The sequence below is a fragment of the Ursus americanus genome, chromosome X (genome assembly GCF_024610735.1).
Source record: "Ursus americanus isolate L20-20 chromosome X, mUrsAme1.1.p, whole genome shotgun sequence".
Taxonomy (NCBI): Eukaryota; Metazoa; Chordata; class Mammalia; order Carnivora; family Ursidae; genus Ursus; species Ursus americanus.
In genome coordinates, this window is record NC_142164.1 from 2,051,319 (window position 1) to 2,168,857 (window position 117,539).

The following is a 117,539-nucleotide window of genomic DNA, read 5'->3' on the forward strand; positions in this document are numbered from 1 at the left end:
CAAAGGAAATCAACAACAAAACAACAAGATAATGTACTGAATGGGGTTAATATCCAAAATATATAAAATATATAAAGAACTTATAAACTCAATACCCCCCAAAATAATGCAATTAAAAAAATGGGCAGAAGATCTGAATAGACATTTTTGTAAAAAAGACATAGAGTTGATCAACAGACACATGAAAAGATGCTTAACATTAGTAATCATCAGGGAAATGCAAATCAAAACCATAATGAGATATCATCTTACACCTGTCAGAACAGCTAGGCTCAGAGATAAGAAATAACAAATGTTGGCAAGAATGTGGAAAAAAAGGAACCCTCATGCATTGTTGGTGGAAATGCAAATTGGTGCAGTCACTGTGGAAGATAGTATGGAGGTTCCTTAAATAACTAAATATAGAAATACCACACAGTTCAATAATTCCACTATTGGGTATTTACCCAAAGAGTACAAAAACACTAATTCAAAGGGATACACGCACTCCTATGTTTATAGCAGCATTATTTACAATGGCCAAATTATGAAAGCAGCCCCAGTGTCCATCAATTGATGCATGGATAAAGAAGGTGTGGTGTGTATATACAATGGAATATTATTCAACCATCAAAAAGAATGAAATTTTGTCATTTGCAATGACATGGCTGGAGCTAGAGAGTATAATGTAAGTGAAATAAGTCAGTCAGAGAAAGACAAATAGCATATGATTTCACTCATATGTGAAATTTAAGAAACAAAACAACTGAGCATAGGGGAAAAAAGAGAGAGACAAACCAAGAGACAGACTCTTAACTATAGAGAACACACTGAAAGTTACCAGAGGGGAGGTGGGTGGGAATGGATGAAATAGGTGATGGGGATTAAGGAATGCACTTGTTGTGATGAGCACCAGGTGATGTACGGAATTGTTCAATCACTATATTGTACACCTGAAACTAATAGAACACTCTATTAACTAACTGGAGTTTAAATAAAAACTTAAGAAAAATAAAAATCCCAAAACCAAAAAAATTGGTTATGGAAATAAAAGCCACAGTGTAAGGAATATAGTCGATGATATTGTAATAGTGATGGAACAGGACAGATGGTAGTTACACTTGTGGTAAACACAGCATAATGTACAAACTTGTCAAATCACTAAGTTGTACACCTGAAAAATATAACATGTGTGTGAACTATACTCAAAAATGTTTAAAAATTATTAGTATTAATTGGTTGCTTTCCAGTTCATAAAATTGATTTTAAAAGAGCACCAAAAAAAGTACAAATAGCAGTAAATATTACTCTCTATGCCTTTCCCACTTCCCCTGAGCCTTACACATAACCATGGGCTGTCTAAGTCACCCTGAACTCCAGGCAGTCTCTGTGTCTGTTTATATAGCGTCCTGCCATGCACAACTATTTCATGTCCCCTGAAATTGTTGTGTATCACTGTGGTGGTAGATACATTCCAGCTCCAAGATTCAGCTAGAGTGCCATTAATTAAGACTTCAATAATATGGTCCCTAGAATCATTGACCTCTGAGCAAGTCTTTCCCCTGGAGTGCTTCCTAAAAGAGTAAGGACCCTGTAACTCTATTTACTGTTGTCCTCCTTCATGTACCTCACAAAATACCCACAAAGGAGTAAACATTGATCTAACACCTCAGCTTCCCTTTCAATTTCTCTTTCCACTCCTCAGTCACAGGGAGATCCCCCAAATAAAAATCTTAGATCTGTGGATCTAAGCATGTTGGTGGTTGCCTCTCCAAAGCTCCCAAGTCTTCTATGACCATCTAATCTTTAACATTGGCTTACTAGGTGCATATGGAAGTTGTGGCTGACACTTGAAAAGTTAGATTTGGTTCTGTATGAGTTTTCTATATCTGCTTTAACAAATTACCACAAACTGGGTGGTGTAAAACAGAAATTTATTCTACCACAGTTCTGGTGGACAGAAGTCTAAAATTAGCATCATTGGGATGAATCAAGGTTGGCAAGTCTAAGCTCTCTCTGGAGGCTGTAAAGGAGGATCCTTCCTTGCCTCTTCCAGGTTCTGTTGGCTGCCAGCATTCCTTGGCTTGTGTTTATATCACTCCAATCTCGAAGGTCAGTATTTTTTAATCTCTCTCTATTCTTCCACATTACTTTCTTCCTCCCCACCCACCCCCATGTGTGTGTGTGTGTGTGTGTGTGTGTGTGTGTGTGTGACACAGAGAGATCTCCTCTGCCTCTCTCTTATAAAGACAGTTGTGATTGGATTTAAGGCCCACCTGGATAATCCAGGATAATCTTCCCATCTCAAAATCCTTAACTTAATCATATCTGCAAAATCCTTTTCCCCAAATCAGGTGGTATTTACAAGTTCCAGGAATTAGAACCTCCCATCTTTTGAGGACTTTGTTCAGCCTGTTACAGGTCCAAATTCATGCCTCTGCTCTGGTCCGACCCACTAGGCCCACCCCTCCCTTCCCCTGGTATTTTTCTTGGAAACTTCCTGCAGATAATGGTCTAATAAATCCACACAATCAGAGTCTTGGCTTTCTGGTTGAAAAATTATTCTTGACCTTTATATACCTCTCCAATCTGGGAGCTTATAGTACTTGACTCCAGCTTTGTAGGGAAAGGGTGATTTCTACAGCTGTCAGTCAGACAGTCCTGCATAGGAAAGGGCTTAGGTTTCTCACATGCTTCATAGTGGCACACTTGCAAGTCAAACAAGCTTTTCTCTTATTTATATAGATCATGTCATATGACATAATCTCAATGTCATATCATGCCATTCTGGATATAATTTATGCAGGAGTGAGAATAGAGAGGAAGAAAGCACATGAAGGCGACAGAGTCAGGGATACCTGGGTGGCTCAGTTGGTTAAGTGTCTGCGTTTGGTTCAGGTCTTGGAATTGAGCCCCCCACCCCGCTAGCCAACCCCGCCCCCCACCGGTCAGGCTCCCTGCTCCTCAGGGAGCCTGCTTCTCCCTCTCCCTCTGCTGCTCCCACTGCTTGTGCTCTCTCTCTCTCTCTGTCAAACAGATAAATCAAATCATTTTTTAAAAAAGGAGACAGAGGCAAACCCTGCCATCTTCACATCTGTATATAATATTCTGTCTACAGTTTTCATAGGTACATACCAAATGATAACAACATTTACTTTTGAGGAGAAGAGTGAGGTTCAGGAAAGGGTTAAAAAGATACAGTACATCCCTAGTTTTTGATGTAAAGTTCGATTATTCATTAGTTGCGTGTAACACCCAGTGCACCATGCAATACATGCCCTCCTTACTGCCCAACACCAGTCTATCCCTTCCCCCCTTCCCCTCTGAAGCCCTCAGTTTGTTTCTCAATATACCTCTTCTTGTTTTAATTCTTTACCATGAAAATATAGTCAGGGAATATGGTGGTCAGTTTTATGTGTCAACTTGACTAAGCTATACTTCCCAGTTGCTTGGTAAAACATCTATACAGATGTTGCTGTGAAGATATTTTTATATGTGATTAACATTTAAATTAGTGGACTTTGAATAAAGCAAATTATTTTCCACATCCAAACGGTTGAAGGCCTTAAGAGAAAACACTGAGGTTCCTCAAAGAGGAAGAAAATTTACTCCAAACTTCCTTCAGACTTCAGCTGCAACAGTTATTCTTCCCTGGGTCTTCAGCCTGCCTGCCTACTCTAAAGATTTCAGATTCAGCAGCCCCCACCCCACAATTGTATGAGCCAATTCCTTCCTATCTGTATCACTATGTTCCGTATTGGAAATACTAGAGGACCAATAGAGACGAAAATATAGAAAATAAGTTACTTCACTTAGGACTCTCTGTTTCAAAGAAAAGCTTTGTAGCTGAAAAGGCCTGGCCTGGAATTTCAGCTTCACCACTTTTAAATGTGTCATTCAGCAATTACATTAAACCTTACAGATTTCTGCTTACCCATCAGTATAGACAAAAGAAATAATGGAAAAGAAATAATCATTTGCATTACTGTGAATGTCAAATGATGTAGTGCCTGGTACATTGAGCATTACCACAACTCCGCAATGCCATCTATTGTTATTAACAATGTTTTTCATTTTTATGCTAAGAAAGCAGTGGGAAGCAATTGAAGTGTTTTGAGCAAGGAAGTAACATAATCTGATCTGTTTTTAAAAAATAATTCTGGCTGCTATATGAGGAATGCATAAGAAGGAGGCAAAATGGATAAAAAATCAATTCAGGAAGCGATTGCACTAACATATGTGAGTTATGGTCATAATTTGGACAACGATAATGGTAGAAGAAATGAGGATAAGTGGTAGGTAACATATGGCCAACAAATGCTCCTATAGAGAACAAGAAAATCAAACTAAAATATGACTTATGTTTCCACCAAAAAAAAGAAATGATAATTATGTGGCATGATAGAGGTTTAGCTAAGGTTAAGGTGGTAACATATTGCAATATATAAATGTACCAAATCAACACTTTTTAAAAGATTTATTTATTTATTTTAGAGAGAGAGAGAGAGCTCGAGTGGGAGGAGCAGGACGAGGGACAGAGAATCTGAAGCAGATTCCTTGCTGAGCACAGAGTCCAACACAGGGCTTGATCTCATGACCCCAAGATCACGACCCAAACTGAAACCAAAAGTCAGACACTCAACTGACTGCACCTTTCAAATCAACACTTTTTATACCTTAAACTTACACACTGTTATATGTCAATTATATCTCAATTAAACTGAGTTTTTAAAAATTACAGTAATGTACGATAGTGGCATGGTGTGGACTAGAACTGAATATAAATGAAACTTACCTGCATGGTAGATTCATGGGTGTTCAGTATTCCATTAGTCTTTAAAGTGTTGATATACATAATACATCATATTTCTTTTGTATACATGCTGTATTTAACAATAAAAACATTATTTATTTATTTTTGATGAGAAGTTATCAGAAAGGGAGAAAAACCATGAGAGACTCCTTAACTATAGGAAAAAACATTGTTTAGTTTACTTTATTATTTTCTTTTTAAAGAAAGAGAAAGTGCAAGCACACAAGCAGGTGGAGCAGCAGGCCAAGGGAGAGACAGCCAGCAAGAGAGGGAACACAAGCAGGGGGAGTGGGAGAGGAAGAAGCAGGCTCCCAGCAGAGCAGGGAGCCCAATGTGGGGCTTGATCCCAGTACCCTGGGATCATGACCGGAGCTGAAGGCAGACGCTTAACCCACTGAGACTCCCAGGTGCCTCTAACATTGTTTATTTTTAATTGAAGTATATTGTCATGCAATATTATATTAATTTTAGGTGTACAACATTTTGATTCAACAATTCTATACATTACACAGTGCTCACCATGATAAATGTAGTTACGATCTGTCAGCATACAAGGTTATTACCATATTATTGGCTATATTTGCTATGCTGTACTTTTCATCCCTGTGATTTATTTATTTTATAAGGGGAAGTTTGTACCTCTTAACCCCCTTCAAAACAATCTTGAGAAAGAACAGCAAAACTGGAGGTATAACCATTCCAGATTTCAAACTATACTATGAAGCTATAGCAATCATAACAGTATGATAATGGCACAGAGGTAGACACATATATCACTCGAACAGAATAGAGAGTCCAGAAATAAACCCAAGCTTATATGATTAATTAATCTATGACAAAGGAGGATGAATATACAATGGGGAAAAGACAGCCCCTTCAATAAATGGTGCTGGAAAAACTGAATGGCTACATCTAATAGAATAAAACTGGACCATTTTCTAACACCATATATAAAAATAAACTCAAAATGGTTTAAAGACCTAAATTTAAGACCTGAAACCATAAAAAATCCTAAAAGAAAACATAGGCAATAAACTCTGGGACATTGGCATCAGCAGTATTTTTTTCTGGATCTGTCTCTTCAGGCAAGGGAAACAAAAGCAAAAATAAACAATTGGGACTATATCAAAATAATAGGCTTTTGCACAGTGAAGGAAACCACCAACAAAACTAAAACCACAACCTACTCAATGGGAGAAGATATTTGCAAATCTAATATCCAATAAGAGGTTAACATCCTAAAATATATAAAGAACTCACACAAGTCAATAATAAACCAAACGATCTGATTTAAAAATGAGCAGAGGACCTGAACAGACATTTCTCCAAAGAAGACATACAAATTGCCAACAGACACATGAAAAAATGCTCAACATTATTAATCATCAGGGAGATGCAAATAAAAATCTTTGTTTAAATAGTAAAAACAAAAAACATGACCAAAAGATTAGTTTAGGGGCACCTGGGTGGCTCAGTTGTTTAAGCATCTGCCTTCAGCTCAGGGCGTGATCCCAGGGTCCTGGGATTGAGTCCCACATTGGGCTCCCTGCTCAGCGGGAAGCCTGCTTCTCCCTCTCCCACTCCCCCTGCTTGTGTTCCCTCTATCGCTGGCTGTCTCTCTCTCTCTCTCTGTCAAATAAATAAATAAAATCTTAAAAAAAAAAGATTAGTTTAAAGCCATTGGGGAGCTACTGAAGTGATCAAAACTTAAGGGACCAACATGCAGGAAAGGAGAGCCATGGAAAGGTGAACTGACATTTTGCAACTTTTCGCCCTGGGGGCATTTGCCAATTCTGGGTGCAGATCAAGAGGCTGAGAATACGGGCTTCACCCAGGCAGACCCAAAAAAACAACAGAACTTTCACCAGTCTAGACAGATAAATTTGGAGACTTAAGAGGCCAATACTTTTTTTTTAAGATTTTATTTATTTATTTGACAGAGAGAGACAGCAAGAGACAGAACACAAGCAGGGGAAGTGGGAGAGGGAGAAGCAGGTTCCCCACTGAGCAGGGAGCCCGACTTGGGGCTCAATCCCAGGACCCTGGGGTCATGACCTGAGCCGAAGGCAGATGCTTAACAACTGAGCCACCCAGGTGCCCGAGGCCAATATTTCTTTTAACTTTTTATTTAAATTCCAGTTAGTTAATATACAGTCCAATATTAGTTTCAGATGTACAATATAGTGATTCAATACTTCCATACATCACCTGGTGCTCATCACAAGTGCACTCTTTAATCCCCATCACCTACTTCACCCATCCCCCCCGTCTGATGACCATCAGTTTGTTCTCCATAGTTAAGAGTCTGTTTCTTAGTTTGCCTCTCTCTCTCTCTTTCCCTATGATCATTTGTTTTGTTTCTTAAACTCCACATTGCATGAAGTCATATGGTATTTGTCTTTCTTCAACTGACTTATTTCACTTGTCATAATACCCCCTAGCTCCATCTACATCATTGCAAATAGCAAGATTTCATTCTTTTTGATGGCTGAGTAATATTCCAGTGTGTGTGTGTGTGTGTGTGTGTGTGTGTGTGTGTGTGTGTGTGTGTATCACATCTTCATTATCCATTTGTCTATTGATGGGCACTTGGGCTGTTTCCATAATTTGGCTATTGTAGATAATGCTGCTATAAACGTTGGGGTGTGTGTATCCCTTTGAATTAGTAATTTTGTATTCTTCAGTTAATACCTAGTAGTGCAATTGCTGAATCATATGGTTAAAAAAAGAAGCCAAGATTGCAAAGAGAAGGTAGAGGCAGGGGACTGAGTCTGTCACACTGTAGGATTTCCCCGGAAGACCTATGCTGAATTTTAAGTTGTGTGAAGTAAGAAGTGAAGGAGCTAAGCAGAAAGGCTTTCTATGACAGAGTGGTTTTTTTCTCTGTGCCATGGTAAGAAAAAGAAATAAAAGGCATTCTTTATCGGAAAAGAAGTGAAACCGTCTTTATCTGTAGCCAACATTTCTATGTAGAAAATCTCAGAATTCACACCAAAAAAAAGCTATTGGAAGTAATAAGTGAGTTTAAGCAGAAGGAGGGAGGGACTGCAAAGCGGTATGAGGAAGATTTGGGGAGATGGAAATGCTTATTATCTTGATTGTGATGATGGTTTCATGGGTATATACACGACAAATATAAACATTTGTCAAATTGGAGGAGTTAAGATGGCGGAGGAGTAGGAGACACCGTTTTCAGCCGGTCCCCCGAGTCGAGCTGGATAGGTACCAGACCAGCCTAAACAACCATGGAACCAGCCTGAGACGCAGGAAGACGCATCTAGATCTCTACAAACGAACATCTCCAGCGCTGAGTATTGAGGTACGAAGCGGGGAGCCATGAAACCTCGCACAGATATCAGAAGATAAACGGAGGGGGGAGGGAGCCGCCGCGTTCGGGCGCCGGGAAGCGGCAGCCACTTGCACGGGGGAGCGGAAGGCTCGTGGTCGGCACCCGCAAAACAGCAGACTGAGACCGTGAGCCGGGTGCGCGCGCCACCAGGCATCTCGAGGAACACCGGAATCCCGGTGCACTCACTGGATCCAGACTGAGACTGGGAGCTTCCGGAGCGCGCGCGGGGCGGCTGGCGGCTGGCGGCATTAGAAACACAAAGGACAGAGACGCGCCGGCCCTGGAAGTGAGGGCTGGGACGCCGGGTGGGGGGCGCACATCCCGGGACGCTGCAGGGTTGAGCAGCACCAACAGTAACAGAGTTAAAGTGGCCAGAACATTAGTAGAGAACGGGCTGCAATCCCTCTGTTCTGTGACAGAGGCTGAAATTCGGCCGCTGCTGCTCTGACTCTCAGAAGAGGCACAACAGACCTCCAGGGAAAGCCGCCAGAGAACAAAAGCCTGGAAATACCGGCTAAGAGAGTGCCCATCCCCATTCCCCCTCGCAGGGGACACGGAGACTCTACCCAAACAGGGTTGCCTGAGTATCGGCGCGGCAGGCCCCTCCCTCAGAACACAGAAGGCAGGCTGAAAAATCAAGAAGCCCACAACCCGGGCGCCTGGGTGGCGCAGTCATTGAGCGCCTGTCTTCGGCTTAGGGCGTGATCCCAGCATTCGGGAAAGGAGTCCTTCATCGGGCTCCTCCGCTGGGAGCCTGCTTCTTCCTCTCCCACTCCCCTGCTTCTGTTCCCTCTCTCGCTGGTTGGCTGCCACATAAATAAATAAATAAAATCTTTAAAGAAGAAGCCCACATCCCTAAGATCCCTATAAAATAAGGGGCACGGCCTGGGACCCAGTCAATAATTTGGGCTCTGGAAACCCCGCAACCTCTCCTCATCAGAATGACAAGAAGGAGAAGCCCCCCCCCCCCAGCAAAGAAAAGACAGTGAGTCTGTGGCCTCTGCCACAGAAATAATGGATATGGATGTAACCAAATTATCAGAAATGGAATTCAGAGTAACAATGGTCAAAATGATGAGTAGAATTGAAAAAACTATTAACGAAAAGGTTTCTGAGAATATAGAATCCCTAAGGACAGAAATGAGAACGAATCTGACAGAAATTAAAAATTCTATGAGCCAAATGCAGGCAAAACTAGAGGCTCTGACGGCCAGGGTCGCAGAAGCAGAGGAAAGGGTTAGTGAATTGGAGGATGGCTTAATAGAGGAAAAAATGAAAATAGAAGATGGTCTTAAAAAAATCCACGCCCACGAATGTAGGTTACGGGAGATTACTGACTCAATGAAACGATCCAATGTTAGAATCATCGGCATCCCCGAGGGGGTGGAGAAAAACAGAGGTCTAGAAGAGATATTTGAACAAATTGTAGCTGAAAACTTCCCTAATCTAGCGAGGGAAACAAACATTTGTGTCCAAGAGGCAGAGAGGACCCCTCCCAAGCTTAACCACGACAAACCTACGCCACGTCACGTCATAGTGCAATTCGCAAATATTAGGTCCAAGGATACAGTATTGAAAGCGGCCAGGGCAAAGAAATTTCTCACGTACCAAGGCAAAGGCATCAGAATTACGTCAGACCTGTCTACACAGACCTGGAATGAGAGAAAGGGTTGGGGGAGCATTTTTAAAGCTCTTTCAGAGAAAAACATGCAGCCAAGGATCCTTTATCCAGCAAGGCTGTCATTCAGAATTGATGGAGAAATAAAGACATTTCAGAATCGCCAGTCACTACCCAATTTTGTAACCACGAAACCAGCCCTACAGGAGATATTACGGGGGGTTCTATAAAAGTAAAAAGGCCCCAAGAGTGATACAGAACAGAAAGTCACAGCCAATACAAACAAAGACTTTACTGGCAACATGGCATTATTAAAATCATATCTCTCAGTAATCAGTCTTAATGTAAATGGTTTGAACCATCCCATAAAACGCCACAGGGTTGCAGATTGGATAAAAAGAAATGACCCATCCATTTGCTGTCTACAAGAGACTCATTTCAAACCCAAAGATGCATTCAGACTGAGAGTAAGGGGATGGAGTACCATCTTTCACGCAAATGGACCTCAAAAGAAAGCTGGGGTAGCAATTCTCATATCAGATAAATTGGATTTTAAACTACAGACTATAGTTAGAGATTCAGAAGGGCACTATATTATTCTTAAGGGAAGTATTCAACAAGTGGATATGACAATTATAAATATATATGCCCCCAACAGGGGAGCAGCAAGATACACAAGCCAACTCTTAACCAGAATAAAGAGACATATAGATAAAAATACATTAATCGTAGGGGACCTCAACACTACACTATCAGAAATAGACAGAACACCCTGGCAAAAACTAAGCAAAGAATCAAAGGCTTTGAATGCCATACTCGATGAGTTGGACCTCATAGATATATATAGAACACTACACCCCAGAACCAAAGAATACTCATTCTATTCTAATGCCCATGGAACATTCTCGAGAATAGACCATATTCTGGGACACAAAACAGGTCTCAACCGATACCGAAAGATTGAAATTATCCCCTGCATATTCTCAGACCACAACGCTCTGAAATTGGAACTCAACCACAAGGAAAAATTTGGAAGAAACTCAAACACTTGGAGACTAAGAACCATCCTGCTCAGGAATGACTCAATAAACCAGGAAATCAAAAATCAAATTAAACAATTTATGGAGACCAATGAGAATGAAAATACAACAGTCCCAAACCTATGGGATACTGCAAAGGCAGTCCTAAGGGGGAAATACATAGCCATCCAAGCCTCACTCAAAAGAATAGAAAAATCTAAAATGCAGTTTTTATATTCTCACCTCAAGAAGCTGGAACAGCAACAGAGGGACAGGCCTAATCCACGCACGAGGAAGCAGTTGACCAAAATTAGAGCTGAAATCAATCAAGCAGAAACCAGAAGTACAGTAGAGCAGATCAACAGGACAAGAAGCTGGTTCTTTGAGAGAATCAATAAAATTGACAGACCACTGGCAAGACTTATCCAAAAGAAAAGAGAAAGGACCCAGATTATTAAAATTATGAATGAAAAAGGAGAGGTCGTGACGAGCACCCTTGAAATTGGAAGGATTATTAGAAATTTTTATCAACAGCTATATGCCAATAAACTAAGCAATCTGGAAGAGATGGAATCCTTCCTGGAAACCTATAAACTACCAAGATTGAAACCGGAAGAAATTGATTCCTTAAACAGGCCAATTAATTATGAAGAAATTGAGTCAGTGATAAACAACCTTCCAAATAACAAAACTCCAGGCCTGGACGGTTTTCCCGGGGAATTCTACCAAACATTCAAAGAAGAAATAATACCTATTCTCCTAAAGCTATTTCAAAAAATAGAAACAGAAGGAAAGCTACCAAACTCATTCTATGAGGCCAATATTACCTTGATCCCCAAACCAGGCAAAGATCCCCTCAAAAAGGAGAATTACAGACCAATTTCCCTAATGAATATGGACGCCAAAATCCTCAACAAGATACTTGCTAATAGAATCCAACAGTTCATTAAAAGGATTATCCACCACGATCAAGTGGGATTCATACCTGGGATGCAAGCGTGGTTCAATATTCGCAAATCAATCAGCGTGATATATCATATCAACAAGAAAAGACTCAGGAACCATATGATCCTCTCAATCGATGCCGAAAAAGCATTTGACAAAATACAGCATCCTTTCCTGATTAAAACCCTTCAGAGTGTAGGAATAGAAGGTACATTTCTCAATCTCATAAAAGCCATCTATGAAAAGCCTACTGCAAATATTATTCTCAATGGGGAAAAGCTGGAAGCCTTTCCCTTAAGATCAGGAACATGACAAGGATGCCCACTCTCGCCACTATTATTCAACATAGTACTAGAAGTCCTTGCAACAGCAATCAGACAACAAAAAGGGATCAAAGGTATTCAAATCGGCAAAGAAGAAGTCAAAATGTCTCTCTTCGCAGACGACATGATACTCTATATGGAAAACCCAAAAGAAGCCACTCCCAAACTATTAGAAGTTACAGAGCAATTCAGTAACGTGGCGGGATACAAAATCAATGCTCAGAAATCAGTCGCATTTCTGTACACGAATAACGAGAACGAAGAAAGAGAAATCAGGGAATCCATCCCATTTACAATAGCACCAAAAACCATACGTTACCTTGGAATTAACTTAACCAGAGACGTAAAGGACCTTTATTCGAGAAACTATAAATCACTCTTAAAAGACATTGAGGAAGACATAAAAAGATGGAAAGATATTCCATGCTCATGGATCGGAAGAATTAACATAGTTAAAATGTCCATGCTACCCAGAGCAATCTACACTTTCAATGCTATCCCGATCAAAATACCGAGAACGTTTTTCAAAGAACTGGAACAAATAGTCCTTAAATTTGTATGGAACCAGAAAAGACCCCGAATCTCCAAGGAACTGTTGAAAAGGAAAAACAAAGCTGGGGGCATCACAATGCCGGATTTCGAGCTGTACTACAAAGCTGTGATCACAAAGACAGCATGGTACTGGCACAAAAACAGACACATAGACCAATGGAACAGAATAGAGAGCCCAGAAATGGACCCTCAGCTCTTTGGGCAACTAATATTTGATAAAGCAGGAAAAAACATCCGGTGGGAAAAAGACAGTCTCTTCAATAAATGGTGCTGGGAAAATTGGACAGCTACATGCAAAAGAATGAAACTTGATCACTATCTCACACCATACACAAAAATAAACTCCAAATGGATGAAAGACCTCGATGTGAGACAGGAATCCATCAAAATTCTAGAGGAGAACATAGGCAGCAACCTCTACGACATCGGCCAAAGCAACCTTTTTCATGACACATCCCCAAAGGCAAGAGAAACAAAAGATAAAATGAATTTATGGGACTTCATCAAGATTAAAAGTTTCTGCACATCCAAGGAAACAGTCAGAAAAACTAAGAGGCAGCCCACGGAATGGGAGAATATATTTGCAAATGACACTACAGATAAAGGACTGGTATCCAAGATCTACAAAGAACTTCTCCAACTCAATACACAAGAAACAAATAAACAAATCAAAAAATGGGCAGAAGATATGAACAGACACTTTTCCAATGAAGACATACAAATGGCTAACAGACACATGAAAAAATGTTCAAAATCATTAGCCATCAAGGAAATTCAAATCAAAACCACACTGAGATACCACCTTACGCCAGTTAGAATGGCAAAAATAGACAAGGCAAGAAACAACAATTGTTGGAGAGGATGTGGAGAAAGGGGATCCCTCCTACATTGTTGGTGGGAATGCAAGTTGGTACAGCCACTCTGGAAAACCGTGTGGAGGTCCCTTAAAAAGTTAAAAATTGAGCTACCCTATGATCCAGCCATTGCACTACTGGGTGTTTACCCCAAAGATACAGACGTAGTGAAGAGAAGGGCCATATGCACCCCAATGTTCATAGCAGCAATGTCCACAATAGCTAAATCGTGGAAGGAGCCGAGATGCCCTGCAACAGATGACTGGATTAAGAAGTTGTGGTCCATATATACAATGGAATATTACTCAGCAATCAGAAAGAATGAGTTCTCAACATTTGCTACAACATGGACAGCACTGGAGGAGATAATGCTTAGTGAAATAAGTCAAGCAGAGAAAGACAACTATCATATGATTTCTCTCATCTATGGAACATAAGAACTAGAATGATCAGTAGGGGAAGAAAGGGATAAAGAAAGGGGGGGTAATCAGAAGGGGGAATGAAACATGAGAGACTATGGACTATGAGAAACAAACTGAGGGCTACAGAGGGGAGGGGGGTGGGGGAATGGGATAGACCGGTGATGGGTAGTAAGGAGGGCACATATTGCATGGTGCACTGGGTGTTATACACAACTAATGAATCATCGAGCCTTACATCGAAAACCGGGGATGTACTGTATGGTGACTAACATAATATAATAAAAAATCATTATTAATAAAAAATAAAAAATAAAAAAAAATAAAGGTATTCAAATCGGCAAAGAAGAAGTCAAAATTTCTCTCTTTGCAGATGACATGATACTCTATATGGAAAACCCAAAAGAAGCCATTCCCAAACTATTAGAAGTTATAGAGCAATTCAGTAACGTGGCGGGATACAAAATCAATGCTCAGAAATCAGTTGCATTTCTATACACGAATAACGAGACCGAAGAAAGAGAAATTAGGGAATCCATCCCATTTACAATAGCACCAAAAACCATACGTTACCTTGGAATTAACTTAACCAGAGACGTAAAGGACCTATATTCTAGAAACTATAAATCACTCTTGAAAGACATTGAGGAAGACATAAAAAGATGGAAAGATATTCCATGCTCGTGGATTGGAAGAATTAACATAGTTAAAATGTCCATGCTACCCAGAGCAATCTACACTTTCAATGCTATCCCAATCAAAATACCCAGGACATTTTTCAAAGAACTGGAACAAACAGTCCTTAAATTTGTATGGAAACAGAAAAGGCCCCAAATCTCCAAGGAACTGTTGAAAAGGAAAAACAAAGCTGGGGGCATCACAATGCCGGATTTCGAGCTGTACTACAAAGCTGTGATCACAAAGACAGCATGGTACTGGCACAAAAACAGACACATAGACCAATGGAACAGAATAGAGAGCCCAGAAATGGACCCTCAGCTCTTTGGGCAACTAATATTTGATAAAGCAGGAAAAAACATCCGGTGGGAAAAAGACAGTCTCTTCAATAAATGGTGCTGGGAAAATTGGACAGCTACATGCAAGAGAATGAAACTTGACCACTCTCTCACACCATACACAAAAATAAACTCCAAATGGATGAAAGACCTCGATGTGAGACAGGAATCCATCAAAATTCTAGAGGAGAACATAGGCAACAACCTCCACGACATCGGCCAAAGCAACCTTTTTCATGACACATCCCCAAAGGCAAGAGAAGCAAAAGATAAAATGAATTTATGGGACTTCATCAAGATTAAAAGTTTCTGCACAGCCAAGGAAACAGTCAGAAAAACTAAGAGGCAGCCCACGGAATGGGAGAATATATTTGCAAAGGACACTACAGATAAAGGACTGGTATCCAAGATCTACAAAGAACTTCTCAAACTCAATACACGAGAAACAAATAAACAAATCAAAAAATGGACAGCAGATATGAACAGACACTTTTCCAATGAAGACATACAAATGGCTAACAGACACATGAAAAAATGTTCAAAATCATTAGCCATCAAGGAAATTCAAATCAAAACCACACTGAGATACCACCTTACGCCAGTTAGAATGGCAAAAATAGACAAGGCAAGAAACAACAATTGTTGGAGAGGATGTGGAGAAAGGGGATCCCTCCTCCATTGTTGGTGGGAATGCAAGTTGGTACAGCCACTCTGGAAAACAGTGTGGAGGTCCCTTAAAAAGTTAAAAATTGAGCTACCCTATGATCCAGCCATTGCACTACTGGGTATTTACCCCAAAGATACAGACGTAGTGAAGAGAAGGGCCATATGCACCCCAATGTTCATAGCAGCAATGTCCACAATAGCTAAATCGTGGAAGGAGCCGAGATGCCCTTCAACAGATGACTGGATTAAGAAGATGTGGTCCATATATACAATGGAATATTACTCAGCTATCAGAAAGAACGAGTTCTCAACATTTGCTGCAACATGGACGGCACTGGAGGAGATAATGCTAAGTGAAATAAGTCAAGCAGAGAAAGACAACTATCATATGATTTCTCTCATCTATGGAACATAAGAACTAGGATGATCAGTAGGGGAAAAAAGGGATAAAGGGGGGGTAATCAGAAGGGGGAATGAAACATGAGAGACTATGGACTCTGAGAAACAAACTGAGGGCCTCAGAGGGGAGGGGGGTGGGGGAATGGGATAGACCGGTGATGGGTAGTAAGGAGGGCACGTATTGCATGGTGCACTGGGTGTTATACACAACTAATGAATCATCGAGCCTTACATCGGAAACCGGGGATGTACTGTATGGTGACTAACATAATATAATAAAAAAATCATTAAAATAAAAATAAATAAAAAATAAATAAAAAATAAAAAAATTGTCAAATTGTCAAATATGTGTATGTAAATATACCTGAATAAAGTCATGTAAATAAAAAGATTAAGTGAAAAATAGGAGAGGTCTGACAGATTGAAAAACCAGAGGATTCAACATCCAAAGGTTAGAAAATGATCACAGTGTTTGGGGGTGTATGTGGTCAGAGAGTGGGATGATTGAATCACTGATTCTCAAGGTGAGGCAGTTACAGGAGATGACAAAGTCTGGGGTATGACAGTGGGAAAGAGTGGCTGAGGTCGAGGTCACTTTTGTGCTCATTGCATATTCTGTTCTTTTTGCCAGAGCATGACTTCCTTCACTTTTTTCCAACTTCTACTCATTCTTCAGGTTTCATCATTTATGTGAGGCACCCTTGGTGTCCCTGCCTCTATCTGACTTAAGTCCATCTCTAATACACTCTTGTAGTATTTACTCTTCCTAAGCACTTAACACAGTGATTATATATACATTTGTACAATTCCTTAAGCAATTCAAGGTTCTGTGACAGCAGGGACCACAAGTGGTTTTGTTAACCATAGTATCCTTAGCATCTGGAGCAAGGCATGGCAGAGCATAGCTATTTGGTATTTATTGAAAATGTAACAGAATATTATGGTAATGTTGCCTATTTCCATGGGATTTTAGCCCAGATCTGATGAAAGAAGGTGCTAAGTCCCTGCACAGTCTCCAGTCTCAGTGGAAACACAACACAATGCTTGTTATGTGAATCAGCCTGAGACAGCCTCTGTGTACTGGCTTCTAGGTTTTTTATTTCTTCACTGCGGGCTGAAACCTGTCAGCTCAAAAGCCCAACGATGCCAAACTCTAATTTTTACACATTTAATTGTTTTAAAAATAGTCCAAACAAGCAGATTTTTAGCCAATTAAGGCCTGCCTGCTTTGCATATCCCAGGATACCTTACTTCACATTGCCGATCCATTGATAAAATGGAGCCTTGTGGTTATAAGACCCCAAACCACTGCTGCCCTTCAGAATTATCTGATTCCAAAGACACTTATGCCCTCTCTGTGATCCTGTCTTCCTTGGAAGTTACCTTGGCCTCCTCCCTTTCTGCATGGTGGCTTTCTCCCTTTCTGGAGAAAAGCCTCTGGATGGGCTCATGCTATGAAGGGTGTGCAACCTTGTCCAAGTGCAGCCCAGTATAGCTTGCGTGTGATTGCCTCTCATGGTCATATATTTTTCCTTTATCAGCCCCCAAATCCCTCAAGTGAACCCCCTGCAGTGCTGAATGTACTAAAAGATGGGAAGGCCACTTCAGCAAGCACCATCCTATCAAGGCTAATTGAAAGAAGATCACATATTTCCAAGGTGATTTTTAAAGGGAATTTGCAGGAAAAAAGAGTATGTTGGTTTTTTTCCTACTTTCTGCATGAAGGAAGAGAAGGAGGGGTTTTCTCTACCCCCTCCCAATCAAATGTGTCAGTTTGGGTCCTCCAGAAAGCCAAAATGGAGTTAGAAGTACAAAAGATTTACTGATAAATATAAAGGGGAGAGGGCACATGAGAGGGCAAGAAGGGCCTTAAGACCACATTGAGGGCCTCACACTTGTGGAAGAAAAGGGAGATGGAAAAAGGATTGGAAGAAAGAACCTCAGACTGTGGTATTGCTTTGAGAAAGCCTTTGCTGGCCCAACTGGGAGATCTGGTGCAAAGATGACCCATAGAGGAGTCTCACATTAAGCAGTGACTCTAGTAGCTCTGCTGTGCTAAGTCATTGACAGGGAGCTGCCTGGAAATAGCATGACCTCTGCTCAAATGTTTCAGTGTATCTTGAAAGCATATGACTTGATGCAGTCATATGACTGCACTCCTCTCTTAAAGTAACATCTAAGTGATGAACTTCCATAACTACCACAGTCCACCCCTTGTGCCACACAGACCCACTACTCCATATATGTTCAGGGAGCAGTTTTTGCATGGCTCCCACAGGCTTCTTTTCTGGAAGGTAAACTTAGAAGAAAGAAGTTGGTGGGACAAAGTACAACCCCATTGATGCAGTTCATCCTGTAACTGCAACAGGTGCTCATTATTTCCCTCCTCCACTATCCATTCTAGGTTTTCCTCACTCTCAGCTATCACCTCTTCAGTCTGGTGACATTCCTTCATCTGTGAGGGGTCTGAGTACCTGGTATCCATACTCTTCACAGGCCAGAATTGTTGCACTTGCCGATTCACAGTCATAATTGGGCAAGGGAATACCAAGAGTCAACCAAGGAGATCATCTGGGTTCCCCACATATTCCTCTCTGCCCCCATCATAATGGTAGTTCTACCTCTTCCTTGATAAATGTCAATTACCCCTGCCAAAATAGTGACTTCCTGCTTGCTGATTTCTGGACACAGAAAACAAAAACTGTCCAGGCAGCAGCCAAATCTAAAGCACAACAGGACTCTGGCTGTGTCACCTAATAAAAGTGCACTCTCTTTAGGGACAAGAACCTCTACTCCTGCAGAGTTCAGAGCTCGAAGGTCCACCTCTGAATAGGTTACTGGGAAAGATTGAAAGTGGGGCCAATCTAGCTTCCATCCCTTGGTTCCCAGATCCATGTATTCTTCCTATGGGGGACATAGTGCTACATGAAGGTCTTAGATTCAATGCATATACTGCATCCTGGAGGATGGCATTCCAACCTTTTAGAGTATTACTTCTAAGCTTGAGCTTTAGCTGCACATTCAGCAGGACATTCTGATATTCTATCAAGCTAGTAGGTTCTGGGTAACTCAATGAGTGATACCAGAGGATCCCATGCTTATGGGCCCAATCACACACATTTTTCATTCTGAAGTATATCCCTTGGTAGTATATTATCTTGTGTGGGATTCCAGGCCTGCATCATGCACTCTAGAAGCCCTTGGATAGTAATGTTGGCTGAAGCTCTGCCAGCAGAACAAGTAACCATTCTTGGAATAGGTGTCTATTCTTATACGAAAGAACCAATATTCCTTCCAAGATAGAAGGGACACACATGTAGTCAACATGGAGGAATGGTGCCATATTGGGGCCTCAACATTGGTCTCTGTTGCTGGAAGAATGGATATTCAAAGCCAGCAGTGTCAATATAGGCCTTGGTAAGTAGGATTACATGATGTTGGACTCATGAGCAGTGTCCATCTGTCCTACTGTGACCATTCCATTCATGTGCCCATTCTGTCAGTTCCAGACTGGGTAATGATGAAAGGTGGCTAACATCAACTTGAAAAGTCATTTTTTTCTTTTTTAAGACTTTATTTATTTATTTGTCAGAGAGAAAGAAAAAGAGAGAGAGAGAGAGTGTGTGCACGTAAGAGTAGGAGAGGCAAGCAGAGGCAGAGGGAGAAGCAGGCTCCCTGCTGAGCAAGGAGCCTAATGCGGCACTTGATCCGAGGACCCTGGGATCATGACCTAAGCCAAAGGCAGACACTCAACCGACTGAGCCACCCAAGACTCCCAAAATGTCATTTTTTACTAATTTGCTGCTAAGTTCCTGTTTAATTGTGGTTGCTTTCTTGTGGACATTAATATATGATATAAAAATATTCTCCCTCCATGCCCACTTTCATATATATACATATTTATATTCATAGGCCTCTATCCCAGACCTCCTTGTCTCCAATCTTCCAGTTCTTTTCCTTCTAGGCTCTCAGCTAGGCCATTGTCCACTTCTCAGGAATCTATATAATCTCATCCTGGGCTACTTACACAGAAAGGATGATGAAGTACATCCCTTTTACCTGCACTCATTGGGAAGATCTTCCTTCTCCATTGTCTTTCAGGGACATCCCTGGGTATATCTGGAATGTAGCAGCCATTCATTTTCAACTGGTACCCAAACACCAGGCCAATATGGGATCATGTGGCCATAGGTGTGAGCTGAGAGAGAGGCTATAGTGTAACTGTGATGGATAAAATGAGTATCTGGGCTACTGCTCATAGAACTTACTCTTACCTCTGTTCATGCCCATGCTGCACTCCAGATATACCATTTTCATCCTACAGCGAATTGCTAATGGACCATCTGAATTTGACTTCATGACTCTGATAGGACCAGCTCATAATAGGAAGTTCCAGACACACACACAGTCACTTGGTGTCCTATAGTCAAGCATTCTATCTCTACCAGGGCCCAAGAAGCACACCAGAGATGTATCTGAGAAAGGCATATAATTCTTTGAGGTGCATGACACAGCCCTGTTCTGGAACCCCATGGGGCAGGATGGTGATTCTCCTATACAGGCAGGCCTTAAACTCTATGCTACATCCCTGCCCGCCGCTGACACTTCTGACACCACGGAGTCTGCCAGATGAGATGGTCCAAGTGGCTCCTTGCACAGTAGCCTGCACCTCCTGCAGATTAATGTCCTGCATCACACCTCTCTCAAAGCTCTCAGCCTTCTATGTCACCTGATAAAGGGACCAGAGAAATAATCCTGGGGTGAGATGTTTTGTTTCCAGAACCCAAAGAGGCCTACCAGATACACTACTTCCTTCTTTGTGGTGGAAGATTCAAGACACGATTTGTCTTATACTTTGGAGGTGGAATCCTGATATGCCCCTGACTATTGGACTCCTAAAAACTTCACTGAATTGATAACTTCCTGAATCTTCACAGGGTTTATCTCCTACCCTCTGGAACATGTTGTGTCTTACAGAAGCCTTTTACTCATCCTTTCCAATCAGCATGATGGTGTCAGTGTAATGAGTATGACTGATGTTCTGATGTTCTATAGGCTCTCCAGTTGATTCACATCTCTGACTAAATCATGAGAGGATAGGTGTGACATAGGGCAGTAGAATTAACATGGCCATGGAACAAATAGTAAATAAAGATTTTTGTCTGTACACATGATTGAGAACTGCTTCTTATCCTTTTCTTGATTGGCTGGGATAGAAAGGAATGCATTTATCAGGTCAGTGGCCATATACCATGTACCTAAGGCCTTATTTAAAAAAAAACTGTAAATAAATTTATTTTACTTAAATTAAGAACTTTTAATTGAAAATGTGTAAGTCATTCAATAAATGTTGACAAATGGGTATTAAAATGTTCCTTGGGTTTTTAGTTCTTTTTCTTTCCAGAATTAAAATAAAACTATTGTTCCAAAACTATTTTGTAGTAACAGTTGAAACATTAAGACAAACAACAAGAACAAAAATCTTAACCACTATGACCGGCACCAAAAAGATCCACCAACAGATTCATTCCTGAGGTGGAGACATGCCCTACTTTCATGAGAGAAAGAGTGGCCTCAACATCTGGTTTTTTGAGAGACAGCGCCTACACGTGGTGTGGGGAGGGGCAGAGAGAGAGGGAGAGAGCAAATCTCAAGCAGGCTCCATGCCCAGCCAGAAGCCAGATGTGGAACTGGATCCCACACCCTGAGATCATTAACTGAGCCGAAATCAACAGTACAAGGCTTAATCCACTGAGCCACCCAGGTGTTCCACCATCTGCTTTTATTTTATTTTTTTAAAGATTTTATTTATTTATTTGACAGAGAGAGAGAGAGAGCGAGCACACAAGCAGGGGGAACGACAGGCAGAGGGAAAAGTAAGCTCCCTGCTGAGCAAGGGGCCTGATGCAGGACTTGATCTCAGGACCCTGGGATCATGACCTGAGCCAAAGGCAGACGCTTAACCAACTAAGCCACCCAGGCGTCCCTTATTTTATTTTTTAAAAAAGATTTTATTTATCCATCTTAGAGAAAAAGAGAGAGTGCAAGTGAGTGGAGAGTGGGTGAGGAGCAGAGGGGGAGGGAGAGAGAATCTGAAGCAGATTCCAAGCTGAGCATGGAACCCCACCTGCGGCTCAATTCCACCACCACCAGGAGATCCCAACCTGAGCTGTAAACCAAGAGTCCAGCACTTAACCCACTGAGCCACCCAGGCACTCCTCAACATCTGCTTTTATATTTGGTTGTCTTGTTACCTAAGGCCTTATTAATCTGCTTGGGCTATGATACCATGTCCAGCACACAGCATCTATAACTGGAACTACTAGTTGGTGAAGTTCTGGGTAGTAAGTAGAGTCATTCAGACTGGCAAAGCAGATGGGATATGATGGGTACCACAATCCCTACATACTTTAGATCTCTAAGAGTGGCTCTAATCTCCACAATGCCTCTTGTGACACTGTTTGTAATTCAGTTTCTTGGCTGTGTGTGTGCGGCAGGTGGTGCAATAGCATAGACTTTCACATGACTTTTAACAACGTTATGGTTTCCCAAGACATAGGTAGACACTTCCTCCACACCTAAGATTTGCTTTGGATGTCCAGACTGATGACACAAAACACAAAGAGGCAAAAAAAAAAAAAAAAAAAAAAAGTTCACTACTTACATATTTGAAAGCCCCTTTTCTCTCCTTGCGGGAGGCTGTCCCCTGTCTCCCGACTCTGCCTGGACGGCGTCGATGGTCCACACGGGGTCAGAGGGACCTGCTGCAACCGCAGCGTCGCTGACACCAGCAGCGCCCACCAGGCCACCGGTGCAAGGACAGTGAAAGCCCAGGGCTGCCCCAGACGGACGACCCGGCCCATTTCTGATCTTCGCCCGCCATCTAGCGGCCAGAACCAGCACGGCAGAAGGAGAAGCTACACCGAGGCTTTTGCAGCCCTGAGCAGCCATTTCGCTTTGTGGATGGTCGCATTTCCCGATAGGCACTGCGACCCGAGCTCCCCCATGCAGGAAATGGCGGTGCGCGCAGGTGCACACAAGCTTCAGCGCGCTCGCCCCGCCGCGCAGGCGCACAAAAGACAGCGTCGAGCTTCACCAGGAGCCAATCAGGAGTGCACACGCGAGGCTGAACGCTTTGTGTTCCTGATGAGGGAACAGAAGGCAAGCCGAGGACAAAGCAGAAACTGACACCCTGCAACCCTCCCCCCCATGGGATGTACGTGACATTCCTCAGGCACTCCTGGCTGCCCTAAAGCTAAGGAAAGAAAAAACAAATAGTTAACAGATCACGATACACATGTCCTAGTGATTGACAAGGAAGAAGCTTTCTTATCAATACCCTAACTTCCAGAGACCCATAATTCAGTTTCCTGAAGCTCTAACATAACCATCCCTTCCATAAAATTGAGGGAGGCTGAGGCAGAAGGAAATGTAAATAAAATGGAATTTATTTTAAACCTGAAGCCCATTGACAAGGACTTGTGATAGGAGGAATGTAACATTCCTCCGGGAGACTCCCAACTGTCTTCATGTTAGTACCTCATTAGAGGGAAGGACAGCCTTGGCTTGACAATAACCAGATATCCATTATCCTGAGAGTCTTCTTTAGCATATGACAGTCCTTCTGGACCCTCTCTTTGTCCTCATCTCCACAGCTCCCAAGTATATAATCAACCACCCCTCACAACCCGGGGCAGCAGCTCTTTCTGCCTACGGGTCCTGTCCCCGTGCTTTCATAAACTACCAATTTTGCACCAAAGATGCCTCAAGAATTCTTTCTTGGTCGTCGGCTCCAGACTCCACCCCACTGAACCTCAGCTATATCCCACAACCTCATCATTCCCGCTGCCCAGACCCCTGGAACATGGGTGGAATATCACCCTTTTTTCTTCCCAATCGAGAATCTCCTGTTTCCCACAGGTATCTTAAAGCATCAGTCACAGGAGGTGTAGTGACTGAATAGATATAAGAATAAACTGAGGAGCTATTAAATCTATATCTGTACTGGAGCATTAAGGCATATGGTGTGTGCCCTGGCGACCCAATGAGCCACTGTGCCCACACAGCAGACTCCTGCTGAGTGGCAAAATCCCACATACTCAGTCCCTTTATTGGATCCATAAGCCACTGCTGTGTGGTGACAAATTTTGCAAATAAGGCAACCCACATCCCCTCTCGGACCATGCCCTAACCATACAACAAAGCCAACTCTGAGTAACAGGCAACTGTTGGCTCACTCCCACCTCAGCAGACCCTTCCCTCAATTGCCCACAGCAGAAGCGAGACTCAGCTGAAACATTCAATGAAATTTATTGAAGAGAAACATTTACTGAAACCATCAAAGAAAGGGAATGACAACAGACAGAGGGACATCTAACGGCCACTAGAGCCCATAGGTCACGGACCCCCTCCTCTTGGGGTCCCACACGAGGTGCCTCTGCTTCCCCCAACACCGTGGCCCTCCTGCCTCAGTCTCCCTTCCTGAGGGCCCCTCGATCCACCTCTGGCCAGGACGATGGACGCTGGCCACGTCCCCTCACTCCAGGGCACCCTCCCCTCTGGCCGGCATGCTGGGGCCTGGTCCTGCCCCGTGGCCTGCACAGGACAGTCCCAGGACGCTGGAAAACGCAGCAGGGGACACTCGGCCAAGCCAAGGAAACAGAGTCACAAGTAACAACAGGGTGGCACATCAGAGCACAGTTGCCGTGGAGACTCCCGCCGGCCACCTCTATCCTTGGTCCGGTTCTTCCTTCCTGAGGTCACGGGGTGAGCACCAGCCGTGCCCTGGGGGCATCCTTCCCGCCATCTCCTGGAACCGGGCTCCGGAACTCCGGGGTGGGGTGGGGGCAGCTGCTCGGATAAGAACACACACACATCTCCACAAGAACAAGCAGCGGCTGGCCTAAATCTACACCGAGAAAGCAGAGGTTGAGCTCACAGCACGGGAAGAGAGCGAGCAGAGCCTCGGTTCCCACCGCAGCTCATGGCACGCACCCGGGCTGAGAGGTGGCTGCCCCGGTAGGCCAGGACACCCACCGCGGGCTCCTGCACACCTCAAGGCTCTGCACAGGAATGGTAACTAGCGGGGAGGGGGAGTAACTGGACACGTGGGTCACAAAGGGCCCTACAGAGACACAAGTAGGCTTCCCATGTGGCCTGGGGACCACTAGTCATCTTTAGCTCAGAGCCCATGGTGTGGGCATTTGAGGGTGGCCAAGATGATGGAGTTGATGACTGAGTACCCAGCTGCACCTTCTTCAGCCTCTGTTGTGTTGGGGTCCTTGTCTGAGGTTAGGACACCCCATGTGCTGCATGTGGTGGCCCCTTACTTGCATTGGTGGCACCTCCCTGAGCCAAGTTTGGCTTTCTGGGTAGAGTCCCTTCCAGCTAATGTAGAGGGAGGGTTCTTGGTCTGGGCCCAACTCTCCTGTGCCTCTGCCCCACTCAAGTTCCCTGCTGGTGTGTGAACTGCCCCTCCCCCTTATTAAAATCTTTCTGTTGCCTGCTAGGGGAAGGGATGCCTGGATCTCTTGAGCCTATGCTTCCTAGGGCTTGGGGTAGTTCCTGGTCCCAGCCTCTGTGTTGTTTCCCAACTCCTCTGCCTCGAGGTGAAACTTCTGCTTTGCTAGAGGTTGGCTCTTGTTCTAGGACATGCTGCCTGGCTGTGGCCTTCCTCCCCACTACTGTAGCAGCATGGGATTCACCTGTGCTTCTGTGATGGGACTGCACCCTCTGTGGCCCCTCTCCACTTGTCTCTGTTTCTCCTTTGTCACAGCCATGGTGGTCTCCCACTCCTCTTCATCTTGAATGAGCTTCATTAACTCTAAAAAAGTGGGAGCACAGCTTCACTGATCCAGGAGCTCTAGCTTTCCCTGGACTGTAGTGATCATGTAGGCCAGAACTAGCATATGTTTCAGGTGAATCATGTCTGTGCTTCGCACTGACAATGGACTGGGCCGCAAGCCTTTCTGTAACAGGGCCTCTAATCATAGCAAAAAAGCAGAAATTTTCTCTCCAGATTTCTGAAAGGTGTGAAGAAAGTTAAACTGTGAGGTTCTATAGTCCTTTCTATTCCCAAAGATCTGCTTCAAGGCATCCAGGCACTGTGCCACCATCATAGAGTCATTGCTGCCCAAGCACCTGAATGATTGATGAGCCATGTATGCTTTCCAGCAAATTCCACCTCTTCTCTACCTCAGACACTTGCCACATCTGCATCATCTCAATGACCTGCTCCTGCCAGATTTCAAAGTTTTCTTCATGTGGGCCTGGGAAAGTGCTTCCTGAAAACACTTTCAGTTTTTGGTACCACCTGCTTTCTTTCAAAGGTTGCAAAACTGGTGGTTTGACTTGGACCAAAACCTATGGCTATGTCTACCATTCTCTGGCCCTTCTCTTTCAGGAATTAGTGTAGTCTGTTGATAAATTTGTCATCTGGATTCCAAGGTTTTACTACCACTTCCCAAACACCTCCCTTTCCTGGTATCTGACTATCATAGTGTAATTGAGTCAGCCAATTCGATGAAGACTGTTTTAGCATTGTCTTCCTTCCTGAATGTCTAAGCAGGAGAGAACATGAGACTATTCCACTCCCCACCTTAGGGCTGTGCAGGCCCAGGGCACTTGGCACCTCTTTTCTCAGGGAAAAGGCTAAAGGAAGGAGATGTGGAATTCCCCTTTCTCATAAAATGCCTGACAGATGAGAAGATGGCTGGAGCTCTGCACAATGCAATGAAACTGAAACTGATGGGTGTGGAGAGCATGTGACAAGTTGCATTGTTGCCATGGATACTGAGAACACAAGGACTGTGGGTTTCTATCACAGAGGAATGTCACGTGGTGAGGTTAAGATCCTTGAGGAGCAACAGGTGATGTCACTGGCCTCTAACCAGTCCTAGTAATGGGGATGTGAGGGAGGGAGGGGAGATGGGGAATGGGCAGCAAGGATCCAGTGCTAAAAAAACAAAAACAAAAACAAAAACAAACCTTACGGTTTCAGTTATGTGAAGGCAGAAAAAGGACCTAGAAAGGGTCTCCAGTGTCATATTGCAAGAGATAGACAATTCTCACCTTAGAGGTGATCCTGCCCTACAGAGACTATAAATCTTCTCAGGCAGCCCCTCCCCTCCTCCTCTTTGCCAGGGTACAGAGGTCCCTCCCAACATAGGCCTACCTCAGAGTCTCTCACCACCACACTCAACAGTCAGTCTGGTCTTTAGTTCTATCCACGATCAGGCAGTATTACAGGGATCCACTGCTAGAGCAGAAGCAATCCTGCAGTAAACCCTGATCTCACTGCCAGTTCCCACCCCTTCCCATGCCCCACCCCTGCCATCAAGTCCCACCCCCACTGAATCTCAACTTCTGGCCCAAATACCCATACCAAACCCCACTCCTTCACAAGCTCTGCCCAATGTAAAGCCTTGTCTCCACCAGGCCCCATCCCCACATAAGTCCAAGTCTCAATGAGAGTCCTACCCCCACAGAAGCTAAATCCTTGTCCCCAACTAAATCCTACGTCTGCCACCCATGCCCCAATCCTCCCATGTCCCATCCTCCACTCAAGCCCCATCCTTAACCAAGCACTGCCCCCACTGAAGCCCAACTCCTTCCCCCACTCATGGTATGTTCCACCCCTTTTCAAGCCCAATCCTTGTCCCAAATACTGCCCCTACCAAAGACTCCTGCCCTCATTTCCATGTGCTACCCACCCTCACCCTAAGCCTACCTTTCTAAGCCTCCCAACTCCTTCATACACCCCCACCTCAAATACCACCCATTCTGGAGCATGGATGTATCTGGTTAGTGGAGGTTGGCTATGGCCAAGAGAGGAAGGCTAAAGCCACTTTCCTTCCAAGGGAAGGCCCAGAGCCACAGGACTGCAGTGGCTCTCGGCAAGGTTAGCTGCAGTTCTCAGGCTGGTCATAATGCTAGGAAATGGCAGGGAGCTGGTGGGGTGCCAGACTTGATCTAGTGGGATCCCACTTCCAGGGGAAACTTATAGCCACCAGCCGCTGGGATGCCAAGGAAGATGGCAAGAGTTGTTGTGGGGGGGTATCCCCTGTGGTTTCGGTTGCTCTCTGTGCCCCGGGACCTATGCCATACTTCCTGGAGATGCATCCAAGCTAGAGCACCCTTGCCATAAGGGTGTCTCTTGCTGCTGCTCCTGTGTTGCAGACTGGGCAGGGAAATGGTGGTGGAGGGAAGAGGTTGTTGGGTGACAAACCCCCCACGGAGATGCACACAAGGCCTGCTCACAGCTGCTCCTTAGCAATATGGCACCCACCTACCCCCTCAAAAGAGGGCTTTTATTCCTGCCTCCTGCCCCTGTCCCTGCTGTGCCTGGGGTGACAGAGTTTGAATTAAACTGAGGGCAGCTTACATTACAGAACTGGACCTAGTCTAGCCTTGACTTTGCTAAAAGGGCACCAGCAGGCCTGCCACGTGCCACACCAGGCCTAGCAGTCATTGCAGTTCCTGTTGCATATGTCTCTTCTCCCATTGGACAGAAGCTGTGGTGTGACAGTCACCAGTTGCTCTCCGCATTTGAATATTCCAGTTATCACAGGGTCTGGGTACAAAAGTAAAGTCTCACTGAGTTCCTAATAAACGAAAACTCTTATCCCTGTATATTTTTTATTGTGCTATGTTCTAGGTGAAGATGGCAAAAATATAGCTGCTTCCTGTGTTTCACAAGGGCATGAACATTTTTAGGGTTCATCAAGAAATAGAAAACTATCAAAAGATTCTATTTTCCAATTATTCCCGTGACTTACTAACCAAGTATTACTCACCTGGTAACCAAACTGCTTCTAGCCCTTTTATGAAGGAGGTTTCTTCCATAGAGGGAAGAACGAATATTTGCTCTGAGACCCACAGGATCCTAAAACACCGTTTGGGAAAGGAACATGAGCAGGGCACAGGCACCATACTGGAAGGTATATACAAAACCCCAGGAGATCTTGAAAAAAATGCTGGTCTGAGGGGCGCCTGGGTGGTTCAGTCAGCTAAGCGTCTCCTTTGGCTCAGGTCATGGTCCCACGGTGTCAGGATCGAGCCCTGCATCGGGCTCCCTGTTCTGTGGGGAGCTTGCTTTTCCCTCTCCCTCTGCCACTCCCCCTGCTTGTGCTCTCTCACTCTGTCAAATAAATAAATAAATAAATAAATAAATAAATAAATAAATAAATAAATAAATAAATAAATAAATAAATCTTTCTGTAAAAAATGCTGGTCTGAGTCAGGAGGACTGGAGTGAACTGAAATTCTGCATTTCTTGAAAGCTCAGTGATTCTGATGTTACAAATCCCTCACTATACTTTGAGAACCAAGGTTCTGAAGCCTGTAATTAGTTTTCAGGACCAGAACTTCTGGAGCTTTGGTGAGAAAACAGATTTCTTTTGTTTTATTTGGTACACAAAAGAACAGACTTTTCTATAATGTTTAATGAAATATTTAAAGCAAACAAAATTTTGATTTGAAGGTTACTGAACAAGATATTTGCAGACATCACCTCATTCCCCTGTAACTGCAGGTGTTTCCTATGTCTAAGAAGGGGAACACAAGAGCTCCTGAGTGGCTCGGTAAGTTGGGCATCCAACTCTTGGATTCAGCTCAAGTCATGATCTTGCAGTCGTGGGATCAAGCCCCGTGTTGGGCTCCATGCTCAGTGGGGAGCCTACTTGAGATTCTCTGCCTCTCTCTCTCCATCTCTCTAATAAATAAACCTTTAAAAAAATAAGAAGGGGAACACAGACCTCAACATGCCTTAATACGCTACTGAGAGTCTATTAAATCAATCTCCTTCCACTGCATAGAAAAAGTAGTTACCTGGTGTTGTCAGAGAGTCACCAACACCAGGTGGACATTTTACCTGAGAGCTCTCATAACACCAGTTCATTGTGGCTCTGTGAAGTTACCACTCAGTCACCTATTATTACAAGTATCACAAGGTATCACAAAAGGATACCATGGAAAGAGGTGGTATGGCTCTGTGATCCTGGAAAACAGCAAAAGTTAAGAAAAACCCCTGAAAACTTACAACATTGTATTAGTTTTAGGTGTACAACATAATGATTTGATATTTGTGTATAATCCAAAATGATCACCACAATAAGTCAAGTTAACAGCCATTACTACACTTAGTTACAAATTTTTTCCTTGTAATGAGAACTTTTAAGATCTCCTAGCAACTTTCAAATATATGATATGGTATTATTAATTATAGTCACCATGCTGTGCATTACATCCCCAGGACTTATTTATATGTATGTTTTTGTGTGTATATATGCATATATACTATTTTCTGCCCCTGATGGTATTGCCAAATTAAATTTAAAAATCTCTTTGAGGAGCTCCATTTTTATTGGTTTAGTGATAATCAAGTGCTTTTATAAGTTGAATACTCTTTAAATTCTCAGGAATTAATTTTAAAAAAGAACTTATTTTGAAAAACTTCAATAACAGTAACTATGTTTCATATGTAGTATGTCAGTCCTAACGATAGATTCTAAGATCTTTAACTTATGTTAAATTCAGTGTGCAAGGTATGCAGAATGTGTTTTTGTTAAGGAAAAAGAGTACTTTTTTTTTTAAAGATTTTATTCATTTATTCGACAGAGATAGAGACAGCCAGCGAGAGAGGGAACACAAGCAGGGGGAGTGGGAGAGGAAGAAGCAGGCTCATAGCGGAGGGGCCAGATGTGGGGCTCAATCCCAGAACGCCGGGATCACGCCCTGAGCCGAAGGCAGACGTTCAACCGCTGTGCCACCCAGGCGCCCCGGAAAAAGAGTACTTTTATCCTAAAGTAAAATGACTGGTTGTTTCAGAATAAGAAAGATGAAAGTGTAGGATGAAACCTGAATGGGTATGAAAAGTTGTAGAATGTTCACAGAAAAGGAATTTCATTTCTTGTGGTCAAAGCTGCTAAAGTTTGATAGGTTTATTTATGAGATTTTTTTTAAAGAATGAGTTGGGTTATTAAATAGTACACTGATGCAAAACTAAAATTTTATTTTCTCTGTTAAAATAGAACTGTATTCTTAGATTATCGGTCTGCTTTTAATAAGAGGTAGTAAAATTTTTTTCTTTACTTTTTGAGTAATCTGCCTAGTAAGGAAAGAGTCTGTCTTATCAGAATGATTTTCTTTTCTTTATGTTGACCTATTATGTTCTTAATTACTTGAGAAGTCTTCTCACTTTTTTACAGACTTATTTATTTATTTGAGAGAGAAAGAGAGAGAGGGAGAGCGTGGTGGCGGAAGGGGCAGAGGGAGAGGGAAAGAGAGTCTAATGCAGACTCTGTGCTGAGAGCGGACCCTGATGCAGAGCTCTAGCTCATGACCCTGAGATCACAACCTGAGCCAAAATCAAGAATCAGATGCTTAACCGACTCTGCCACCCATGTGCCCTAAGAAATCTTCTCACTTTTGAAGAAAAAAAAACAAACAAACTAAGGTTTTCACAATGTGTCAACTCCTATATTTACTTTCAAAATATTTTGTCACTTTGGATAAATAGATAGCCAAGTAGTATTCCTCATTGACCCATGATGTTATTTAACCAAGTGTTCAAACCTCCTGATAACTTCGATATTTTGCCATCTTAAACTCAAATCCTAAGTGATATATTCTTGATTTCAAGCTTTTTTTTTTTTTGAGTTTTCACAGAGTGACCGTGGAAAATCACAAAAGATCTTTTACCTTATAAAAACAGAAGTCCTGGGGCGCCTGGGTGGCTCAATCGTTAAGCGTCTGCCTTTGGCTCAGGGCATGATCCCAGAGTCCTGGGATCAAGCCCCACATCAGGCTCCTCTGCTGGGAGCCTGCTTCTTCCTCTCCCACCACCCCTGCCTGTGTTCCCTCTCTCGCTGGCTGTCTCTCTGTGTCAAATAAATAAAAATCTTTTTAAAAAAAGATTCTACCACTTAAATGAGCCAGAATTTCCAGAACTCTGGTGAAGAAGATGGTGGTTTCATGAAACTGCCAGCCCAAGACTGAGCAGGGTAAGAATTGATTACATAGGACTGAATGAACTCATGAAGGATGATTATGGGTTTGGTTTGGAATATTGCTGATGCTTCAATGTTCTATTTTCTAGATATAAGGACCTCCTTTCTCATTTCTCTTAAACTATCTGTAACTCATAACAATTCAAAACTATGCTTTTAGCAAGAGAAATGAGACATTTATCTTTTTCTCCCAGCCCAATCCCTCCAGAATTTGATAATTCTTTTTGAGCATTCTTATTTTCGTGGCGATACAATTATTTGCCTGGGTTCAACAAGAACCTGCCCTCCTTGTTAACAGAATGTAATTGGAAACACTGGCTATATAACCAAGGCTTTGACAGAAATGTTGTATTTGAGAATGATGCTCACAGAAATCAGATATGACCTGACAATTTTGAGTAACTAAGATTGAGTTTATGAAGCCAAAGCTTAAAAAACTCTCTTGGGAAAATTAGGGTATTTGGAGGACCTCAAGGAATTCAACAAAATATATAGGAACTGTGAAATCTGGTGGTGAGTTCTTGACATGGATTCTTAGCCTTGAGAGGCTTTTAAATGTGCAATCTAAAATTCCTTATAAAAACTTCCAGAAAAGAAAACATTAAAGGTCCTGTATAGTCAATTACTATTCTTGTTGCACCTGTGCAAATAATCAGGCCAAATCTAATGAGACCAGAGTTATTTAGCAATCAATAATAACCTCACTTTGAGATTATTTTTGATCAAAAAGGGGGTGACAGTAGAAATTTTGCATTTTGAAGGAAAACTATAGCACACTATTATGGGTTATGAGATTCTGGTCCTATTGATTGTCTTTGAGATATTTTGTACCTCTTTGTAAATTTCATGGCTTTGTTACTTACCTGTAAATTGGGTTAAATTCTGTAATCTTTCACACATTGTCAATCCTTAACAAATTTTCAGTTATTCCAATTTCCTTTATGATTTGGCTACTAATCCTCCTCGAGGGTTAAGAAATGAGAAAATAACATTTCTCCCTCCCTCCTGAAATGGCATCACTGAGACCTAAAATCTGAAAACCCAGATCCTTATCAAGGCTCTAGACTGCCTTGAAGCTGTTCTTTTCTCCCAGAATCTGAAGAAGCACTGACAGTAAAAGGCCAATGACTTAATACATACTTCAAAAGACTTATCACTCCTGCAAACCATGCATGGGTCAAATCTCTCTGGAACAAGTCAGTGAGGAAAGGCATGCATGTTCTTGTATGAGAGGCATCCCGCTTTTAAGATGCCTGATGCTAAAATAACTGCCCTTGGCCATCACCTCCCAACAAATAGTTCGGCTGATTTTATAGGAGTGATGCTTCCAAGAGTCCTTAGGAGACTATTTCTTAGACCTTGCTTTACCTACTCAGATCAATGATCTCTCTAAGCTGTTCAGTGATAAATGAATGTCATTCATCGTGAACGAAAGGAGGAACTGACAATGCTTAATTTTACATGAGTTCTGTGAACCTGAAAAGCAGCCAAGAAATCTCCTTTGTGTTCTGCAAAGAGCCCCATCCCATGCCTTTCTGGGACCTAGATTAAAACTCAAGGATGACCCTCTTTTTTTCTTATAATAAGGCCAGACACAGACCCTTCAAATTCCCTATTTTTGATTCATAAATAATTAAATTGTTTTGTACCCACTGATGAACTTGACAAAATGTTTGTTAATAAAAATTTGGTTCAGCTTCTCTCCTTTCTCCAGGGCTCTGAACTTTGGCCTACCCACAGCCTAAGCCCCTCCTGAGATTTGGCTGACCTCAGGGGAAAATACTCTCTGACATACTATGTGATCATGCCACCCTTTCAGCCCACTTTTCCACATTTGATTCATTCTAGCCTTTCTTACTCTTCCTTTTGCATAACTCTTCAGATGCTTGCAGACCTTATGGTCACAACACAGCATTCTCCCTATTGCAATAGTCCCTTTCCCCTCTTGTAGTAAGTCTTCTGAATAAAAGACTCTTCTTTGTAAATCTATATTTTTTATTTGACAATACTTAACATGCAGTAAAACACATCCAATTTAAGTGTATAGTCCAGTGAGTTTTGACAAATGTGTGCATCTATATAATCACCATCCCAATCAAGATTCAGAATGTTTCCATCACTCTGTAAAACTCTTAAAAATGGACAACTAATCCACAGTGACAGAAAATAGACTTGTGGCTTCAGGATGGAAGGATTACAAAAAGGCACAAGGAAAGTGGATGCATACATTCACTATTTTAATGGAGTGATGGGTTCACAGGTGTATACATGTGTGAAAACCAAATATGTACACTTTAAACATGTGCTATTTCTTATATGTTAAATATCTATTAATAAAATTAAACATGTACACTTTTTAAGTATGTGTCATTTCTTATATGCTAAATATCTATTAATAAAGCTGTTAAAAATACGAATATGCAGGCAACCCTCTTGCACTGTTGATGGGAATGCAAACTGGTGCAGCCACTCTGAAAAACAGTATGGAGGTTCCTCAAAAAGTTAAAAATAGAGCTACCCTATGACTCAGCAATTGCACTAAATTTATCTAAAGGATACATAGTGATTCAAAGGGGTACATGCACCCCAATGTTTATAGCATCAATGTCCACAATAGCCAAAATGTGGAAAGAACCCAGATGTCCATCAACCGATGAAGGGATAAAGAAGATGTGGTGCATATATACAGTGGAATATTACTCAGCCATCAAAAAGAATGAAATCTTGCCATTTGCAACTAAATGGATGGAACTGGAGGCTATTATGCTAAGGGAAATAAGTCAGTCAGAGAAAGACAAGTACAATATGACTTCACTCATGCCTGGAATTTAAGAAACAAAACAGATGTACATAGGGGAAGGGAGGGAAAACTGAATGGGAAGAAATCAGAGAGGGAGACAAACCATGAGAGACTCTTAACTATAGGAAATAAACTGTGGGCTGCTGGAGGGGAGATAGGTGAGGGGATAGGATAACTGGGTGATGGGCATTAAGGAGGGTACTTGATGTAATGAGCCCTGGGTGTTACATGCAACTGATGAATCACTAAATTCTACCCCTGAACCTAATAAAAAATACGAATGTGCAAACAATATTCACAGAAAATGCCCTGTAGTCATCTCTCACAGCCAGATAAAACTTTAGAGAGACATACACATATTTCCAAGCAGAAAGTAGGTTAGGAAGCACCCAGAGGAAGAAATTGTGCTGATCACATTATGAAGAATGCAGCAGACAAAAGGAATCCCTGGGGGGTCACAGGCAGCATTCATGGGCAGGGCCCAGTGTTCAGAAGATATTTAGAGAGAAAGGAATCCTACAGATGGTGTTAGATAACAGGCCTGGCACATAAGTCGCTCCCTGGGAGACAGCACTGTGCAGGAAGTGTTCAAAAACAGTGCATAGAAAGGAGGGCCTGGAGCATGGGTCTTTCACAGAACAGATGGTGTGGTAGAAAACATTCACAGGCAGAGAGCATGTTGCAGAGAACAGGCAATCAGTGGTTTACACAGTCAATATAAGGCTGAATCAGCAAAGATCAGGGAGGCTGCCACTGGAACGTAAGGAAAAAACCAAATGATTGAAGCTGCCTAAAGGACTGTCATGGATGATCCTCAGCAAATTTTCCAGAAGCCACTGGGAAAAAAAAACATGTGTACCCTATTTTTGACACCCCATAGTGTCCATTGGTGCTGCTGGAGAATAAGGGCTTCTTCTCTTCTGCCTTCCAAATCTGCTATAAGTATCTCTCAGAGTACTTGAGTACCTGGAGGACTGATCCCAGAAGTACTCTAATGATGGATTCTGGGATGTGTATTTCTCAGGATTCTCCCTTATATTGAGGAGAGAATGTACAAAGAGGAAAGCATGCTGTCTAGTTGCTAACAGTCAATCCAGCATGGCCCACCTCTTTGACCACTCATCACCCATAATACTCTTCTATCCATATTTTTCTCCTAAATGATCAATAGGAACACTATGCTTCTGCTTAGTATAATGCAAACATCCTTCATATAGGTGACTATGACTTCACCTTCTCCAAGAAGGGGTGTCAAAAATCCCATTAGACACACTCTCATTATCTGGAGGATGTCTGTTCCTCTTCTAGTTCTGTCACAATTACACTTTGATATGCTGTAATCCATAAACTACATTATAAGATTAAGCACCATCCATACAATTTAAATGAAGATTAATAAATGAGAGAAGGAAAAATTGAGCTAGTAGATTCAAATATATAATAACAAAGCAAGACAAAATATGCATAGCTTCTATAGCTCTTATTTCAGCTATATGGGTCATAGTATTTATAACTTCCTTCTTCCACCAGTATTTCAAGTTCCCTATGACCTCATTCAGGTGGTTGTGGTTGTTTACCTGATGGGAAGATACAAACCCTCATTCTTGACCAGTCTCAGCCCTTAGTGGTCCTGCCTGCACGAGTCACTATAGTTTTCCATTAACTTATATTATTGGACAAGGAACACTAAAAGACACTCTCAGAGGATCAGCCTTCTAGGTTGCAGACATGGTCCTTCCTGCCCCCACTGTGTAGCAGCAATCCTACTTTCCCTTGATAATCAGGAGCAATCAACCATCCAGTAACCCTCTTCTTTGTTGGTTCAGTGGTATGAGGGGCCCCAAATTGCCAGGTGGCAGTCTAACTTTCAATTCAATGGAACCAGTGTTGGTTCCCCTTGTGAAACCTTTCCTCCCTTGGGACCTTCACAGGGAGACAATATTGTGCAAAGAAGCATCACATGTGTACCCTATCTTTATCACAAGAGGAATGCATTCCGTGGAGACTCACGGGTGGAAGACATTCATAAGCAGAGTCCTTAGAGGACACCACATGAGGATGAATGGGCTGGGGGCCCTCACAGGTGTAGATCTATGGGGGAGGAGACTAAGTACTGGGATCAACCTGCTTGGTGGAAACCTGGTATGCTAAGTGATTTTTCAAAATAACACTACTATATTTTTCTTTTAGGTATTTGTGCCATATACTGTCACCAACAGAGCCGTAGAAATATCTGGTTAGGAGCTACTACTGTAGTCCTTGTCTTTTGAAGTAGTAAATCCTCTTCTTCCTTTCCCAATTGTACTCATGTGGCCAAGATGGTGACTGAGGTTAGGGTGAGAAAGTAGCTCCAGGGACACTAATTCAATAGCTATTGAACATTGGGTTCCAAGGTCCCTGCTCAGTAGTGAAGGATTCCTCTGTCATGTCTGCTATCTTTGGACTGACTTTTTTTTTAAAGATTTTATTTATTTATTTGAGAGAGAGAGAAAGAGAGCGTGAGCGAGCACACAAGCAGGGGAAGCATCAGGCAGAGGGAGAGGGAGAAGCAGACTCCCTGCCGAGCAGAGAGCCTGATGTGGGGCTTGATCCCAGGACTCTGGGATCATGACCTGACCTGAAGGCAGACAACCACCTGAGCCACCCAGGCACCCCTGGACTGACTTTTTGATCACTTTTTTTTTTTTTTGGTCCCTGAGCTGGATCAAGACATAGATAGCATGCAAATTATATTTTTGGATACAAAACTCAGAAGCATGGATCACTTGACAGACAGAATGACAATTCAACAGGATTCTGTAGCACTGGCTTCAGTGAGAAAGATTAAAGTCTTGACTATTGGTACACATCTGGAGGAATGGGGTTGGATATATGTGTGTGTGTGTGCACCTTTGAGAGGTGTTTGAGAGATACATATATTTAGAATTACTGTCAAAGAAGAGTTGATGGGGCCAGGGGTGTTTAAATGGGAGAAGAGTTGATGAAGGGAAAATCCAATAAGCATCATCATTTAATTTAGGGCTTAGCATATAGGACAGGGATGATAGATTACCAGTGGGTAATAGCTAAAGGGAAACAGATTCTAACTCAACTGAAGAACGCATTTTCTGAAACTGGACCTGTCTACAGACAGAATGAGCTTGTATGGGACTGAGCTGGTCATTGCAAGTGTGTGATAAAGACTAGATGGCCATCTGTCTGCAATGGTAATGAAGAGGAGGATGGAACCAAAAAAATAAAATATTCTTTACTAAGGGCTGACGAGTCTAGAATTCCACACTTCCTTACATGCATGATTTCTAGGTTCTGCTATTTTTTTCTCTTTAGATTGGATACTTCTTAAAGTATTTATTTACTTTTGTAAAGAACAGCTTTAGGGGCACCTGGGTGGCTCAGTTAGTTAAGCATCTGCCTTCGGCTCAGGTAATGATCCCAGGGTCCTGGGACTGAACCCCAAGTTGGGCTCCTTGCTCACTGGGGAGCCTGCTTCTCCCTCTCCCTCTGCCTGCCACTCCCCATGCTTGTATACCCTCTCTGTGTGTGTCAAATAAATAAATAAATAAATAAATAAATAAATAAATAAAACCAAAAAAAAAAAAAAGAATGGCTTCAGGTAATAGAAGAAAATAAATTACACAGGGAAATACACCAAGTTATTGCACTTTAAAAAGGAAACCTTAACATTGACAACACTGACACATGTAATACCTCAACATTTATTATAATTGTGTACACTAATTCAAGTTAAGCAAATGTGATTAAAACACAAGACAATTAAAAAGAAGCAAAAGTATAATGCAACCACCACTCTTAAGTCTGCAGAAGTCTGTGTCTTCTTAGACATGAAAGAGGCTGTTTTGAATAGAAATCAATATTGATCTTACAAGCTTTCTATCAATTTCTTGCATATTGATTTTAAAACCCCTTTAAAGGCAGAGTGTAGCTTAAAAGGGGAGAAGTCAGCCTGTCTTGGACATCTTTATCTGTACTCTACTAACTGGGCCTATACTGACTCGGAGTTGGTACCTCTCTCACTAAGGAGCAGCCTTTCTTTCCCTTTTACTCATTCATTCAGCACCTATGTATCAGTGCCTCCCATGTGCTGAGTCCCATGCTGTGGGCTATACGTGAGGAATACCAGCTCACATTTAGTGTTGGTGCATGACATATTGTGCCACTTTTCCCCTCCAGAGCAAATCTAATGCACATCTATGCAAATAAATGGAGTGTTCCTCTCTATTCATTTGGTGGGAAGACAAATTCACCATCCAATGTGCATAGGACTCACAAACTGGAGCGAGATGGAGACATTTTCTGATTAAATCAAGAGAAGAGACCCTCATTTTTCATCAGAAAAACTTTCAGGTTGTTCTTCCTCTCAAGGACCTTGCAGAGTGATGCTCATCCCAAAGGCAGAGGGGCTTAGCTGAACCTGAGCAGAGTATCAGCTGACTACATGGATGGGCCTGCAGTCTGTTAGAATGGCCAACAGGTTTCTGTGTCCCAGGTACTTGGGACCCCAGTAGTTGCTGCTATCTTGGGACAGTCTGTAGTGAAAAATAAGTTACTGAAGGCCCTGGGCTCAGATCAGCTAGTTTACTGGGGTTTCCCTGGGTTGACAAGCTGTTCTTTGGGAAGGTCTGTGAGTCAAATCTCTACCCAACAGAGAAATCTGAGTTCAGAAGAGCATCTTAGTTCAGAATTGTTTTCATGGGAAGGGGAGGAGAGGGAAGGCGAGCAGTTTGGCATTTGTGGTACTTTATGGGGAGACCTAGGATGCCCAGAGGAGAAGCATGATTTAAAACTTTCCTGTCTTTGTAAGAGTATGCCTTAGGGGAGGCCTGAGGAGGGCAGTGTTACCTGGTAAAATGAGGTAACCTCCGCACAGTGCTTGGTACACAGTCACTACTATATCAATGCTTGGTATTGTGGTTACTGTTACTGAAGAGAACATGGGTTCTGGAGAGAGACAGTAATGGTTCCACTCAATGCAATGACCATCTTCTGAGCCTCAATATCTTCATCTGTAAACTGGGGACAAGAATACCCTTTGGGGCGCCTGGGTGGCGCAGTCATTAAACGTCTGCCTTCAGCTCAGGGCGTGATCCCGGAGTTCTGGGATCGAGCCCCATATAGGGCTTCTCCACTAGGAGCCTGCTTCTTCCTCTCCTGCTCCCCCTGCTTGTGTTCCCTCTCTCGCTGGCTCTCTCTCTCTGTGTCAAATAAATAAATAGAATCTTAAAAAAAAAAGAATACCCTCTGCATAGGATTACTATGGGAATTAATGCCATCACTTTGTGATAATGCAGGATAATGTAGTAAGGCCTTGAGAAATGCTAACTGCTTTTCTCCTTTCTTAATCCTGCTGGAGTTGATACACCCTAATACATGCCTACATGCCTGCAGGAAAAAAAACCACCTCAATTATAATGAAAAGTGGGAAGGAGAAGATAATGAAAATCTGCTATATAACTCAATCAAAGGCAACTAACTACTTTTAAACGTGTATGGAAAGTTAATTATAGACATATATATATATCTATATATACCTATCTATATAGATATAGATATATCTCAAATAGACAAGCCAAATATTACTCTATGCCAATCCCTAGCATTCAATGTCTACAACTTACCCACTGGATATCATCAAAAGTCTTCAACCTGGCCCCTCAGAAGCTTCAGGGGATCTCTTGCTTTCAAGTCCCAAAGGTACACTTAGAACTGTGACTAGAATGTGGGTTTGCTTCTGTCCCTAAAGTCAGGACACACTGAAAACCATGCTCCTGCCTATTGTACCAGGCCGCCTAAACTCATCAGGAGGCCAACCTGTTTTAGGAAAGCTAAGATTAAATTCTTCTTCAATCCTTTTTTCTTGAGCCTGAAATAAAATCATGGACATAAAGTGCTTTCTAAGGTATAAAAAGCTACACACACAAATAATTATCATAACATCATACTCTACTGGATGTAAGCAGTTCAACTGGAGAGGGACAAAAGCATGAAGAAATTAAATGGGGAGGGAGAAAGTGAGGGAGGAAGAGCCAGCAACTTGGGGCAACTGGGGACAGCCAAACTTGTCCAGGAGTCATCAGCTTCTTCTCAGCCTGGAAGAGCTAAAAGACAATAGTAGTAGCCATGAGATTGGAAATACACATCCAATTCAATAACCAGTCAATCTTGGGGTGGTTGATATTTCCAGGCATTAGGAGTAACAGTCTAGGTTAATGTGCCTTCTAGAGAGAAGGCAGAACAGGCTTATAGCTGGTGGACAGCCTGATTGCTACCCATTCCCGTTGTCTTCAAGGTACATATGCTGCTCTGTGCTTCTAGCTGAGGAGGTGTGAAGGAGGAGGGGCTGCCAGGATTTGGAAAGGCAGTGTCCTATGGGCACCGGGCCCCATGCAACTTAGACACCTCGGTCAATTCTTCCGGCTTTTAGCATGCAAACCTGTCTTCAGGCAGTGTTGAAAATGCAGTCCAGAGGCTGCCCAAGCAGCCCTTCCCGGTTAGGCCAGCCCTAGGATGGCACCATCCCCTCCTACACATGCTCCCCTGCTGTTAGACTCCCACCTGTATCTTGTTTTACTGAACACCTTGGCTTTTGAGTCCTGATCTGATGCTATACAAGCAATGGTGGAGGTGGTCCAACGGAATGTAGCAGAGAACCTTGGATTTGAATTTGAAATCCTCGGTTAGATCCTGATTCTGTCATCCACTAGCTAGGTGTTTCCCCAGGCCCTTTTCCTTTTTAGGTCTTTATTTGCTTGTCCTCAAATAAGGCTAACAACATAGGCCTGCCCAGCATCCCAAGACAGCTGGAGGGCTCAACTGAGGTGGTGTCTGGAAGGTGCTTCTTGAGAGGAAGAGATCATGACCCCTGCAACTTAGAAGTGTCTGTGGAGAGGGTCTTTATCTGTGCCACCTAAAACTTCAAAGGCTCATAGGGCTTCCCTAAACATAAAGGTTAAGAGAGATAACAGTATCCTGGGTTGAGACTCGGAGAGAGATCAGGGCACATTTCTTCTCCCTAATAACTTTCCTGGCTACTTGGCACCCACCTAGAAGAGCTTCTCATAGCATTTCCTGCAATGGATGGTGTCACGGTGAATGAAGATCTGATCCAAGAGCTCACCCATTGGTTCACTGCAAATCCCACACTGAAAAAGAAAGCAAACTAGAGGTCAACTTGCAAATGAAGCAACATAAATGGGTGGAGTGTGGAGGGTGCACCTGAGCAGACACTGAGCTGATGGCACACTCTGGACTTTGAAGCAGACAATAAAAAAGAGTAGAAAACAGAGACAAACCTCAAGCAAACAAACAAACAAACAAAAAAACCTCACACAAACTAGCAGGCAGGATGATCACATAGTAATTAGGAGCCCAGGTTTCAGAAATGGGCCTGGGTTTGAGCCCTAAATCCACTACTTACTAGCTGGGTGAGCTTGAGCAAGTTACTGAGGCTCTCTGAGCCTCTGTTTCTTCATATATAAAACAGGCACAGTGGCAGGTTACCATGAGGATATAGTGAGGTAGTCGCCATGTAGTATTCAATCTGGGGTCATACACAAAGTAAGTCATTGCTGTTATAGGAGGGCTGTGGGACTTCAGTTGTGATGTTTAAGGTCCAAAGAAGGTGATATGAAAATTAAATAAAAGGGAAGGCTATTACAGGAGCGTAGCTCTGCTGTCCTCATGACTCTTGTACCTGCCACTCTAGTGGACACCTGAAGGACAAGAGTGGCCAGCTATCTGCAGCAGGCCTTCTGGCAGACAGTCTTGAATAAGAGGAGTCATGAGTCTCCAGGTGTCTGGGTCTCCAGCGATCTCCAAGCCTGCCCTGGGCTGAGCCTTCTGCTCATTCAGCTCCCAGTCCTGCCAAGCCTCTGACATGGAGCACAATCACACAGAGATCAAGCTTTCTTCACACTCTTTGATCCACGAAGGCTCCCTAACTCTGGACCATGTCAGCAGCACCACTGTTCTTGCTTACCTTAAAGCAATAGTCATGGCAGCAAATGTGAAGATGCTCTAGGGTAATCTTTGGACAATCTCTGATCTCCTGGTTGCAGTAAGTACAGATCCTTCCACTTGTTCTGTGAGATAAAAAACAAGAACTTGGCAGTCAGGTTGACATGCAGACTACTGATGTCATGTAGCCAGATCTTCTGGTTTGATACATCCAGGCCTAGATGCCCAGATTCTCAGCCTGCCATCTTTTTCTGTAGTGTACAATTGGTTGCATATCCTTGGGCTGGACTGGGTCTCAGCCCACTATAGACCCTCATGATATTTCCAGAAATTGGTCATGTATCTTCTCCCTACTTGCAATCATATGAGGACCACAGGACCTCCTGGTATGATTCTTATTCCAGGCAGCTTGCCTCTCCCTGACCCCTTGCCTAGCATACTGGGGTACTACCCCCTCTAGAACAGGAAGACCCATGTCTTCTTCTACAGCAGACATGCCCTTGTATGCCCTCCCTGGCCCCCTGTCTTGATGACCCTTCTCTTCATGCCTGGGACCACTAAACCCTGATTCTCAGACCCTACACTCTTGAACTCACCCTGCCCCACGATACTCCAAGGAGCATCACAAAGACAGTATGGCTGTAGAGCCTGATGGGACCTCATGTTGAAGTTTTAAATACTAACTTCTAGGTTGAGTATCTCCCCACTTTGAGGATTCCTGTCTTTGTTCTTGAAAGTCACCCCTGCTTTCCCTCCTCAGAGAGAACCTGCTGAAAGTGCCTGCCTGCCCTGATCCTTCAGGTGTAAATTGGGAGTGCTTTCTTCCAGAGATTTGAGTATGCTTTTGACAGGAGCTAGGGGTGGTACTACCAACCTGGAGCCACATAGGCTCCTCCCTTCAAGGGCCCAGAATCACCGTTAGCATCTCAGGTGCCTCCATCATGCTGCTGGCCCAGGGCTCAGTCTCTTGACAGTGTTGCTAAAGACTCCTGCCTTTATTAAAGCCCTGTATTTTACCATCACCAGTTTCAGCTCACAGTTAGTCAGATAACACAGTAGAAACATCCCTGACCTAGGAGTAGTCAGGGACCTGGGGTTTAGTCCTGGCTCTGCCACTAACTCACTGTGTAACATAAGGCACATTATTTATTCTTTCCAGGCTTGTTTCCTCCACTGTGACCTGAGTGAACTGCATCTCTAAGATTCCTTTCTCTTCTGTTTCAAGAATTTTAAAATAGGACTTCTTTATCATTTAAGACCATCCTGTGACCACTGTCATCTAGTGACAGCTTTTGAAACTGCTGAATGGGGCACTCTCTGCACCCTCATTCAATTCAAATGAATGGCTCTCTCTGGCTTCTTGATGATAGCAACCCACTTTTCTTAATTTTCCACCCACCACTCTCTTTTGTAGTTAAGTTTAGTTTTTTTTCTTTCTGGTCATATGTGCAGGTTTATTAAGTGATCATTTATATTCTAATCCCAAGGGCCTCTCCTGCTGACATGAGCTCCCTGGGCTTCAGATACCACCATTTCCCTTCTCAATAGCCCTTTGAGTTTACCCTCTGGTCTGAGCTGGGTTCAAAGGTTGCCACAAGTGTGACATCCCAATAAGGGAAGCATGATCCAAGCAGCAGTGTGACAGATCTGCAAGTGGATCAGAAGCAGCTAAGCAGAAGACAAAAGCAAATGGACTTAGTGAGGAAATGTTCCTCAGCTGTTTCTTCTCTGTTGACCTGAGAGCTCCCTGGTAAGATAATAGACTTACCTCTCAGAGTACAGAGAGCTGTCACATGCAAGTTTCTTGTCCATGTCACATGAGTCCTCAGTGCTTCTAATACTGCAGAGAGTGTGATGGGGAAGAGAAGGGCAGAATATAGGAGCAAGATGACTACCACGGTCATGAGTGGACATGCTTTGCTATGAAACATGATTCTGCATGACCTGCCATCATCTGTTATGCTGAATGGCAGGGAAAGCTTTGAACTTCATGCCAGGGAGGCATAATTCTCTTGGAGAAGAGCCCTTCCAATGGGGGGCAAAGAATACCTGCTATGCTGAGGAAGATGACAAGAGGGATGGCTATGATTCACTGACCAGTAGGACAGGATCAGGGCTTTTCTCCCCACATATGTGTCTGTGTCACAATGTGACAGTCACCAGAGGCCCACTCACAGCAGAAATCAGACATTAGGAATGGGAACAAATAAAAGAAGGAAACATTCTAACATATTACCTGCGCTTGGGTTACAGGGGGATTGAGGTAAAAGTTTTTTTTTTCCTTTTTGTATCTTCATTTTTCAATAATATGACTTTTTTTAAGATTTTATTTATTTGACAGAGAGAGACACAGCGAGAGAGGGAACACAAGCAGGGGGAGTGGGAGAGGGAGAAGCAGGCTTCCCGCTGAGCAGGGAGCCCAATGTGGGACTCGATCCCAGGACCCTGGGATCACGCCCTGAGCTGAAGGCAGACGCTTAATGACTGAGCCACCCAGGCGCCCCAATAATATGACTTTTGATAATAAAAACAAATGGTTAAAAAAAAACCCTATTGCCAGGGAAGTGTGACTAGCTACATGCCATGGGACACACTTTAGTGATACTGCCATTCTCACAGGAGCCATGTGGTAGCCCTAAGAGGTAGCCAGAAAAACTGTTGCACAGAGGTTAAGGTCATGCTTGGAGTAAGCTGTGAGCTAGAATTTCAGTCCAGGTTCTGTTGTTGTTGTTGTTGTTGTTGTTGTTGTTGTTGTTGTTGGTTGTTTTTTCCTGAGCATTAAGTTTATCTCTAAGCTTCCTGGAAGGTAAAGCAAAAGGGGAAATCACACTAAACTATACAATCCTCCAGTAAAGAAACTCTACTGCTTTTTTCATAAGATATAGCATTTTAACTGAATGTAAAATTCACTTTTAAAATAAATTTAATTGTAAGACTGTGTAAGAATTAAACTTGACAGAGTGGTGGGAATGGGTGAAGAAAAACCAGGAGACAGAGCACAGTCAAGTGACACTCATAGAGGCAAATGCTACATGGCAAGGACAGCTCCCTGAAGAAAAAAAAAGCCACAGAGACAGAAAATAGATCAATGGTGGCCAGGGGCTGTAGCTGGTGGTGTGGGGGATTGCTAATGGGTATGGGGTTTCCTTTTGGGGTGGTGAAAATGTTCACTCTTTAGAGTGAATTTTATGATATGTGAGTTGTATCTCAATAAAGTTATTCACAAAAACCACCGTAAGGAGTTACAGATGAAGAAACTAAGGCTCAGAAAGCTTGAGCATCAAAAATGACCCAATCAATGGGGTCAAGCTGGGGCTTGAACTTGACACCTATGGCCATTATTCCACAGTACCAGTGAAAGGTGGTTCAGAGTCCCCAGAGGCCCAATCCTGAAATAAGGCCAGGGTGTTCCTCTCTGTTACTAAAATCCTCATCCTAGCAGTGAGATGATGTGTCATAAAAACAAAAACAAAACAAAAACAAAAAAAAAAACGTTCCCAGAGGAATGCTGTGTCAGTGCAGATTACTTTTTAACTGAGGTGGCATGAAGGTATCTTTCCACGTGGCATCACGAAGCAACCAGATGAACAGATGATGATTGAAAAGTTATGCATATATCAGGACCTGCAGTCAAATATGTGTTCAAATGTGTGCAGTCAAATGTGAGGCACCCTGGCATGCTGCAAAGAGCATGGGAGCTTAAGAGAGGAGCCCTGTGCTCTGAAACACAATGGAATTAACTAGGTAAAAAGTCCCTAAGGGCCTCGCCAGTTCTGTAAAGAGTAAAAAGAATTTTACTAAAGAAAGCTTGTCTACCAAGAAGCAAAACTAGACAGAAAGGGATGGCACTGGAAGTGGGATGTAGGATGAATTAACAATAGAGGAGGAACACAAAGGCACTGACTTGGTAGAACAGCTTGAAATTCATGAATCATGTCTGTAGGCAATTACATCATCCACCATTCAATAAATGATTATACAGAAACAACTCTGGGCCAAGCCCTGGATGAGGTACTGGGGATCCAGGATCATGGAAGGATCTGGGACTTGCTCTTACCTGCCGTAGCATGAAGACACTGGCTTCCCGGAGGACACCTCACTAGCATTTGTGTATTCTTTCACAAAGAGAATCCCTTTGCTGTAGGAGGAGCACAGTAGACCAGAAAGAGGTATACTGAAAGATTCTAGGGGACAGGGCCTGGCCCAAAGGAGGGGTCTAGGGCTGGGAGGGTTCCCACCTGGTTTGAAGGAACTGAAGGAACTTATGGCAAGTCCTGGGAGTAGAAGTGCTGATGGGTTCTAGCCACCACCAGGCAAGGAAAATGGCAAATGGGAGCTGCTGCCCTGCTGAGCGCACTGTGGACTGGGCTGAAATTGAAGCCTGTGGGTTCAGCTTGCTATGTGCATATTTAAGAACCCTAGAAAAAGGCTCCCTGGAAACAATGTCAATATGCTTTCCTTCTTGATGCAGATCTCTACACTATGGGAAGCTTGTCCCCCACCTCCCCAGACTCCACTACAGTGAACTTTCCATCCTTCTCTCTGACTGCATTTTCTTTCCCTTTTATCTGGCCCAGGATAGCCTCCAAGTTTCAGACATAGACTGTTGGTCCTTGCCACTCTGTGTGAATCTCCACCAACAATCTAATCTCTCCCTTCTCAGTCCTAGATAGGTCCCTAGCAACATTGGAAGTCTGCCTCACGTTGGGCTCACCATGGCTCTGAATTTGGCCTTTATCAAGCTGGCCTGATGTTATCAGAGGGCCCTCTGATCTCCCTACCCCCTTTCACCTCTTCAGCTTCCCCGCAATAGCTAATATTGCAGGTGAGGCCAGGAGTGCAGGTGAAGCAGTGGGTGTACACCTGCCCTACAGTGAGTAATATGGGCTTTCTCTGGCCTTCCCACACATGTTCCTCAAAAAATATTATTAGCAGGGTATTACAGATGGCACAGCACCAGGAAGTGCTACCTCAGCTTCTTACTGGGATAAGGGGAAGGGGATATAATGAGACTCTGTCCAGGCCTACAAACAGGACTTTGTGTTGGGGAGATCTGGGCTACACTATGTGGCCAGTTGACCAACGGGATGCTGGGAGTTGGGGGCAGTACTAGAGCTAATATCAGGGAAGTGACATGGGATCAAAACCAAGTCCTTTAGCTCTAGGGAGGATATAGTCCAAAGAACATTTCCCAGGTTGTCTCTTCTTACCTGGTTGAACTAGAGTCCAATTCACTTGGGGAGGTTGGGATATAAACATGAGGCTGCTCAGTAGAGGCAGTGACAGTAAGAGTGACCATACAACTCGACGGGTTTCTCACCCTGAAGGAAGTAAATGGAGGGGTGAGTGTGTAAACATTGAGAGCTGACATCTTCTAGCATCAAACAGGGTTTGGGGGGCCTACTCCTGAGACTGCCACTTCAAGGAGTTTAAAAATACGCCAATGTTTTTCAACAGTGCATGCAAATCACTGAGCTTGTGTTTTACAAGATTCCTGAGATCAGTGGGTAGAACCACTTACTTTACATATAAGAAAACCCAGGCTAAGTGACCAGGTAACACCGTGAGTCAGTGACAAGACTTTAATCTTAGAGTATCCTCCCCCACTAGAGCCAAAAGCCTTGGCCTGTGATTCACTTGGTTTGAGGAGAGCATGGGGGCTACCAGGGCCTTGACAGACACATCCAGCTCACGTCCTTGCTGGATGGGACAGCCCCTTCCTAGGATGAGCTCTATCCCCCATCCTCCAGAGAACTCTCTGGAGAATAGAACACCGAGGGAGAGAGGAACAAATGAATTTAGGCAGCACCAAAGAAGAGACTTGAATGCACCTCATTCTGGAAGGCATCTGCCGTGAGCACAGGCAAGAGACTGACAGGTATGATGGTTTTTCTGAATATCTACCACTTGGCTGCACACACAGCTGTTGGCCTGGAAGCTGACCTCCTAGCTGGCTCACAAGGTTTTTCTCTGACCAGGACCTTACTTGCTCTCACTCTGCCCACTGCCTTCCCCATTGTGTACCATCTACTTTACATATACCCACTCTCCAGTGGCCTTGGGACAGCTCTATGGGCACACACTGTCCTGGACTGAATTTGACTTCTTTCCAACATGTTGCTACTCAGATCAGCTTCTGAGTGTGGCTGCTTCCACCTGGCCTGGGCTCTGGGGCATCACTCCCTTGTTAGAGAATCCAGTGCCCAAGAACACAACTAGTTTAAGAGTGGGGATGGAGGAAAACAATCATGATCTTACATTTGCGCAGCTCCCCAGTCTCATCTTCTCAAACTTTGTCATATGTACCTGAATCTCTGGCCATAGTGACTGATCTGTCTCATACCTTCGCACATAACACCACCTTCTCCTCTGGGAAGACCTTCTGGAGTACTTGCTCTCTCACCCCAGGCTGGGTGAAGTACCCTGTTTCCGTGTGCCCAGTCATCCTGTACCTATTCCTATGTCACTTTATGATATAAGAACGAACCATGGAAACTGGAGGAGGTGGACTATCTGGGAGGGGAGGCCCCATGGGAACCTGGAAAGACAGGGGATAAAATACAGAGCCAGAGAGTGAGAAGAAACTGACTGCAAGAGGAAGGAACAACTAGCAAGTGTCTGGCATACTGTGCCAGTGTGCCATACATGCCCAGCACAATAGTTGAAGGGACAGTAGAGCTGCGGGGGCAAGGTAAGAAAATATCCCATGGGGATCCTTCTAGGACTGCAATGTGAGCAATGACAGACCTCCACCAGGATGACTCCTATCCCTGGTCAGGTAAGATCCCATCTCCCTCCCATAGCCTCCTCCTTCTAGTCTACAAGGGCCAGCCCTGGCCCTGCCCACCTGGTCTCCTACCCCCTCCTCACCTCATTTCCTACCCTCCAACCACAGAGCCCTTCTTTCAGTCTCTTCTCCTCAACTCCCTCTGCCATCTTGGTCTTTGTACATGCTGCCCACTTGTGTCTTCCCAGGTTCTCTTCCAGTCTGGCTCTTCCTTGTGCTTCAGGTCTCAACTGAACTGTACCCTTCTTAGCAGAATAGCTTTCCCTGACCATCCTAGCTACAATACCCCCTGTCCCGGCCTCTCTCCATTAGAGGACACAGTTTCCTTCTTTTCTGGGCTTATCACAAATGGAGAGGCAACAGATACAGCACAGTGATAAGCAGTACAGGCTCTGGACTCTGTCTGCTTTCTAATCCCTGTTAGGCCACTGCCTGGCTGAATGACTGCTGGCAAGCTATTCAACCTTCCCCTGCTTCAGTTTCTGTTCTGTAGATCTGAGATAATAGTACCTCCCCTATATGACTGGTGTGAGAATCAAATGAGTACACACAAAGCACAAGAACAGTGCCTGCACATTTTTAGTACAGCAAATGCTAATGGTTATCATTATGGTGTTATTGTTATAGTGTTTATTTGTTGGTGCATCATGCGCTCCCTGAAGGTGAGTGGGCAGGGCCCTTGCCTTCTTGTTCAATGTGTATGTGGCTGCTACCTACAAATGGCTCACAGGAGGTACTTATATATTGTCTCTAGGCTCATGGCTCTTGGTTATTTCCAAACTCATTGCCACCTTAGGGAAAGATCTCCAGAGAGCAAAGGGAGTACCCAAATGTTGCCATACGAGGTCACCCTGGCTGTCAGTGGTGGCAGTGGAAGGGTTCACCCAACACTGTTTATCTCCAGGGAGCTCCCATCCCAGGACACACCTTCGTCAGAGACCTTCCATCTCTGTTAATGGCAAAGGCATTCCATATCCTCTCCTAACCCAGGTTTTCATGCTCCAAAAGGATGCCAGAAAACATGGTACTCTGTGCACTTTCTCTGTTCCATGCTTGGCCTAACAGTTGGATGCTATAGCTCCAAACTGAAGCCCATGAAGACCTACCCCTGGGGCATTAATCGCTGGTCACCTTCCCAATACCTCCTAGCCACTCACACCTGCAGAGAGCAACAGATTTACCTAACATGATAGGGTTTGTTCTGCGTGGTGGACCATCAAAAAAACCTGGGCTGTAGCAGGGGCCCAGCACAGCATAACCCTTACCTGCTGGCCTGGCTGTCCAGTTCCACAAGTTGCTCAGGTCTTCTGGGGCTGCCCTGTGGCTCTAGGGTCCTGGGGACTGAAGGCTGCTGGGAGGGTACAGCTGGGTCTCCGTGGCCACCTGTCAGGGCTGCGGGCTTCTCCTGCCAGGTCTCTCCCACCTTGGCAGCCACATTCTTCTCTTCAGAACGAGCCAAGGTGCTGAGGAAGAGTAAACATCCTTATGGAGCAAATGCTTTGGGACCAGGCCTCCTTTATCCACTGCCTGCTGATGTCACCTCCTCTGGCCATAGTGGCTTCCTCTTCCAGAAGATAGGGAAGAGAAGAGCCCAGTATGGTCCCCACCACACAGAGACCAGTCTTTCTCATCTTTGGGAGAACCCCAGTACCACTGCTCCCTTCCCACTTGACAAAGAGTCTCTGAGAACACGTGATGACTTCAATGAGGTTTTAAAAGACATCTTCTAGCTGGAAACAAATAGTGGCATTCCTGTGCCCCTCCTCCCACTGCAATCTTTCTTTTCTCCAAGCCTTCCCCGTCCCAGTCCATCTGTCCTGCCTAAAAAGACTCAAGTCATCTGGTCTCCTTCCCAGGCCCTGGCGCTCAGAAGACTTAAGAACACAGGCAGCCCCGCAGGGGCCCAGCTCTCTTGCAAAGAGCTTCTCCCCTAGGCTTCCCTGGCGGGCTGGGTGAGGGTAACAAAAGGGAAACAGTATCATTATGCTCGCTAATTTTCAAAGAGGCTGGTGACCCCACAATGGGTCAGCAACACCCAAAGACCCAGCCAGACCAGAAATGTGTGACTTGGCCCCATTTGTGATCCTCGAGCGCCATCTGGTGGATGGCGCTGGCAAGACTGCAGCTTAAACGATGCCAAGATCCATCTTGCCCAGGGCAGCCATTTTCCTTATTGATGGTCACATTTCCCAGAGGGCACCGCGGTCGAAGCTCTTGGCTGCAGGAAATGGCTGTGCACGCAGATGCACACAAGCTGAAATGTGTAGGAGCCCGGCACACGCACAAGCAGGCACATACGTATTGTTGTGGCAGCTTTATTTTCACAGTTAAGAGTAATTTGGCCTTTATTGCTAAGTAATCACAGCTATTATTATGAGGCAATTGCATTTTCATCCCCTTTTTACAGATGAACAATCTGGGGTGAGGGATCCTTTGTAGCTCATAAATGGCAATCAAAGGGTGCCTGGGTGGCTCAGTCAGTTCAGCGTCTGCCTTCAGCTCAGGTCATGATCCCAGGGTCCTGGGATGGAGTCCCGTGTCAGGATCCTTGCTCACTGGGGAGCCTGCTTCTTCCTCTCCCTCTGCTCCTCCCCCTGCTTGTGCTTGCTCTCTCTCTCTCTCTCTCTCAAATAAATAAATTATATATATATATATGTATATATATATATATATATATATATATATATATATATATATATATATAATTTTTTTTTTAATGGCAACGAAGATAGAACTTCAATCCCCTCCTGGGGCTCAGTGTGACCATATAGCCAGCTCTACACTTCCCATCACTAAGTGGAGATGGAACTGGGGTAGAAGCAGAAACAAGAGTTCATTACTTAAATGTCCCAAACAAATAAACAAACAAAAAGGCCCTTCTCAACTTCAGTTTCCTCCCCCACAACAGCCAAACATTATGAAAGAGCTATCTACACTCACTCTTGTGACTTCATTCCGTTTTCCTTGCCGACTCTCCCCTGAAGCTACTAGTGCTTCCCAATATCCCAAATTATCTGTGCCTAGTGCCACTATGTGATCCTTTAGGTCCCTGCCCCCACTGGGGGCTCTCCAGGATCTTGGGGATCCCAAAAGCAACCATTTGAAGCTGAAAAACCTAATTTGAATGCTCTGGATATTTTATCCAGGTAGACGAACTTTAGAGACACCCCAAGGGCTGTTTCTCCTTGTTCCGTCACTCCAAACTTAGTCTACAGTCTCCATAAGATTACTCTCAGGACAAAAAAAGTTTCTTAAAAGCCTCCTCTACAAATATTAGTAGGAAGCTTTAGTCTTCATGTTAAGCAGGTAACCTCAACTTGTCCCATCTGCCACAAACACAACTCTCATAAAAAAATAAAGTGGGGCAAAGATGAGAGCCAACACTTATAAAATCAATGAATTTTGCATTTGTGTGTTTATAACTGACTCACGGCTGAAAACTTAGAATTAAAGCCATGAGATCTTTTTTGTGTCTGTCTGTATGTTTATGTATATACATATGTTATATATGTGTAATATTTTCCTATCTCTGGAAAGTATACCAAATTCACTTACAAAGTCCTTTATTTTCTATTCCAAATGACTTAGAGATAAATAAGCACTTACACTAATTAAATATTCCTAAGACTTTCATTAATTAAATAAGCACTTTCTAAACTTTGAATGTAAAAACCAGTATTATAAAAACTAACCCAAATGTTTTAAAAATTCAAGTTCAAAACATTTAGCTAAATCGTTGGCAAACAACACTAGTTTAATATTCCTAGTTTAATAAGAACAGCTATGTCTCGTGAGTTATCAACCTTACATATAATATAAGCACATATTTTTATTCTACTTGAGTATAATCTTCCTAAACTTAATGGGTTTACTAGCCCAATAAGCTAGTATTAAATCTACTAGATGTTTAAGATTACAAAAATATAAATTTGCTTTTAGTCAAATTGAGTCAGTATTCTGACAAACTCTGTTTCAACTGTAATTATGTTTTGTAATATGTTGGCTTAAAGATGGTTTCCAAGATCTTTTTGGAAATTTAAAACCTTACATTCATGCTAAATTAACAGATATTCACTAAATACCTCGATCATTTCTAAGGAAGATAAAATACTGAAACATTAGTTACCAAGCCTAAGTTTATATACTTTTTGCTGCTTATTTTTTATAGTACAGACAGGCTGTAGATAGATTTGTTAATAAATGTCTTCATTTGTCCACACTGAAAAATTATATTATAAAAAAGTATATAACTATAAAATTTTATGAGATATATATTCATAAGCTTTACTAGTCTATTGTAAAATGCTGGTATATGACAAATAGTTCAAAATGATCTACCTCCTAGTTTTCTCTATAAAATAGAAGTTACTAACAGTTAAAAATTATAATCAATATGTATAAATAAGACTACCAAAAGTAATAATGGCAAAGGAGAACAACTTTGTATGGAAGGTATGCAAATATATTTTTGTTAAGGAAAAAGAACAGTTTTGTCCTAAATTAACCAGTGGTTCCAAAATTTTGTAAGATGAGATGTAAATGGATATTTTTAAAATTATAAAAGGTTTACAGAAAATAAATTTTATTTGTCATGGTCAAAATTTACTAAAGTTTAATTAGACTATTTATAATATTTTCAAAAAGAGCTCTAATATCAAGTATTATACTGATAGAAAACTAAAATTTGGCTTTCTCTCTGTTGAAATAACAAGATTTTCTTGTTGTGCCTGGGTGGCTCAGTTGGTTGAGCATCCGACTCTTGATTTCGGTTCAGGTCGTTATCTCAGGCTTGTGAGACTGAGCTCCATGTCAGGCTCTGCTTGGTATTCAGCTTGGTACTCAGCTCGGAGTTTGCTTGGTATTCTCTCTCTCCCTCTCCTTCTGCCCCTCCCCCCCAATAAATAAATAGAACCTTAAAAAAAAAGATTTTCTTGGCTCATTGGCCTGCAGTTAATAAAAGGTTAATGGTCTTTCTTTTTTCCTCAGTAATCTACTGTGAAAATTAATGAAGGGAAACCTCACTAAAATGGAGTCAGGAGGCCAGAAGTGGAGCTCTCATGCCCTACCACTCTTTCACGCCCTTTGCAAAACCAACAGGAAGAAGCCTATATTTTACTACTCCAGCAGGAGGAAGATTTTATCCTTGCCTGGCAACAGCCAAGCCCATGATAGCCTGTCACAACTCAGCCAATGAGAAGCCACTACTACACTTAGAAGTCCTAGTTTACTCCAATGGACGTTTTGTTTATAACAAGCCCTCCTAATGTGTTTCCCTTTCTTCTATAAAAGAGTGTTCCTCTCCTTTGTTCTCAGCCTTGGTTTTGCTGTAGTTTTTATGTCGTGAATTGCAATTCTCTGCTATTCCCAACTAAATCCATTTTGCTGGTAAAATAACTGCCTATTTTATTTTTAAGGGTAACACGATCTAAAAAGCTAAGTTTTTATGTCTTATCAAACTAATGTCTTATTCTTTATGTTGACTTTATCATGTCCTCAATTATTTTGAAAAGGCCTTAATTTTAAAGGAGCTAAAAGTGTTTACAATCTCTGTTTATTTTAAATTTTTTGTCATTTTGATTTAATAACCAAGTATTATTTCTCACTATCCCATAATCTTCATCGAATGTTCAAAACTCCTGATAACATTTGACTTTTTGCCTTCCGCAAATCAAATCTGAAATATCTTTTATACCTAAAACTGACATTGGGATTTCCCAGGGGGCCCAAACAGTTTATTTGTTCTTTCACCTTGTAACAAGAGAAGTACTAAACTAATTAGGTTTATTTAATATTGTATACATTTTATGGAAAGCACTGTCAAATCCAAAATAATGATAATTCTGAGTCTTTCCTAAATTAAATTTTAAGGACTAAAATTTCAACTATATAAATATTTCAGAAATTATATAAAACTCCTAGAAATTTGTTAGTGCCCTCACTGTCCGTGATATTTCTCAGGGTCCTGGTGCTGCCCTGCCCAATATTAAACAACAACAGCTCAATGTTATCAGTCATAATTTCAATTATTTTTTAAAGGTAACTTAAATATGTTCTTACTACCATATGTTTGTTCTCTCACTAGTTTGAAACTTCCCCTTTTAAAAGGGCCACTACTTTTGTTAGAAAAGGGCTGCTAAACTTTTGTTAGAACAAATACACCCAGGTGGGGATTTCTGGCTCTTTTAAGTGACTCAGAAATGCATTTCTCCAGTTAAATCATCTAGGAAATCCAGCAAGTTTGGGACGCCTGGGTGTCTCAGTCAGTTAAGCATCTGCCTTTGGCTCAGGTCATAATCTCAGGGTCCTGAGATCGAGTCCCAAATAGGGTTCCTTGCTCAGCGGGGAGCTTGCTTCTCTCTCTGCCTGCTGCTCCCCCTGCTTGCGCGCACTCACTCTCTAGAAAATAAATTAAATCTTCTTAAAAATAAAAGAAAGAAATCCAATAAGTTCTTCCTCTATCCCCCAATTACATTGTCCTTGGTTTTCTGAAATGACAGAGCTAACAAACTATAACAATTACAACTTGCAGGGACACCTGGCTGACTCAGTTGGTGGAGCACGAGACTCTTGATCTCGTGGTTGTAAGTTCAAGCCCCACTTTGGGTGTTGAGATTACTTAAAAATAGAATATTTTTTAAAAAAGTAGTTTGCTAAACTGATGGAAGAACTCAATCTCCCATGGCCTAAGGTTTTACCCTTAGCACCAATTGTCCTCTGATCCTCTTCTGCTGGGTCACACCAACTCTCCCCATGTGAAATATCTGGTCCACCCAGGAGAAATCCCTATTCTGTCTGGGCTTTGGAAGAGTTTAACATGGTCAATTCAGACATTCTAAAATACAACGATTTTTCCAATCCTCTGTCCACTCTCCCTTAAAATTCTGCTGTTATTATTGCCTAATCCCTGCTGTTCTCGGTCTGCCACCCCTATACTTCCTGCAATCCCAGGCGAGTTAAGCCTTATCCACTAGTAGGTTTGCATTGACTGGTTTTCCTCCTGTTCTATGCCCAGACCAGAGCTGAGGGACTGCTTGCTACTTTGGACTATTAGCAGTAGTGGTCCTTAATCCCCTGGCCCACAAATTCCAAATGCCACCCTTCCTAATGAGCCTAGTCTACTGAGATGCTATGACTGGTCAGACCCAAAGACTGGAAATAGAAAACCCAGCCGGTTCTAGAAAGAAGACTGTCTACAGTAATATCCAGCACACTCCAGGATTTGGACTACTAGGAGGAAGAAAGGAAAGACATTTTCCGGGTGTTGCTGCACATCTTAGAAATAGAACAGTGTTGCCAGGGCAACTCGTCCAGGCTGGCCTAGGCAGAGTTTCCAACTGAAAGCCAGACCCTTGCCTCAGGTGCGCTTGTCTGCCAATTTGTTTGAGTGTGCTGGCCTGGCTTGGTATTTCCACGGACTAGGCATTTGCTCTATTGGCTCCAGGCAGTGAAGCAGTAGCTTGGAGATAACCTGCCCACAACCTGGGCCAGAGGGGTCACACACTCCACCATGCTACGTGAGCCACAAATATGGCTTTCTTTTTTTTTAAGATTTTATTTATTTATTTGACAGAGAGAGAGACAGCCAGCGAGAGAGGGAACACAAGCAGAGGGAGTGGGAGAGGAAGAAGCAGGCTCACCGTGGAGGAGTCTGATGTGGGGCTCAATCCCATAACGCCGGGATCACGCCCTGAGCCGAAGGCAGATGCTTAACCGCTGTGCCACCCAGGCGCCCCCAAATATGGCTTTCTGACTTAACAACTCCCCTTCCGTCACCGTTCCCCCAAGTCTTATCAGTTGCCCAACTCTAGGTCCATTATATTTATTTAACAGTTCTGTTTCCATATCCATAGGTACTGCCCTAGTTGGGGCCCCTTCATCTCTTACTTGATGGACTGGAACCACTTTGTAGCTCTTCTTCCTGCCTCTACTCTTCCCACTTCCAGTTCATTCTTCACACTGCCAACACAGAGATAACTCTAAATCAAAACTATGACCATATCACTCCCCTGCTTAAAACTTTTTGGCTCTGTATATGGGGATGTAAAATGGTAGAAAACAGCCACTGTGGAAAATAGCACGGCGGTTTCTCAAAAAAAAATTAAACATAGAATGACTATATGATCCAGCAATTCCACTTCCAGGTATATACCCAAAAGTACTGAAAGCAGGATCTCAAAGAGATATTTGCACACCCATGTTTACGGCAGTATTATTCACAACGACCAAAAGGTGGAAGCAGCCCAAGTGTCTACTGACAAATGAATGGATGAACAAAATGCAGTGAGTCTATATTATGCAATATTAATCAGCCTTAAAAAGGAAGGACATACTGACATATGCTACAACATGGATGAACCTTGAAGACATTAGGTTAACTGAAAGATGCTAGTTATAAAAGAACAAATACTGCATAATTCCACTTCTATGAGGAACCTAGAGTAGTCAAATTTATAGAGATAGGAAGTAGATTGGTGGGTGCCAGGGGCTGGGGAGTTATTTCATGGGGAAAGTGTTTCAGTTTCGTAAGACAGAAATCATTCTGGAGACTGGGTGCACAACAACATGAATGTACTTAATGTTACTGAACTACACACTTTAAAAATGGTTAAGATAGTAATTTTTATGTTGTGTGAATTTTACAATGATTTTTTTTAAAAAACTTCCCTGACTTCTCTTCGTCCTTGGAGAAAGTCTCTTCTCTTCTCTTCCCTCTTCTCTTCGTCCTTGGAGAAAGTCCAAATCCTTGTAAAGGCATAAGGATCTGACCTATCTGTGAACACGTGGCTTTTGTCCTTTATTAGACTGATATGGTGTGTTGGTGTCTCTAAGACTACCCCCAGAGTTGGTGATTCACTAGGAGGACTCCCAAGACTCAGCATATAGTCATCCTCAAGGCTAAGATTTATGACCATAAAAGGATACCAAGCAAAATCAGTGAAAGGAAAAGGCAGTGTTTTCATTCACAGCCCAGGATTATGATTGGAGACTGGTTACATAGGCACTTTCTGCCTGGCATGTACCAAAATTCCCAACTCCCAGGAGGCAAGCAGAGATTCAGCATAAAGTACATTGTTTATACTAGTTATCCAGGTGGTCAGCCTTATCTCTTAACATTTAGGGAAAGGTTCATATCAGTGTAGAGAACTGTTTACCTTTTCCCGTTTTCAGAGGCACATCTTACAAGCAGCCCTTTCTAAAGACAGCAGTCTCAGGCCTGCTTGGTTAACTATTGTCTGTACAGGGGCACCTGGGTGGCTCAGTCGGTTAAGCATCTGCCTTCGGCTCAGGTCATGATGCCAGGATCTTGGGATGGAGACCTGGATCGGACTCTTTGCCCAGCGGGGAGCCTGCTCGTCCCTCTGCCTGCTGCTCCCCCTGCGTGTACTCTCTCTCTCTCTGACACATGAATAAATATTTTTTTTTAGAAAACTACTGTCTGTACACCATCTGCCCAATATCAACTTTTCCACTGCCTTCTCACAATAAACTACAGCCATATCAAACCACAGGGTGCTCCTCAAGCAGCAACACTGTCATCTACCCCTCAGCACAGGAGATTCCCCTGACTCCTGGAATCCTTCACCTTCTCACAAAGTTCTTCAAGAAGAACATCAACTGTCACCTCTGTGAAGCCTTCCCTGATTCAAGTCACATACTCTTACTGTGCTGCCATTATACCTTATCCATACCTCCTTGAGGTCACGGACCAAATCTTATTTCTCAGTATCCCCAGTGCTTAGTACATGGGCTAGTAGTTACTAAGTAACATTATAGAACGTGTAGCTCATTAACTCACAGAAAAAATCAAGGAGCCCACATTACTCTGCATATTCCTTCCACTGCGCTCCAAACTACATTTGCACTCATCCTTCCCTCCTGTCTCTAAGACAGAGCCATCTCCTTCCTTCCCAAGACTCTAGAACCTACCACCCTAAGCCCTTACCATAAATTCAGTGACACTTCACCTTTGGGTTTGCTCACTCTTTCTTCAAATATCAAACTCTCTTTACCCAGAGTGTATTTCCTCACCTGCACATATAAGCATACACTTTAGAAAGCCCCTACCATCACCCTGTAGCTGCATTTATCTGCTCACCCATCCAATCTCCATCAATTCCTGGCCAACATTTTAGAAAGAGTTGTACACCTCCACCAACTACACCACTTCACCACCGATTTCTTCCTCAATCCACCATAAGTCAACCATAATCTTTCTGCTCCCCTGATCTGCCCCCTGCTTAAGGCAGCCATAAACTCCATTTTACCAAATCTGTGGGCTTATGTAAGGGTCTGCAGCATACTGGAAAGTTCACTCAGCCTGGCTTGGTTTCCATGATGCTACTCTTCCCAGGTTCTTCCATTTATCCAAAACTTTCCTTCTCAGTGCCCTTCTTCAGGTCCTCTTCTGCTACAAGACCTTTCAATATTATTATCCAGAATTCTGACCCATCTGCCCTTGTTTCTCCCTTACTTTTACCTTTTTTCATTGTATACATTCAGAGTTTTAAGGGGGCAATAAATAACACCTATTGTTTTAGACAAAAGAAGAACAGAAAATGGAGATAAATGTCAGCTGATGAAGCAGATGGCTTTACATGTAGAGCCAAAAAGGAGAGCTCCCCATGCACCCTTGAACCAAAGGTCCTTACTCACCCAGCCAAGGGCCTGGCTGGACAACTGGCCCTGGGGGCTTGTAGATAGAACCAAAGAATTCAAGGGGAACCTTTGTGGCTGCACATCTGAAGCCATCTGCTTCCAAATACAAGGAGAATTACTGGCCAAGCTGGATTCATGCAGTTCCTGTTCCCAGTTTGCAATCAATAAGCCATTCTTCCCCAAGAGAAGAGGAAGAGGAAAGGAAGCCAATAGTATAAACAAGAGATCAGGGAAACTCCATATCCATTAAACAATAACAAAATTGACATTAATAACATTAATATATTATACTCATCATGAACAGACCAGACAAGACTTGTAGGAAGATTTCTTCCAGCTGCCATGTGGAGAATCAGGCCAGGAGGTATAAAGTAAGATGACGCAGGAAACCAGTTTGGAAAAGTGCTCAGCCAAGGAAGAGATGATAAGGCCACAAGTCTTGTTGTCTTATAAAAGGTAAAGGTGAAGGGAAGTAGCAGCCAAGGCTCTCCCAAGATTTCAGGATTGGTCAACTGGGTAGATGGTAATGGTTCCAAAACGGAAAGAATGAGCTGAGAGACAGAAAGGAAGTTGGGGGAAGGTGCCATGCAGAGATATAAGGTCATCTGAGTTACACTGAATGTAAAGTGCCTGTAGGGAATCTGTATAACAATGTCCAGTAGGCTATTGCGTAAACAGTTCTGGAGTTGAGTGAAGGTTATACTGAGGACTATAGAGTGGATGAGGTTACCTTGAAAATGTCAGTTATTATTCAATGTCAATCTTTCTCTCTCTCTCATTCTCTGACAGCACCATTTTATACATACAAATAACCCTCATCCTACTTGGGACCCCCATCCTGGGAGACCTTCCTGCTCCACATGTCAGAAATTAGCCAGGGCTTCTTACTTCTGGGTACATACACCTGCTCCTATCACAGGCCCAATCCCAGCTACTTGCACCACAGTAAGCCCCTCAACACTGCTTCACACCCAGGGAGTCACCATCTCAACTCCACGCATGGGGCAGGAGTTTGAGCACCTGGTGTGTGAGTGCCAGGCACTGGCATGAACATGGGGTAAAAGTGGATCCCATCTGGGCTGCCTGGGTGGCTCAGTTGGTTGAGCATCTGACTCTTAGTTTCAGCTCAGGTCATGATCTCATGACTCATGGGATCAAGCCTTGCATTGTGTTCCACATGCGGTGGGGGGTCTGCTTCAGGATTCTCTCCCTCTACCCTTCCCCCACTCTCTCTCCCTCTCTCTAAAATAAGTAAATAAATCTTGTTTTAAAAAAGTGGGTCCTACCTGGGTCATGGTCCCTGACAAAATTTCGGCTCAGGAAGGCAGGGGCCCAGCACAGCATAATCCTTACCTGCTGGCCTGGCTGTCCAGTTCTGCAAGTTGCTCAGGTCTTCTGGGGCTGCCCTGTGGCTCTAGGGTCCTGGGGACTGAAGGCTGCTGGGAGGGTGCAGCTGGGTCTCCGTGGCCACACCTCAGGGCTACGGGCTTCTCCTGCCAGGTCTCTCCCACCTTGGCAGCCACATTCTTCTCTTCAGAACCAGCCAAGGTGCTGAGGAAGAGTAAACATCCTTATGGAGCAAGTGCTTTGGGACCAGTCCTCCTTTACCCACTGCCTGCTGATGTCACCTCCTCTGGCTATAGTGGCCTCCTCTTCCAGAAGATGGGGAAGAGGACCCCAGCATGGCCCCCACCACACAGAGAGTCCGTGTCCTCTTTGGAATGACCCCAGCACTACTGCTCCCCCTCCAACTGACAAAAGCAGTTCCCACTCATACTAGAGAAAGCCTCTGATTCTTTTCCTATCCCCTGAATATGGCAAAGGGGAAGTAGCTTCTCAGCTATCCCACACATCGAGCTCTTTGGGAAATCTTTCTTTCTCTCTGGCTTCATGTCACATCTACACTTGAACACCCCTCCCATCACCATCCCCTTCTGAGGTGCTTCCAAGGGCCTTGTTCTTTCTTCTGGTGCCTTCTCCATGACCTCTATGTGTGATGGTGCTGCTACTTGGAGGCCTCAAAGATGTTAAATGCCCACTAGGCCAAGGACACTGAGTCCGGTTATTGAGAGCATAAGCCTAGCATTCTAGAAAATAAAAATCTAGTTCATCACCACCTTGATACTGGCTTAACCTGAACTCAAGCCTCCCAACATCAGCAGCATACCTCCAATCACTGGTGGTGCTACCATGGGACAAGAAGATCACACTACTAGTTACCTCTAGCCCTGGGACTCCTTATTCATAGAAAATTAATCCCATAATAGGTATGCTCCCTTCCTTTAAACTGAAATAACAAGTGGAGTAGTGACCATACTTTTTGGAGTATGCCCTGAAAGCAATGCGATTCTTCAGCCTCAAGTGAAATGAATCAAAATACCCTAGCAGGGATAATAAGCTTATTATCACTACCAGCTGCCCAGGCAAATCTTCAGGCAAGGGGGTGTTGTCCCTCTCTGTGCTGCTTCTACCCTGATGGTCTGCTGCAGCCCAGCCAGATCCCAAAAGTGGTCTGCTCAGATAATGCCAATCCCTTAGCCAGCAGGATACCCTCACACACCCACCCCACCCATACTTGTGGCATACATGCTTGAGCCAAAGACAAACCTAGAAGGCCTAAAGAGCTTGTTTCCTGCCTCTGTAAGCCCTGAACTAGCTTTGCCATGGACTTCATCAGAATCCTGTCCCATCTCCTGTCCTTTATAGAATTATGGTACCAGAGATTGTCCTCATCAATTTGTGAATCAAGTCAAGATTCTCTGCAAAGAGTAATTTGGGGGTCCACTGCAACACAGGGACAAGTGGATGAATAAGGTACCTTTGCCCTAGGTCTCAGAGCAAAGTCACTACAGTTACAGGAGGTGTAATCCATCTGACCTGTAAAAAGGAAATCTTAGTAAAACATTCACAGGAACTCTTGATGAACAAGTAATACCCCAGAGGTCTCCCATGCCCCTAATGAATTGCCTGGAAGTCAAGAGTTTAGGTATGGGCAAGGTAATACTTCAGGCTGTAACTAGATAAGAGATTCAGTAGCCTAATACAGTTACTGTCTATTCTGGACACAATTACACTCCCCACATGTAAGATAACACCCCCAGGATGATAATGGTTGTCCACAGTGAATACACGTGCTTAAAGTTTACCTGTTCGTCATGCAGAAAGAACATAAACGTGGAAAGCCCAGGCTTGCAACATAAAAATAAAAAAATACCAAAAGTTTGGTGGGGAGAGGATGAACTACTCTGTGTCTTATTAAAAGAAATCCAGCCAATAAAACTGTAAAGGGGAACAGAAGTCAGCTTTCCCAGTGTTTTTGAATAGTTCTGGTAGAAGGAGGTATTCCTTTGGGGCTGCTTTATTTAGCTTGAAGTTTTTATAAAAGGAGAGTTTGACATAGTACATAGTACTTTGTGCCAGGGAATGTCCTACATGCTTTCCACAAACAAACTCACTTAACCCTCACAACAACCCTGTGTGGTAGGAACCATTATTACCACTATTCTGTAGGTAAGGAAATTCAAACACAGAGTGTAATAGGAACAAACTTAGCATGTTTGACTCCATATTGCTTCTATTTTCCTTGCTACTATGATGTATAGCTTAGAAACTTCTGTTTAGCCCTGCACAGAGGCATGCTACAGCTAAGATTTGCAAAAACCACTCTTTACCCAAAATTTACCTCACCCAAGGAGATAAATAAGTATGCACAAAAATGACTATGTTATGTTTAAGATTTACAGGAACAACATGACCAGATTCCTGTTAACAAAGATAAACTGACCAAGGACACAGAAGTTATACAACCTTCCTGGGATGTCTACAGATGTCAACCACCTTTTAATTCCACCCCTTCTGGTTTCCCCGTTGGCTAACTTTCTTTTGATTTTTTTTATGAAGCTCGAATTTCATGCCAAGAGGAGATAGTGCCTTAGGATAATAGTCCACCATCTCCTTGGTTTGCTGGCTTTCTGGATAAAGTCGCTTTCCTTACCCTAACATCTTGCCTCTCCACATACTGGCCTGTCCTGCAGTGAGCAGAATGAGCTTGGATTCGGTTTGAAGAGGAGATGACAAAGATACCCAAGGCCACATAGCAAGTAAGTGATAGAGCTTCAGTACACAGGAATACATGCTCTTGATCATCATACTATACTGACTCTTCCTGCACATGTAATGAAGCAAGACTAAGTTAGAATAGGGAAGAGTTCCTCAAGTTTGGGACAGTTCGACTGCCCTATAGGATCTCCTTGCCCACCCCCATCACCCTTCCTCACACAACTCTTGGGAATTGAGCTGCCTCTCCAGAGCCCCAGAGCCGTGCCCGAGGAGATCCGCCCAAGTGGTCCCTCATGGATGGAGGATTGCCTGCCCTCCCCGTGTGTCCACAGCGCCTGCCCCAGGGGCAGCTCTGAAGATCAGTGGCCAGAGACGACCAAGGCCGGCCTGTTTGGCAGGGGCCACAGGAGCCCCTTTCGTCTCCTTGCGGGGAGGCCGCCCCCTGTCTCCCGACTCTGCCTGGACGGCGTCGATAGTCCATACGGGGTCAGAGGGACCTGCTGCACCCGCAAGGTCGCTGACACCAGCAGCGCCCGCCAGGCCACCGGTGCAAACACAGTGAGAGCCCAGGGTGGTCCCAGACGGACGACCCGGCCCATTTCTGATCCTCGCGCGCCATCTAGCGGCCGGAACCAGCACGGCAGGAGAAACTACACCGAGGCTTTTGTAGCCCTGAGCAGCCATTTCGCTTTGTGGATGGTCGCATTTCCTGATAGGCACTGCGACCCGAGCTCCCCGATGCAGGAAATGGCGGTGCGCGCAGGCGCACACAAGCTTCAGCGCGCCCGCCCCGCCACGCGGGCGCACAAAAGACGGTGTCGCGCTCCGCTAGGCGCGCGCGTCCAAACAAAAGCGCACGCGCGAAGGCGGCAATGATTGTCAACCTAGACTGGCCATGAAAATAAACTGGGAGGTTTTTTAAAAACATGGATGGTGTAAGCCACCCCACAACAATTAAGTCTAAACCTCTGCATGGGGCTCAGGAAGTTTGTTATTTTTTTTAATAATATTTTTTTATTATATTATGTTAGTCACCATACAGTACATCCCTAGTTTTTTATGTAAAGTTCCATGATTCATTACTTGCGTATAACACCCCGTGCACCATGCAATACTTGCCCTCCTTAATTTCTTTTTAAACACTTTCCTGGTGATTCTCAAGTGCAGCCAGAGTTTTCTCCATTGTCATAATGCATAAGAAGAAGCCAGATCCTGCCCCAGGTTTGGGGAATATTAGATGAGATCATGCAGACAGGATGCTTTACACTTTAACTAGCTGAGAGTTACTGGTCCTGGATTTTGAGAATAGCCTCCACATGACAGACAGCATAAAATAGTTGTTTTTTTTTTTAAGTTTTTCCTGAAGTGTTTTTTGTTTGTTTTTCTTTTGTTTTGTTTTTTTAGAGGCTCTTGCATTGGAACTCAGCTTTGCTGCTTGTAAGCTCTTGGGCAAGTCACTTAACCTTTCAGTGCCTCAGTTTCCCTAGCTTATTCATTTTATGTGGTTGCTTTGGAACATCCTAGTGTATTCCCACTGCAGGATTTGTTGTCAGTTCTCTAGCTGCAGCCTTTTTCTTCTTGCTCTTCCTAGGAACCTTACAGGAGCTTGCCTGAGTTACCCCATGTAACTAGTAGCCCTCTTCACTGCCACCACTCTACATCAGCACCCTGGTTATCTCTTTCAGAGCACTGCTCTTCCCAGGAGGCACAGATACCTAGGTTCCAGACTTTTGTTCTTCATTCTAATTAGGTGCAAACCTCACAGGATTGTGGGGAGCACTGTATAACACACAGTGAGTCTAGGGCTGTGCACACAGTAGGTGACCCAAAGTTAAGTAGTTGTTGTAGTCAATAACAATATCTGGTATTAAAGGCCAATCAGCCCCTTCATACCTCGACAAGCCTTCTATTCCACAGTCCCTGACAAGAACCCTCAGTACTAGCCACACTCAACTACATACAGTGCCCAGGAAATAGAAGGTTGTTTGGAGTCCTTTGCATATCCTGTTTCCTTTGCTTGAAGGACCTCTATTCACCTTTCAAGATTCGGCTCAAAAGCCACCTCACCCATGAAGCTGTCCTGGGGCCCCCATTTTCCTGCTCCAGCATAATGTATTGTTCCAGTCTGGTCCAGGCTTTACCTCCCATCAGCCATATCTGTGTGCTCCAGCCTCCAGCATAGGGCAGGTGCCATTCAAGTGAATGTTGATTGAACAAGTGGGTGACTTCCTGATTATGGTAGACTTCCTGGCTGGAGGCAACAAGGTGTAGTGGAAAGCTTTGTGGTCCCAGAGGTAGAGGCCAGAGGGCTCTAGCTGGGGTTTCAGCTTTTGCCACAAGCTTTGGACCAGCTCACAGGCCTTGCTGGTCTCACCTTCCAAGCTAAAGGCTAAGGTATACCTGAGTTGCTTTCTTCACCTCAGAAGCTCAGCACTGTTGTCTGATGCCTTACCCCTTCAGGTGTGCCTCTCTGTCCTCCAGGTCTGCTGGACTGTCACACTTCCGGTCAGTTGGTCCAGCAGAGGCCAGAGTGGCACTGGAGCTGAGGGAGAAAGCACACATGCCCACTGAGGCCTCAGACCAAAGGAGATGGGGGGCCCTTCCCAGTTGCCTTCTCACAGGAAAGGGGGACCAACATCTGCCAGTAAAGGACAGCATCTCAGTCCTGCTGTTAGTATGGCACAGGTGCCACTGTGTGTGATAACATCTTGTGAGCCGTGGCCTTAGTACCTGAGTTCTAGATCAAGCACTGCCCCTGATCAGCTCTTGGTTTTGGGTTCCAGTATCCTTGCCTGACCTACGTTTCCTGGGGCTGTGTGGGAGTACAGGATGGTTGTTCCTTACTAAATGCTCCACACACCCACAGCAAACTAGCCACCCTACTGGTGGATTGGTAGATGAAATAGGGCAGAAGCCTGCTGTGTAGGGATGCACAACCCCTTCCCATTGCACCTTAGCACCCCTGGAGCCATGTGCCCTCTTCAACCACCTCCATGTGCTCCCTGGGACTGAGCCTCCTAGTACTGATTGGCTATCCCTGGTATTCCTCCTCCTGACTCCTGCTTGCTAGGTTAAGCTGCAGTCCCTACAGGAGGATCTCTTCCCAAGCTCTGCCTCCCAATGCCATCCCCTCTGCCACCTCAACTTGGGTCCTTGTGAGTAGGTGCTGGGCTTGCAAGGCTGAGAGTTGGCACCACACACATCCTGACCATCCAGGAGAAGGGGGAAGCCAGCAGCTGAGCACAGTCTGTGGAAGGAGTCCAAGCCTGGTCTGGGTTCAGGACTTTGTGTCTGTATGTCTATTTCCTCCCCAAAGGATGGCTTCTATCTCCAACAGATGATGGGAGCTGAAGGGCTGATCAAACAGATGCTCAGGGCATAATACTCACTTAGATCCCACAGCTGCCTGACATTGGGGCAGTGCGTGGTCCCTGCGGGCACATTGCCTGTGTTCAAATCAGCACTTTGCTACCTCCCAGATGTGTGACCTTGGGCACATCACCTGACTTCTCTCAGCCTCAGTTTGGTCATCAGTGAAATGGGGATGATAATTGTGTCTGCCTCATAAGTTTTCCGAGAAGAGTAAATGAGTTAACAGATATCAAGTACTTAGAATAATGCCTAAGCCCTAGCATGTGCTAAATTGCTCCTGTTACTATTACTGGGGCCTGGGGCCATTTATAGAAGCAGCATCCCTTTGCAGTACATCTGTATCCATCAACTTGATATAGATTGAGTGAGTGGGTTGCTGTCTTACCCAGTCTTCCCATGGATAGGTTGCATTCTTTTCTCTCTGTAAATCAGGTAGATTGATGCTCACAGCATGCTCACTAAGAGTTCCTCATGTTTATTCTCAAATCTGTTTATCCCAGTTGTACTTGCAGCCATAATTAATTAAGTTCAATTATTAAACTCATAAAAGTGAATGGGAAAAAGTGAATGGAAAAGGAGTGGTTGTTTTCTGCATAAGAAATAACATTTTTTGGGATGCTTGGGTGGCTCAGTTGGTTGGGCGTCTGTCTTCAGCTCAGGTCATGATCCCGGGGTGATGGGATCCAGTCCCGCATTGGGCTCCCTGCTCAGCAGGGAGCCTGCTTCTCCCTCTGCCTGCTGCTCCCCCCTGCTTGTGCTCTCTCTCTCTCTCCCAAATAGATAAATAAAATCTTAAAAAAAAAAAAGAAAGAAAGAACATTTTCTGGGGTGCCTGGCTGACTTAGTTGGTAGAACATACAACTCTTAATCTTGGGGTTATAAGTTCAAGCCCCACATTGGGTGTAGAGATTACTTAAAAATAAAATCTTAAAAAAAAAGAAACAACATTTTCCTTGGAAATATAATAAAGGCAAATTTCTTAAAAATCATTGTCAAAATAAGGATAGGTAAGACAACGTAAAAACTCTTGAATCTTGAAAGGTTAAAAGTCATAAATATCTAGACTATTCTTCAGATTATTTTGCAAGGTAACTTGATGTTTGGCTTCATTTTAAAGAAAATGAAAGCAGAAAGCAAGGACTTCATTTTATGAAGGTGTGTAAGCAAGAATCTGGAAGAATATTCAAACATGAAACAGAAGTCTACAACAGCAGCCAGCAAATTAAATTAATAGCACAACTGTTCTGGCCAGCACACAGTGATGCAGGCTGCAAGTGCTGGGCTCTCAGACAGTCCTCCCCACTAGTGGCAGCTCAAAGAGCCAAGGTCCCAGCCCAGTGGCCTTTCTTTGCACCTACTGAGGCACAGTGGTAGGACAGGTGTGCTGGCTGGCAGCATGCCCTTGTGGCTCTCTGCAGACACTGGTTTTGTCATTCTTCTTTATCCATTTGCTCTGAACCATAAGGGCGTTAGCACAACTGACCTTGATATTTTCTGAATCACCTGAGAAAGTGGCCCCTGACTCCACCCAGGTCCAGAATTTGAGCCCATCCAGACATGCTTGTCTTCTCAGAGGGGCTACTGCTTTTCCTCTCACTGAACCACAGAGCATAACTGGTCAGGAAAGGCTGGTGGGGCAGGAAAAGGAGCTTTGGGACTTTTGGAAGGGAAAGGAGAAAGCAGAGACGAAGGACCTCCTTCAGCTTGTCCTCAGAGGTCAGCCAAGAAGAAAGAAGGCACTGATTCATCCATCATTTGGCCATTTGTTTGTTAGTTTGTCCTTTCACTCATTCCCCACACATTCATCCTACCTCCTGATGCCTGCCCAGGCAGGGGCTGGGCCTCCAGCTGCAAGTGGGCCCTTGTGCCTGCTCCGTAGGATCTTGAAAGCCAGTGGCAGAGGGTAGAAAGAGCAAGATTCAAGCGTAGGCAATTCCCATAAGTGGAAAGCCCAGGGACAAAGGATGTGGTGGCAGCAACTGGAGAAGCAAGCTGTAGACAAGACTATGGGAAATGACAGTGGCTCAGCCTCCAGCAACCCAAACAGTTTTGGCAGCTTAACCCTGTCACCAGAGATACAAGAGAATAAATAAGTTGGGTCCACCTGCCTCCTCCAGGCAGCTTACCCTCCTTTCCCAGAGCCAATGTCTGCTGTCAAGACTTCAGGTAGGAAGCCCATGGCTCTGGATCCCACATTGCCATCACTTGACTGTGCACTTGACCTGTTATGGGAAGAGAAGCATTTGCTGACTCTGGTTAAGTTTTAATCTAACTAAGATGTCCTGAGAGCAAGCTTCACAGACTAGAACCCCAGGCTCTCGGCTGCCAACCTGCGCTGCTCCAACTAGAGCCAACCTGACATCAGCAAGTATTTCTGCTTTTCTTCCAAACCTGATGGACTGGGAGCAAGAGTGGAGCCAAAAAAATAGAGCAAAGTAGCAACTCAGGAGGAGGCTGGTACAATGGAGGGATCAATGGCTGACAGAACAAGTGGCAAGGCATTTGGGGCCACTAATAAACCATAGAGCCCAGGACAGAAACAAGCTCCCCCAGACATCCTGAGTCCCCTTCCCTCATTTCCATGCTAGTCCCTACCGGGGATCCAGAACTCCATACTGAGAAAATGGTGGCAAGCAGGCAAGGTTGTGGGCTCTTATCCATTACCGGCTACCAGCATCCCATTGAAGAAATATCTAGCTCTCAGTCACTGCTCACCACACCTAGGCTTCCCTGGTCTGGCTTGGAGGACAACTCAGTGAGATGGTGACAGGATGGCTGGGCACAACCATCCCTTCTGGATTCATCATACCCCACTGGCTCTGCCTCACATCCTTGCCAGCCTCTACCATGTCTCCCTTTATCCACAGGTCATCCTGGAAGTCCATGCTAGATGCTCCATTGAGGCCCATGTATCCTTTGGTCACTGACTTCCCTAAACTGCTGATTTGGCAGCCTTGCTTGCCCTGGCCATCAGCAGGACTGCTTTCAATGGGGGAAAAGTCACAGTGAAGTTGGGCCAAGGGCTAGGGTGGGGGTGGTCTGGCCTAGAGTTTGGTCTAGCTCTACAATTGGCTCCCTGAGGGATTTTGGCAGGGGCCTGCCCCTCTCCAGGCCTCATACATTCCTTCATTTATTCTTTCAACAAATATTCATTGAGGACCTATACTGCGTCAGGCACTGGAGACACAGTGGGGAACTGGACAGTCCTGGTCCCAGCTCCATCCATTGACCTTAGACCAAGGGCCACATGGGCTCTATGTCCCTGCACTGAGTTACCTTTCAGGGTCTGGACTGGGGCTCTTGAAGGCCTCATCACCAACCAAATCTCTCTTGGCCTCTCTAGGGCTGTGGGCCTTTTTGTCTTTGGAGCCCAGGGAAGAACTATGGAGGAAAGAAACATAAGTTAATCACCCAGTAGCCACCCACACTCAGATGAAGGCAGTTACCTCATCCCTAAATGCCAACTGTCTCCAAGGAACTTAAAATTTGATATTGTAGGACTGGCCAATTCTCAAATTCTCATTACTAATAGCCACTGTTGATTGAGGGTCAGACTCCATTCTCGCGGTTCTGCATGCATGAACCCTCCACATAAACCCCAGGATATGGGTACTGTATTTATCCATGCCTACTTTCCAGATGAGTGAATGGGGGCACAGAAAGCCCAAGCAATTTGCCCCCAAGTTCCCCAGGTAACAAGGGAAAGAGCTAGGATTTGAACCCAAACAGTCTGATTTCAGAGTTCTGGATTATAATCCTCCATGATGTCAAAACTGCTCCTAGCCTACTAATTCCACCTCCCTCTATTCTCTCTGACCTAGTGGGCCACTCCTGCTTTCTTTCCCCATCTGTCTGTCGTGACTCTGTGACACCATCTCCTACCTTCCTTACCATACCTTTCCAGGCTCCTTCACCTTTTGGTGTTCTCAGCATTCCTTTCCATGTGCATGCTCCACCATCCTGCCCACCTCCTCTGCTCCCATGGCGCCAACTGTTACCCTCAAGCCAGTGACTTCCACTTATTCCCACCTCTCAGTGCTACTGATGCATACCTCCAATGCCTTTCAGACTGGCCCTCAGGAAGCTCACCCCCAACATTGCTAGAATTGACTGCCATCCCCAGCCACCCTCAAGGGGGATGACCAGGCAGTTGCCACCTCCACACTGGGGTCTGTGCTCAGCCTGCTGGCCCTTCTCTCCTTGATTCCCTTGACATTGTACCCCAGTACACACTAACATTGAATCCCATTATTTCACTCTCATTTGTCTGCATATAACATGGAAATTTCTTGAGCCCTAACTTCTCTCCAAAACCTCAACTACAAACCCTCAAATGCTTCCCAGCAATTACATACTCATCATATATCCATAAAAAAATATCAAGTATTTATATCACCCCTTCTTGCCCCTTCACCCTGGTCCCCAGTGGTGTACTGAATTATGGAGCAAAAGGCACAGAGTGGAAGTCAAGCAGCCTGGGTGGGAGGCTTGAATCTGCCTGTTCTTGGCCGTGTTGCCTTGAGCAAGTTACTTGACCATTCAGGGTCTCAATTTCCACATCTGTAAAATGGACATAGTGACTGCATTTACATCCTGCACGGGGATACCTGCTAGTCTGTTGGGGCAGGGCAGGGCTTGGTGAATTCTAGCTTTCCAGCAACAAACATAATGTTCTGGGCCAAAGGGAATGTACAGAACACTTAACTGCAGCCCCTGCCCTCCAGGAGCTCAGAGTTCTTGGGGAAGACTGATCTATGAGTGGACAATTGTGCACAGGCACCATATGGAGGCTTGTGAGGCTGGAACTGAGGGCCCAAGGAGGAAGGATATATGAGGGGTAGTGAGTTCAGGCTGCAGAGCCCAATCAGGGTAGGAGGCATTGCAGGGTTTTCCCCAGGAGGCTGGCATGACTACTTTTGCCTTTTAGAAATCTCACACAGGTACATAGAGATATGGAGTGTCTAGGGATTGGGCAATAGGAGAATAGGAATAGGAAACATCCCTAAAGTAAAATGGGTAGGACTCAGTGCCTGTCTGGGGTGGGGAAGTGGAGAAGGAGGAGTCAAAGAGGAGAGTAAAGGGAACCAGAAATCCATCAGAACTCATCTTGGATGCCTCTTTCCCCAGGAAGCCTTCCCTTAACCATCCCCACCTCTAGCTGGTGACAGGCCCCTGGTTGGAGCTCCCACTGCCCCAGTGGGCATACACTCTGACCTCCCTCCCCAGACTCTGGGCTTCATGAGGCAGGGTCTCAGTCTGGCTGCTTCACAGCTGCCTTCCAGGCCCTAGCACAAGGGTCAGGTGTGCATCAGGAGCTCAGTAAATGTTAGTTGAGTGAATAGCTAAATGAGTAGAAGACGGGATCCCTCCCTCCACCTGTCCCTCCAAAGAGAATTGGCCCCTCCCTGCTTAGATCTCCCCTTGCCCGCACCCCAGCTTTTCTGGAGCCCAGCCCCTAGCAAACCCTGCAAGTTCCCCCCTCCACCCCACCAGTCTGCTTGCCTGTTGCATGACTCTCTGCCTCCTATCTTGGGGCAGGGACTGGGCCCTCTGAGCTCCCTGCTGGTTGTGGTTCCCCTGGCCCTCACCCTCCCCAGCACCAGGTGCATCAGATGGTTAACATCTCTGGCCAGGGGGCAGTCACCACTGGGGTGGAAAGAATGAGATGGGGGTTGAGGACCTGGGTTGACCATGTCTCTCACCAACCAGCCCCTGCTCCTGATCATTTGCATCCCTTCCCTATTGACCCCATCTCTAAAATGGCTTGGAAGGAGCCCAGCAGCGGCCCCATACCTCATTCCTTCCAGGTCTGGAGCCATCAGGCGGAGTCCTGTCCCAGGTGTCATGATCTGCAGGCGGACAATCTCCTCACCTCTTGTACTGTAGCCAAGGAAGAGACCCAGAGAGTTGTTGGTAAGAAAAGCCTCCCCCTTCCCCATCTGTGCCAGGGGTCCAAGGGCACTCTCCCTCAGGAGCCTCCTGGCTAATGCAGTGTGATACCCAGACCCATTGCCTTCTTCCCCCCTCTCGTCTCCTCTTTGGCCTTAAGCTTTCTTGGTGCTATAGCTAAGTGTGGGCCACTGACCTCCAGGCCCCAGAGGAAGAAGAGTGAAACACCCCTTTACTAATCCCCCACCCATGAGCCCAGACCCTTTCAGGCACAGCAAGTGGCCTTCTGGGTGGAAATGGGACCGCCCAGCTCCAACGCCTGTCTGTTGCTGCTGCCATGATGCTGCTATCCACTTGCAGAGGTGACCCCTGGCTGTGGTCCCACTAGAATGTCCCAAGTGGCTATTTGTGAGGCCAGTGGGAATTCTGGGTATATAGACTGATGGGGACTGATGACAAACAAGATACTCTGGAAACCTGCAGACCAAATATGGAGTGAGAGCCACTGGGTGTAGGATATCAGAGACTTGGGGAATGAAAGCAAGTGACCAGGTGCCTGTGAGCTGCTCACAGAGGATCAGACATTCTCAGCACTCAGAGGGCCCCTTTGAGGATTCCCGTGCTCAGAACCTGGCCCACAAGTGACCACACATATCCCTCCAAGTGCGATGTACTTTTTGGTTCCACTGCAGGGTCTGATACCCAGCAGGCTTGGGCCATGGTGATGGCCAGAAGCAGAGAGAATCTAGAGCTCCCTGGCTTTGTGGGGATACTCTTCATCCCAAACCATACCTACCCAGGTCCACAAAGTGAGGCTTAAGCCATCCTTTAAGACCCAGCCCACTTACAGCAACTAATTCCTTTCTTCAGCTGCCTCTGGGCACTAGGCTGGGTACTGGAGTACAGATGGGGGTGAGCCCCAGGCCTGCCCTGGTGAAGCCTCCAGCCCAGTGGGGGGTAAAATGGGGGGCACAGTGGCATGGGTCCTGACTCTAGTAAAGTGTAAGGCTGTACACAAATCCAGTCCCAAGGACACCCGAGAAACTTCATGGAGATATAGCCCCACTGGAGGCCAGCTGGAGGGAGGTGGGGGAGGAGAAGGTGGAAGCTGGCAGGAGTCTTAAATGCGGAAACCAGATCTGGTGTGGCAAAGGGAAGCCAAGGAATGGGCTTGAAGTGGGGGGTGAAGGGCTTCACATGATCAGACTGGCAGTTTAGAAAGGCCCCTCTGGGGTCCCAGGAAGAGGAAAGGAGGAGCCAGGGTGAAGGCCGGGAGGTAGGTTGTCTTCACTTTGGGTGAGCCAGGGTGGCTTGGCTGCTCTCCTTGGAAAGTCACCTTGGAGTTGATTCTAACATCTGGCTCCAACCTAAACTTGGAGGCCTTAGAGGACCGGGTCAGTGGGCTGCTTGTCTATGTCCCTCCTGGGGCTTAGGCTGAGACCTAGCACATTGGAGATGACAAGAGGGAAATGCAAGGGCTTCCAGGTATAGGGTGCCTGGTGCACAAGGGCAGCTCTGATCTCTGTGTCCTCCCATGATAGCAATGATGACAGCATAAAGCACCTGGCTGGGACACACCCCACTTGAGAACATCACAGGCAAATAAAACATACTTCTTCACTGGTGTTTTTTGTTATGTCAGAGAGGCAATAGGAACAAATTATCACTGAAGCCTGTCCAAGCTGGTGCCTCTCCTTCAATGCCTTCCTCCTTCTTTGTCACCACCTTGAGCAATTCCTTCTTGAAGACCCAGCTCAAATGGCACCTCTTCCACGGGGGCTGTTATGGGTTGCACTGTGTTCCCCTAAAAGATAAGCTGAAGTCCTAACCACCGGTATCTGTGAATGTGCCCTTAATTGGAAATAGGGCCATTGCAGATGTAATTAACATAACATACTGGAGAAGAGTGGGTCCTAATCAAATGTGACTGATGTTCTTATAAAAAGGGAACATTTGTACTTGGACACATGGAAGGAATATAGCCATGTGAAAACAGGGGCAGAGATTGGAATGATGCATCTAAAAATTAAGAACCAACAAAGATTGCCAGCAATACCAGAGGCTAAGAGAAAGGCCTGGAACAGATTCTTCCCCCAGAGCCTTTGGAGCCCTGCTGACACCTTGATTTAGGACTCCTGGCCTTCAGAACTGTGAGAGGATAAGTTTCTGTTGTTTAATCTGCCCAGTTTGTGATAACTTGTTACAGCAGCCTCAGCAAACTCATCCAGGAGACCCGGCTGCGCGCGGCAGTACCCACACCCGCAGTTTTCCTTCAGAGGCCCGCAAGGTGGCGATGTTGGTTTCTTCATTTGAAGAAGGCCCTGCAAATCAGCAAGCCTATACCTGGAAGCACCAGGACTTTATATGTATTATCCCATTGAGAATTTGGGGCAGTCTCAGGAGGTAGGTATCACTACTTACTATTGTATACGTGAGAAAACTGAGGCTGTGCTTTTACTTACTGCTCTCCAGCTTACTCTGCCAGACAGCATGCTGGAGCACAGCCTACAGGCCCTACCATGATTGGGTGAGGCAGAAAGCCAAGGAAACTTGACCAGTGCTGTGATGGGGATGGTAGCCAGTTTCTCTGGAAGAAGGTATTTGAATAACCTCCGTCCAGAAGGTGGGTAGGAGTTACCCCACAATGAGAAAGTTAAAGACAAGATGAACCCAAGAAATCAAGCCCCAGGGTGCATGGAGGGAAGGGCTCTTCCATGGTTGAGGGGGGGGGCGTGGTGGGGGTGACAGTAGAGACAAGTAGTTCAGATGTGGATACTTGGACCTGAGAGGTCTTTGGGTTGCCAGGCAGGTCTTGTGTCTAGTGGAAGGAAAGTGACAGTTGGACAGCCCCAAGGACACAGCCTGTGGGTTTCCTTGTGTGGCACTCTTTCTGTCCCAAATTTTCAGCCCTCCTTGAAGTCCCTCAAGGGTTTGGCACCTAAGACAAGGACTTCCCTCCTGGTTGGCCCACTGCATGAGATGAGGAACTTACCTCAGACTTGAGCCAAGGGAGATGGGGCAGCCTCAGCAAGGCCATAGCTGGGGACAAGACTGTGATGTTCTCCTGCCCCACTATGCCATAAGTCAGCTTTTTCTGAAATGCTACAAAACCCAGAATTTGGTTGAGTCACTGCTCCCCACAGGGCTGGGCTCCTTCAAGGGCACATCCAGGCCTGGAATTCTCGAATAACTAGGCACAGTGAAGCTGGGTGTGGGGCACTGATGGTGGCTGCCTGACCTGACCAGTGCAGGACCTTTCTGATGCGGTGGGGTCAGAAAGGAAGGCAATCTGGAACCAGTCAGCAGCTCACCTGGAAGCTGTCTGGAGGGCTGCAGATATTTTGTGACTGCAGAATCTGAGCGAAGAAGTATTATGACAAGCATCACACTGAGCCTCCCTGACCAGTCCCTGTTGCACACTTCTGATGACAACTCCTTCCTTCCCACCGGAGGCTGCCCCATTGTGAGACATCTTTAGTGTCTGGAACATTCTGTAATGTGGTCCCAGTTCTGTTTCCTGGGGCCTCACAGGCAAGTTTGATCTTTGATTTCGGGCCTCCAGAACTATGAGACAATATACTTCTGTTGTTCGAGCCACCAGTTTGTGGGCCTTTGTTACTGTTGTCCTGGCAAACCACTACAGCCACCTTGCTATGACAGCCAGATGATGGGTATTAAACATCCAAAGGAATTTTCTGGCATAAATGTTAAAATGCCTCTCAAATACATAATACGGCACAACCTAATTCTTCTATGGTGTCTTTTTAAAAAATCTGAAACCATTCATCATTTTGGTTTGTTTTTTGTTTTTTTACACAAAACACAAATAAGGAGAAATCAGAGATGTGTACTCTTTGGGGCTGAAATTATGTCCTCTCCAAAATTTATATGTTGAAGTTCTAACCCCCAGTGTCTCAGACTGTGGCCTTATTTGGAAACAGGGTCATTGCAGATGGAATTAGTTAAGATGAGGTTACACTAGAGTAGGGTGGGCCCCTAATCTAAAGTGATTGATGTCCTTATAAGGAGAGGAGATTAGAACAGACACACACAGGGAAGAGCCTGTGAAGAGACGCAGGGAGAGGTGGCTATCTACAAACCAAGGAGAGGCCTCCCTCCCAGCCCTCGGAAAGAACCAAACCTGATACTCCTTGATTTTGGGCTTCGAGCCTCCAGAACTGGAAGACAATACATTTCTGTTTTTAAGCCAGACCTAGTCTGTTCTGGCAGACCTAGCTAACTAAGACAGCCCCCATGTCCCATCAATCCCCAAGTCCCACCAATGCTGCCTTGTGAAGAGCCCTCAAATCGTCCATTTGTTTTAAAGTTCTTACAAACAAAAGTTCACACAAACAGGGAGGATCAAGAGAGGGAAGGAGTGAAGAAGAGGGGCAGTCCCGCTGCTGGGGCTATGACCTCAGGATGGCCTCACACTCCTGCTCCCTCTAGACAGAGAAGGTCTGCAGCCTTGCTCTCCTTCATCAGTCTGTGCTATGGCAGATGGCCCTATCCTTCTCCTGGCACAGAGGAGGTGGCTCTGAGGGACCGTGGTCACATACAAATGGTTAAATGGTTGTGGGACTTGAACTGAGGAGGGGAGTAGGGGCCTGCAGTGGCATTACGAGAGCTAGAACAGTCCTGAAAGTGACCTGTAGGAACAGGTGCTCTGCCTCTCTAGCCTCGGGATCTTCCAAGGGTGCCACGGAGACATACCACTTAGCCGACTTGGATTTGGACAAAGCTCCCAGTCTAGGCAGGAGCTTTAAACAGCAGTAACAACGGGGAAGTGGCGCTCTCAACAGGACTTAGCTCAATTCACCACAAAGTACTAGGAGGTACTGATTGCTCTCTATTTGCAGACATCATTTGTCCAGATACTCAGGACTCAGAAATCAGAGCAAATCAGGGCCCCGTCTGTAGTGAGAGCACCAGTGCTCAGCCTGCCCCTGCCCTGTCACCCCTGTCCCAGACCCTCCCATCTAATTGGCTCACAGGCCAGAGCCAGCTCACAGCACCCACCTGGGCTCCCAGAACCCTGCAGGGCTAGGCAGACTCTGCATGCGCTCAATCGAAATTACCCAAGACACTCTGGCTTTGCTTCCATCCACACTGGCAAAGAAGGCAGCTGTGAGCAAGGCTGGGGACTGTGGAGCCTCCTTCTCCAGAGGAGGCAGAGGACACAGCTGGCAGGTTGAACTTGGACAACTTATGGTAGAGCTATAGACAAGCTCAAGAATGGTAGGCCCTCTCAAACCCTATGGTTAGTTCTTTTTCCTGAGATGTCGTGGCTGCCATTGGGTTAAGTTAACACGGATAAGCATTAAACAGACAAGAGTGACATACTCTCCCTGGATGCCAGGCTGTTTTGCTCTGTTCAGCCGTAGGACATCCAGCCAGACAGGCTCTTACTGATTACTGTGCCTCATCTTGTCACTGGGCACATGGGAACACTGACCCTGAGGCCCTGCAAGGCGGTGACCTGGCAGAGGTTCTACCGTGACAGTGGCAGGGCAAGCCTTGAAGCCACCAGCACCAGGCAGAGATGAGTGATTGATTACCTGCTTGAGCCAGGAGGGGATCTTGCTAGAGCAGGTAGGTCTTGGCTCTTCTCCGAAGGCCTGTCCTCATCCACCACATCAACCCTGGGGGCAAGAAGAGAAACAGATGCACTGCGTGTCCCCTGTGGCATTGCTCAGCTGCCCTAGAGCTTGGGGCTCCCGAAGGACATGCTTTCTTTCAGTGGTGTCTGTGGCCATGAGGTGGCCCAGCCTGGAGGCTCAGCGACTCCAGTTTGGCATAAGGACAGCATATCACGTTGAATAGTGTGCTCCAAAATTCATGTCTGCCTTGCACCTGTGAATGTGACCTTATTTGGAAATAGGGTCTTGGCACATGCAATCAAGTTAAGATCAGGTCACACCGGACTAGGGTGAGCCCTAAATCCAATGACCAGTGTCCTTACAAGAAGAGGGAAATTTGGACACAGACACACAGAGAAAGGAAGGTTCATAAGATAGAGGCAGAGATTGGAGTGATGTGTCTACAAGCCAAAAAATGTCAAGGGTTTCTCTCTCACAGCCTCCAGAAGGAACCAATCCTGCTCACACCTTGACCTTGGACTTACAGCCTCCAGAACTCAAAGACAACACATTTCTGGGGTCCAGGCCACCCAGTTTGTGGTACTTTATTACAGCAGCCCTGGGAATCTAACACAGCTCACTATGCTACCTCATGGATGCCTTCCTTGTTTACCTCATGGAATATTCCTAAAATCCAACTTTCCAGAAGTTTCTTCCCTGTGCTCCCCAAATAGTCTCCTCTCCCGGAAGACGTTTTGTGTCAACTAACACCCTGATCATTCCCTGTTGAACCCTGTTCGCCCTTTAGGGCCCATCTCCAATGTCATGGTCACTTCCAAGAGCCTGGCCAGGAAGAGGCTCCCAGTGACAAACCTCTGGACCCCAGCCCAATAATCCCTCCTGCCAAGGCATTGTCCAGCCTATCCCTGGCAGGGTGGGAAGGAGGGGGACAAGTCCTTTTTACCCTGGTAGCTACTTTTGCTTCAAAACCTCAGAGGCCCTTGGAAACACTATGGCTGTACCATATATATGTTCTGTCGGCCAGATCCTGCCTACACAGAACTGGCCGTTGAAGATAGAAGCCACCAGCCCCTCACAACTTCCCACTCTGTGCCTGCTTTCCATGTCGCCCATACTCTGCCCCTGCTAGCAAGGCTTCCCTTGCTGACATTTACCTCTTCGCAATGAATGGGGCCTGCATCTCCTGAGTAGGGCTGCTGAAAGGGAAGCAGAAAGGCAACGTGTTGGACAGAACCCATGGACAGGTGACATCATGACCACTCTGCTTTACAGGGACCTGGGCTTCTCTCTCATTCCCAGTACCTCACTAGTCCTGATGGCAGGAGCCAGACCTCTCAGTTTTCCAGAAAGTACATCTGAGAATCCCAGACGGCCCGGCTAGGAGGGTTCTCTCAACCAACCCCTCACCAGCTAAAGGAACCCTGAAGCCCTGAGGGGACAGGAGCCAGTTGGTGGCTGAGCTGGCCCAGAAGCCAGGCCCTGCTGTGTCTCCTGCTGCATAACTCACCTGGTACTCTTCTTAGCTGCGGACAGAACATAGGAGTGCTCCCGGGGAGCTGTCTTCCTCACCACACTGCTTGCAGCCTCTGACCTGGGGTGGCACAGAGAGGGGACATCTACTGGCCTGAGGCAGGACTCACTCTGCCAGCATAGCCTAGCAGCTAGTGGGCCACCCCAGAGAGGCAAGCACATGAAGCCAAATTAGCACCTGCTCCCAGAACGATTCAAAGGAAACAGAGAGACATACGAGGCCCGGCCCTGTGCTAGATGCTGGCTCATTGAATCCTTAAGACCCAGGAAGGTAGGTGCTAGTTTCACCCACAATTTACAGTTGAGGAAACTGAGGCATGGGGAGCTTTAGTGACTTTAGATACCACACATCTAGCCGGTGGCAGAGTGGACAGTCAATGCCCAGCAGCCTGGCTCCAGAGCTTCTGACTCTTTCCCTGTACCCCCCAGGCCCAGGGACCTCTGCCACTGTAGACTCTGCCCTTAGAACTGCCCATCTGCCAGACCCTCAGCACAGGAGCTTCGCAAAGCCCAACAGACATTGGGATTGGAGTCAGGCCGAGCTCACAGGGCCTTTTTTTCCTCAGGACCTAGCTGCTGCCGAAACACCTGGCCTCATTTGGGGGTAAGGGGCACTGGCACCTATGGAGACTGACCTTCCCATCCAGGCATGCAGGCCCTGCCCAGACTCTGGGCACACAGCATACACACAAAGGGCTCCTCCCAGGCGCATGGTCTATTTTGGTCCAATTTGCTCAGGACCCTTTTTAACAAATTGATATAAAGTCCCAAAGCACCTCCCTCCCCACAGTCTATCCACCCACAGTTGAAGCTTCCCCCAGACCCTCATTACCTAGGTTCTGCTCCATAAACCATTCATAAGACGGTCCTCTGAACTGACCCAGCACTGAGTAGATGGTTCTGGGACTCAGTAAATGACACCTGTTGCTGGCAGCCAGCACTGATATTATACATGTTGTGCATTTTGTCACCCCACCTGGCACAATTCCTATGTCACTGGTCCATGCAAACTTGGGCTACTGTCTTGCCCGTGGGATGCCCAGCGGGCACCGTTACCTCCGTTTCTGCTCATCAGATGAGAAGGGCACCTCTTCCTCTTCAGCAGACCCTGATGCTGAGCTGCGCCTGACGTTGTAGGGTGCCCTGGGGGGGGAGGATACTGTTGGTTGTGGCCCCTCCTCCCCCATCTCTGCCCCTGCTGTCACAGGCTGCCACCCTCAGCAGCCTGGCTTCCTGACTTATAACAACAATAGCACATGTTGGCATTGTTACCTCTGAGCCTTTGCTCATGCCACTTCTTTCTCCTCAAGAGCCAGCCCTCTTCTCTCTCCTTATTCCAACCTTAACTGTCCCTCAAGACCCAGTTCAAGCCTCTCCCCTTCTCCAGAAAGATTTCCTAGCTGCTCCATGTCACTGGATGATTGTGCCAAGGGATATAAAGCAATATAAAAACATGGGGCCCCTAGGAACTACAGTACAACCCACACCTCTGCCCAGAATCCCCCCTCCTTGGGCACATAGTGGGGGGCTTCTTTGATAGGGGCCAGAAGGAAAGCCCCAAAGATTTATATCCAAGAAGCAGCTGAGATTTCAGGACAAAATGCCAATAACTAATAGGCTGCCAGGGCCATCAGGACGCTTGGGGTCATCAGGCCCCAGCCTAGCCTGGCCAGAACCCCAGAGGGGTGCAGAGCCATGTCCAGGAAACAGAGTCAACCAGCAGCAGCTCCAGAGCCATGATCCATAACCCTTTCTCCAAAACCCACTGGCCCCTTCGATAAGCTTCTTTACAGCCCCTGCTTTGCCTCAGATCAGAAGTGCAATGTGTGGAGCTGTCCAACTTTCTGGGATTTGTCACCCTCTTGGTCACAGCGGCAACTGGCAGGAATGTCAGGCTGGCAGGACTGGCACTCCTTGGCCATGCTCAGAGGCAACCAACCAGCTGCCCTCAGCAGGCCTGGTGTTTGGGCTGGTCCTTGGAGGAGGGAACTGAGCTGGATCGGCAACTGCGTACTTACAGTTTCTTGTAATCCTCAGTGGTCATCTTATAGCCAGAGGAAGAGGGGCGGGGAGGCCCAGTAGGAGCTGCTCTCAGCACACCAGCAGCACTGGAGAGGAAAGAAGTTTCCATGTGCCCACTCCCAGGCCCCCTCTTGCTTCCAGTTTGCCCACATGTCCCAACAGGCGTGTAGCTGGTGGCCTTTCCTCTTTTCTTTCAGCCCTAACAGACACCCAGAACATCTGCACCACCCTGAGCAGGGCAGCCCTCCTGCTATAGGTAGGCCTGGGCCCCTTGGCCCTGCCTTTCTGATGCAGCCCAGGTTCAACTTGACACCAAGGTGCTTTGACGACATGTCACCTCAGTCTGCCGGGAAAAAGGTGGACTAAAGCACTCAGTGCAGTCAGCCAGAGGTCAAGGCTAAGAAGACTTCCCACCCTCCTCCCTGTGTCTCTGTCCCAGTGATCAGTGTCAGTCAGGTAGTGGCCCAGGGTCTCCCACAGGCATGGCTGCTGGGAACCCAAGTGTCCACACTGGGCCATACATCCACCTGGGGGCTTTCTGTCCCAGCACTGCTATCCAGGGTCCTGACCTACACAGGCAGAGAGCTGCCCCCTACCACCCTTTTCCCCAGCCCCCCGGAGTGACAGAAAGAGTAATGTCTCTGCCATGAGCTTGGCTTAGGCCCTCATACCTGCTGCTTGGCCTAGGCCCTCACTCCATGCACACACACCTTTTTGGAGTTCCGTTGGCCTTGGGGAAGTGCTGCTGGGGCTGACACGAGCTGTCTATGGGCTTGGTGAACACTCCCCTAAAAGAGAGCCCAGAAGAAGTAGCACAGTGAGCTCCCCTGTGAGAAGCCAGGGAGCAGTGCAGGCAGGCATGGGGAAGTGGGCACCTACCGGATGATATAGCCAGCGGGAGCCCTTGTGCTTGGAGGCCTGCCAAGGGAAAAGAAGGTATGAGGTGAAGCAAGGATGTCCTACTTTCTCCTGCACCCAATGACAGCAAAGTGGATTGGCCGGTGGGTGTCCAAGTGTGGTCAGAATGAGGGGAGCAAGAGTGGCTAGCCACTTCCCAAGAGAGGCAGCCACCCCTTCACCCAGGCCAGGGTGCCTGTTATGCTCTGCCCATCTCTCTCACGCTCCCCAGGACAGGTACCTATGGCTGATTCTTCCAGGACTGGCTCAGTATGATCCCGGCTCACACAAGTGTCCAGAAAGGTGTATTCTATGGCTGAGCATTTGCTGAAGAGGGTTCTCCTCCAAACTCCAGCTTTTCCCTGGCCTGCCGGGCCCCAACACTCCCATGAGAAAGAGGTCTTTTGGGATTGCTGAGAGCCCTCTCACCCTCTGCTCTCAGAACTGGAGGCTCCATGGTCAGAGGCCTGGGCTGAGGCACGGCAGGGAGAGTCCATGGTCCCTGACCTGACATCTCTGCACAGCCTCCTTTGGGGAGGCTCATGAGGGCCCAAGGGGTAGAACTAAAGCCAGCTGACCGTCCCTTCCTGCTGCTTGGGGCTTCCCTCCTCTAGCTTCTGAGATGCCCACATCACAGTCTTGACAAAAGTTTGGGACTGGAAGGCATAAGTGGAAAACAGACTGCACATGCTGGGTGCCTCTTCCTTGGGAGCACCTGAAGGGGCTCAGAGGACTGGTAGTGGCAAGCAGCCAAGAGCTGTGAGGTTGGGGTGCAGGGGCAGGAGACAAGGATTTGGAAGATGGCCCTTCTGTCTGGGAACAGAAGAGTTTGGTGTTGGAGTGGGGGTGGGGGAATGGGTCTAAGGGAACCTCATGCAAGCAGGTGGGAAGGGCAGCCCAGAGCCTTAGTGTTGTCCATCTTGACACCCTCCTGGAGGTGACAAAGTTGCAAGAACACTTGGGGCGGGACCTGAGAAAGAAAGGTCATTTTTCCCCTGTCTAGGCACACAAACAGTATTGGCTGAAATACCTGTGCCTAGGAGAGAATGAGAGCCAAAGTTTATGTAGACTTTCAGCTATCCCTGCTTTAGGCCCTGAGTCATAGTGCCCCAGGATGTGCTTTCCAAATATACCTCCAAACAGAAGCCCAGGGTGAGAACTGTACCACCCAAAGTAAAAAAGCTCCCCAATGAGTAGACTATCTTCAAACCGTCTTCAGGCCTTCACCAACTTTGCCAACTGCAGCAATCACAATGCATAATTCTCTCTTTTATGATCATCTCTCTACTTGGGTCATGCTTGTGTTCCCTAAGATGTCAGTTCCCTGAGGAGAGAGCTGTGTCCTCTGTGCCAAGCACAGGACCTGGCTTGGCTGGTAGTGGGTGTTGAGTCAGCAAACGGTGGTGATGGGCAAGTCCATAGTTACCAGACGCAGCCCCTAGGACTTAGCAGGGAACTTGGACCCCTCCCTTCCAGCTGCTGCCACTGCCTCTACCACCACCTGAGAAAGGCCCTGGCAACTGCACTCACCGTTGAGTGCCAGCTGTGTAGCAAGGCCCCTACCCTCTTACGTCTCAGGAGCTTCAGATCGTCCCTAGACACTGACATGCAGAAAGTCCTCAAAATAGAGAGGTGATGGGCTGTTCCTTTTGGCCAGCTGTCAAAACATGTCATCCTGAACTTGGGAGACTGTTGGAACCAATCTGTGAGTCTCCTCTGACATGCTGATTATCAAGTGTACTCAGCAATCAGGGCTGCCTGAACCACCTCAGAGAGGTTGTCTTACCCCCTACAGGGGCTTCTCAATGTCCTGTAGACAGCTGGAACCATGGAGGCTCATTGGGCAGCCAGCTTCATGGTCACACAGCAAGGCCAGGTACCTGAACCCAGTGACTCCTTCATTCCCTTTCCCAAGAGGGAACAGAGCAGAAAAGCCTGTCTTTCCTGTGGATTTGAAATGACTCACTGCAGACCCTGACATGTCTTCCAGGCTTGGGCTCCTCCTTATCCCCTGAAGACTGCAGCATGAGGTCCACCCACCAGCCATCCCCGAACCACCTCTTACCTGGCCTTCGGCACTTCCCCAGCTGATGAAAAGGATGTGGCACGACTCCGACCAGAGGGCAGCTCTCTGGGGAAAAAAGGGTCATGAAAAAGTGGCTCCCTACCATCAGCCACCCTGCAGCCTTCATCCTAGAGGCTGCCTGCTGACCCAAAGCAGGTAAGGTGGGGTGCAGCACATGCACCTCAATTACTTGGCGTACATTCCACAGGCATGCATGTACATGCCCACTCAGCCCCCAGGGCTTTCCCACCCTGTGACTTTGGTTGAGTTTGGCCTCAGCTGGATTGCTTTCCCATGCTCCACCCTCCCTAGCTGGCCTGTGGCCACATGTCCCGGCAGAGGTCTGAATGATAGAAGTCCCTCAGCATCCCCAGGTATTGACAGGCCCCTGTGGATCACAGCCCCACTCCACCCCATTTTTGCTGGCCTCCCAGCTTCCTGGACTTACAGGGTGTGGCTCTCTGATTCATCCTGCTTGGTGATCCAGCTCTTGTCCCCCTTCAGTGTGGTTCGAACCTTCATCTGCTTGAGGACATTATTGCGTTCCTCCTCGCCTGGTGGTAGGGGCTTCCCTGGAGGGGGCAAGGCCAGGCAGCCTCAGAAGGGGACCCCAGCCCCAGAACCCTGAGGCCTCCCTTTCAGTGCTCCCAATATGCCACTCTCACTCTGCTGCAGTGCTTGTGGCCTTTGCAGGGCAGGCCACACACAAAGCCTGGGACAAGAGGGAGCCCAGGCCTCACCTTTAGTGCTGCCTCCGAGAGCTGAGATACTCATGGTGCTTGCTCTGCAGATCCCTTCTCAGTTGATTCGACAGGGCTCCTGGGGGCAAAGGCAAGCACATGGCTTGTCACTTCATGCGTTTATAATGGCTCGCAGGTCATCATGTGGTCCCTGACACACCAAGACCACACAGACTGTCCTTTCGGCATTGGGAAGCAAGAGTTGGTGGAGTTCTGGGTGGTGGGCAGGGGCCAGGGAGTGAGCACACACCGGCTCTGCCACTGTCGGGTGGTACACCCACCTGTCTGCCCAGAGCTGCTCACCTGGGGAACACGGCATGGGCTGCCGGGGCTGTCTGTTCAAGAGATAGCTGATAAGGGCAAGCTACAAACCCTCCTAGAGCGGGCTCTGATGGCCAGATTCCAGGATCAGGGGAGTGTAGGGGAGAGGGTGGCAGCGGTGGAGGCTCCACAGAGCAGGCTTCCTGAGGGCTGGCACTGGTGGATTCAGAAAGAGGGACTAGGGTGGGGGCTGGGAGACCAGCTGCTTTGGGGTCGGACCATCTCTCTTACTCTTTAGTAGCTGTCTGACAGACTTTGGGCTGGTCAGCTAACCTCTCCAGTCTGCCTCAGTGTCCTCATTTATAAAATGAGATTTTAAAAAGTCTACCCTTCAGGACTGCTATGAAGGCAGAATGCACCAATGTTCTTACAAATGCCAGGCACCACCTGGCACAGCAAAGATCTCAGGGAAGTTGGACAGGAGCCAAGCAGCAGTGACTCTCAACCTGTCCTCATTGGGAGAGGGGACCGTCAGTGGTCTTCTATCAGTACAAGCACAACCTGAGGGTGTGCAGCCCTGTGTGGCTCAGGGGTTGGCTAGTTGTAAGGACTTCCTGCTGTGCTCTGCTTTCTTGCTCTTCCTCTCTGTATTCTTGCCCTGCTGTCCCTCCTTGCGTTTTCTCTGCCCTTAAGCCATGTGCTTCCCTCCTGTGGCCAGTGAGGGGTGGACCACGGTGGTCTCTGAGGCCTTCACAGCACCATGAAGGTCTTTGCCTCAGAAGCGGCTGGGGTGAAGAAGCCGACTCTCCAGGCTGGGACTGGCATGATGCTTCAGGGAGATGGAAGGCCCATATTGTGAGTTTAATCCCAGCCCTGGCCTGCCACAGCTGGCCCCTTGGACCTCAAGGGAAGGGCTGGAGGTTCAGACAAGCAGGCATGATGGGAAGGAGGGGCTGTAGCCCTGCTAGAACAGTTCTGAGGCAGAGCAGTCTCCCTCTTAGAAGCCTGCCACCCTCTGGACCTCTCCAGGGCCAGACCCGGAGTGGCCAGGCCCTGCTGCCAGCTGGCAAAGCTTGGACATGTTTCTTTAGAGGTTAGGGGCACACTAAAATAGGTGGGCAAGGGCCAAGAGAAAACCAAATTTGCCACATCAGCAAGAGCTTGCTTTCCCATAAACCACACTGAATGAGCAGCCCAGGAGGCCCAAGCCTGCTGCGTGCCAGGAATGACACCTCATCACAGCGAATGGCAGCCCCACTGCCCAGCCCCTGACCAAAGCTGCCACGTCAAAGTTCTATTGAGCAGAACTTATTCCACAGGTGATCCTTGGACCTCACAGGTCCAACTGTTCCATCCCAGCAGCCCATGGAGTAGCTCTACTGGGCAGGGCACACAGAGTTGCCACCCGGGATCTTGGCACCTCAGTCTGCTGGTGCTTCTGACTGTGAAACCTTGGGCAAGTCTCTCACCTTCTCTGGGCCCCAGCTCAGGCCCTCCTACTGCTGAGTCTTTACGTTCCTTCAGGAAGTCATCAGTTTCCCCTTGACAAACCTGTTGCCCACATTGCCTAGAAGTTTTCTGCCAAATCAGAACCAAATCAGCCACCTCCAAAATCAGGACAGATGCACACACATGCAGAATGATGGAGGCAGAGGGGCCATTAGGAACTCCTTGGCCAGAGGGGCAGGGACATGTGTAAGAGCCCACAGCAAGAGGGAGTGGAGTTGCCTTAGGTCCCATCTTTACAGCTAAGACTCCATTCAGAAGACTCAAGGCTTATTGCCCCCGCCTCACCAGGCAAAGTGCAGGGCTGATGACACATCTCACAAGTTGAATGTCCTTTTTTGATAGGATAATGCATCTGAAAGAGGGAGGAAATAGAGTCTTCCCATAGGATTGAAGAAGGCAACTCTTTGGAACAAGGAGCCTTTAAAATGATGAGCCCCAGCCAGACAGATGGACATATGAGGTTTGAATTCATGTCCCAGCTACAGAGCTGGCTTTTCCCTCCACTTCACCACTCCTTCCTCTTCCTGCCCCACACAGCCCTGGACCCCTGCTTTCATCTGTGCCTCATCCTGCACGTTGGCCCACATCAGCCCTTGCTTCTCACTCAGCTTCTGCTGGCTCTCCATTGTCTCTGAGCCTGGAGGCAAACGCCCCAGTCCCCAGACACTTTTCTCACAAATGCCACTCGATGTTGACACTGTGCTCCAAGAAGACGATGTGCCTCAACATCCCTGGAAGGTGGCCCTGCCATGGTAATCCCTACACCTTTGCTTATGCTGGTACCCTCCCACCTGGAATGCCCTCCAACTCCGCCTGCTGAGCTAAGCCCTGCCTCTTCCTCAGGGGCCCACTCGTCTTGCTTTTTCCTGCTCCTACTGGGCTCTCTCCTCTTCCAGCCTGAGTGCTTTGGTACCACTGATCAAAGTCTTCCCAGACAAGACCTGCTCCCTCTCCCAGCCTCACCAAGGACAGAACCCAGGTACCCCCATACACACACTCCCAACACACACCCTGCACTGATTACCTGCACAGGAGGCTGGCAGGAGCCGTGCTTATGACTAACCAAACATTGCCACCCCTCCTTGGACCCAGGTCTCCTTTCAGAACCACCATCCCTGTCATCCCCCATCAACAGCTGGGAAAACCCTCACTACAGACAGGCAGCTCTTATGCACTGTTGATGGAAAGGTCAATGGACACATCTTTTTGGAGGACAAATCTCTATATGTATTGGAAGCCTTAGACAGGGTAAGACCATTGGTCCTTCAGCTCCCCAACACAGCAATCTCTCCTAGGGAGACAAATGAGTAAGCAGAATGAAGTATAGTAGAGGGATGGCATCCTAGCGTTGAGTATAATGGTGAAAATTAGGCAATAATCTAAATTCCCAACAGTCATATTTAAACATATTCTGATCCATTATTCAAGCAAATACTATGTAGTCATTATAAACGATATTGATATATAGTGGTATTTAACAAGCCTTCATGTATATGGTTTCCTTATATCACTAAGTGAAAGAAAGCTTGAAAAAAAATGTGTAGAGGGGCGCCTCAGTATCTCAGTCAATTAGTCAGCTCAGGTCATGATCTCAGGGTTGTGAGACCGAGGCCCACATTGGGCTCCACGCTCAGGGCAGAGTCTGCTTGAGATTCTCTCTCTCCCACTCCCTCTGCCCCTCCCCACACTCTAAATAAATAAATAAATAAATAAATAAATAAATAAATAAATAAATAAAATCTTTAAAAAAAGATGTGTAGGATAGTGTCATTTACTTAAAAATCTAAGTATATTACAATGCACAGGAAAAGAATCATTTGAATGGATATATACCAAAATACTTTGGTCTTTGTGTATTCTATTTTTCCTATAATGAATGTGCATTGCCCGTGTGATAAAGACTAAACAAACCATAGCTTAACCAAATGAAATGGGAGCTGGGGCTGCTTGGATAGCTAATGATGGATCTCAAAAGTTGATGCCAGGTGAGCAGTGCTGAGGAAGGACTGGGAAGTGAGGAAAGCCAACGGATATGATGGGGAATTCTCTCCCTCCCCCAGGATAAACATCTGGGGGGGTTGTGCCCTGGGCCTCTAGGAACCCTCTGTGCTGCTCTGAGTAGAGCCTTGCCACCTGAAGGCACACACGACCTCCTCTAGGATGCTGGGTTCTCTTTGCCCACAGCTTACGTGGGAGGGAGAACAGGCATGTTCCCACCCCACTTCTAGACTTCCTCTTCTTCTGGGCACTTGGGCTTCTTTCAAACCGTCCTAGGCCCCCTGGCACATGAGACCTGCCATCCAGAAGGGCCACCTGGCCTGACAGCTCACATCTTTGCTCCTCATCCCTAAGTGGCTTCACATGGCTGTGACGTTGTCCCACTGTATGGGCCTCAATTTCCTCATCTGTAAAGTGTTGTCAAGCCACCAAGCCCACGGACCTACTCATTGGGTCTCCTCCTGGTAGGATACCCCTAAGCCAGAGCATGTGTCATTGCCTAGAATTTGGTGCCAGCTATTTTCCATCCCATAGTTTGGGTATCATGATGTTGGTGGGTGTCCTTGTCTCCTAAATGGCCTGTGTGAGTGCATTTCTAGTCAGGACAGCCACTCTGTGCACCCTTTCAGTACTACAGCTCCTGTTTCTCCCTTGATACGGAGAAGTCTCCCGGTACCTTAGGAATGGGCATATTGCCCTGCTTAGGGGCCTAGTCTGGGCCACTAAAGAAACAAGGTGGCTTATCTGCCACCCTTCACCCTAGCTATCCCCCATAGAACAACTCATTGTGCCAACTCCAAGCAAGGCCCTATACTCAGACTACACTAGCCTGTCCCAGGGCAGCTCAGGACCAAGTCCGAATCCTCCTGAGCAGGCCAGACACCTCAGACACTAGTCCCACCCTCTTGGCTCTTCACACCCTTCTTTCTATCCTCCTGTTAGCCTGCAGATGTCTCTTGGGGCAGTCAGGGGGAGCATCCTTAGCAAGAATGAGTGGGGAGGATGGTGATAACCCCTCCCTAATGGAGATGGCCTCTGAATGCTCCTTCCTCCCTACTGCCGAAGCTTCTCAAAGGCTTTCCAGCAGCCTCCCAGGAAGGGGCCTCTGGCCCTGATTAGATAGAGAGAAGCAAAAAACCAACGAGGGAGTGCAAGGAGCCTGTTTTCCCCAGGCCACAGCAAGCCTGGTGTGGTCAGGAAGTGGAGTCGGAGCTGATGCAAGCAGGAGCTGATGCAGGCAGATTAGCAGGAGGGAGGGAGCCAGGGAGTTGGAAGACAGTGACGCAAATGCTTGGCTGATGCACAAGGAGACAGAGATGGAGAGAGAAGCAGCAGGAGGAGGGGCGTCCCATCACCCCACAAGGACAGGGCGTGCTCTGCCTCCAAGATGAGAAGACTAATTCAGAGAAAATTTTCTAGAATTGCCACCCTGCTTGACTTTCCATGTTGTGCATGCCCCTTTTCTCGAGCAGGCTTCAGTGTCTTTGCCCTTGCAGCTACCTCCTTGCCAAATGGCCTCGAGCCTCAGCCCAGGCAGCATCTCCCAGAGGAGCCCTCAAGTCCCACAGCTCCTTGGCTGAGGAACACAGCCTGGTCCCATTCTCTGTCACACTGCACTAAAAATGTCTGCATTTCCCACTAGCCTGGAAGGAAAAGGGAACCATAGGAGAGGAAGAAGGTGTAGAGGCACAGAGCCCACCTCAATCAGAGAGCACAGCATCTTCCCTGGTGGCTGTCTCTGGCCCCTGAGTGTCACCCATCCCAGAACCCTTACTCTGGTGCTGCAGCTGCCCCCACACCGGCCCGCCCCAGGATTGAAATGCCCTTCCCCGCCTCTCCTGGCACAGGAGGCTGGCTTCTTCCAGACAACTGGGTGAACAACAATGAGGGGGTAAGGCCGCCGGGCCTGAAAACATAGGCAGCGCAGCCCTCAGTCCCACGGGCCCACCCTAGCCCCTGGGACTCTGACTTGGGATCTTTGTGCCAAGGGCTTATGTGAAAGAAGACAGCAAGCTGAGCAAGTGGGTGGCTGGGGACTGGGGGAGTGCTGGATGCCAGGCAGGGACCTCATAGGCAAACTGGAAGGAAAGAGGAATAAAACACCCTTAGCTTCACACACAAAGGAGCCGCAGCCAAAGGACACAGGTGTTGGGGCTTGTCTGAATGTGTGTGTGCTGGGCGCTGGCCACAGTGAGCAAGCATGAGTAGGCACACCACAGACAGAAGAGCAGGGCAGGACTTCTTCCCCAGAGGTGAGGTTTGACAATCTGTACCCAGAGGGCTGAGAGGGAGCCCGGCTGTGTTTCCCCATGTGTATCAACTTTCTGTGGGCCCCATCCCTGGCCAGCAGGGATCACATGCAGTTCTGTCTTTTGGAACCTGAGCCCGCAGCTCAACTCTCGGCTGACCCCTTAAGTGTAAGTCAGGGGCTGGCTGAGGAAGCGGTGGACCAGGACAAGAGGGCACAACCCAAAGCATGGCCCATACGGTCAAGCCCAGTGATCAAATATGGATGTGGCAAGTGACATCTAGACAAAGGCATCAAGGCCTTGGGCCACCCAGTGCATAGGCCAGTTGCTGGGCCAACTTCAGGCCATGTTGGAGTAAAATTCTGTCTGTGAGCATTTTCATGGGGCTCCAAAGCAGACCCAAGAATCACTTCAGCAAAAACGTAAGTGCTCCCATCTGGATCATGAGGGAAGAGGTAAAATGATGAAAAGTCCCTTGTCTCTCAGCAACTTGTTCCTAAGATGGGTAAACCCAGCCAGTTCTGATCCTTTCACCGGGCACTGTTAGGTAGTCTCAGAAGATAGCTGGCCTGGAGGGAAGGATACTCCTTTCCCCCATGGAACCTTGGCTCCCCATCATTGGGTGAGGGTGTCAATGACTGAACTACAGAAAGACAAAGCCTGCAAGGAGGACCCCAGCTGTCATACCTGTCCCCTCTTGCCTTCCTATAACAGCCTGATTTGGGCTCTACAACCTCAAGGCTCTGGGCTGCTAGGACCCACATAGCTCCCCTGACCAGAGTCCCTCCGTGCCTCCTTTCTGGCCCAACTGGTGATGGGGGATTCTGAGCATGGGGATGAGGCTCCTGCTTATTCTCACTGTAAATGTTCCCTCTGGACAAACTGCCATCAGTGGCCCCAGGATGGGGGGAAAGACTCAAAGAAAAGACCCGTGCTTTAGATCCACATTCCAGAATGGGTATCTGGGTCCTCTTTGGGTGTGTTGCAAGCAAATGTCTTTGTGCTTCAAGGTAAGAGTCCTCCCTTGTGCATAAATGCCCATGAGAGCCCCCCCTCAAGCTTCTACAGGGTAATGAACTATACCAAGATGGGGTGGTCTGGGTTACCAGGGGAAGGGTAACCCTGAGGTAGTCAAAACTTGCCTGCTAGACAACCCTGACTGCTACCTTTTCCCTCTAAGCAGCAAAAATAGAAGCTAAGAAGGGGGTAGGAGACAATGCTTGTTCAGAAAGCTGTAGAGCCAAGCCAGCTGCATTCATTATGTGCCATTTCATGGGAGGGGCACACTCATTCTGTTAGAGATGTGGAGGACTTGGCCAAGGCTGAGAAGCCACACATCCATCATGTCTCTTCCAACTCAGGTGCAAATGAAAGAGCACTAGACAAGGAGTCCAAGTCCTAGTTCTGTCCAAACAAGTCACTGGACATGTCAGTTACTCTCTGGTTGAAGATGAAGTCCCTAGCCATGGGGGGGAAGGCATGACCTCATCACCAGGGCACGAGACCCCATGTAGTGTGGTTTTCAGGGAGCTTCCCTCCCTGTTCTGTCCTCCCTCTGGAACATCCCCCGGAGTCAAAGGCCCAGCGTCTTATGGAGTGCCTAGGCCATGGGGCAGGCTCTCCCAGGAGGCTGCAGAGGGAAGTCCAAGGATGAGCTGGCATGCAGTCCACATGCCACGCTGAGAAAGGCCTGGACAAAGAGATGAATGGAGTGAGGCCACAGGCAGGATATAGCATGGAGTGTGAAGGGGCTGGGAATGCCAAAAGTCAGGGAGTGCGACCCCTCACCCAATCTTTTCTGAAGGTACTTGGCCTAATGTCTAAGTTTAGACCCAGGCCAACACTCAGGCAACCAATGGCTGGAATGATCAAATGTTTCATGAAGCAGCCGCTTGTGGCCAGGTCTCATGAATGAAGACATCCTGATTCCCAGTCTCAGCATTTGGCTAGAGGACAGTATGCAGACAGGTTGCTTTCCTCCAGGAGGGGTGGAGCAGGCACGGTGCTGCTGCTCCAAGGATTCCCAGGATCCAGAGAGTCTCAGCAGCACTCCAGGAGTAGGGGGCCCTTCAGAGACCTGCCAGAGTGATGGCTGAGTGGCTGGGTCATGTCAGAGCTCCCCCACCCCCCAGTCTTCTGCTCAGCATGCAGCTCCCAGGAACCCCAGAAGAGCAGAGTACCTTGACCTGCATATGACACTGCAGTCCCAGGGATTCCTGCATGGAGGCTAATAGGGCAGCAAGAAGGAGGCGCACCACGTGGAAGAAAGAGTTGGAGGAGACTCGGATTACAGAGAGAAAAATGTAATATGGAAAAAGAATGCGTGCGCGTGTGGGGGGGGAGTATTTGTAAATGTGCTTTACAGGTAAATGACTTCTACATGAAAGTCTGGAATTTCACCTTCCCCCAGCCCACCCCCAACATCCCAGAATCTAGACTTCTCGGCGTCAGTGCTGGAGGGCTCTGGGAGGCAGCTGCCTGAGGGTCTGAGGCGGGCCAGCTCTCTCCAGAGGCAGTGAAGAGTTCAAGCCCCAAGGGGGCAAAGGGATCCATGGCTGCCTGTTCCTCCTGAGGGGCTGGGATTTCTCCTGGCTCTCCTGTGCCCATTTTCTAGTTCTCTATAGGCTGGATACAAGTGACTGCTTGGGGTGACTGAGCCATTTCAGAGGTGGCTTAGCCTCAAGGGTCAGCAAGGGCTTCGGGGCAGGGCCCTCTGAGATGTTCTGTGGAGGCCAGGGGCCTGGGCAGGGCTAAAATGATGGGGATAGCAGAGCCCATGAGGCCTCACTCCAAACAGAACCCCTTGCCAGAGCCACCTATGTGAATTATTACCATTGTTCCCAGGGCCTTCACCTCCCCTGCTGTAGCAGAAGAAGGGGCCCAGTGGAACTGTGGGAGTTTTCCTTCAGGGCCTGGGCTGGCTCTGTCCTCCACTCCCTGTACCCTTGTAGCCTGGGAACCAAGCAGTCTTAAGCTTATCGCAGTGGGGCAGAGATGCTATCCCAATCTGCACACAGACAGCCAAAGGGGTTGAAAGGGACTCAGGGATCATGGAGCCCACCCCCAGCTCAACCAACTCCCTCCTCAGGAATACCCCTGTACTGTCACCACTGCCACTTAGTCAGCCTTTGCCAGAGCAGGCTTGGTGACACGGAAGTCCCCCGCAACTTGCTCCTGACTAACACTGGCCAAAGAATTCCTTTTGTCCTAGTTACAGGTGATCATGAGTAAAGCTCAAGAGGAAAGGAGGTACCCAGCCGCCTCTTCCCACCCAACAACACCTCCCACCTCAGCAGAGCTCCGACAGGCCTCCTCCCAGCTGTTTTCTCCCCTTCCTGTCAGCCCCAGACCCAGAGTCTCCTGCACTCCACCCTCACCTATTATCATTGTCCCCATTTTTTGGATAAGAATATGGAGACTCAGAGAGGCGAAAGCATTTGCCCAAGGCCACATTTTCATTTATTCAACAACCATTTATGGAAAGTTGGCAGCCAGGCTGGGTGCTGGGCAAACAAACAGATAGACAGGAACCTAGAGCAGCCCTTCTAGGGCACAGCCAGAGTTCTGCATTTCCCAAGGAAGTGCCGTTGGCTCAGGCCTTCCCAAAAGAATGAAAGAATGAGTAGGAGCTCACCAGGCAGAAACGGTGAGACAAATCCTGGGTCTTTGTTTTGTTTTTTTAGTCTAAACCAGGCACTGCCTGATGTAAGCATTTTCGCCCATTCTTGTGACTGGAACGCCTTGCCACATCAAGCTCTCTGGAAAACTGACCTAGTCATCAGAAAATGGTGTGCTGAGCCAATGATCACAGGAACCAGACTAAGGGGTCCAAGGCCAGGACCATCAGCGACAACCTGCAGCAGCACGGGGCCTGCCCACCGCTGGCCCCAGAGACCAGGTCTCCTCTCTGACCCAGGTCACAGCCACAGGGCTCCACAGCCACCTCCACCATCACCACTAATGGCTCTGCTTCGTGGCTCTCTCTTGAAGGGGGAAGTGAGCATGCTTAACCATGGGAAAAACCTAGGCGGTGTTTCTGAAAATGGCCTCTGGGTCCCTCTAGAATCCAAAACTCCTGGGACATGTGCTTAAGCTGTAGTTTCATGCTTCCCCACATTCGAGTTTGACAACAGGCCTCTTAACTTTTCATTTTCCAGGCCTTTCTCCACCCAGACCTGTCCCTCCTGCTTTCCTGCCCCCACCCTTCTCAGTTCTCAGTCATTGCCCAACACAGGCAAGTAATCAGAAAACACTCACCAACTGCATACATGCTTGTCTGTGAGACAAGGTAACCTGACTCCATTCCTAATTCTCAAATGAGTCTTGACCGAGTGCCCCTCTGTGCCTCAGTTTCCTTTCTGGAAAAAACAACCGACGCCAGCCCTGCCCACTTCCTGACCCCTCCATGGCCACTCCTCAATGAATGTTACTGTCACACAAGTGCTCCTAAAGAGAATCATCAGAAAAGTTCACGGCAGGGGATCCAGATGAGGCTTTGAGGGAGTTCTTGGTACCATTCTCACAACTTTTCTGTGAGTTTTAAATCAATCCAGGATAAACAGTTAAAAATGAAAACAGCAAACATTAAAAAAGAAAGCAAATCAGATTTTAGTAGGCATCCAGAAATGACCAAAGAATTAAATGTTCTGTGGCAAATAATTTAACTGTGGGTAGACACCATATGCTTCATTGGAACAGACTAGCAGAGATTTTTAAACCATTTTTCTTTAGGTGGGGAGCCCACATTCCTCCCAACCTGGCCCCAACCTCACCCCTGGCCACCATGGCCCCTGGAGGACACTGTGGTCCTGGCTCAATCTATGTCAGCCTCTAGCTGCTTGCAGCTGTGCAGCAGTGGCTCCTGGCTTCAGCCTCCCTTCCGTAGAGGTGACAAAACTGAGGCCTCCAGGGGTTGGGTGATGTGCTCAGGTTTGCACAACTAGATGGTGGCTGAGCTGGGGTTTGAACCCAATCTGACCTGTGAGCTGCTCTCTTACCACTAGGCTGTAGAGGCACCTCCCTGTTCCATCACACACTCTACTACCATTCATCTCCTTGCTCCACTTCATGAGTCTCCCGCCAGCTCACTGACTCTCAGCAGCAAGGATGCCAACTTCTCCCGAACAGCACTCTCAGGCACGTGGGTCCCCCAGGTGCACTGCCCTTGTCCTGCCATCAGCCAGGCATGTTGGAAATGAATGCAGAGTCCCTGATGATTCCCAACCACAGGAGCCCAAAGTCCTGGGGCACCACGTAGGTTGCTGTTCAGAGCTCTGAAGCCATGGAGAAAACAGCTCTCCTCTTCTCCATCCATGGTCCTATCCCAGCCCAGGAAGGCCCGACAGCTTGGGAAACCTCAGGGCTCAGCAAGCAGAAAGCAAGCTAGTGTTGTGCATGAACTGGCACCTTATGGGCTGTGGCTTGAAGCAAAATCCAGACCAAAGGGATCAGTCACCCGTGGAGGCTGAGTGGGGAAGGAAGAAGGCAGACTTCCAGCTTCCAGAGTACACTGAGCCAGATTTGGGACTTCTCTCGGCCTGAGACGGAGGACAGTTCAGGGACCAGGTGCTGATGCCTATCAGGGCCACTAGGCAGAAACACGGGGGAGGCTGAGGTGAAACACTGGCCACCCCTGGGGTCACTGCCCTCAGGTGGGGGACTGTCTGAATTCTGGACTCTAACTGAGGAGGAAGTGAGGTGGGCACTTTTGATGCTGGTGGTAGCTCCCTACTGAGTGACTGTCCATCTTCCCAGCCAGACTGTCACGCCTTGAGGCAAAGCCTGCATCTGATTTCTCTCCAGGTCCCCACTGCCAAGCTCTATGTAGAACATACAGGGACTTAGGAAGAACTCACTTTGATTTTTCAGGAATAAGAGGGAGGCTAGACTCATGCAGCCTCAAAGGATATGGAGACATTGATCTGGCAGCTGCTGAGCTCCTCCCCTTGCTTCCAAGCCCTCCTTCTCTAAGAAGCCTTTCCTGATCCTCCGAGTCAGAGCTGCTCCCCTGTTTCAGGCTCCCATGGCCCCTTGTGTTTATGCCACTCAGAGCCGCAGCACCCAATATGGTCATGGGCCACCTCTGTCGCTGACTTGTGAATGTCCAAAGGGTGGAAATGAACAGATCTGGAGCACCTGCTGTGTGCTGCTCTGGGTACCTTCCACATTCCACAGCTGGGTATAGAGCCTCCAGGCGGGCCAGAGCATCTGAAGTCCAGGCCAGGAAGGCACAAGGGCTGGGGCTCATAATTGGTGGAAGGAGGGGGTAGGGCAAGTGAGGTGGATCTGCTCCTTCCCCTCTTGGGATGGCCCAGGGGCAATGAGACAAACAGCTGGCCCCTGGTCTGTGCATTTATGGCCCGGCTAGATGCTTTCGAGTGGCAAGCAGGGCCTCTGACCTCGCCCCTGGGCTGCCCCTGATTTTTCAGATGGGGCTGTGGAGGCCTTGGGAAGGAAGCACCACCCCCTTCTTCCCCTTCCCCCCAGACTTGCCCTGCAGCATTATGTGAGCTGGCGAGAAGCAGGAACCCAGAGCCCTTCCCCACTGCCCAGGCTTATCAATCCACCCATGGGACCCTGCTTCCTGTCCCAGCCAGGTACCATGACCAGAAATCTAAAGGGTCATGAGACCAAAGCAAGAGCGGGTCCAGGTGCAGAAGGCCTCAACCACTGCTGAATGGGGTGTGAGGGGGTTCCCTCTCGCAGGGTTCACAGAGTGTGATCCTGAGATGCACAGCCTTTCACAATGTCAAAGCTAAGTGTAAACAGCTCAGTGAAAATACAATTCCGACCACACCACAGATGTTTCAGAGCCCAGTCCCACTCACACTAAACTCATCTGAGCCCCCGGCAGCCCTGGGTGTCCTGATATGTCACCTCCTTGGACTGATGGAGCTGCTCGGGTGCCCCCAGCTCAGAAGTGGCAGAGCAGTCGGGTATCACTCTGCTTTTCCAAAGAGGACAGGCTCTTGGCTCCCCTGCCCCCATCCAAACAATTCAGCTACAGAGCCAGTTTGCTGCAGATCCCGTTGATAACACCCAGTGACACTTGATTCGGCGCCTTCTGTCTGGGGCAGCTACCTTTCTGGTAGCCCTCCAGGAGTTAGCCCTGTGCCCAGCACATCCTCAACACAAGCAACCCTCAAGCCCCCTGCTCTGGGCTTCAGGCAAAGCCAGCCTCTGGATCTCAGTGTTCTTACCTATAAAATGGACACAGTGAACTAGCTGATCTGAAATATCCTGATTCTTTTGCCTGCAATCAACTCCCAGAGCACCCTAGCCCCAGGCCATTCACTAACAATCAAACCCTCTCCTCCAGAAAGGGTGAGGAGGCCAGACTTCTTTGCCTCTCTAGGTTAGTGTCTTTGCTTACAGTGAAAACCAGAAAACCAACTGCACTGCCTGCCTGGTGAGGATTATGTAAGGGGAAACTGAGGCCCTGAGCTGTCCCTGCCACTGGCTGGTAATGGGCCAGGCGCCCCCCGCTGCCTCTCCACCGGGCCTCTCCACCGGCGACTCGACAGCCCTACCTGGCACAGGTGCCCGGCTCGCGGGGCGGGCCGAGGATCGGGCGGGCACCGGGTGCGGGCTCCCTCAGGTGGACAGCGCCCAGCCGGACCGGGCCGGGCCGGGGCGGCGGGTGCGGGGCGGCGGGCCCCGTCCAGCGGAGAGAGAGAGCGCAGGGCAGCGAGAAGGCGCGGACTGGGCTCCACCCGCAGGAGAACAAACAGGTTTTCACCGGCGCCCAGTGCCTCGCCCCTCGCCCCTCCCCTCGGCCGGCCCCCTTCCTCTGCCCTCTCTTGGGGTAGGTAGATGCGCCTGGCACATTCCGCACATTCTCCCGCCAGTGTCCTCGGCCCGCCCGCCCCTTCCCAGCCCCGCCCCGCGGGGCTGCTGGAGAAATCAAGGCCGGGGCTCCCCACGCCGAGCCCAGAGCAAGTTCCAGAAGACTCTGCCTCGGTGGAAAACTTCCAGGCAAATTCCTTCGGGCTTGCGGCCCTAGGCGAGGAGGTCTCCGCCACATGAAGGGCCCCGGCTGCCTATTGCGCCCCTGCCCGCAGCCGACGCGATCTGGCTCCCACTCAGGGCCAATGACTTCCACAGATGCTGCGGGTTAATTCTTTTGAGAACTACTGTTCCTAGATCCATTTTACAGATGAAAATCCCAGACAGGGGCGGGGAGGGGGGCCGGGGGGCCAGAGGCTGAGATCATACAGGAAGTCCCAGAGGCTGGGAAGGAGGAGAAGAAAGTGAGGGAGCCTGGTTCACTGCTGGCACTAGGGAAGTTCTCACCCTGGAAGGCCGTGCTGGGAGCACCCTGCCAGCAAGCCGGGCCACCTCACAGGTGACACATCCAGACCCCTAGGGCCAGTGCAGTTTGGCAAGTGTCATTCATTCATGCTTTTTGAGTACTTGTGTCATTGAATCATGCTTATTAAGTACTTGCTGTGTGCAAGGCACAGGGCTAGGGGCTAGAAAGGAGGGAGCATCGAAAGAAGCCCCAACCCTACCTGTGGGTCCAGGGAATCCCTCCAAAGTGAGGGACAGTTAAATCAGTCCAACAGAGGCATAGAGTTGGCCAAAATTTGGCCTATCAGGATGACAGGCTCAAGTGTAAGTCCCAAATGGCCCGCCAATCTATGGACTTCTGTGCATGCCCACTGCCACCACCCTAGTCCAGGCCTGGGCTATGGGACCAGCCTCCTTGCTGGTTTCCCTGCCTCTGGCCTTGCCTTCCTTCCCATCCAGTCTCCACACAGAGGTCAGTTTAATAGTTTACATGCTTGAAACTCTTTGATGGCTTCCCATTGCTCTCAGGATAAAAGCTAAACTTTAAGGGGGCCCAAGGATAGGTGGCGCCAACCTCTCTCTGCAGATCCAGCCACACTCCCCTCCTTCTGCCTTCTGAATATCTCCTATCTCCGTGGGGCCTTTTCTCCTGGCACTCAGACTCCCTAGAAGGTTCATTGTCCCCTTGTCTTAGTCATTCTACAAAGCTTCTCTCAAGTGGCTGTACGTCCTTTCCACCTGGGCAAGTAGATTGCTTCCTTCTCCTGGTTCCCTCTGCTGACATTGATCTAGCGTAGTAGCCATCGCCCCTTATTGTTCGAGATGGTGAGCTCCAGAAGGGCAGCGCCCCATCTGAGTCATCACTGGGACACAGAGACAAGCACAAGGGGTTGGAGAGGGATTGCAGAAGGAGGGGATGGACGGGTGATTGAAACTCTGGAAGCCATTCACATTTTCTCTTCCTGGGCTTTGTCAGGTGGGGAGAAGGTGACCCTGTGTCTGTGTGACTATGTGTGTGGGAGTAGAGATGGGGGAATTGTATACAAAGTTACTTCGGTTCATCAGTCTCTTGCCAGTCAGCATTTTTCTGCTTCCAGTCTGGTGACCAGCATGTAATGACTTCCCATCCCCCACCTTGGGCTGCTGGTAGCCACGGATTTGGCTTGGCATCCTAACTCCTAAATATACTCACTGTATGACCTAGGGTGTGTCACATCCCCTTTCTGGGCCCCCTTCTCTTTCAAGAACCCCTAGCTTAAAGATGTAGGATGTGGAGGGCACAGTGATGGGTTAGATGTAAGGGTGAGGAAGAGGGTGGCCCTTGCTTCCCAAGGCCACCAGTGGGAAAGGGCCACTTCGGTCCAGAGCCTTAAGTGTGGGTGGGCCAGCTAGAGAGCACAAGCAAGAGTGGGGTCCAAGGACACCAATGGCCACTCAGTGAGGGCTGTCCTGGGTTGGGCTGCCCTGGGGCCTTGAGCTCTTCCCATGTCCCAGGTGACTCAGCCCTTGCCCAGGCCAGATATGCCAACTGTGCCAGCCTAAGAGACCAGCCTTTTCTCAACTCCTCCCTCCCTCCCTCCCAGGCTGCCAGGCCCTGCAGCTGATCTCATCTACAAACGGGTTTAACTTGAATGGTAACTGCCTTGCCCTACCCTGCCCTGCCTTGCCCACCTGTTCACTGCCCCAACAGAACCCCCCACTCCTGCCAGGGCCACCCCCAGCCACCTCAGCCAGGTTTCAAGGCCCCTGCCAACTTACTTCATCAGCCTCTTCTTTGACTCCTTGTCCTCAGACACCTGGGCCCAGACACAGCAAGTGCTTTCATACCACTGAGCCCCTGCACAAGATGTCCCCTTGGTGGTGATCTTCTACCCACTCTCAGCCACAACACTGGCTCCTTCATGAACTTCACCTTGGCCTACAATTTGAGGGCCAAGACCCTGTGGCTGTGGCTGCTTCCAGTAACCTGGAGAGCTGGTTACAGATTCAGAAGTCTGTGCAGGTTCAGAGCTCCGTAAGGGCCGCTGTGGGTGCCCAGTCTTGCCTTTGGGGAGCCCCTGCCCTGCCCTCAGCCTATATTCCCAGCTAAGGGGCTCTTCCCCTTCCCTGGCACGAATGCATACTCTCATTCACCAAGTGTCCCCTTTGGGCCTCCAGTTCCCCACCACACTGCCAAACCCTTCACCCACTTAGACACCAGTCAGACCCAGTCCCGTCTTGGAGCAGCTCCCAGTCTGATGGGAAAGGCACACCAGTTCAGTTGCAAGGGGTGGAATCCATGCCTTGGGATTTCTTGCTCTGTGGACAGTGGCCCCACTGGGAGCAGGGAGGTCAGGTCATGCAGGTCGGGTCAAGTTGACATCTCCCACCCCTAAGGCTCAAGCTGACATCTCCCACCCCTACAGGCTGCACTCTCCACTGCCTTTTGAATCCACTATTTTGAATAAGTCCAGGAAACACTCAGCCATCAGTTTTGGCCTATGTGACCTGATGCCCCAGAACTCAGACTGCTTCTCGTCTCTGGCTCTGAAGCAGCCCCAGGCCAGGCCTCCAGAGCACGAGTGCACAAACTGAGCCAAGGCCTCGCTGGCAGATAATCCCCACATGCCCTGAAGAATGGCTTTTTGCTGCTTTGAGAATCATCCACAGATCGGAAAAAGAATGTTCTAATTGGAAAACCTCCCCGCCACGGTTTTCCGGAGTTTTAGTACAGTTGGCCGGCAAGGAGGCTCCTGAGATGAGGAGGAAGGGAAGTCATGAGAAGGAGACAGTGGGCTCCCTGCCCAGTGCCCTCTCATCCCCAAGCTCATCTACTCTGGGCAAGGGGCCATGCTGAGGGTCCCAGTGACAGGGGAATCTGGAAACTGTCTGGCCCTGCTGGGAGTCCCTACCCCAAGCCAATCCCAAGCCCTGCCCCCTAGAGGCCCTGCTGATGCCCCAGAAGCAGCCCAGTCTCCCAGAACCCACTTGAAAGATCAATTTCCCCTGCATTGTGAGTGCTGGCGCAGAAGAAAAAAGGTGTGGAAGCTACCACCTGCTCAAAAAATGGGAAGGCCAAAGTTGGTGTTGAGGTGTGTGGAGTGCCTCTGACCTGACTGGTGACCTGGGCCGGGAGACCCGGCAGGGGAGATGCAGGCTGCAAGGGAAAACTGACTCCTGAAAAGCTAGATTTGTCTGGCAAGGATGGGAGCTCTCACTCAGGGACCCTGCTAAGCCTGGCATGGCTAAACCACTGGCCAGGAGAGCTGAGGCCACAGCAACCTGAGGGTCTGTCCAGCTCTAAGAGTTTCTGATTTGTTCTTTTTGGTTAAAGATTGCCCTTGCACTTGGGAAATGCCCACCTGGGGAGGGGAAACATAGTGGATCCTTGAAACTCTTTTACAAAGGAGAGCCAGGTTACTGTGACTCAACTCTTTCAGGATGTACGCTTCTCTATTAGTCTTTTCTGGAAACCTCCATGGTGCTTAGCTGCCTCGATCTCCTCAAAGGAAGGGTCTGGCTCTCATCATAAGGGATCAGAAAAGCCAGGATGTGGGGCATACCTGTCCCCTCTCCATTCCACTTGGCCCCAGTAACCTGTACCTATACCTTGACCAAGTGGCTCTAGGCTCCCTGGCATTGTGTCCTGCGCCCCCTCTCTTCCTTCCCAACCTGCTCAATCGTGACCTTGAGGACTACAGCTCCCTAAGCAGCACATTTCTCTAGAGCTTCACTGGCCATTACAGTGGCCACTGGCTGCATGTGGCTTTTTAAATTTGATTGCAATGAAGTAAAATTGAAAATTCAGTTCCTCAGTCACAATAGCCACATTTCAAGTGCTCAATGGCCACATGTGGCTAGCAGCTCCTGTACAGACAGAACTTTCTGTATTGGGCAGTGACACTCTAGCTGCTCCACTTCTCCTTAGAGGGAACCTCTCCACTTCCTCCTTAACTGAAACAAGTCTCCCTGCAGCCCTACTCTGTGGAGGCTCCTCCTTCTCCCACACCCCGTCTACCTCTAGATAGACTCTTCTGCCCTTGGATGAAAAGTTCTCCTTGCAGGTCAGGCCAACTGGCTAACACACCATCCAGTATCAGGCAAGTCTTCACACCTGGATCATCCATCCTGCTCTTCCACCCAGATCACATGGATGTGAGAAAGTGACTGGAAGGTGGAATAATAAGTGTGTGACTTCAGCATCTGTGCCTGTGGACCATTTGTCACCACCATTCAGGCCTCTCAGTTCTTTGACCTTGACATCTCTGAAGACCCTGTCAATCACACTGCCCTTCATTCTGGAAAAACACGCTGCTCTTGGCCCCCCTGACACTCCACTTATCCGGAGGTATTGAGGGCTAGGAGCACAGCCTCTGGAACTGGACTGCCTGGGTGCAAATCCTGATTGTGCCAATTACTAGCAGTGTGACCTTGGGCAAATTACTTGCCTTCTCTGGTTTCCATTTCTAACCTGTACAATAGAGGTGAGAATACCAGCATCTGCCTCCTAGGCTTGTAAAGGTTACATGAAAAGTACTAAGAATAAAGCTTGTTACATGGAGAGATGCTCAATGAAATCACCATATGGCTGTGGATGAGGTTTAGGACATGCTACCCCAAAACATGGCACTTTGGTATATTGAATATTTTAAGATGAAGGAGTTTGAGAGAACAGCATAAGCAGGAAGTTTTCTGACCTTCCCCCCCTCCCCACCCTTACCCCCTAAAGCAGATCAGATCATAAGACCCTCATGTGAGAGGTGCCCTCTCTATATACCCTGAGGAAAACAACATCCAAGGGGCAGGTGGACGCCAAGAAGTACTGGAACAGACAGGCCTTGCTAAGATCTCCCCCCCCACACACACACAGTTTACTGCACTTAGCTCAAACTCTTTATCCTATCACATCTTTTCACAACTTTCCATTCTTCACCAAACCTAGTATGAAAACACTCAGGTTTAACCATTTCTTCAGGTCTTCACTTCTTTAGGAAGTCTCCCATGTCACATAAAACTTGCATTAAATAAATGTGTATGCTTCTCTCTTGTTAATCTGTCTGTGTCAGTATAATTTTTAGACACAACCAAAGACCCTAAGAGGGTCAAGGAAAAGTTTTTCCTCCCTTTCAATGTCTAAACATTGACTCAAACTAAACACGTTCAAGGATTTATTTATTTATTTATTTATTTATTTATTTATTTATTTATTTAACAGAGAGAGAGAGAGAGAGAGAGAGCATAAGCAGGGGGAGTGGCAGGCAGAGGGAGCAGGAGAGGCAGGTTTTCCACTGAGTGGGGAGTCCAATGCGGGGCTCAATCCCAGGACCCCGGGATCATGACCTGAGCTGAAGGCAGACGCTTGACCTATTGAGACACCCAGGTGCCCCCAAACTAAACTAAACATGTTCAAACAAAGCTCCATGCTTTTCTATACACTAACAATGTAACTGTAGAAAAAGAAATTAAGGAATTGATTCCATTTACAATTGATTCCATTTATAATACAATTCCATTTACAATAGCAACAAAAACCATAAGATACCTAGGAATAAACCTAACCAAAGAAGTAAAGGATCTATACTCTAGAAATTACAGAACACTTATGAAATAAATTGAGAAAGACACAAAAAGATGGAAAAACATTCCATGTTCATGGGTTGGAAGGTTAAATATTGTTAAAATGTCTATCCTGCCCAGAGCAATTTACACTTTCAATGCCATCCCTATTAAAATTAGCATTTTTCAAGGAGCTGGATCAAACAATCCTAAAATTCGTGTGGAACCAGCAAAGACCCTGAATCACCAAGGGAATGATGAAAAAAGAAAAACAAAACTGGAGGCATCACGTTGTCTGACTTCAAGCTACATTACAAAGCTGTGATCAACAAGACAGCATGGTACTGGCACAAAAACAGACACATAGACCAATGGAACAGAACAGAGACTTCAGAAATGGACCCTCAAATCTATGGTCAACTAATCTTTGACAAATCAGGAAAAAAACATCCAATGGAAAAAAGATAGTCTCTTCAATAAATGGTCCTGGGAAAATTGGACAGCTACATATAGAAGAATGAAACTGGACCATTCCCTTACATCATACACAAAGATAAACTCAAAATGGGTGAAAGACCTCAATGTGAGACAGGAATCCATCAAAATCCTAGAGGAGAACATAGGCAGTAACCTCTTCGACATTGGCCACAGCAACTTCTTTCACGACACGTCTCCAAAGGCAAGGGAAACAAAAACAAAAATGAACTTTTGGGACTTCATTAAGATAAAAAGCTTCTGCAAAGCAAAGAAAACAGTCAACAAAACTAAGAGGCAACCCACGGAATGGGAGAAGGTATTCGCAAATGACTTACAGATAAAGGGCTAATATCCAAGATCTACAAAGAACTTCTCAAACTCAACACTCAAAAAACAAATAACCCAGTCAAAAAACAGGCAGAAGACATGAACAGACACTTCTCCTGAGAAGACATACAAATGGCCAACAGACACATGAAAAAATGCTCAACATCATTAGCCATCAGGAAACACAAATCAAAACCACAATGAGATACCACCTTACACCAGTTACAATGGCAAAAATTAACAAAACCGGAAACAACAAATGTTGGAGAGGATGTGGAAAAAGGGGAACCCTCTTACACTGTTGGTAGGAATGCAAGTTGGTGGTCACTCTGGCAAACAATATGGAGGTTCCTCAAGATGTTAAAAATAGAGCTACCTAAAAATAGAGCAACTACACTACTGGGTATTTACCCCAAAGATACAGATGTAGTGAAAAGAAGGGGCACAGGCACCCCAGTGTTCATAGCAGCAACGTCCACCATAGTCAAACTGTGGAAGGAGCCCAGATGCCCTTCAACAGATGAATAGTTAAAGAAGATGTGGTCCATATATACAATGGAATATTACTCAGCCATCAAAAAGGACGAATACCCATCATTTACATCAACATGGATGGGACTGGAGGAGATAATGCTAAGTGAAATAAGTCAATCAGAGAAAGACAATTATCATATGGTTTCACTCATATGCGGAATATAAGCAATAGCATGGAGGACCATAGGGGAAGGGAGGGAAATCTGAAGGGAGAGAAATCTCTCTTCTCCAGGTCTTCCTCATCTTCATCAGTGGCATCTCCCAGATGTGCAGGTGAAAGGACTAGGTGGCTAACTTGATTGGACATGGCTCTGGATGACCTGTGGACTAGCATGGTGGTGGCAGTAGAAGTGGGCAGATATGCTCAGGGTCTGGGTGTATTTTGAAAGTAGAGCTGCAATCAGGACTTACTGATTGGTTGGATGTGGAGGTGAGGGAAGGAAAATCAAGTCATCCAGAGCCATGTCCCTCTATGCTCTCAGTCTGAGTAATAAGGTAACTCCATTCACCCAGCTGTCCAAGCTGGAAACTGGGGTGCCATTTGAGAATCCTCTTTCCTTCTGCCACTCCAAGACCCAGTTAAGTGTCTCTTCCTGGGCTGCCCTTCTGCCCCAGCACTCATTACTCTGTAAAGTCACTGTGTCCTGTCTTTCTTCTTCCTTCCTCCTGAATGTGGTAGGAAAGACAGCTCATGCTTGCCCGCTTACCCAAGAACCTGGTATAGTGCCTGAGTGGGCACACAAGAAATATTTGCCAAAGGAATGAAGGAAGGGATAAAGGGTAATTTTAAATGCAGTGTATGATCAGGGTGGCATTTCATATCAGTGGATTAAAAGTGTATCATTCAATAGATGATGTTGGAACAACTGGTCATGTGGAAAAACAAGCTGGATTTCCTACCTCACACTCCTCACTGAAATAAACTCCAGATGGCTCAGAAATTTAATGTAAAAAAATTGAAACCATAAAAGTACTAGAAGGAATCCTGGGGTGTGGACGGCCTTTCTAAGTATGTCATGAAAACCAGAAATCATAAAAGAAAAGACAAAGAAATTGAAAACTTCTGTATGGCAAAACCCACTAGAACTGTCATTAGACAAATGACAAATGAGGAAGAGTTATTTGCTATTTGCACCATATATGACAGGGAAAGTCTTAATCTTCCTAAAATACAAAAGGGCTCCTTCAAAAACAAGCAATAGGCAAACAGGGGGCAAGGAAGGGAGCAAACAATTCACAAAAGAAGTTCATTAACATATGAAGGAAATGCAAATGCAGTCAGAAATTCCAATCCCTCCCTCAGATATGGAAAAGTGAAAACGGGGTATGCAAAAATGGTCCCTCTCAGGCCCCAGGGCCCTAGGGGTGAGAGTATTCATTGTTGCAACCTTTTTTGAATGGCCATCTAGAAATACATAACAAAATGAACAATGAAGACTCCCTTTGACCCAGCAATACCAACAATTTAAAAATTGCTTTTATTATATGATATATATAATGGTATATATGTATATATGTACAATACTGCTCTGAATATATGTACATACATGTACATATGTATATATGTAAATTGTATAAAATGTGTTGCCGATAAACATCTACCCACTAGCCAGCATCCTATCTATGCCTTGGCCCTCAGTCCTGGTACTCACGATGACCTGTCCTGGTTTGGGATGAAACACCAACTTCTCTGCTTGTGCTCTTAATCCCATCTCCTGCCACCTACTCAGGAAATCCCACTAAAGTTTCACCCTTTCTCTTGGGTCACCAATTATTTCCTCTTGGCTGGATCATTCTGATCAGCATGCAAATATGCTATAATTTTTCCCACCATAAAAAAGTTTTCTCTTGATCCCATCTTTCTCTTCAGCTACTCTCCATTTATTACCCTTCTCCCCTTCTTCTCACACTCCCTGTGTCTGATTCCCTTCTATCTCACTCCCAGCTCTCAACAGAGATGGCTCTTGTCAAAGCTACCAGTGCTTTCCAGGTTGCCATATTCAATGGTTTTCAGTTCTCATTTTACCAGACATGTCAGCAGCATTTGACACAAGAAACACTCCTTCTGGAAACACTTTCTCTTGGCTTCCAGGACACCTTACTCTCTTGGTTTCCCTTCTACTTCACTGGTTCCTTTTAAGTTTCCTTTGACTTCTTCTCATCGCCCTTACATTGTCAAAGTTAACTTTGGAGGGACCCAGAACTCCCATGTCTTTAAATAACATCGGAAGGCTGGTAACTCCCATATTTACATCTCCAACTCAGGCTTTTCCCCTGAATTCCAGGTTCCTATAACACAAGAGCTAGGCACTATCTCCACTTGAATATCTATTAAGCATTGTACTTGGTGTCCCAAACCAAACTCTTTGTCAGCCTTTTCTCCCAAACCCATTCTTCTCACAGCTGTCCCCACAAAGTTAGTGGTCACACTACCCTACTAGTGGCTTGGGCAGAAAACCTTGGTGTGATCTTTGACTCCTCACTTTCTCTCACTCCTCCCATCTAATCCATGAGGAAATCCTTCAGCCCCACCTTCTCAAAAATCCAGAAATCTGGCCACTTCTCCCCATTTCTACCATTTGGTGAGTTTATAGTTGCTTTGCTGTTAACAACACTGCTCTGAACATTCTTGTACACATCTGATCACACAGGCAAGAGAGTCTCTAGATGAGCTGTTCTCAAGCTTTGGTGGACATCAGAATCCTCTGGAAGGCTTGTTAAAACCCAGAGTGCTTGACCTTACCCGCAGATTTCCTGATTTGGTTTGGAATCCATCTGCATTTCTAACAAGACCTCAGGTGATGCTGATGCTACTAGTTGGGGAAATTACACTTGGAGATCTATAGCTCTAGGGTATATTATAATCAGGAATGGAAATGCTGGATCATAGGATACACGCATGTTCTACCTGACAACTGAACACTGATTTTTACTCCTATCAGCAGTGTGTGAGAATGCCTAGTGTTCCACATCTCTGTCAACACTTGATGTTGTCAGATGTATTAGTATGGCCAGAGTAGTAGACACAAAGTGTTAGGTCTTTGTGGTTTTGCATGGTATTACTGGTATTTATCCTCAGGTGGCTATTGCATAGGATACTGGGGGGGTGTAGACAAAGTAAAAGTATACTTGTTGTAACATTGTTTATGATATTAAAAACTTGGTAACAATCTAGGTTTCCATCAATAGGTACTTTCAGAATTTACAACAGGATAATATGTGACTGATCAAGATGATGATTATAGGTCTTTTGTTATGGACATGGAAAATGCCTATAATATATTGTTAAATAAGAGAGGGAAAGCAGTTTACATAAGGTACATGACAGCATGTACAGTGTGATTTCATTTTTATAAAATTGTTCAAAGGAATTGAGAAACACCTTGGAGAATGTTAACACTTGTTATCTTTAGGAGATGAATTTGGGGTTACCTTTACTTTCTTTGTTTTTAAAATGTAATGTTGATTCTTTTTAAGTGTACATATCTCCTTTTTCTTTAAAAAAGTGATTTTGAAAAAATACATTCTTATATTTCTGTTTGTATATGACAGAAAGTATCTGGAGGTTTCACATGAAACTGATCAGAACGGGTGCTTCTAGGCAATGGGTTTGTGTGGGCCAAGTCGGAAGGTACTTGGAGTTTTCTCTTTATTTCATTCTGTACTCTTTGATTTTTATGAGAGTGTATTACTTTCATAATAAAAAAAAACCACTAATAAAAACAAAAAAGAAAAGAGAGCTATTCTTAACACCCAAGCCAGCCCTGCCAGCCCCTGCTGCTGCCAGCACAGCCCAGCCCAGCCCAGCCCACCTAGCTCTGCTGAGGATCCAAAGACTTCACAAGGAACCCACTTAAGTTGTGCCAGACCTCCTCTGGCCAGGGAGCTTTCAAGCTGTGGAGCCAGGGCCAGTCATTGGGCTGCCCAAGAAAGAGTTCCTCCTGCTTCTGGGTGCTGCCTTGAGCCAAAAGCAATGTGTCACCCCCATAAAGCCTATGGCTGTGGGCTCCCCCACCCTTTGTGCTGGAAGGAGAGGCCAGGCCCCTAGAGGGCCCAGAGAGAAACCATTAACATAGCCAAGGAGCTGACTATCAGAGGTGCGCAAGCTCCAATAATGAAAACCTGTGTCCCTAACAAAGCACTTTTAAGTCTGTAAAGATCAGAGGTAGGAAGAAATAAATTCCACAAAATCAGAAAGATGTAGAGATGGTGAACATGAACTCATCTATAGCACACTTGGATGGCAGAATCAGAAATCATCCTGAACTGAGAAATAATTAATTTGACCTAAAACAAACAAAGACTTCACAAGGGACTGGATCTACAATGGGACTGTCAGCAGTTGCAGTTTCTTGAAAGCCATCAGAAGGGAATGCTTCCTCCTCATGGCAGCCCCTCTGAGCTCTGGGGGACTACCACGTCAACACATGTAGCTCCGTCCCTCCATGGGGTGTATCATGTGGTCATCATGTGGTTTTCCTCCATCTCCTTCACAGCCCACAAGCTCCAGAAGCCAAAAACCACTCCTCTCCTGACTCTTTGTAACAGGCATGGGACCTAGCACACACTAAGAATTCAGTAACTGTTGGGGCAGTGGAACAGGATCATCTCCAATATAGAAAGAAAACAAAGGGTCACCTGGGTGGCTCACTTGGTTAAGCGTCTGACTCTCTATCTCAGCTCACGTCTTGATCTCAGGGGTTGTGGGTTCAAGCCCCGTGTTGGTCTCCATGCTGGGTGTGGAGCCTACATTGAAGAAGAAGAAGAGGAGGAGGAGGAAGCAGAAGAAGAAGAAAAAAAAAAAGAAAGAAAGAAAACAAAGATGCCATTTTGCAAACACCCAAGTTCCAAAACTCCAGGTAGACAAGTCATAGCTGGATACCTCCCAGCATCATTGCCCAATCTGCTATGGCCCAGTATGCCCACCAAGTAGGTAACACAGGGGCTTGTCTCAAACTGCTGCGTTATAGACTGAGACACCTTCCTTCCTTGGACAAGTGGGTCCCTCTCCAGGGAGTGGCTTGGAGGAGGCGACACTCTTGAATATATACTTTCTCCTTAATAAAACAGCCATACAAAACAAAAACTGAGATCCAGTGGTGGGACTTTATGGTGAGCCCCCCAACCTCCACCAGCCTTTAGCTGTCCTTCCATGATTACATTTGGCCACTCTTAACATTCGTATGAGGATAATATTTGTTCACAAGTAGGAGCCCAGTAAGTACTTGGTGTGTTTTTAAAACAGGTTCAATTGTGCTTTTAAAAAGTTCTTTTAAAAGTCATACATATTTGCTGTAAAATATCAAAATTATATAGCATTGTATGAAGCCACCCCAGAAGGTGCTCCCTGAGCTCCATCCCTTGCTCCTCTCTGCATAGGACAGAGGGAAATGAATCCAGGGGCAGGTTTCACGTGGCCACACATATGTCCTGAGTGCCTGCTTTGGGCTAGGCCCTGGTCCCAGGTGGCTCTGTCTGGTAGGGGATACAAAAGTGCCTAAGGGGCTTAAAAAGCCACTGAGTCCTGGGGCAAGACTAGGGCAAGGATGTGGTGGGAGCCAGTGGGGAGAGGAGAGAGGGATGTTTGGGGAAAATGGAGAGATGGTGCTAGGAAGAGTAGACTGGAGGGGAGCTTGGATGTGGCAGGGACCATACCTATTTCGAGCCTCAAGCCTCAAGGAAGAAGGATGCAGAGGTAGAAGGTGAAGTCATATCTTCCTGGGGTAGCTAAGAGCTCCTTCGGGTCACAGGTCTTAGCCCCTAACTGTGCCCACAGGGGACACAGGTTGCTCTGCCAATGTTTGCAAAAAGACAGAAAGGAGGGAGGGAGATTGGGAAGGAAGGAGGGAATCTCCTATCAGTGAAATGCCACCCTCAGATTAAGGTTCTTTGCAGCTCATTCCCTACATGTAAAAGTTGGACTCAACAGCACTTTTTTAAGGATGAATAAATCTCTATTCATTTATTAATTTCCCCAGGGAAAAAGGCAGGGGAGGGAGAGAGGGTCAGCATGTGCTTCAAAATAATAAAAGGAAGAAAAAAATGATAGAAGATATAAGAATCTTAAATGCCGGGGCGCCTGGGTGGCACAGCGGTTAAGCGTCTGCCTTCGGCTCAGGGCGTGATCCCGGTGTTACGGGATCGAGCCCCACATCAGGCTCCTCTGCTATGAGCCTGCTTCTTCCTCTCCCACTCCCCCTGCTTGTGTTCCCTCTCTCGCTGGCTGTCTCTATCTCTGTCAAATAAATAAATAAATAAAATCTTAAAAAAAAAAAAGAATCTTAAATGCCATAAAACAACCCTAAATGGAGGTGGGTTGAGAGAGGGGGCCTCTTGCTCCATGAGCTTGGGAAGGAGAGGAAGGGATCAGGAAAACGGCACAGGCAGGGCACCTCCCTATGAACTCAGGACTCCACATAAAGCTAAGTAAATGTGGACTCACATTCGTCTGTCTTCTATTAGTTCATCTGTGGCCACTCCGATGCAGGTTTCTTGCACCAGCAGAAACTTTCCTATATGGTAGTGATGTACTTTCATCTCCCCTTTCCTTGGCTGCCACTCCCAGGTTCGACAAGGGAGTTCCCCACTAGCCCTTTCCTCCCTCGGTTTAGAGGGGTTAAACTGTTAGGCCTATGCACAAAGAGGATGTCTGTTGCTCATTAGAACAAGGAATGGGCTTAACCTGGAGGGAGATTGGGCTACGAATGAGAAAGAGAGAGGGTGCCTACTTGGTTCAGTTATTTGGACTAATATTTTATTTGGAAATTAGATTTATTCATGTGAAATAACTGAGGAAGGGAATGGGGTAAGAATTTAGTCTTCCGGACTGCCGTTCTGAAGGGCACATAATGAAAATGGCTTGGGAGATAGTGAGACTGAAGGGCCCATGTGACAGCCAAGTGGAGAAGATGAGCTGACAGAAGGATATGATGCAGCTGGGGCTCAGAAGGACGGTCCAGGGTGGAGGCCTGATGGGGTAGAGGCAATTTTCAATGAACTCTGGAGGCCACAGAAGCCATGGCATCACCTAGGCAGTATGATAAAAGTGGAGTGCATGTAGAATGACAAGGAAGGTCAGGGAGGAGCCCTGACCAGCTCCACCAAAAGGAATTCTCTATGAGGAAGGAGCCTGAGAAGAAGAGGTCATAGATCAGGCACCAGCAGTCACATTTGCCAAGACACATCCTGTTACAAGGAGCAGAAACTTGATCTGGGAGGGAGTGACTATGGCAGAGACGGAACAGGATGCCCACTAGGTTTCACCTGCTTGCTCCCAAAATGGCACCAGGAGCCATTCCCAAATGATTTGTTCCCACTAAGAGCCAAGCACTATTCTAGCCACCAGCTAAAAATGCCCAGGGTGTACAAAAGATGGCAATACAGGCCTTGCCACTGTCACTAGCCACTGCTGTAGCCCCTCCCCTCCCACTCCTCAACCCACCAGGGAAGGAAGGAGAGCAGGAGCTGGCTGGTGCATGGCAGGGGACTGACAATGGAGCGGCTCCCAAAGAACCCTCCAAAGAGTTCACAACTCTCCCCTGAGCCGGTGTCCCTTAACTTTCTCAAAGAGGGTGTAGAGGCGAGCGGACCTCAGAGAGGCTGCACTGGGGGAAGGGATAAATTAAATTGAGTATGAGATTGGCATTTGAATATACTCTCAGTCTTAATAACTGAAAGAGAAGAGAAACTTCTGAAACCTGCTCAAGATGCTGTTAATGGATGGGCAAGGCTTGCTTGACATAGCTCAGTTGAAGAGAGTGATTAGTGGTACACAAATAGCTGACATTTATTCAATGCCTTTTACGTTGGACACTGTGCCCAGAGCTGTACAGAAATCATCTCAGTTCATCCTCACAGCAGCCCTATGAGGTAAACACTACGATTATCCCCATTTTTTATGTGAGGAGATGAAGGCCCAAGGTCACACAGCTAACAAGTGGTGGAGCTGGACTCCTAACCTCCACTTCTATTAGCTCAATTAGCCAGTACATGCAGAACCAGGTTGGGGGCGTTTGTGGGAGCTGCACTAGTCATACCAATAGTGATACTAATATTTACTGAAGGGTTACTATGTGCCAGACACAATGCTAAGTGCCTCTGTTACTAGATGTTCTTGGAAAATCCTCTTGAGGGCCTTGGCTTCCTTTTTTTTCTGCAACCTTGTAAGGAGACTTTCTTCCTTTGGTCAAAATTAAATTATTGGAATTGTGTGGGCCTTAAATAGAAGAGAGGCTGATGCAACTTGCTGCTTATACCAGAGTTTAAACATCTGTGCAGAAAGCCACATTTGAAAGAAAGCATGTAATTGGCTTTTAGCAGGATATTTCTAGAAAGATCAGAGGATGACTTACATTTATTTGGTCAGCCCAACCTTGACCATCTGGCTGCTTGCAAGGAAAGAGAGAACTACGCGTGGTCCAGATGGGGACACTGAACCTCAGAGCAATGAGGTCATTTGCCCAAGGCCCCTCCACTCAGGAGTGAGTGAGCCTGGTGAGCAATCTAAGGTAGCCAGAGCCTTTCAGAAAAACATCTCTGCTGGGTCCCACTAACTTTCCCCAGGAGACTCAGCTGCCTGGCTCTGAAAGCCCTACAAGGGACAGTACACATACATGGATGCATACCTCTTGCATGGGTGGGGTGCCGAGAGACTTCGTATTTGACAGATTCTTCTTCCTCTGTTAGACTAAAAGTCAAAAGTTATCTTGAGAGGAACCTTTCTGAAGGTGTAGGGCAGGAGGGGCAGGGACAACCTCTGAAACATACACATGTCCAGGCTCTATTCCCAGAGCTCCAAATTCTTTGAGATGAGGTTTGACTATTACATTTTAAACAAATGTCCCGTGAGACTCAGGCGTACTCCAAAGATTAAGGACTGTTGCTCCTGAGTAAGGCACCAGGGTGGGGTAGGGAGTTTCAGGAGAGCAATGTAGGGGTGGGGCTGGAGCAGTTACAGGGCTGGAAACCTTCCTCAACCCAATTTGTCAGCCTTAAGCCCTGGGGCATGAAGGTGTCAAGGATACCAAGCATATGAAGGTAACTGAAGGATGTTATTTGGGATGCATTTCATTAGAAAGTTTGACTGTTGGTGTGTTACTGTTCTCAAATTGAATTTCATCATTTACATTAACATGAGTTGAACCTGCAAGACTTGGTTTGCAATTGCAGGATAATCTTAAAGTTTGAAACAAAACACAAATTCACAGAAGAAAAATGCAACTTAGAAAGGTCCAAGTAGTTTTATAACCTTTTACAAATTGAATCAGCAATTAAAAGTTCTCTATTCCATAATGGTTGATTTTACATGCCAACTTGACTAGGTTACCTTCCCCAGTTACTCAATCACTCTTCTAGGTGTTGCTGTGAAGGCATTTTATTGATGTGATTAAACCCATAATCAATTGACTTTAAGGGAGATTACACTGGATAATCTGGGTGGGCCTGATTCAATAACATTGAAAGGCCTTAGAGCAGAAGCTGGAACTCTCTGGCAGGAGCTGAAGCTGCCATTCCCAGGAGGCCTGCCCTTCTTCACAGCCTGTCCTAGGCATTTCAGGCTTCCTAGTCAGCCCCCACCATGATGTAAACCAATTCCTGGTAATAAATCTCTTTATATAGCTACTATTGATTCTGTTTCTTTGGTTGAACCCTGACTGGTACACCTCCCCTCAAACAAAATATTTATATGCAGTATTTTCTGTACTAAAATATTCAAAGTATTTTCAACTTTCCATTATGATTTTTTGACCTATAGTTATTTAGAAGTATATTGTTTAATTTCCAAACATGCCAAGATTTTCCAGCTATGTTTTTATTATCACTGTGTACCTTATTTGCATTGTTGTCAGAGGGTACACTCTATGTGATTTCAATCCTGTTCCCTGTAGATATCGTTTGAGTTTTTCATTCATTTCCTGAAACATAGTAAATGTAGTTCTTTTATAGTATGTGTCCGATAAGGAATGGTGTCTCAGGTGAGCCTGGGAAAGTGACTGACTGCTGAACTGTGG

At 46.5% G+C, this 117,539-nt stretch overlaps 1 protein-coding gene across 11 annotated transcripts; it reads right to left on the reverse strand.

Annotated features, from left to right (window-relative positions):
• Positions 1–38,380: 38,380 nt before the first annotated feature.
• Positions 38,381–100,098, reverse strand: ZNF185 (zinc finger protein 185 with LIM domain). 11 transcript variants are annotated; one of them, XM_087860355.1, is made up of 24 exons: positions 99,897–100,098; positions 86,351–86,429; positions 86,059–86,182; positions 85,611–85,676; positions 83,528–83,566; positions 83,359–83,436; positions 82,645–82,734; positions 81,683–81,769; positions 80,604–80,687; positions 80,251–80,289; positions 79,055–79,138; positions 73,401–73,487; positions 70,884–70,988; positions 69,734–69,829; positions 66,688–66,777; positions 61,530–61,727; positions 57,405–57,476; positions 50,786–50,983; positions 47,944–48,054; positions 46,791–46,871; positions 44,502–44,573; positions 42,756–42,858; positions 41,821–41,919; positions 38,381–40,875 (listed from the first exon to the last, which is right to left on the reverse strand). In XM_087860355.1, the coding sequence occupies exons 2-23, from the start codon at positions 86,382–86,384 to the stop codon at positions 41,821–41,823; spliced, it is 2,037 nt and encodes a 678-aa protein (XP_087716481.1). In that variant the 5' UTR covers positions 86,385–86,429; positions 99,897–100,098; the 3' UTR covers positions 38,381–40,875. The 11 variants fall into 11 exon arrangements, with proteins under 11 accessions (XP_087716481.1, XP_087716484.1, XP_087716489.1 ...); XM_087860354.1 differs by having other exon boundaries at positions 38,382–40,875; positions 80,251–80,292; positions 99,897–100,097; XM_087860358.1 differs by lacking the exon at positions 66,688–66,777 and having other exon boundaries at positions 80,251–80,292.
• Between the last annotated feature and the right edge of the window lie 17,441 nt (positions 100,099–117,539).

What these genes read in the sequence shown, in the direction of transcription:
- ZNF185 (XM_087860363.1), bottom strand. Translation starts at nt 86,384, where the DNA reads ATGAGTATCTCAGCTCTCGGAGGCAGCACTAAAG. An exon ending in TCTCGGAGGCAGCACTAAAG is followed by an intron (nt 86,183 to 86,350) that starts GTGAGGCCTGGG and finishes TGCCCCCTCCAG; the next exon opens with GGAAGCCCCTACCACCAGGC. An exon ending in CTGGACAGCCAGGCCAGCAG is followed by an intron (nt 57,477 to 61,529) that starts GTAAGGATTATG and finishes CTGTGTTGGCAG; the next exon opens with TGTGAAGAATGAACTGGAAG.